The sequence below is a fragment of the Schistocerca gregaria genome, chromosome 2 (genome assembly GCF_023897955.1).
Source record: "Schistocerca gregaria isolate iqSchGreg1 chromosome 2, iqSchGreg1.2, whole genome shotgun sequence".
NCBI classification, from domain to species: Eukaryota; Metazoa; Arthropoda; class Insecta; order Orthoptera; family Acrididae; genus Schistocerca; species Schistocerca gregaria.
This window is the reverse complement of record NC_064921.1, coordinates 212753198-212897376: the sequence shown is the minus strand read 5'-3', so window position 1 is coordinate 212897376 and position 144179 is coordinate 212753198. Positions and strand designations below refer to the sequence as shown.

The 144179-nt window shown below is 42.1% G+C and overlaps 1 protein-coding gene across 1 annotated transcript; it reads left to right on the top strand.

The window, feature by feature from the left end:
- Positions 1-67060: 67060 nt before the first annotated feature.
- On the top strand, positions 67061-121704 carry LOC126335703 (uncharacterized). The gene is made up of 6 exons (XM_049999161.1): positions 67061-67341; positions 74346-74518; positions 82290-82417; positions 97839-98014; positions 104519-104727; positions 117462-121704. The coding sequence occupies exons 1-6, from the start codon at positions 67061-67063 to the stop codon at positions 118958-118960; spliced, it is 2466 nt and encodes an 821-aa protein (XP_049855118.1). The 3' UTR covers positions 118961-121704.
- Positions 121705-144179: the final 22475 nt, after the last annotated feature.

Below are 144179 nucleotides of genomic sequence, written 5' to 3'. Positions count from 1 at the left end.
TACTACCGATTTTCATTCCCCTTCATTTCATGTCTAGGGCGTCTGTAAAGCGGCATTGAATATACGTTTGTACGTGCCCTAATCTCTCATATACTACTCTCATCATACCTACAAGAGGTACACGATGAGGACAGCGTAATGACTGCACATCTTCTTCGAATTCTACGAAGAGTATTTTATTCGAAGAATTTCGATTTAATTTCTTCAAGCATTTCTGTAAAACGTACATATTGACTATAATGGCCTTTTATGGTCAGAGGCATACGCCTTTCAATTTGTTCGATGTCTGCTCTCCCGAGTACTCGATGAAGGCTCCAGACACTGGAACAATAATGTGAAATTGGCCACAGTCGCTTGTAGTATGGTATTTCATTTACAGACGCAATGGATTTCCCCAGAACCATTGCCACATATCGATTCTCCTTCTTCATACTGGTTTTCCATAATTATCCCATTTAATATCACTTCTCTGTTAATCCTAAGCAACTTATACGATGTGGCACATTCGAAATGTTCACAATTAATATTGTAAGCAACTAGTACCGGGAAAGCTAATGTGCTGCGATGAAAATAAACCTCAATGCACATAAAACCAAGGATATTATGAATTGCCAAAATAACAAAAGGTACTATAATTTTGACATTGCTATTCCTTAACGAAGCCTAATCACAATTAACAGTTGACAACACTGTTTTTGATTACAAATACACTCTAAGACAAAGAAAATGTATAAGATTTACGTAGCCCGAAGGAATTATTCGTGTGTGACGGTAATCGGTAGATGTGATCTACAAGGACCAACAAAGAAATGATTACAATTTCTGAAAAAGTGGATGATTTATTCAGGAGGAAGAGGTTCAAAAGCTGAGCAAATCAAAAGCGTGTTGGATGACCTCTGGCCCTTATGCAAAAAATTATTCAACTTGGAATTGATTGAATGAGTTGTTAGATGTCACCCTGAGGGATATCGTGGCAAATTCCTTCCAACTTCCGCTTTAGATTTGGTTGGAGGATCATGTCCATAACGGTCCTAATGTTCTCAGTTGCGGAGACATGCAGCGATCTGGCTGGCCAAGTAAGATTTCGCAAGAACGAAGACCAGTTGTGAAAACTGTCAACGTGTGTTGGTGGGCATTATCTTGCCGGAATGTGACCCCAGAAAGGCTAGCTATGAATGGTACCTATGGTGTCGTGGATGACAACGAAAGGAGTCCTGCTATGTGAATAAATCGCATCCTACACGTCACTCCTGGTTGTTTAGCTCGATGGTGGAGCGACAGCCAGGTTGCTATCCCACCGCTTCAAGACAATTCTACTCCAGATAATGTGATTCCAGTCCGAAGAAGCGTCCGGAGATAGCGGTGCGGTCCCAAAATGACTGTCGCCCACCATACTACTAAACATCCAAGAGTGGTGGTCTAGAGTGCCATTTCTTTCCACAACAGGCCCCCTTCGGTTGTTTCCCGCGGATTCCTTACAGCACAGCGGTAAGTCAACGATGTCATACGCTCTGTTTCGTTGGTCTTCACGGCTATCCAACCTGGGCTTCCATTTCAGCAAGATGAGAGTTTCTACTTTACCTGCGAGCAAGATTGCCAGAGCTCTCCCCACTTGAGACGTTCGGAGCATTATCAGCACGGCCATCCTACCATCTTCAGATTTTGACTACCTAAAGCGCGAACTTGCAAAAAAATTGTCGAGATATCCGTCAGAAGGACATCCAGTAACTCTGCCAATCAATGCCAAGCCAAATATCTGCTTCCATAAGCACCAGCGGTGGAGCAATGCTTCGCTGAGTTTCTTGAACAAACTATCAACTTTTTTAGAAATTGTAATCATTTGTTTGTTGGTCCATGTATATGACATATACCGAATTCCGTCCCATTCGGATAATTCCTTCGTTCTGGTTTGCACTCTCATGCCTGAAATCGATGAAATTCTTGTTTCCAAGTCACTATGCGAGTGGCCTATGATACTGTGCCATTAAATTTGAAACCTGCGACACATCTTTCTTGCTACCAGCTCAGCCAGCCACGCCAGCGCTACTCTCGCTTTAGCTTTGAGTAGAAGACGCAGTCGGCGACGCTTGTGCCGCCGTTAGCTGCGCTACAAGCTGACCTCTTGTGGCGCGAAACTTCCATCAGTCAGTCACCTGCCCCACTCGCGAGGATACATCACCTGGCAACCAGTGCCATGACCACAGTGGAGCTGTCTGGAACCCTGTGGCATCGCCAATATACAACAAGGTGATTTTCTATTGGGAGATGGTGGCCAAGGTTGATATAGCGTGCTGCACTTGGAGGTGTGAGCATTACAGTGGGAGATGGCACCTATAGTCGTAGTGTGACTATTTGAAGAGTCGTAGGGTGGCACTGGACATGTATGGAAGCATTCGCCCGAGCAGCATAGTGGCCCAAAGGCGTCACGATGGCACCAGACAGAGGTGCGATGATGGAGCTGTCAACGCAGGCAGTCCGTCAACAGCTAACGTATACAAAGGCTACTGCAGAGTTGTGAATTGGGACCGTGACCGGGAATTCGTTAACGGTCGACATGGGGCATGGCCACAGAGTGTGAACACTACAGGCCATGGGAGGATTTGGTCTCTTTCCTGGGCGTGAAGACGTGATCCCAGCAAATATACAGACAAGGGCTTCTGTATTACAAGAGGAGCTCTAGCATTAAGCTTTAGTGATCGACAGAGGAGTATTGATCGGTCGAGTTGATTCAAGCCATTTTTAGAATACGGTGAAGGCAGTGACTAGCGACTTGTCCGTCATATTCCATACGGACTTTATGCACAGTGTAGTATGTACAGATTACTGTGGCTGTTTGCAGGTTGGGTGTGCGTTTGTTTCCTGAAGCGAGAATTGTATTAACTTCGTCCCTTATTGTTACACTTAAGCGTAATCGGAACTGCAGTTGCTATTGTACAGAGAATAGGAATTCATTATTTGCATAGGTAGTATTTTAGCTATTTAGTGTTGCTAGTTGTGACTTGCTAGTCAATGGAGTGGTTATCAGATCCATTAATCAGCTTAAATACTAACAAATGAGAACCCCCTTAAATCTAACAGCTGCTTTTCTGATTTCTTGTCAGTATTAAATGGTTTTGTTTGCTAAATATTCTCATTTTGCACCCGTTTTTTGTGTGACTGGCGGGTGCTAATTACCCACTGTTTCAAAATTGTGCTGAAGAAATTTTAATTAATTTATTGTATTGCTCTGCTGCCTTTGCTTTAGAAACTGTAACTGTGTCACAAATTTCTACCCAGTTTGTTAAACAGCTGTGTTAATCTTCTAGGGAGGTATTTTTGTTTTAATAAAGTCTGTTTGTCAGAGTTATCCTACACCAGCACAATCTCCAGCCCAAACCCCACTCCAACCAAATCCTACTCTACAATGCATAGCCTTCATTAAGGAGACGTCTTAAACATTGTTTTACGAACAAGCATGTAATCAGGTTTCCCGTTCATGTATTAATCTGACTGAAAGTAAGTTCCTTGATCCACCAGCCGAACTTCAGTGAACGATACCAGTGCTGTGGTGTCTAGTAAAGGCGAAAAACAACATTCAATTTAGTACAGCCATCTGTAGCATGAGGCGATGTATGAGGATTGAGCTGTAGTTGTGTCCGGCTCTTCGAAAAGCGCGCCAGGCGGAGTGCTTTCGTTTCACGTCTAGGGTTTACGGTGGCGCTTTCGGTTTGGGGCGCTGTTTGGATCGCTTACCGCCTTTTGGCGGGAGGTGGAAGTGTGCGGTCGCGTGCGATCGAGGCCGTACGTATTAGAGATGGGGGATCCGCTCCTGAACTGATTCATAGAGTTGAATCTTTCAAAGGAGTGAACAATTAGCGATTTAGAAAAAAAGAACGGTAGCTCCAAACGTTTCCCACAGCAGAAAGAGAGAGAGAGAGAGAGAGAGAGAGAGAGAGAGAGACAGACGGAGCATATCAGTGGAGCCTCTGCTGGTCAGAGCACACTACACGCCACACAACACAACCAGCGCTCACCTCTGCCCTGCTTCTACCTTGGCTGCCTGCATTGCGCAGTGCCCCATTAGATTTTGTATTTCACATACGCCGTGCCGTCTCTGTGCTTCCTCTGCCCTATGCAGTGTCTGGCGCAGCTTAACTTAACATCGCACTCCATCGGCGATCGTTTCAGTCGCACGCCCTGCCCTCTGTGCCGTTGATGCGAGCAACAGGACAGAGAGCTTCCTAGCGGAGAACATAAGAACTACTTGCAACAACCTGCTCGCAAGAGAACGGACGATTTGTCTCGGAGCGGGTGACTGGTGGCCGTACACGACTCCCCCCACCCTTGGATCTCGCCCGCTGAACGCTTATCCCACCTTTCTTGAGTCTCGACTCAAGCCAGAGCGTTGAGTAAAGCAACTCAGGTGTCACTCTGGTCTCTGCGGTCTCAGCTCACGCAGTAATGCAGATCGTTGCTCGACCTGCCTGTGCATCGGAGTTCGTCTCTACTGGGTATTGTTCTTCGTAGTAATACCGCTATGTATATTACAGTATTATGTTATGTATACATCATTTGTTTTTATTTTACTTTTATTTGTTTAAACTGATCAGATTAGGTTCCTGACGACTCCTCTTACTATAGGATTTTTATTATGGACACTCGAATTTACGCTTTAATTACGAGCAAACTGATAAACGTATCACAAAATGTGATACACCAAGGCTATATGCAGCACTTTAGTCTTGCAGTCAAATTTATATATATTTTTTTCTTATTCTGGTACGGATTTTGCGATTTTAGGCGTCTTCAAAAGGAAACGTTCGCTTTAAAAATATATGGCTTGCGATGTATTGGTACGAGGTTAATGAAATTTTAATACATTGTAGCCAAATATATTGTTAATGTAAATCTCAAGTTACAATACTTTCAGATCACCCAAAAAACGATGATAGTGCAAAATAAATCAATAATCAAAAACTTTGTCATATCATGGAAATTTCAATAAACAATGCAAAATTCTTACTCATTATCTGTGTTACTTCAAAATAGGATCAAATAAGATCAAAATACAGGTATAGTACTGGAATAAACCAAGTTTAAAGGACATTGTGCCTTCCATTTATTTTCTATTGCGAATGAGTGGTGAGTCATGAAAAAGAGGTAGTTCATTTCAGGGAGTGAATAGTTCTGATCCGATCTCTGAAAAGAACAGTTTTGCCAATCTCTAGTACATATTGAGCGGTGACTGAGAGAGGTGGTGGCGCGAGCGGGGCCCTATTGTTGGGAGTCATCAACTCGCCACATGCTTTGCCGACCTCTTCGCTGTCAGGGGCTAAGTCCGCCTTACCCGCATGTATGTGGCTTATGAAGCTTAGAAGCCGTGGTGCAGGAGACCAGCGCATGGGAACTGTATGTCTTGTTATCGCCGTTGAAACTACTGGCAGCTGTTGGCTCTGACGAGCATTTGGAAGTGCAACGTGTTCCCAGTGCTGTGGTGAAGTGTGAGAAGTTGGGTACTGTTTTTATGTAACAGAGTTCCAAAGTGGATTTTCAAGTTCTAGTGAAGTGTATGAGTTTCTTCACCTGTAGTTTTGTTGGGGTCTTCCCGCCGCAGTTTTCGTTTGCCTGTCTGCGGGAATGTGGTAATTCTTGGTGGGACCGTTTCATTTACACCTAGATGGGATGACTTAGTGTCGCGTGTCTCTGTGGTTCAGAGTCTGTGTAGGCACCGCCCTTGCTACACCCTCTGGTTTTGGGTAACTCGTGGAGGTGGTGGCTTGTAATGGAAGTTTTGGGGCTGATCTGCTGTGGCCCTGTAGACCAGCAATAACTATTCCCTGTGTTGTGATTTGGGCCCCTTTACACGTGTCACTCCCTCACTGAGCAAAGGATTTTTTTTTTTTTGTGAACTGCCTTTAATGTGAAGGTTGTGTTCTGGCTTATTCAAATTTATATTGTAACAACTGACATGTGTAATATAAGTTATTTAACTGACAAGAGACAACTGTTTTAGCTTTAGTACAAACTAGCTACTTAAAGGCGGTTTTTTAAGGAATTGTTCTCTTATATATAAAACAAGTTTAAAATCTTATTATTGGGAAGTTGTTAACGTCATGCCTTGCAATATCTTTTACATAGAGAAAATTTAGCAGCTATTTAAAAGATTACCCACACAGTATTTCATTACAGGTAGTAAGTAATATGTGTACAAGTTTGGTTGACATCAATCCAAGGATGTAAGGTGAGGTTCTTTTAGTAGAGGCTTGGCACGCATACCTACATGTCAAATGCATTTCACATGCATTTCCTAAATTTTACCCATATACACATATGTCACTTGTGTCTTTAGCGATTTTCGCCCCATATTTTCTTTTGCGCATGGCTAAATGTTCACGATGCAATATCGCCCTATGTTTTGTAAAGTGATATAATCATGCAGGTACGTTCAGTAGTATATATGATTAGTGGCTACAAAATGTGTAGTGAATACAGTTAGCCTAAGGAATTAATAAATCAAAACGGCATGCCTGATGCTGCAGTTTTATTCGTAATTAAGTGATAAACGTTTCTTCTTTTCATCATTTTGAGTGACTTCTCAGCTAGAAAAAAATTTGTAAAGGTCTGAAATCTTGTGTACAGTTTTCTGCAAGTCAGTAAGTGTTCAGTGTACGTGGCTCAGGATAAACTTCACAGTCTACTTTTGTACTTGGTCTTAAAGTTTCTCATGCTACATCAGGAAATCGTCAGTAGAGCGAGGCACAGAGGACGAGTGCATTTCCCGATCACCTGATGGATGAGTTCACACACTTCTCAGTATTTTCTGGTGGTGTAAAGTTGTAAGATACTGTTGAAAGTGAAGGTTCCCTCTGGTATAATCTCAAACGCTGGTAGGCTCATCTGTGGCTATGAGTTAATGTTAGTTACGAGCGGCCACTTATTTTATTTTATTTTTTACGCCTTTCGAATGTGTCACCACACATACACAAACATAACGATGTTGTTCACGCATTTATTACAACACTGCAATCAATAAGGAAAATTATAATAATAAATAGAATGTGTGACTTCTCTATGTATCAGAAGGTCGTACGAAATCCAAAGACGAATAAAATGAATATTATTGGATATAGTAAAACTAGTATTATAAGAATTCAGATGGAACTGTCTTCAAGTTTCGACAACTACTGTCGTTACTAAAAATATTTTGAACTGAGTTGCTTCCTTTTTCACATTTTTTCGCGGTTCATAACACGCTATGTAACTCTGAATGGTTCCTTAACTAAGCGCTATTAATTTTTATCTTAGAGACTTGAAAAAATATATAATTTGTGTTTTCCTTTTTTCGGGATAACTATTTTTTTTCTGTCCTTCTTCATTTTCCTTTTTTTTTCGTGCCTCATATACTTAAAAAAGCTCTTGAAAGATTTGTCATGTGTGAAATAGGTTAAATTTCGTTATTATTACTGTGAACAGTTTGAAGGTCATTAATTAATTCGAAACATTACCTAACCCTGTGAAACATAATTATAATTTATTTAGATGTACTGTTCCCTTGTAGTAATTTAAAGTGGTATGTTACGTACTTAATGGAGAACATTTCGTGAAGTCGAAGTATATCATAAGTAATTAGAAAATTTTTCTGGGAAATAGTAAAAACAAAAGTAGTAACAAATGTATAAAGTCAATTAAGACTTTTTGTTTAAGGGAAATTGAAACAACAGACGACTGCAACGAGTCTCAGCAAAAGCAACTGTGCAAATCTGTATTTAAAGTTGTATACTGGACACATAAACTCGCGAAAATTCATTTTCTTCCTAACCGAAACCACTCTATACAAAAAATATTATTAGTATGTAGGTAACAACTTTTTATTCCAAAATAGTCAACATTCTGTAGTACAGACATTACCTCTAGCCAGCCTAAGAACAATGAAAAAAGAGTGAAACACTTTTCCTTGTGACCAACAGAAGAACAATCGTCACAAATCTATTATTTTTTTATATTTACAGTATATAGCCAAATGAGCTACAGTTTACTTTGTCTGAATAAAACACTTTGTTACATTAACTCACCAATATTATTTATACATTAGTTCTTGTCTGGATGGGTGCGGTACCGCTATACATTACATCTGGGCGTAACAGTGCAGCCATGTGTTACCAACTCGCGCAGTTAACATGACTTTCTGCGTAAATTTCTATTGTTCCACATCTCGGCCGCAAAGTTAGAGATTGTCCATCACTTCCATGTGTGAATCCGCGTAATATAAAAGACACAAAAACAGGGTTTCACCACACTGTCGTCTTGGGTAAATTAAAGAGTCCTTTCGAGAACAGAGACCTAATTGTACGAATATCAAGAGCTGAGACAGCGGGCCAGTACCAAGCCATGGAGGGATAGCTGAAACGTGGAAGGAATATGTAGAAATGATATGGTAGAGAAATGAACCTGAAGACAATATTATGGAAACGGATGATGAAGTACATGAAGATGATACGTGAGATATGATGCTGAAAACACTAAAAGGCCAGTCGAAACAATGCCCATTGCCTAGATGACATTCCCACAGGATTACTGGCATCCTTGTGGCAGCCAGTCGTGAAAGAACTTTTCAACTTAGAGAGCAGCACATGTCAGGCACGAAAACTAACCTCAGACACCAACAAGAATGTAAAAACTATAGTCGCTAAAAAGGAAGGTGCCAAGAGGTGTGACTATTATCGAACTATGAGTTTAGTAAGTCTGATACAAATTAATCACAGAATAACGGAAAAAAGTATTAGAATCTGACCCCCATGGAAATTAGTGTGGGTTCCAGAGAAATATAGGGACTTGTAAAACAGTACTGACCCTACGATTTGGGTTAGAGGATAGTTAAAGAAAGTCAAAGTTTTGTGTGTTGTCTTTGTATATTTAAAGAAATTTTTTGGTAATACTGATTGGACAATACCGTTTAAAATCGTGAAGGTAGCAGGGACCAAATTAACAGGGAGTAAGTTCATACACAAGTTGTGCAGAGATCAGACTGTTGTTGGAAGAACATTATAGGAAGGTGTAGAGTGACGCAAGGTTGTAGCCTAGACGCTAGACAGTTCATCCAAGAGGAAAATATCAGATTATGAAATGCGGTGGTACAGAATTATGCTGAAAATTAGATGAATAATGAAGTAATTAATGAGGAGTTGCTAAATCAAATTTGGAAAAAATGAAATGTATGATATAAACCGATTAAAAGATGAGACTGGTGTATATGACACATCCTAAGTCATCAAGAAGTAATCAATTTAATAGTGGATGGAAGTGTGGAAGACAAAAATTGTAGAGGGAGACCACGATTTGGCTAGAGTGAGCAGGTATACCCGGATGTAATTTGGATCAGTTGTGCAGAACCGCAGTGCCCTTATATGATGGACTAGTATGAAGTGCTGCATCAAATCAGTTTAGGACTGACGACCACAACAACATCAACTATAATACATTTTTCTTACATACTATTCTGTACTTAACCAATGATAAGGTAAAGTAAATAAAATTTTTAGCATTCTTAGTTCGAATGCTATTATTTGCTATTATTGTGAAGTTCTGTTGCTCGAAATGAGTTATTATTTTTAGCACAGTGGTAGCATTGAAGGTTGACCTCAGTATGGTACCTAACACGGGCAAAAAAAAGGTGTACAAATTTATTAAGCTTGTTTCTAAATGTGGGTTCTTTAAAGAGTATATTACATTTTTCATTAATGCCAAACGCGTTGTGTGCATATTTTGAGTGATAATTTCACAAATACATCTTGAAGTCCCGCATCCCTTTTTCATTTGTTAGTCTTGTAATTCCAATACAAATATCTCCGTACGAGTTTACGATCTCGATGTACACACATGTGACCAATAGCAGCGCTGCTGGTTTCTGCAGTCTATTTAAAATATGTGAAGGAGTACTATGTCAAATGAGGTGCCTAGGGACTTAACCATAGTTTCAGAACACGTGCCACGAGCCCTAAAATTTAAGTCTCCTTACCTCACCATGTTCAAAATTAAAAATTTTAATGAAAAGTCACGTTGTTTCACCATTACCCACAAAATGACCATCTGGAACACTGTAAATTGTAATCCGTTCACATTCCAGAAATTTGTACTTTTGCAGCACAGGACTCAAAATGTTAATTACTGCAAAATCTTTGGGTATTATTGATTTTATACTTGTACCTCTCCTTCACGGAAATGGTAACTCCTGCTTCGCCTTCATTTTTCAGTTACTTGTGCTTCCTGAATAGCTCAATTAACTTTAACTGACCACAGCGAAACAAAACCAAACTACACACACATAAATGTTAGGCAAAGAAACGGATCTATCCTAGCCAGCCGTAACGATAGCGATTTGTCAGATGCTAGGGACTTTCTACCGAACAATGAATGATAAGTGCAATCTGCAATTTGCGCACTCACGTGCGTCTCACGGACAGATCGCACGACCTGGCGACGGACTGCTAGGCATGTGGAGACCTGAGTACGGTTCTAAATGTTCTGCGTAAACCACACGGTGCCAAACTATGTACTACTACAAACGAAGATCATCCCAGCAGCAAAATAGTTAATAGGTGAGTGAGTGCAGCATTGAGAGAACCCATCAGCATTAGAGCACTCCACTTGAGCCATAACGAAACTTTTAAAAACGGCAGCCACTTTATCAACTATTCGTCTTGGTACATAAGTCAGGATACTGATAATCGTGAAATTAAAAAGGAAAAAAGATTTAAAGCATATAATTCTGTATTGTGTTAGAACTCGTCGCTCTAACTTGAATCGTTGCATAAAACATGACATTTTCCTACGAAGGCTAACGTGTTCTGATCACGACGAAGCCACTTGCTGTACGAACACTACACAATTTAAGCGGCGGATCGACAGCAGAGACCGTGAAACATTCCTACATTCAAGCTTCCAAATGATATGACGAATGATAACTTACATGTTCCCAACTTTAATTATATCATTTTTCTGTTTATTTAATAACGGGAATTCCCAACAATTCGTGTGAGGGATTATCCCCATTGGGGCTTAGCATATGAACAATGTCATCGGCATTTGGTCGGCGATGGAGCCGTGTTGTTAACCATATCTGCCACGTGACATGCAGACTATTCGCCAGCTACAATGGCAGCCGCCCTTCTTGTATACCATTGCAGTAACAGGCACCATTACACATGACGAAAAAATTACAGTAGCGTGGAAACAACACATGAAACTAACGGCACCGTACCAGACACAGTTTTAGTAGGAGAAAAATGGTTGATTGAGAAGAGATTTCTGACTATGTAGAATGAAAAATGAATTAAATAAAAGCAAAAGGTAATATGAATTATGAGATTACTTGTCAAATTGAGTCTGACATCGAATAAAATACTTCAAGACAAATACTGTCTGAATTAATGTTTGAAGACGTTCCAAACAAAGAGATTTGTTCTTAATACTCGTAGAATACAGTATAAGGCGCCCTATATGTTCTTAGGCTCACTGGATTATACGAGGTGGTAAGAAACAGTCTTGAAAAGCTTGTAAGGATGTTTCAGGGTAGTTTTGACGAGAAATAATTGCCAGGAAATAAATTCGCCGTTTCCGAGTTAATTAACACGGAAGCTATTCAGTCAGAGGGTTACGTGCGTTAATTCAACCTGCCCGCTGGAGACAGTGTCTCCAAATGTGTTCTTTATTTGGTTTCCTAAAACCGAACAAGAGACCAATACAAAAATAGAACGTGGGACAGTAGTAAGGATCGAACATGAGCCAAAGGCTGAGAAATCTCAGGTGCTATCATCTACGGTATGGTTACAACTGACACTATTTGTATCTGGATGGCCGCTTGGATTTGTGCCAGCAACGGCCTGACAGGCTAACTACAATGCTAATTAAATAGGAAACGGAACAAGGTATCGAATTTTTATCTTGACGATTATTTCTCAGCACAACCAACCCCGCAACACATTACAAGCTTTACGGACTGTCTTGTCCATCCTGTACAATGCATGGAATATAATAACTCCAATAGCCTGTTCACGCACACTTTGAGTGCTGTCAGGCACACAAGTAGAAAATGAAAGATTGCCACGTGGCAAACGGTCGAAAATACGGCACTCCGATGCGGACAGAAGTGTTACAGCCCCGGACGATGCGAGTGCTATTTGCCGCATCGACGCTGATCGCAGCAAACATTTATCGCAAATTTGTCATCACGTCCGCCCGTGTACACCGACATGACCGCTCAGTTGATGGATTTCTTTTTCCGAAAACTGGGACGCTATGACAGAGTTGCGGCAAACGATCTTTGTGACTGCCCGGATTGTTTGCTTAAGCCGTTGGCACATGGATCGTGCATTCGAACGCTGAGCTTGCCGAGTTCCTGACGTTATAGCGTGGCTAAAGCACGTTGGGGAGTCTTTCAGAACGTGCGGGGCAGTATCTAGCATGTCAGATATTTTCATCGTGCGTTTGGACTCTGACCAATGAGATGTACGAACGCCACGTCCGCCATAGGCACGACATCTCTCTTCAGTACATAGACGCGAGAGGCCATATTGGCTTTCATTTGAAGCCCATGTGTATACATGACGTTTCTAAGCATCAGCGAACTGAGGAGTTCGCGAGAAGCCGTCGTTAATTATGCGATTAGTACAAAATGTCATGTTACTGTTTAAATAATTATTGTAACTTACGCATTGTGATAGTACGTCGTTACAAGTTGACAGTACACTGAGGATCCAGAAGGAATGCAATTTTGTTGGTACAATTTGTCATAATTAAATGTCAGTTAATAACATTAAACTCCTCAATTAATATATCTACGATGAAGGGTCTTTAGGAGAAGGTGTGACGCAATGTTAGGTCGTTCAATAGTTGGTGTCCGTTAAGAACATCGCCGGCACGATAGCTCAGCGTGTTAGATCAGAGGGCTAACTGCACTCAATAATAAAGAGAACTGAGTGAATGAATCAACGATAAACTTGGACAAGCATCGTGGAACGTGTGCTCCGAAGAAATGCAGCGCCTAATAACAAACAATATGAGATTTAAAAAAAGCGCAATGAGCGGACTTGTAGGTTCTTACTTTCACGGGTTGTTTGTTGCTGGCTCGAATCTCACTGCATTCAAAATTTTTATTACCGGCTTCGCGTTTCCGAAAAGGTTCTGATACTATCTTATTAACATAACAGAAGTATATTCTATAATTTTCTGTGTTACGTAAATATAAGTGCGCTCTTCGTGAGGAGTGAGTTCGTTCGCTTGCCTTAATCTACAAGACAGATTGCATTACTTCCAGTAAGATATTTTGCACTATCTTCTTCTACGAAGCGTATCCGGAAAGTAAGGTCCGATTAAGTACGAAATGGAAACCACTATGAAAAGCCGATGGAACTTTGGACATAGTCTTTATTGTGCCTGCCAGTCGCTTCACGTTGCTCTTTTCAGTTCAGAGCGCAAAGTGATGACGTAGAAATGCCTTAAAGAAGTGTCTTCCTCCAAGTCTGAGGATCTGATGAGAGATTTCGCCTGAAACTATGGAGCCACAAGAAAATTTTCAGCCGCGTTATGCAGGGGCAATGAAGACGCTCCTCTATGGGAAGTGTTCGATGAACCACAATAAAGCAGCCCTTAACTGTCTCCCTCCATTGTTCATCTCTGCTCATATGGACCGCTGGTTACGAAGACAAAATTTTGGCACAATCAACGAGATGCAGACCATCCTAGAGAATCCGCGGAAAGCACAAACGGCCGCATTATGTGACGAGAGCACTGGAAAGTTTGTGCAACGGCACGACAGATGTCGAAGTCGGAGCCGCAACTATTTAGAGAGGTAGTTATAAGGTGTGGCTAACTGTTGCGAATAAACGTTTTTTTTTTATATTTTCACTGTGGTTTTCATTTTGCGATCTATCGCACCTTACTTTCCAAACAGCCTTAGTAACTTTTGTATTTCACATATTGTAAAGATTCTGCTGCTGAATAGGAAAGGTGACTGAGTAAGAAAAACCTCGGTAACTTACTAAAAAGTGAGAGTGATGAAATATTGTTTGCCTCATGTAGAGAACTGCTGCAAAATTTGTATCGCACTAGTTGTAATGGAACCTTTATAAGGGCCGATGTCGTTATTGACATGGTACTTTCAGTTTTGCCTATAACGTGTCGACGAATATTGAAGTTTTTTTGATACATACTGCAGAAAGACCAAGATGAGTACTATATGGGAAACTGAAGAACTGTCAGTTTTAATAGAGCTAAAGAATTTCGTAAACAGTGTAATATGCGAGCCACGCACAGACGACAACTGCCGCTGGAGCTCGCTGCGATAGCGTATACCACATTGAGGCAGATGTACCCTATGCATAAGTCATATATTTTCTGAGCGTTCACTAGTGAGTTGAATCGGCACTCTCAACGTTGATGTTGGACAGCAATGTCCGTGTGCCATCCTTTTTACCATCACACCCGACCGTGGCGCGTGTTAATATCGGTCATCCAGTTGCCGAAAGACGTCATAGCAGTGACGTCCGTGAAATAGGTTACCTCTGTGAGGCTGAGGAGAAACCTCCGCTCATCTCCTTCTTGTGGGATCGTCTGCCTTTGGAGTCCAGTCTCCGTACCATAAGCCAAGGATCGAATCTTCTGGGCGTCGGCAGGCGCCGCCGTCGTGACTTCCGAGACGTATACTCTTCCATCGTAATCATTCTATAAAGATATTAAAATACTGGATATTCCTTCGGTTTTCAAAATCTTTCTCTTGCTGCAACGCGGGATTTGGACACCGTATTCAACTGCTGACCAATACTGACTGTTGGTTGGTCTTGGGTTGCGGATGTGAACAGTGTCGTGAAACAAAACTTTAAATTAAGTGAAGTACTAAATCTGAAATAATGGAAACTAATCTAATAAATTGCCAAAGTAGCTAGTTTTGTACTCAATGAAAACTATTTAACTTAAACTCATTACTGAAGTACTTTTAGAAAGTACTGTGACATATAGCGCCAAATCTGACTTGAAATATAAACAACAATAAAATATTGCACTAGTTTCACCAACTACGACATGGTTGCGTATACAAACAGTGATCCAATACTGTCAATTTTTTTTATTCCAGTCTATGATCACAATATGAATTCTTTACATGATGACCAGTTTCAGCCCGTAATGACCATCCTCAGATGTTTTTTACACCATGTCCTAAAGTGATAAGTCCATAATAGTATCGTCAAAACATGTAAATGTATTCAGCATAGCATCGCCATATAGATATAAAATAACGTGTAGAATAGGCCACATCGTCCACACCACGATGTGGCCTATTCTACACGTTATTTAGGACATGGTGTAAAAAATATATGAGGAAGGTCATTACTGACTGAAACTGGTCATCATCTAAGGAATTGATATTGTGATCATAGACTGGAATAAGAAATATTTTCAAAAAAACGAAACATTTAATAAAATATTGCTCTACTCGGATGAAAATAACTTCCTGGAATCAACTAGATCGTTCACAGTAAATTAATCAGCTTATCTAGCACAACACCTGAATGTTCTAGTACGAACTGTTGCCTCACAAGAATGCAGATTGCTGTTCCTTGTACGGTGTACAAATATTCTCCAAATCAAACAGATGGAGCTGCTAAAGCAAGGAAAATTACTCACTACAAAATTGGCTTTCGCTTCACAAAAAATCTGTGGCTTCGTTTGGCGTAAGAATCGATGTACACACGACATATATATTCGAAGATTTACTAAGAATGATGGAGGTGGGGCTGACTTTAAAGAAAATAGTTTATGAAAAGTTAAACTCTGATTATTAACAAAAAAGAATGTACAACGTAAGAAGACTCTCAACAATTTTGAAAGTCTCTCAATACAAAAGGCACAGACATTTATACTAATTCTTTTATTTGTGACGTAATGGAAGAAAATAGATCAAATTAACTCTAATCAAGACTACTATTAGTTATGTGAGGGGAAAATACTTCCCTCAGTTAATAGTTCTCACAAACAAACATTTCATTCTTGCGCGTGCTTGATTATGTTATCTTGAAAAATTCCGTCTGTAGTATCAATGACATATCTTACTTGTTGTTGTGGTCTTCAGTCCTGAGACTAGTTTGATCTTTTCAAACAGATTTTCATCTTCATAATAAAGTATTCCAGATAATTTCTCTCAGATTGAAAAATATCAAATCTCCTTCTCTAGCAACTCAGCTGCTCGCTACTATGCCTCAAATAAGAGTGCTTCAGCCCTGCACAAGTGATTGGCAAACAAGCCAACTGCAGATAAACTTAAACACAGAGTCATGGGTCTCATTCACTGATCGTGCAGCGCTTTCATTCACCTTTGCCCCTGTACAGTTAAGGTGAATTATTTACAAATGCAGGAAACGCGAAAACCTTACACCATCACCCGGCACGGCTGTGGCAGACCTCCCAGCATACCAATGTCAGTGGTATCTGTCCTTTCCGACACGTCCGAGAGAACAGACGTGTTTAATTCGGCATCGGGCCACAGAATATATTCAGGAAGGAAAAATTCCGATCTCTGCTGCAGTTTAGAAATAAACGAGTTCGTTGGACACGAAAGTCTCCTGCTTACTGGGCAGTTAGGTTAATCATCTACGCCAACTCGGCCCAGGTGGTTTCATACAACTACACAGATTATCCGAACACCCCTGTCCCCTCGATCCATATTCCCATTTCCCGAAAACTACTGAAGTAGCTTCCGTTAGCCCTATATGTCTTCTTTCCGCTCGCCGCATCACGCGAAGTCCTGCAAAAGGTCTGCTCTGAAGGATCATATTAGCCTTCGTGGCGCACACCACTCATATAGGAATATATGAGCTGTGAAAGCTAATATGATCATTCAATGCAAAGCAGTCTTCGCCTGACCTCGTCCAGTAGTCTGCTTTGTCAGACGGGAATTTGGATTGAGCGTAGAGGCGTGCTTATGCAGTCCGTGCAGTTGTGTGGAACCACCATGCCCAGGTGGCGTAGACGGTTAACGCAACTGCCGAGTGAGCAGGAGATACAGGTTAGACTCCTGGCCTTGGTATAAATTTTCGTTTGTCGCCAATGAAATCTGTCATTACCCAAATGTGGCAGAAGTCGGAATTTCTCCTTTCGGAGCATTGTTCGCAGACCGAAAAGCGTACCGCACAACCTTGCTTCGCTTCTGAGGTACGCTGAGCCTGGTGGACGTAGGTGGCTCTACGACAACACTTCACCACCGAGCACTGTTTGTTCGACGCCCGCCTCCAGCCCGTGAGAGTCGGCGGAAGATGTCCGTCGTCAAGGGGACTAAATCACCAACCCGTCTGACACCAAGCTGAACGTGACTGGATTGGCTATCACCTAGCCAGTAGAGAACTACGATCTCTTGTAACAGGATAAAAGAGGGCAATTATACAGTACAGGCATGTGGAATTTTCACTGCACTAGAAAAATTCATTAATAAATTTCTTGTAATTTTCTTTGCTTGTATCATTTAATAACTTCAACTCTGGCGCCAATACACGAAGTACCAGATCCAAAATCTAATCATTCAGCTGCACTCATTATCACATTGAAATAAATGTTACAGAACAGACTTGCGGGTCTGTACACGAAGGAGACATGGCTGGGAATGCGATACAACTCTGCCAAGCGCCAGTGACAAGTTTACATTGCTGTTCACTTATTTTCTGGGTGCTTCTGCACCTTTAAGACTTCTACTACTTATGGATGATTACACAAGTTTTATCTACAGAAAGCCGGCAGCTGTGGCCGAGCGGTTCTAGGCGCTTCAGTCTGGAACCGCGTGACCACTACGGTCCCATGTTCGAATCCTGCCTTTGGCATGGATGTGTGTGATGTCCTTAGGTTTAACTAGTTCTAAGTTCTAGGGGACTGGTGACCTCAGATGTTAAGTCCCATAGTGCTCAGAGCCATTTGAACCATTTATCTATATAAATAGAGCCTAATGATATGTGATTACTTGACATCACGAATGTCTTGATGTGCTGTGTCCACGTGAATATATTAGTACTGTGTTCTATAGGATAATAAACGAGTGCCACTTTCCAGCGGGCTGATTGACTCGAACAACATCAACATTTACATCCAAAACGCCGACCCACTCCCGTTGCCGTAGACGCAAGACCTCCGTTGTAAACTGTACTAAATAAACAAACCGAGTGATACCAAACCGAACAGGATTACACGACTATACTTCCCATCGTACGAGTTATTAGGTCTTCTTCCAGTTCCATTGACATACGGAGTTATGAAAGAATGCTTGTTTAAACGCCATTATATGCACTGTAACTAGTAAAACTTTGTCCTCATGCTCCCTGCACCTAGGTTGTAGTATATTCCTAGATTCGGTATTGAAAACTGATTCACGAAAGTTTGTAAGGTATATTTCTCTTGATAGTTTTATTCTATCCTGAAGCGTCTGACAAGTTTACTTCCTTCAGTATCTCCATGACACTCGCCCATGGTTTTGAATACAGTCCCCTAACAAGCTGCAATTATCTTTCTATTTTAGAAACTTACTATCACTTTCGGTCCCTAAATCCATTACCAAGTGGTATCTACAGGTAAGGGTGATAACGGAGTTCTTGTCTGAGGCCGTTGCTACAGCGTATTTGCAACGTAGCATCGCTCTGATGCGGGTATATAAGCACCAACATGCAGGCATGGGATTAGTATGGCATTCGTATCTCTCCGACGTACGTGTAATAAATGCGGAAATGTGAACTATGGCGATGTTATTATAAATGCCTCCAAACAGGACCAACGGCCTCCTCTTATTCTCTTGGCAGACGAAGTACAATGACTGGTAGACGTAGATCGAAGAGTGCAGAATGTGTAAGAGGCAGCCAGCAAGCAAACGACGGCCATCGCTGTGGAATTGTGCCTCGCGGGATTAGCCGAGCGGTCTCGGCCGCTGCAGTCATAGAGCGTGCGGCTGGTCCCGGCGGAGGATCGAGTCCTCCCTCAGGCATGGGTGTGTGTGTCCTTAGGATAATTTAGGTTAAGTAGTGTGTAAGCTTAGACACTGATGACCTTAGCAGTTAAGTCCCATAAGATTGCACACACACTTGAACCCCCGGCTGTGGAATAGTGCGCCAATTTCCGTACTGGCCACGATTCGATCCAAGGCACCGGTCGATCTGGGAGGCCAGCCCCACCGCTAACTCAAGTGGAAGCAGCCGCCCTACAGCCATGTACTTTCCCAGTGCGACTATCATGCCTTCGAGCCCTTAAAAAAGGCCTTGAAGGGTTCGACGAATTCTGTCGGACGAGCAAGTGCAGCAGGCAGTTACGGACTTCTTCACGCAGCAGGACAGGTTGTTTTGCCAAAAGGCTGTCTTAAGCCCGGTGTGTCGATGAGGTGATTTAGTCACTGCTCACGGCGATATGGCCTGACTGGCTTACTGATTGTGGACTGGACAGCCTTCAGATGAAAAACTTTTTAATCGCTCCTTACAGTACCAAAAGTGAAGTACAACAGAATTAGTCAAATGAAAAAGAATGTAGCAATATGCATCGTCAGCAAAAGATGCCTTCGAATTTACTCGTCTCACATTCGTACATCATAAAAACAACAAACTTTTTGAGAAATGTAGTGCGAACTTGTCTAATACTAAAATACGAATACGTTTGAAAACTAAATGTTGAAAAACACTTTGTCAACAAACGTCATATAGAAGCCATATTACATAGATATTGTGTGATGTCGTTTACAGTCTATAAAATCGACATATCTCACTTACATGCTTAAGGTAGTGAGAGAACACAGAACTATTGATGGAATGTGCCAGAAGGCGGCACATAAATAGAGGAGAGAAAAGTTAAGGAATGGGCCTGTTGGCGCCACGTTGGAAAGCAGGCACAGGCAAGTGGTGAGATTAAAATCGATAAAATGCTCTAAATGTAAAATAAAGTAGAAAACATAATGGTATTTAAAAATTAACATGGGTATAAAATGTGAAAAACATTGCACTGTCCAGTCGCATTAGTGTGAGCAGCTGTTAAAAACCGGAATTAACTAACTTTTGCAGCCCGGAACGCTGCGATACGTGCAGGGGAGAGTCGATGAGGTTCTGGAAGGTCCGGACTGGAATGTGTAGCCATGCAGGCCCTAGTGTCATGACAAGCTGCTGTAGCTTCTAGGTTGAGGATCCATGGTGCAAACAGCCCGATATAGAGTTGGTCGCACGGATTCTTGACTGGTTTTAACTCCGGGGTGTTTGTTGGCCAGGTTACTAAGGTAAACTCAACCTAGTGCATTTTGAACTACGCACATATACTTCGAGCTGTGTAACACGTTGCATTTTCCTGCTAGTAAATGCTATCGTACAGTGGAAAAACAAACGGTATGTAGAGGTGGTTATGGTCTCCAAGGATAGATGCATACTTGTGCTGATCCATTGGGCCTTCCAGAATGAAAAGATCACCCAGGCAAAGCCACGAAAACATTTCATACCATAACACTCCCTCATGAGGCCTTGACCCTTCCAGCGATTATTGTAGTGTATTTGCTTTCAGATGTTTCACGTCGTACAGACCAACAGACATCTTGTAAGATGGAGCGCAAAAGACGACGGTCAACTACCCTACGACGAACGAAAACTCAAGCTAGGAAACCAACTATGGCAAAGAAGGAGACCCAGTTGTAACGAATTTTGGCAGGGGGTAGACTGGAATTGTGGCAAAAATACAACAAAAATAATCACTGAAAGATTATTTGACTAAACAGAGAATTTGAAAAGTTTGTTGTTATACTTGTGTTCCAATGACATCAAGAACGTGTGATCTTGGGGGTGTCTTTGTTACTGATCACTCTGGCCTCCACCGTTCAATCACAGCTTTGAGACAAATCATTAGTTTACTGCTAGAGTAGTTTCCAAACATTACACTGTAGTAATTAGGTCTGCAGTGACATACGAAGTTTAGTTTATTGCTTGTACATATCTTAGTTCTGCTTCCTGCCGTTGCTGCTCAAGTCGTCCGGGTCCTTCTCATCACGTGAATCCCATGAAATAATCCACGTACCAAGTCATTTTATACTGGTTTATTAATGACAAGCTGCACAACGTCTTCTTGGCGGGAGCCCACTCCACATAGGCTACACAGTCACCAAAACCATAGTACAACAATTAGATTATTACACTGACGTGCGACATAGCTGTGGTGTCACCGCCAGACACCACACTTGCTAGGTGGTAGCCTTTAAATCGGCCGCGGTCCGTTATTATACGTAGGACCCGCGTGTCGCCACTATCAGTGATTGCAGACCGAGCGCCGCCACACGGCAGGTCTAGAGAGACTTCCTAGCACTCGCCCAGTTGTACAACCGACTTTTCTAGCGATGGTTCACTGACTTCTACGCTCTCATTTGCCGAGACGATAGTTAGCATAGCCTTCAGCTACGTTTTTTCCTACGACCTAGCAAGGCGCCATGATCAGTTTCTATTGATATTGTAAATCATGTACCATCAAGAGCGACGTTCTCCATTAATGGATTAAAGTTAAGTATTCCACCAGCTACGTCCGTTTTTCTCACTTCTAATTCCCTTGTCATGTTCCAGACCTCACGCCAGCCTGCGTGAGCTGAGACGCGTGCATTTCGGCCTCCTTTAGCAATACGGTGTTGGCTCTCCTGCCAACCACAACAATATCCGTCGCGTCTGTGAACTGTCTCCAACTGAGCTTCCTCTGAACCTTCTGCTCCCCTTATTTATATATTCTTAACAATGAAGTTAAGGAAACTATAGTGCAAATTAAAAAATTAACAATTAAAAGTGCAACGTTGTTATGAATAACTGCACACAAAAACTCTAGTATTTTATACCAATCTGGAGTATACAATGTAAAAGATTTTTATAGGCGATATATATCACATTATACAAAATAGTGAAAACAACAATGTCAGCCTAACTTGTCTTAATTATCGCTTTATTAGTGAATGCAAAACAATGCTAGCATATAGTGGACGACATAACATACAAGTAAACAAATGAAATATTAAATTTTATGAAATTTAATGTATTACACACCATCACTTATTTTGTGGAGATATGCGAGATACGATTGGAATTACGAAATTTTCAATACATTGCCTTTTCGGAGAGTATTTTATCAGGGTACCGAACAGGAAATGTCACCAAGGGGTTGTTTTATATTACAGTAAAGCGTATCTCTGCAGACAACTAAGTTGTAATACCACATGGAACAATGAGGAACTCAGTGTGACCTACTGCTTACAATAAATGTGCCTACCTTATCATGTAATGAGGTACAACATTTATTAAATTAATTACACTATAATGTATGAAACACACTCTGAAAGGCATTCAGCTAATGTTTGGTGGGGTTTTTTGTTCGTTATGAATGTGTTCCACTTGATGCTCACGGATCAGTTAAATCCCTGACTATTCATGCTACCATCTTCCCTATACGTTCAACATCCCCTGTTAGTCCTACTATTATACGACGATTCAGAACATTCGTAGACTCCTTTTCGTACATGTTAGCGCTGTAGTCATGCACAGAGATACATGCGGCAGATGCCTTCTATAATGTTCCATAATACTTCCAACTGTCACCGGGATCTGTCTAGGGGCTTGGTGAATGACGATCTGAATATAACACACACCATTAATCACTGAGTTAACCAGTGGAGAGTATGTTACGTCGAATGTGCAGTAAGTCTGTCGCCAACACTGCCTACGACTGGTGTTGTGTGCCATCTCTGACGGTGGAGTAGAACCTCTTCTCATCACCAAACACAGCTCTGTGCCATACATTCCACAAAACATTTTCATCTACTGCGACATTACAGTTAATGCCTTTCGTCACATCAGAACTTCAGAGTCGTAACACAAAATTCAGCGTCAGTTGCAGTAACACCCGTGGCTAAGAGCAGAATAGGCATAGGTTCTTTATGCAGCTGACGTAGGGTGTGCTTGAGCTACATTTACTGCCACTGACATTAACCTACGTGATAGCAGTGCTAAGTTTTATCTCACGATGGCAGTAGCCGTAGCAACTATATGGCTTTATTCGCAAAAGAAAATCATTTTCATTGCAAACCCATTCAGGGATTTTTTTTTTTTTTTACTACTGAATCAGTTCTTCGCTACAGCAGGGTAGGTGGTATGCCCAGTTTCATACCTGTATTTTACGAAGCTAAGGTATTAATCCTGAATAAGAGACTCTCTTTTCACATTACCATATTACAAATAGCCTTTTAGTTTTTGTGAAGTAAGTATTAACTGATAATTTGTACACAGCATTGTCATAGATAATAACCGCTACCACTGCGTTAGCCCTTTATCTCTGCATACCGTACAAGATGACTTTTGTAAGCTAATATGCTTTCCGAAACAACGAAAATATTTGTCATTGTCACCCTGAACTTGATTTACCCGTTTGCTGCTACGGCCTATCATGCTTACTGCAGCTGAAAATGTTTGTTAAGTTGAAGTTATAAGTTATACAGCGTCCAACTCTCTGACCGTCGTACAAGTCGTGACAAACATTTAGAATGCAAAAGACAGTTTTGGACGCATAGAAATAAATGTACAAGAACGTATCATGTATTCATGATTATTATTTGACGTCGTTCGTTTCATTTTTAAAGGTGTTCTCTCTTCATTCTCACAGCCACCCTTATCTCAACGACCAGACGTTCTTCAAATACTGCCATTATTTAAAATCGAAAAGGTGTGAATGTATCGCACGGTTGCCCTGAACGTTTCTAGTTTCTCTCGTTTCTTCGTATCAGGCTGGCCCTCTTGTCGTGTCCAGGACACTCTTGCTGCCTCAAAACTGCATGGCAACTGATCGGAACATTCACTCACCCTTACGAAGAGAAGCACTGATTCGTCTTGAGTAATCCTGTGCCACACCCCACCCCTTGACTCATCCGTTACATAGCAAACCGATCGAACAAGCAGAGACATTGGGCTTATTTCTCCTTCCATTTCCACTGCGCTTTTTCGTCTTTACTCTAGTGCCGGTTGACCTACCATCGCCTAGCCCTCCTTGCTGCGTTATGAAGTAGTGGAGAAATGACAACACTATTGGTACACAGTGCAAAGGTTATGAGCAACGTGTTCTTCAGATTTTCGAAGCCTGATCCACCCTGCTCATAGTCGAAGCCATGAATCCATGGAATTCCATTTACTGAACGAACTATCCGTAGCAGTACCGTGCTGGAATGTACGTAATACTTGCTGACCCAGTACAGTGCACCAAAGATCGAACTATTATATTGGCAAATCAGAACCAGTTGTTAATGGGCAGGTGGTATCCAGACTAGAGAATTTCGCTTTCCATTGCTGCCTTTATTTTTCGCTATAATTGCTCAAAGCAAACGCTTTTCGTCTTCCTCCACTGATTAGGCATGTTTAATTGGCTCTGAGCACTATGGGACTCAACATCTTAGGTCATAAGTCCCCTACAACTTAGAACTACTTAAACCTAACAAACCTAAGGACATCACTCACACCCATGCCCGAGGCAGGATTCGAACCTGCGACCGTAGCAGCCCCGCGGTTCCGGACTGCAGCGCCAGAACCGCACGGCCACCGCGACCGGCTCATTAGGCATGTCTGCTATACGTTTACCACTAGCGTATTCAGAAAGAAAACCCTGTCTTTATCAGACATCAAAACAAGTGCTAACGCCATATTGCTTCATGACTTCCTCGTAAAGAAAGCACTAAACTCTCGATTATAAATACGTTTCTCCTTTAACGATTAATTGTTATTTTGTTACTTCAGCTGCGTGATTCATTAGCTCTTGCAAATGTATGTTTTAATGGAACGTTTGATTTTAACGGCTTTATGAAGAGAAAAAGTCTGAAAATTTAATGATTATACTGTACTCCAGTCATAAGTGCAACACATTTTGTTGATGGAAAAACAGTTAAGCGATCTAATTTATTTTGTCAACGAGATGACTAGCTACTGATGAAAACTGCGACTCGTTCGACGTAATTAGTGTAAAGGTGCAGAATAAAGACGCGAAATGGGACTAACGTATGTCATGTAATTAAACGAACTTTGCCAATAACTGAAAATGATACTTGAGTAGAATAATGAAATTATGTGCTGTAAAGAGCAAATCTGCCACGAACCTGAATAAAAACTTGTCTGCAGATCCAGCAATGAACTTCGATATTAAATACCTGTGAAACATCTTAACAACAGCATCCAGATTCCAGTGATTCAAATACGAAACAGGTATTTAGCGGTATTCATAATTCGGAAGCCGGAATGATCACTGATTAATTAAAAAGTACTCGAAATATGGCGCCCAATGAGGCCAATATTCTAATGCAATAATGACGACGCTCATGAAAAAATCCATCATTGGCATTACAAACAAAAGGTAGAAATTACTGCAAAAGCGAAATGGCTTTCCGTTTTGACAGATATCCTATTGAGTTCCATGTTGAATAGTCAGTGAATCAGCCCCAATTAGCTGTTATTTATGGATATCTCAAGCATGTAAATGGGGAAAAAACTGAGTATGTTAGTATCTGAAGCATTTAAAAAAGCAAACTCTACAAGAATATAATGAGGTTTCCTTTGAACGACCGCATATTGCTACGAAAGTAAATGGCTTTAGAGCGCACTGGTGTGACAAAGAGCCTGTTCTTCATTCATAGGAATTTTATGAAAACCATCAAGTATAAGTGTGCATGTAGTACATGCATTCCTCCGTGTTATCCCTGTGTTCGAAAGAGTCATATGTACTGATGTAAGATTTCAATAGAGATTACAAATTTCTTTATCGTTCGCACCTACATGCTCAGGTGTGTTGCGACTAGCGAAGTTGTTACTGATTAGTTCCTGTTCACGGCAAACAGTTTTCAGCACTATCGTCTACCTACCAAAAATACGTCTTGCTGTTGTATCATTCATTCTAAATTGATCCTCAAGTTACAACAGTTACGATATGCCACACAGGCAAACATTATCATGCTCGGTACCAATATCTTCCAAAGAACTGAGCGCTCTTAAATCATTTAACAAAAGCAAGTCCTCCGTTCCAGACTTTATGCTAGTTAGGTTGCTTTCGGAGTATGCAGATACAGTATTTCCATACTTAAAAATCAGATTTAATCGTCCGCTCGACGAAAGATCCGTACCCAAAGACAGGAAACTTGCACAGTTCACACCACTGTTCAAGAAATATAGTAGGTGTAATCCACTTAATTACAGGTTCTTATTATTAACGTCGATATGCAGCAGGATTTTTGAACATATATTGTTTTCGAACATTGTGAATTAACCCAACGAAAACGGTCTATTGACACGCAGTCAGCACGGATTTAGAACACATCGTTCTTGTGAAACACAACTAGCTCTTTACTCACACGAAGTGCTGATTGCTATTGACAAGGGATTTCAAATTGATTCCGTATTTCTAGATTTCCAGAAGGCTTTTGACACTGTACCACATAAACGGCTTTTAGAGAAATTGAGTGATTATGGAATATCAAATCAGTTATGTGACTTGACTCGTGAATTTCTTGTTAAAGAGGTCTCAGTTCGTTGTAATTGCTGAGAGCTGTCGCTATTACAAAGAGTTCAAGGACACGTTCCTTAACATTTATATTGGTCGCAGGACACGCAAGATGGAACCAAGCAGGAGATAGTGCTGAGCAACAACCTAGACGCGTGGGGATTCCATAGTCCTGTGATGTTCTTTGAGTCTCTAGTTAAGAAGAATCGGTTTATGGACCACCCGTACAGTCTAAAGGAAATTATGAGACACTGTTACGTCAAATTACGTCTGAACTACCAACAGCTCCTCATCGGAAGGCTCAACGACTACACTGAATTATTCAGTAGTACGCTACACGAATTGTACGTTGTCAACGAAATACAAAACGCAAGAGACATGAAGAGAAACAGTGACTGCAGTTGCCAAGGTTCGTCAGAAAAGAGCGACCACAGACGAAATGAGTTATTTTCATGGGTAGCCTGGGTATTGAATCGACTTTCTCCAGAATTTAATTTGCTAACCTGGAGCATCAACTGACGAATTATATAAACATCCTCCAGCAACGCATACCGCGGAACTTGCACAGCACAGAGCGAAAGCCAATAGCGAGAGGGAATGGCGTTCTGTGGTATTTAGCGATGAGTCTCACATGTGCATCATGTATATGTGGCGGTCAGATTAATGTTACTTTGTCCATGGATGAACTGATGGAAGGTCATAGCAAGCAGCTATTCTCGACACGCATACCTCTACAATCTCTGGTATCATCGGATGGACAGCTATTGTATATACAGGAGGACTGAGTTGGTAATTGCTGAAAGGAGACTGAATGATCCACAGAGTCTAGCAAGAATGGTAAATCCTGTTGTCGTACCCTTGAGAAGGAGCATACAAATAGCATATTACGTCAGGATATTGCCAAAAATAGCACCCTCCAGTTGACACCACAAGAAATATTTCCAGAAATGTACAGTCCTTGACTAGAGTGATTGATCGCCTGATGTGCCTACCACGGAACATGTCTGGAATGAAATTGAAAGACGAACGTTTTCTTACTCGCAGAAATCTTCGTGAACAGACGCAGCAAGAGTTTTAAGCATACCGAAAAAATCCTCTAGATGACAATCGAAAGCTCTTTCCTTCGACGTCAGAATAAAAAGAAGATTGAACTCGTATCTATGGGAATACGCTTGTTACTGATGTGTGTCAGTTCCACAGGGAATGAAATTTTAATCGTTTAGTACTCGTTCTGTGATTAACATCTCCAAAAATCATGTAATCGGCCTGGAGACTTATGGTGGAATGCTGTCCGCACCAGTCAGTGTAAGGGCTGTTTGCAAAGTAAGGTCCGATCGAGGGTGGAGTGGAAACCACAGTGAAAAGCCGGTGAAGATATGCACAAATGAGTTGGACAGTGGGTCTAGTACGGCCGTCGATCACATAACGTCGTCCGTTTCAGTTCAGAGCCCAAAGTGATGAAGCAAATATGCATAGGAAATAGCGTATCCCACCAAGAATGAGGGCCTCTTGAGGTATTTCGCTGGATGTCAAGCAACGCACGTAACGTAACTGTGATCTGCTTCCTTCCTTGTAACAATCATCTGCCGCACTCTTCCGGGGGCAATGAAGATGCTCGTGCAGCGTTCTCGATGGGAAGTGTTTCATCACCAACAATAAAACCGGTAATTGGTTGTCCTTGATTATCATCTCTGCTCACATAAACCACTGTCTATAAAGATAACAGTTTGGCACAGACGCTGAGCTACAGACCAGCGTAGATAATTAACGCAAAGCACAGACGGCTGCCTTCTATGAAAAGGGTATTGGGAATTTGGTACAACCCTCCAACAAATTTCTATGTCGGAGCGTCAACTATCCAGAGAAGTAGGTGGAAAGTGTAGCTAAATTAGTGTTCCAAATGAAATTTTTTTATTTTTCACAGTGGTTTCCATTTCGCGACCTATCGGAACTTTCTTTCCTAACAGCCCTCGTATTTAGTCGCAGTAGGTTATTGTGTGTTTGGTATATTATCCCTCTGTCAGTGCAGAGTGCCGTTCAGGACGTTCTGGCTATGTGATATGTGCCGCGTACAAGCTTTTAAAGAGTTTCAAGAACGTTTTCTTCTTAGTGCTGTATATAGTCACTTGTGATAAGTTGAGAAATCTAATCAGCAGAGAAACTGAAATCTTATCAGATTGCCCCTCAGTGGAAGTATTCTCCCTACTGGGACACCAGCCGGCGCCTCAGAGGACCAGTTCTACGCTTGCTACCGGCCTCTAAAGGGTTCTATCTGCCTCTACCAAGTATGCAGTGCGACCAACAGCTGAGGTATAATGGATCCAGTGGAACATGTGGTGCCCACAGCCACGCGCGACAAGAACAGAGGACCCGCAGTTAGCATTTGTCCTAAGGATCACCAAGCATATACCACTCTACATCTACATCCACATACATACTCCTGAACCCGCCACACAGTACACGGTAGACGGTACTTTCTACAACTGCCAACCGTTACCTTCCCTGTTGCACTCACAAGCGGAGCGTTGGCAAAAGAGACTATCTCTATGCCTCCATGTGAGCCACAATTTCTCTTCTCTTGTCTTCACGATCTTTATGCGAGATGTACACTGCCCCAAAGTAGACAAAACGGCAGAAAAACTCTACCACTTGTCAATAGCAGCGTAAAAGAGTCGCCAGGATGCGCCACGTCAGACAGATGAAGATAGTAATTGATTCAGAACACGCGAGATATCCGACGCTCAGTCTGTATTCACCTGTCCTCCGTGTGCTAAGGCTTGCTTGACTTTACGATACTAAATGTTCGGATTAAAGCGAGAGTATCTGGATACCAAAAATTATGGTACACAGAGGCTATAAATGCTTTACGAATGCGCTTCTAATGGCTCACTGTCTACCATTCAGGCTTAACTAAAATCAAAGGGCCAATATTACTAACTTGTCTTTTGGTATAAAATCTCTCAGATTCATCTTTTGCAAGTTGAAAGGATAAATTCGCACGTTTTAGAATTAAAATAAAAGCCACAAGATTACCGTCGATGAGCGTATGGACTCAGGTGTTACGGAGACTTTACTGTCGTCTGTCTCCCGTGCTGTAGCAGTTAGAGGAGTGGAGTGATAATCCGAAGGCACAGTGTTTAAAGCTAAGAGTTTAGGTTTTTTTCGTTTCTACAAATTCACTAGAATTAAAAAGATGCCGAAATTTTGGGCGCCGGTTACCCAAATCATGTAATCGAGTGTGAGAGTAATGCAATAGCTGGCCTTGTTGCATTTCAGCTTCGCTATAAAGATGCCGAAATTTTGGGCGCCGGTTACCCAAATCATGTAATCGAGTGTGAGAGTAATGTAATAACTGGCCTTGTTGCATTTCAGCTTCGCTATAATCCAAATATTTTTATTCAAGTACATAAAGTCGCTTAAGATATGATGCCTTATGTCAGAGAAAAAATCCAACCACAAAATCTATTTTTGGAGAGATAGCCTCAAAAGATACAACCGAACATGAAATCATTACTAGTTCAGGGTAAGAAATGTTACAGATTCATACAGCCACACCTAATAGTTCTTATTTATAAATTTAAAAGCACTGGTTATATTTACCTAATAAGCTAGAAACATAATGATTCAGTCAACAGCGAACGAGTAATAACGTTACGCGTATTTCTGCATCTATATACAACCATTAAAACTCTCATAAAAGAGAAGTGCTAGCAAATTAGTAACATAACGTTACTAAAATATTAACTGTAACATATGATGTTTACTGCGAACTTCTAAAAACAAATTATGTCCATAATTCAAAACCTTACAGAGGAGCTTGTATTCAGATGTTCGCATTTCGAGTAACGAAGTATGTTCAATTAATGGCTTTTTAGTTCGGTTTAGTTCGTTAAATTCGAATCAAGCATCATGGCAAATGAACGAAATCAGCTTAAATACTGGTAACTATATCTTCCTGTCGCTGGTCTACTAAATCGAAACGTTGCATCATAGTGCACCATTACATACTTACGTATTTCCTCCGCCACGTGCATGGACCTATTCTTTCACTTTCCGTTCCCATGACAAAATCGCTGATAGCACATTCAGTGCAATTTTGTCGCTGTGAGATGCAGTTCCACAAACAGTTTAATACCAAACAAACAGTATCCACTCTCTTCATCAAGTTTGTAATATTATTCAGGTTTTTGTCACATATGGCTGATTCCTTAGACGCGAACTCTTGGACACTGTATATATGCGACTATTTGCAAACAAATTAACGACGAAACACGGTTGTTCTTTTTATTACACAAATTGTTTCGCCCAGATCGCATAAAAATACACAGTGAGTTTTATTTTTAGCGAAATTCAATCGTCATTTTCAGACCACTTGCATAGAAAAATTTTTTTTAAGGACCGGTCCATTTCGTCGACTGTTCACATTAATCTGTATGAAGGCAAAATTATGGATAATTCTAACGTGAAACCAAATTCAGAGTAAACATTCGGTAGAGTAAACATTCCATGGTATCATCTTTCGTCGTACAATGAAAGAATAGCTGTGCGGACAGTGCACAATAATTACAAATAACATATATAAGACGTATAGAATAAGTTATCATGTTCTGACCTTGTTGACGTCTCATCGAAAACTTTTATAAGACAATCAACGGCATACATCATGTTTTGTGGCACAAGCAGATGGCAGTAGCCTTTAATAATATAAAATTATGTTTTTTATGTATACAAAAATCCATTAAATAGAATATTCGTACACATAGATTTCCAAAAATTGGGGCCAAATAGTAATCAATTACAGTCGTTATGCTTAGATACAGTAGGTGGTAAACTATTAACGTTACAGTAATAAATTCGCATTTATAGGTGGAGCGCGATTTTACTACATGCGAGTATAGAGTCTCATGTAATGTATGTTTAGTCTGCCGCCTCGTTTAAATTACTTATCGCCATTGTGGCCACTGGCTCGTCGATGATGAGGAAAACGTACAAACACACACACACACACACACACACACACACACACACGAGACCTGAGCAGAGAGGATGAGAGGATCTTCGACATGGATGGGAATCGGAGCTGGGGCCCATCGTCGGAAGTCAGCAATTCTGATCACAAAACCTCAACCGGCTGAATGAGAATTTACGTTACCGCAAAATCATTCTCCTGTCAGAATCCCAAATTCCTTCGGTAGTAGCCATCCAACAAGGCCATCAGCGTAATGGACTGGCTGCCACAGGCTGCTGATAGGAATTCAGTTGAGAACGTTTGAGCTGAGGTGCCACGAAACCTGTCAGACTACTGGCCACGAAACCAGTCAGCTACGTCTGACGCCCTTTAAGAATGTGTTCTTGAGTCCTGCGAATAAGTAATCTCATTTGGCAATTACGTCTGACTCATCATAGATTCCATGCCAAGAAGTATGATTAAAGTTAGAAATAATGGGGGATTCAAGACAAGATATTAGAGCACTGTAAACATTCAAGTTACCTTTTCAGTTGAAATAAATTTCCTTTAAGTTTCCGTTTTTCTTAAACAAAAAGAAAAGTGCATTTCTCTTATATTAGCTCTCTCCCTGCATATTTAAAAAGTAATAAATTAAGAGGGACGTTTTAAGATTATTTTTTGTTGTTCCCAATTCATCTCTCTCGTGACCTGTATTGCTACCTCCTGCAAGCTCCAACGAATATATAAAACATTTCTTATAATATTTATCTACTTTTGAACTCCCCTCCTGTCTCTTTCTCTCACTCTAGGGAGCCACAGGCTGAGGTTGGTAAGCAAGCTGGATGCCTCCGTTTGTATACGACTATTAATGATGGGAATTCACTTTTGACCCCTGTCGTGGACTTGATGTGACGGTTTCCCGTGACGTCATGAGCACTTTACTGATGTTTACGGTGAGAGAGTTAACTGACGTTTGGTCAGCACGCAGCACGTTTCAGCGTGGCACTGGGTGATAATAATTTTAATTCTATTACCCACAGAGGTCTAGTGTGGATTACAATTACCATATGGTGGCCAGCTTCGGTAGACAGGCTAATGCGTTAATGTGAAAGCAATTTATGCTGGGAAAAAAAATCATTTACAATTTTGGCCCTCAGTTGCAAATCTGGCGCTTTGAATGCCAGAAAGAGTATAGAAATGATTCCATATGTAATGGATTAGGAACGAGATGAGTGCAAACAGTGCAAACAAGTGACAAAGGCATAGTGCTGCTTTTTTCTTTAACCGACACGTCCAAAAAGAGTTCAATATGCGCACCGGAGACGTTGATGACAAGCTGCATCTGTAGAACGACGTGATCAACAGTTACTTCCAGCAGTTCAGGTGGAATCTGAACACTGTGTTCCTGTACACTAGCCTTCAGATGACGTAGAGACCGAACGTGTGCCAGGCAATTCATTCTTTTATATACCCCCCCCCCCCCCCCCCCCGAGCCAAAATTCACATGTATTCAAATCAGGTAACCGTGAGGACCATGTATATGCAAAACTGCAAAACTTATGGATATAACACGTTCATGGAAGGCTGCATAAAACAGATCTGGCCGAGAAACATATGTTGTCCCACGTATTAAAACAGTGATTTCCCCAAACTTACGCTCTTCCAAAGCAGGAATCACTTGCTGTACAAGGAGGTGCCGACAATATGCAGACATCACGTTGCACCTGATTGGCTCTGTGGGTATATTCTCTTAAAAGAAGAACAGACCGAGAATAGAGGTGCTTTTGAATCCACACCACACAGTCAGATACGGCAAGTGCTCAACATGCGGTTTAACGCTACCTCAAATTCGCCATTTCTCTGTATTGACTGCAGTAAGCAGCGTAAAATGTACCTTGTCAATTCACTCAATATTGCCGTATGTTATCAACTTCTATTCGTGCCCGAAACCTAGGAGGCTTTAGTTGCTGCAGCTTCTTGATCTTGTACGACTATCGGTGTAATATAGACCGCAAAAGTTTCCATTCTATTGACGATGGGATAGACAATAGCCAAGAGTCTGCATGAGCACTAGCACTACTCAGGGCAGGTGTTGCATCTTCACTTTCAGTAACAGCGATCTCGTCAATAACTTTCACCGGGATAGGACGCCTTTCTCCTCCAAATGTTACACCCATGTTTTCGATTTTCTTGAAATTTATTAATGGCATTGACATTCTCCTCGGACTTTTCAGTTGTCGATACTCTATCAGTACAGCATTGTAATTGCTGCCATTCACATAAAACAGTTTCAGTAACAGCAGACGGTCTCTCTTCTTGACAACCGTACTGTTCACCCAAGTCATGGCTTCTCTCAAATGTAACCGTGGACGTCATACTGTCGTACAAACTTTATAGAGCGCCATATATGCACATGCTGCAAATATGGCGCTAATGTGTTAATGCGGAACCGATTTAAGCCGGAAAAAGTAAATTACAATTTTGGCTGTATCTACCAATTTTCGCTGCCTTAAGATAATTAAAGCCCACACTGAACCTCAGTGAATTGCTGCTATTTATTTACAACCGCCTGGTACTTTTAGCCGCACTGGAGTAGACTAACAAGGGGAGGCCGCCAATTGTGAAATTCAAATTCGATTCATACTGCGCATAATAAAAGCTCATGGCCAGAGGTGTAATGTGACAAAGCACCAAGATGCACATCTCAGCCGTCGTCGAGAAAATCGACAAATCAACAGTTAAAAGAAACCGTTGCGGTGAAATACTCTCTACGATTAATACTATTCCACACCGTCGTGGCGCAGCGGTAAACGCTCGGGTTCGTAATCCGCAGGTCACTGGATCGAACCTCGCGCAATCTACGCCTTTTAGTATTTGTTTTTTGTAATTCAAATATATATATATATATATATATATATATATATATATATATATATATATATTCCCGGCAATCAGTTGCAACAGTTATGCATATAATAAGTTGTTGAAAGTCTTTTGTCGTGGAAAAATAATACTTGAAATAAAACACAATATCACAAATAATATTGAAGTGGATACAATTTATTGAAAAGTTCGGTATACACTCTCACATAATTAACAATTAGTGACCAGAAGTAGCTGGAGTATCGCACGAATCAGAGTGGTAGTTATCATAGAAACATGGACAGCAGAAAACAGCACGACATAGAGCGCATCTGATAAACGATGCCTTTTTACAAGAACAATTGTTTTTTAAGTTATCTGTTGGGAAACAAACCTGGCTGACATTTTGAAAAATTGTTCTATCGTTCGTCAGGTTTGATGCACAGCACGCGTATCGTATAATATCGACAAAGTCGGAGAAGACAATTGGTGGTGGACGATGGATTGGATTTTTATACAATCGTCTCTGGAGTTGATGTCACGGTTTCGCTCGATTGAAAGAGCACAATTTTGGAGGCGCTTGATCAAACTTTTAACCTGCCGGTAAAAATACGCTTCACACGGTTGGACGAGATGAGTGCACTTTGGAGAAATGACTTTTATATTGCACGTTGGTAACTTCTGATCGTCCTGGAACATCTCATCGTATAACGCCGGGTTCGTTTGCCCATCCCAAGATCGAGCACAAGGAGAAATTCTTTCTTTTGTACGTATGGTTGCAAAGTATTACGCAAGAAGTCCATGAACAAACCCGTTGTTTGTTTACCGGGTTTGGAGGATGTAATAACAACGTTGGAATACTTCTTGGCGTACTCGTCGACTGTCTTCTGTACTCTGGGTCCAAACGTACCTGTGGACTCTTGGAGGCATACGAAAACAAGAGGCATGACTCGTCCAGACATCGTGATTGAATATTGTGTCGTATACGAATGCGTCACCTTGTTCATGTGGTGTCGGGTTACCAGGACAGCTTTGACCCTTTTTCGGCGAGAGTTCTGTTGAACGTGGGCTGTTACTGGCAGCCTGACACACAAAATATAAAAATATCGTTTATATAAGAAATATACGAAATCTGTGTTGTCTATCATATATCAGATTATCATATTCTATCATCATGTCACATGACATTTGTGAACAGTACGTACCTGTTTGATCAGTATTAATTATGAAATCTTTGTCGAAGTTAATTGTCAACGTTCGCGTCTGGATCCGAAATGTGTCCGCTGCGGCCAAATTATCGTCTTGGGTAGCCGTCTCTTTCCGGGAAACAAATTTTGTGTTTTTCCACTGCCGAATCCCATGCTTCTTTTTAAATTCGGTGACCCATGTTTTTGAAGCTTTGAAGTTGGAATCTGGGAAATGACTTGCAGCGCTCAAGGCCCACTGCTGCAAGTTTCTGGTAGTAACTTGCTGGAAGTTTTGTCGAGCTTCTACGAAGCGATCATGCACCCATGAATCGATGGTACAATATTTATCAAATTTGCTACCGCCATGTTTGATTTGCTCTTCCCACCTGGATAAAAAGCCCATATTTGTCAAACGAGAGCACCCCTTTTTTTTGTAGAGTTTTGTGACTCCAGCCTAGATGTTCTTTGGGCAGATTCACAGCTCTAATTTTGTAATCCAGAGAAATATAGTCGTCCACTTTTGTTTCCTTCTCGTCCGGCTCGTATTCGTCTCATGATTCATTGGCAATGGGACTCGTTTCAACGTCTTCGTAGGTATTATTATCGTCGATTTCATTAACGTCTATCAGTTCCTCAACATGAACGAGGGTTTTTTCGGCGAGCATTTGCAGTGTATTCTGGAACATTTCTTCCCCAATTACCATGGCTCCTTCGTTGAATGATGATGACGGTTCGGCTGCGATGCGATTACTGTTACGAAGGAGGCTTTCAAAATACACCAACGCATCTTTCAATTGTTGTTTCGTCACTTCACTATGTATAGAATCTTCTTCGATCACATCAATTTCATGCGAAGGGCCCGGATCGCTCTCCAATTGTACCGCCTCCATTTTTCCGTTTGTTTAACAGGGTGTGCCAAAGCTCTCACGTACGCACTGATTTTCGACGATGTTATATGTTGCGCTAGGGACCGCACCTACCTTCTTTCGAAGTTAGCAGGGAACTACGCTATTATGCGGCGGCTCGTTTCGGCCCATTCAACATCTGTCCTTCAACTGTAACGAGCGAGTAACGGAGTTTGTATTTCATACTTGCCACAGCAAATATGTGTTCGTGGGGTCTCTATTCTAATTCGAACGTTTGACTTACACAATACGTATTCGCTTCTACGTCTTCCGTTAACTATACTTGGTAAACATTATAAAGACAATTAATAACACTTGTGATATACAGCTTTGTTTGCGAACAACGTAATGATGTTCGAAGTCGCCAGTTTTTCCACGACAAACGACTTTCAACAACTTACTATATGCATAATTGTTGCAACTAATTGCCGGGAATTTTTTTTATATATCAGTTGCAACAATTATGCATGTAGTAAGTTGTGTATATATATATATATATATATATATATATATATATATATATATATATATATGACAAAAAACAAATAGTAAAAAAAAGTTGCATGGCGCGGGATTCGGTCCAGCGATCTTCGGATTACGAACCAGAGCGTTTACCGCTGCGCCACGGCGCTGTCGTGAATTGTTAATCGTAGAGATTATTTCACCGCAACGGTTTCTTTTAACTGTTGATTTTCTCAACAACGGCTGAGAAGTGCATATTGGTGCTTTGCCACATTGCACCTCTGGCCATGAGCTTTTATTATGCGCTGTATGAATCGAATCTGAATTTCACAATTGGCGGCCTCCCCTTGTAAGTCAAGGCCCGTGAGCGCGACAGTATGCGAGACAAACTGTAGTTACAGCGGCGATTAGCGAAAATGCGTGGATCTTAGAAGTTTCAGGGACCGCCGGGAAGTCGTGGGATAGACGAGCTGGTTGTTGCCCCTCTTCGGGGATAAAAGACAGGTCTCAGCAGTCAAATGGACGCCGATTTATTTTGGAAGTACACGAAGTTCCCTAAACTGAGATAAGGGATCAATAGGGATTGATCAAGCTCATTTCGAGTGCGGAAAGACTACAAGAATAAGTTCTGTTACTGTGTGTGTGGGCGTTTAGTTGGATCACCAGTATCCGACATCTGAAGGCTAGTGTTGTGCTTTATCCCAGACGCGCTTGACTTGACGGTGGGAGCTTCAGGTGATCAGCAGTTTTGTTCTTCAGAGTATGGTCGCTGTAGACAGCAGAAGACAGTGCAACCAAGCGAAGGCAGCCTTGCAGAGAAAAGAACTAGCTACGCGAATTAATGGCCGTTATGTCTCGTTAAACAGGTATTAACCATATTACATTGTTGGAACTGCTTTCTTCTTTTTCTGATATTTCTGATGATATTGCAGGATGCTAGCTGGGTGTTAAGCAATGTATATTTCACTTCCTTTTCAAGATTTTCCAATGACTTCTTCACGTTTGTATGTGCTAACTTCATCTGGAAGATTGCTGGTTTTCATGTCTATTGGTTTTTCTGGTCTTGCAGTAACTGTCGACCTTAATTTTTCAGTTGACAAAGAGTTGCAGTGATGCTCCTGCAGACATGTAAATGTTCTCAAGTGGTTATTAAAGCCATACAGTAGTCTATTCTTTATGACTGTGTTGGGACATGTTGAATGCTTCAAGGGTTGAGATCAAAGATAGAGAGCTACCTTATTTCGCAAATTGTCAAACAACATAGTGGTCTGTTCCTTCAATTGCTCCTCAATCATTCTCATGTAAGCACTGTGATTGCCTAGAGAATTTCTAATGAAAGCATACGGCAATAACTTAGAAAGAAACTACACTGGATGCGAGGTATTTCTTTGCAAATGTGTCCCACGCTCACCTAGATCAACCTCTTATTGCCATTTCCGTCTGTTTCCGTAATAAGAATACTGAAAAATTAACATTTTTTTTTCCTCAAGAACATGTCCGCTTTTGTGAGCGTAGTGCCACCAAGGACTTTTTTTTTGTCATTACTGACAGAAGTTACTTCGCATTCTCATAAGTATTATAGTCTGCATGACAGTTTTATTTTAGAATGACATATTAAAGTCAGCGCTGTCAATGTAATGTGTAACTTTTACATTCCCTACTTTATATATGTCGTTGCAGCGCTCTTTTCGGTGATTGCTCTAATTGTATATTTTTTTTTCTTTTCACAGTTCACTTGAATCATTGGGGCTTTATGTTACTTGTAGCTTACGGTATTTCTTTGGAGATATTCGTGTTTTGCAATCAACGCTCTGATATGGTCTTTTCATTTGCATTCGTCGGTTCTAGAGGTTCTACCGCTGACAATGTTCTCAAGAAATACCTTTTTTAACTACGTAAATATCAAAAGATGCGCTAAGTACGAATAATGCTTGTAATACAACCACTGTAGACGTTCCAAACTGTTTAATAACGTCCAATGAAAGAGCTTTACAATTTGCAGTACGCTTAACAAAGAAAAACAATAATAATTGCGACAGCTATTAATTTATGATTTCCAGCTTGTAGTCAGTGAGTGCTATTAGTATTTACGACCTAGCCTCTAGGCGTATTTACAGAAATAAGAGTAAAAGCCATTAGTTAATATTGTTAATATCTCGGCCCTGAGCCAACTCGGCAATGTATCTTTGAGGAGCGAGCTAAATTCTGACTTCCAAGCCCTCTCAGGGAAACGATCGGAAGTGTAAAGTATTATTCCTGTGGTTAGTAAAATTAGTAACATCTCATAATATGTTTACCAGCTCTGTGATCGTCAAGTTACTTCCCAGAATGGCACACATTTATCCTATTAAATTCACTTGATATTTTCTTGTTATTTGCAATAAATATTCTGAGTAATTTTCATATAAAGTGTGACAACGTGTTATTGTAGGTTTTGAGTCCAGGAAGGATGTTCCGCGGAGAACATAAAACTACCCACGCCTTTACGTCACAGATATATGTTAGCTATTACTGTGGCAACGTCAGAGCAGGAAACATAGTGCAGACTCGCCAGGGTAGCGGTACGCGATTACTGTATTCGATGTAAGTTCAAAGCTCGGTGGAGGACGATTGTTTTACTTCTCCGATTTGATCTTCTTTAAATTGATAGACTGTTAATCTGAAAGGACGTTTGCAAAAAAACCGTTGTTTCGCAAGTCTTGTCTTAAAATTTATTCAGTACGCTTTAGATCTAAAGGTGAGGAGTTTGTGAAATTCTTGAATTACACATTTGCTAGTTTCAGCATTTTGCTCCTTCAGCGAATAATATTTAAAAATTTTGGTGAATACATAATTTGGTCCAATACTGGGTAGCACAAAACAATTTGTTATGTAAGTGGACAACTTAGTTTCATCTGCAACAGACTGTGAGCTTGCCGTGGTAACGATAAACAATAGTTTCAATCAACACCCAGAACATGTATGGCACATAAATTATGTCCCTGCATGTAATCTAATGAGGAATTATGTAAATATCTTGATCTGTTTCAGTTAAAACCTCTGTTCGGATGTACGTAGCTGAAACGCTTAACGGTAAATAAACAAAATCGTTTTATATGAACTGAGATGAATTCATTCGGTTCTCTGGGAGGGGGTCTGTCAAGGGAGGTGGCCGTGAGAAACAGATTGAATACCCAACGAAAAGATGACGTCCGATGAGTCGGTTCGTGGAAAATCCGAAGTTTTAACGTCGGAGGGAAGCTAGAAAACCTGATAAGGAAAATGCTAAGGCTCAGTCTAGATACAGTGACGGCCAGCAAAGTGAAATGAAAAAAAGACAAGGATTTCTGGTCAAACGAGTATGGGTGATGTCAACAGCAGCAGAAAATAGTACAAGAGGAGTAGGATTCGTAAGAATTAAGGAAGAAAGGACAGAGAGTGCGTTACTGTGAACAGTTCAGAGAAAAGGTTGCTCTTCAGAATCGGAAGCAAATCAAAAACGACAACAATAGTTCTGGTATACCTGCCGACGGCACAAGCAGAAGATGATGAGATAGGGAAACTATATGAAGATACTGAATGAATAATACGGTACGTAAAGGGGAATGAAAATCTATGAGTCATGGGGAACTTAAATTCGGTTGTAGGTAAGACAGTAGAAGAAAGGGTACGGGAGAATATAGGCTTGGCAGTAGGAATGAGAGAGAAGAAAGACTAAATTAGTTTTGCAATAAGGTTTAGATGGTAATAGCGAATACTCTCCTTAAGAATCACAAGAAGAGAAGGTAGAATTGGAAAAGGTCTGAAGATACAAATAGATTTCAGTTAGATTACATCATGGTCTGGCAGAGATCCCGAAATCAGGTATTGGATTGTAAGGCATGTCCAAGGGCAGATATAGACTCAGATCACAATTTAACAGTGATGAAGAGTAGTTTAAAGTTTAACAGACTGGTCAGAAAGAATCGATGTGCAAAGAAGTGGGATACGGAGGTACTAAGGAATGAGAAAGTAAACTTCATGTTCTCCGAGATTACAGAGACTGCGATAATGAATAGCTAAGTTGGAGGTTCAGTCGATGTGAATCGGACATCTCTAAAAACGGCAGTCACACGAGTTGTACAGGAGAAACGTAGGTACAATGAAGGCAATTACGAATAAACAATGGGTAACAGCACAAGTACATCAGTTGATCGACGACAGGAAGAAGCAGAAAAATGATTTGGGAAATTCAATAATACAGAAATACGAGTCATTTAGCAACGAATTAACTAGGAAGTACAGAGAGGTTACTCGGTATGGTTACAGTAAGAATGTGACGAAATCTAAAGTCAAATGATTACCGTAAGGACTGACACAGGATATAGAAAAGTTAAAACATTCTTCTTTGAAATTAAAAGCAAGATGCTAACTTTAATGGTGCAGTAAGAATTCCACCTTTAAATACAGAGGGGACAGCGGATAGGTGTAAAGACTACAAGTACGTCGATGAAAGAGAGGATTATGTCACTATATGATAGAAGAAGAAACCGGGGTCGATAGCGAAGAGGTAGAGGATCCAGTAAGAGAATCTGAATTTATCAGAACTTTGGAAGACTTAAAAGCAAATAAGGCAGAAGAATAGATAACCTTCCACTGGCATTTATAAAATCGTTTGGGGAAGCAGCAACAAAATAATTACTCACGTTGTTCAGGAGAATGTATTAGAATGACTATATACCACCAGACTTTCGGTGAAACATCATTTCCAAAGACTGAAACAGCCGACAAGTGCGAAAATTATCGCATAACAGCTTAACAGTTCATGCCTCCAAGTTGCTGACAAGAATAGTATACAGAAGAATGCAAAATAAAAATGAGAGTTTGTTAGAGGACGATGAGTTTTTCTTTAGGAAAGGTTAAACCATCACCAGAGAGGCAGGTCTGACGTTGCACATGATAATGGAAGCATGACTGAAGAAATATCGAGTTACGTTCATAGGATTTGTTTACCTGGGAAAAGATTACTGCAATGTAAAACGGAGCCGGGTGTTCGACATACAGGAAACGATGGGTAATATACAATAAGAAGTGGGATATGTAAATACTTAGGAATGAAGAGATATGTTTGAAGTTCTCTGAGGCTATACACACAGCAACAAGAAACTAGCTCAATATGCAGTTCAGTTGAAAAACAATCAACAACTTCAAATGGGCAATCACAGAACTTGGAAAGAAAAAAAAGAAGATACAGGGAAGATAACTACGAGGAAAACACGAGAAACAGGAGAAATACTTAAGATGATCGACAAAAGAAGGATGTACAGAAGTGTTCAGCGAAATTCAGGGATACAGAGTTACAAGTCACTCAGGAATGGAAGAAATAGAAAAGTGCAGGGAAGCTAAGGCAAAATGGCTGCATGCAAAATGTGAGGAAGCTGAAAAACAACTGAATGTCGGAAGGACTGATTAAGTGTGTAGGGAAGTCAAAACAAACTTCCATGAAATTAAAAGCAAGGGAGGTAACATTAAGGGTTCAGTGGAAATTCTACTGTTTCATACAGAAGAGAGAGCGGGAAGGAGGACTAAACTGAAGGCCTCTACAAGGGGGAAGACTTGTCTCATGATGCAAAAGAAGGAAGCAACAGGGATCTACCAAGAAGAGATGGGGGATCCAGTATTAGAGTAGGAATTTGAAAGACCTTTGGAGGGGCTAAGTTCAAATAAGCCAGAAGGGATAGATTATTTCATTGAAATTTCTAAAATAATTGGGGGAAGTGGCAACAAAACGAATTCTCACATTGGTGTGTAGAATGTAAGAGTATGGGGACCACCTGACTTTCGGAAAAATATCATCCACACCATTCCGATGACAGCAAGCCGATAACTGAGAAAATCATAGCGGACTCAGCTTAACAGCTCATGCATCCAATTTGCTGACAAGAATAGTATAGAGAAAAATGGAAAAGAAAATGGGGAATTTGTTATAGGACGATCAGTTTTTCCTTGGTAAAGGTAAAAGCATCAAGAGAGTAGCAGTCCTGACGTAGCATTTGATAATGGAAGCATGACTGAAGAAAAATCAAAATATGTTCATAGGATTTGTCTATCTGGAAAAAACGCTTGACAGTGTAAAATGATGTGGGATGTTTCAAGTTCTGAGAAAAATAGGGGTAAGCTACAGGAAAAGACGGGTAATATAAAGCGTGAATCGAAATTCACGCACTTGGGCTTCGCAGCGTGACTCCTCACATGCCAACAATAAAAAAATGTCTGCCACAAAATTTCGTCCCACGATTATATCCGGCAGAAAGAGGACGTTAAGGAGTGGCAATCTGGAAACACTGTATTTACACGTACAGTAACTAGGTCTGTCAACACATTTTGTTGTGCTATCCAGTGGGTGCAGTGGATACTTCTTTGAGTTAGCATGAAGGTCAAGAGTTCGATCCTGGGTTCAAGAATAGGTTTTTCATTTGGTAAATGTAGTCCAGGTGGTACGGTTTCTGGCATCTTAATCGTCAACAGCGATTGCAGCGGGTCCTGTAGAAAACATTGTCACTTACATACGACAATCATAGAATTGGGACATTGGTCAGCTTTGAAAGATGACCTTTCCACGTCCTGAGCTCGAATTTATTCGCACCATTTCCTCTACTAGAAGCGAAACTTGTTTTCTTTGAACCCTCCTCCAATGGTCACATAGATTAGTACCAACTATTATTCTTGCCTCGTTCAGATCCATTAAATTTCATTAGCACTTTACGTTATGAGTAGGACTAGCAATGTGCTTTGCGACTAATGGCCAAACTCGGTTACTATTTGTGTGTGTTATCACCATGGTCCCATTAATTATTTCAACTGTCTATTTCTTATTTGTCGATCCATGTATTTGTTGTTTTCAGCGTTAAAAATGTTTTAAATTTAGAGTACATGTGACGTGAGAAACGGCGTGTATTACAGTATGAAATGTCAGAAAGAAATTAGGAAATAAAACAAATTCACCCCAACCCAGGACTAAACCCTCGACCTTCTGTATGCTAACCCAAAACTCTATCCACTGCGCCAACTGTGCAACGCTGTGTAACCATCCTGTTAGAGGTAGTTATACGAGGTGTTACAGTGTTGCCAGATTGCCGCTCCTTAACGTACTTTTTTTTGCCAGACATACTCGCTAGACGAAATTTTGTGACAGACATTTTTTTATCGCTGGCATGTGAGGATTCGCGCTGCGAAGCCCGAGTACGCGAGTTTCTCTTCACCCTGTATAATATGTATAATAACCAAGAGATAACAATATGGGTGGGAGAACAAGAACGAAGTATTCGAACTAAAAAGGGTGTGAGACAGGGATGTAATTTTTCCTCCTTACTGTTCAGCCTATACTTCGAAGAAGCAGTGTGGGGAATAAAAGAGACGTTCAAGAGTGGGATTAAAATTCAGGGTGAAAGAATATTAATGACAAGAGTCGTGGGTGAAATTGCTATTCTCAGTGAAAGTGAAGAAGAATTACGTAAGACATTGAATGGAATGACGCGTCCAATAAGTGTAGAATACGGATGGAGTAAATCGAGGAAAGTCAAAATAATGAGGCGTATCAGAAATGAGACAGCGAGAAACTTAACATCAAAACTGGGGATCACCAAGTCGATGAAGTTAAAGAATTCTGCTACCTACGCAGCAAAGTGACCCATGGCGGACAGAGCAAGGTTGACATAAAAACAGACTAGCACTAGAAAAAATGATATTCCCAGCCAAGAGAAGCCTATTGGTACCAAACATAGGCCTGAATTTAAGGGAGAAATTTCTGAGAATGTACACCTGGAGCACCACATTGTATTGTGTGGTGGTGAAACACGGTCTCTGGGAAACCCGGAACAGAAGAGAGGCAGATAGTTTTCAGGGCTATGTATGCCGGGGCCCTTATCCGAGATGTGGAGGCCTCGTTGCATGCGGCTATCGAGCGTGCATGGCGCAGTCCTCTGCAAGTTGTGACTCACGTCGGCAGCAACGACTTCTGTCGAATTGGTTCATAGGCCATCCTCAGTTCACACAATCGGCTGGTGGAGATGGTGAAGGCCGCTGGCTTTGTACACGGGGTGCAAACAGAGCTCACATTGTTCCCAGATTTGGGCGGGAGCCTATGATTTAGAGCCGAGCGGAGGCATTAAGCCAAATGCTTCTTCTACTCTGGGACAGTTTTTGCTGCAGTTTTGTAGATCTGCGTTATCGTATGGGGATTTGTGGCACTCCCCTTGATAGGTCAGAGGTGCACTACACAAAGGAAACGGTTACTAAAGCAGCAGAGTACTTGCGGAGTGCACATGAGTGTTTTTTTATCCAGGCGGTGGTTTGAAGTGCTCTGATGAACATTCGTCAATCGATATGCACCAAGGGAAGTCAAACGGAGTTCTTAATGAAGACACTTCGACCGTCACAGTTTTATCAGTAAACTATCGATGTATTCGTTAAAGTTCTGAATTTACTGCCTTCAGTAAAGTTCTCGAGCTCAAATTATTCTTTGGGCCGAGAGATGACTGAAGCTCGAAATTGAAAGACATTTAGCGAGGACAGATTAGGGGCTATAGGAGAGGATAGTGTTCATTGCAGTTCACAAATATGTCGTCTCTACTCAGTCGAAGTTGAGGGTGTCAGTAAACTTATACGGCCACGTGCAACAGGTGTAGGTGAAACCAAATTAATTACTGGTTGTATTTAACGGTCATCTGAATCCGCTGTGACGGTTCTAGAGTCGTTCAAAGAAATTCTACGGTCAGTAACGCATAAATACCCAGACCATGTTGTACTAATTCGAGGCAACATCAACCTACCGAATATAGACTGGGATATCTCAGGTTTCTTGCAGGAGGGATGGGGGGCTGGGGTGGGGGGACTGACAGACAGTCACCCCAAATACTTTTAAAAACGTTTTCTGGAAACTGTCTTGACCGGCTTGCTCGAGAGCCCACACGCAATGGAAACATGTAAGTATGTTTGACCTGTTACCTACAAACACGCCGGACCTTATCGAAAATATCAGCATAGAGATGGAAATTAGCAGTCATTATACCAGCTATGGTTGCAAAAGTTAATAAACCAATCAATACAGCTAGGAGATTGGTTTTGCTAAATGGAGAGGATGAGCAGTTGTAAGATATATGAAGATAGTAACTCTTCTCGAAAGAACAGATACCATTGATGGCCTTGCAGCTTCTCTAGAATAAGTGATAATTAACTGAAACCCTCAGCTGCTGACAGGTGTTGTTGATATAGCTCGATGGGGACAGCAGAAAGCGTGTGCCCAGACGGGGTCTCGAACCCGTGATCATCTGCTTACATGGCAGACGCTCTATACATCTGAGCCACCGAGGTCGCAGATGAATAGCGCGACTGCAAGGACTATCCCGGATTCGAGTCCCGGTCGGGGCACACGCTTTCTGCTGTCCCCATCGAGGTGTATGAACAACACCTGTCGGGGGCTGAGGGTTTCAGTTAACTGTCATTTAATCTAGAGAAGCAGCATGGTCATCAATGGAATCTGTTCTTTCGAGAACAGTTACTATCTTCATATATATATAGCAAAATGCTACCCAGGCATTGACCTTCGTCTAAACGACTGCGCACAGGTTGCCCGAATCGTCACTTCATCGTGCGCGGGTAATGAGTGGATGGGCAAATATCTATTAGGTACATTACGTATGTAGATTGTGGACAGTTGGGAATGTTGGTCTCACGGGAAGCGTGCAATGGGTAAGTCCCTGTAGTCGCGCTATTCATCTGTATCCTCGGTGGTTCGGATGGATAGAGCGTTTGCCATGTAAGCAGGAGATCCTGGGTTCGAGTCCCGGCCAGGGCACACATTATCACTTGTCGCCATCGAGGTATATCAACAACACTTGTCGGCAGCTGAGGGTTTCAATTAGTTATCAGTTGTTAAGATCTCACTTAGGCAATGATCTGACATTACGTAGTTCCAGTAAGAACTTTAAGCGATTGTAAATCGCGGTCTGGAGAGTTATGCGCTTAGTATGTGGATATAGAATGTAAAAAAACGCACCATGGTTTAATAACAAAATTCCCAAGATGGTGAGGAAGTAGATGCTGCAGCGCATTCGGTTCTAAGATCAAAGAGTTTCTATCCCCTTTTTTTTATTTCTTTCCTCATTTTGTATGTCACTGACCTGGAGAAGTCAATATCCCCTGCAGTTTGCTTAATGGTATCTAACTCTTTCTCCCTGTCCTGTTTGTTCAGTCGGTCAGAGATTTGGAGATAGCGCTGTCCGGCGGCAACGGATCAGCACTGTCTGTAATGCCATCTCAGGCAATTTAGAACACTTAAAACACTTGATAATGGCACTTTGAAGCCGAAATCATGATTGTGTAAGTGTAAATGTAACACTGTAAATAAACAACAGTCTAATGGTGGTACTGACTTTAAAGTAATGTCTGGATGTTTTTGCTGGCCGTCCCAATTCTCGAGGGACACAATTAAAGAAATTTAGAGAACCGACATTTGAAGGTAGCCACAGAACGAATTCACCGCCGTCAACCTTCCTTTCACGTAATGAGAGCTAAGACAGATATTAAGTCCCTTAGTGCTCAGAACCATTTAAAACATTTGCAGTTTCTTCACCAGAAAGTAGTGGTGCCAGTGGCTTTGGTGTCAGTGTCAGTTATGGTAATTTGACCTTTCGGCTTGCACAACACAATCCTAGCTGTTTGTGTCAAAACCTCAAATCACTGAAATGTTGACAAACATTGTTCCTTGTTCCGATGTCGACCAAAACATCCGCGGCGTAATCGACTGTTATATTGTATCTGAATGCGAAACGTATAGTTAGATTTGTTACGTTTGGCTGTCTGTTTTGCAGACATTCCAAATTATGTTGTGCGTAAGCACCAATTGAGCTAGTCGAACGCTATTGCATCTGATATTCCGGAGTCAAAATGGATCGCGCTTGAGAAATTATGGTTCAATTTGCCTCCATATGCTGTCTATGCTCTACGTTAGGCTCACTGACTCGACGATCATGTAGTTGGCCCGCGTTACGCATATGCTAATTGATATTTCAACGCCTAACTCATGGCATTTTTCTTCAAAGAAATTAACCACGAACGGAAATCAGTTGAACAAATGCAACACAGCACATTACCACGGACTGACATCAATTCAGTCTTCGCAACTCAACAAAAATATGATCACTACCGATAACGCACCGACATATCGCTGTTGAGTGTATTCTTTTTTGCAAAACTTCAGTATTTGATGTGAAACCTTTTCGTTCCTATGACAGCAGAACTGTCAAACAGATAGTCACATTGATTTCAATGAAATTTTCATACAAAAGTACCATCATTTCCGATTTCTCTTTCATACAAACGTTGTCCTGGTGATTGCAAATCGATCGAGCCGTCCTTAAGTGACGATCTTTCATACACGTGGCAACTGATTTTTATTTATGTAGTTAAGCGTAAATCTCTTAACCGACAACGGTACTATTTATTATATTTTAAACTACATCTGGGCTATGCTTGCATAGTTATTGTGGAAGAACTGACTTGCAGAAAAGAATCAAGTGAATTTTTACCCTCTTTTTGATGTACTCGTAGATATATTCTGCGTTTATTGTTCGTGGATTTGAATGTTAACAGTATTCGGACTCACGGCGACTTTGTGACCACTAATCCCTATATCCGTCATTACTCTCCCTATTTGTTTTGGATTATTTGTTGCTAAGACATGGAGTGCGCTCCTGGACTTACTGTTCAAAATAATTTTCTGAGAAAACATTTGTTAAAGTTTCACATGCTGTTATATGCCCATCATTGACCTTAAACATGTACTTTCAGCGACTTATGTATGATACTTTGAAGTCACCAGCAAGTATAACTGTATAAGTGGGTATGTGATAGAGATCACACATTTTCTGACTCATTTAGCAACTGTGTCAGATGAGTCGTGGGGGGAGGGGGAAAGGAGAGTGGGAAGGTGGAGACATGGGAGGGATGGGAGGGGGGGGGGGGGATCCGTGGAAAAATGTACTATCGTGGTGAATGACGAAGTAGCTTTGAGAGTTTATGACCAATGGCTTTGGGTCGGTGGACTTGTTATTGGACAGTATCCTTTACATGTTGTGATACTGATGCTACTAATCAGTATCCGTTACATGTTGTGGAACTGAACGAATTCACCTGACCGTTTGGCAGAACTGTATAGGGGTTCCGTTTGCGTAGGTCACGCAGGCGACAGCAGCGTCACAAAACTAGTCCGCCACACAAAGACCTCCAATCAGTGATGATGTATTGTCGATTTAAGGGCAAATTCAGCGTTTATTGGGACGCTAGTGTAGCTGAATCGCGGTTTTCCGCCTCCTCGTCGTATCTGCAAAACCGGACCCTTGCGATATCGTGACAAGAATAGGCCACGTGTTGACGCATATGTCTGCGTGTTAGCGGCGGAAACGCTGGCGTCAGATCCCCGCTGCGGCTTCCGGCCGGTTGGTGGCGCGTGTCTGCGCCACTCGCCGCTTCCTGGCAGCACGAGCAGAGCTGTGGCCGTAAAGTGGTCACCGAAAAATGTTCAAATGTGTGTGAATTCCTAAGGTTATCGATCCCTATACTTACGCACTATTTTAAATAACTTAAGAACAACACACAACCATGCCCGATGAAGGGCTCGAACCTCCGACTGGAGGGGCCGTGCAATTCCCACATAGCGCCTCAAACAGTGCGGTCACTCTTGGAGGCTTTGTTTCCGTTACCCTTGTCCTGTTTCTTGGTATTTACTGCCCCCTAGTCCACCTTATTATTCAGCCCCATCCACATCGACATTACGGCTGTAGACTTGACGGTTTCTGTAGTCGGGGTCGATTCAGCGGCCGTTGTTAGGTCTGAATTGGCGGACCGTCGTCTCGGCAACACACGAGTTCCGGCTCTCTGAGGCCACTAACAATAAAAGATGGGTCTGCAGCTTCGGGGTCCGCCTCTTACTGTTCTGCTGACTGCATCTTCATAACAGACTTCTTTGGCTTGATATTTTCAGAAATTCTGCTTGTGATTTTTGAAGTTCGCTGCTGTAGCAGAGCAATAATGGTCGCTTCACATACGAAAGGGACAATAAACACTAGCTCTTTCCAATGGCGGGCCCGGATACGTGAGCGACGGGTCAGTGAACAAAGCCGTTACTTTGGCAAGGAAGCGCATAAATTTACGTCCTGCCAGGCTTTAGAAAATGAATGAAGGTGTCGACCTGGCTGCAAAGAGAGTGTCACGGTGCAGCCTAGGTTGTGCAGAGATGGAATCGCATTCCTAGCTATATGGCTCGGGCTTCCTGCCCACATGCTGTCCTGACCGTACCTGAAGTATCAGATTCATTTCCAACTACATGCGTAATGCAACGCTGTCTGCATGGTCAGAAGGAAGTAGGTGCAAGGTGAAAGTCGATTAGGGGCAAAGAAATCTGTAATTCCTTTGTGTCTTAATTCATAGTGGCTGCTGGATGAAACTGGTGTTGGTCAATTATCCTTTTGTGCGGATGCACACCAGGCTCGAATCGTACGGAATACGGCGAAATACCGCAAGTAATGCAGATAATGGGGAAAGGGCGCTACACTGCTTGTCTATGGATAGGTTAAGAATTTGCGTCTAACGGTAGGGGTGCTAGGGTAGTCCATGGAGTTACGATGACCACCGCGTCCAGATGGTGCCGTCGTCAGCGTATCTGCCTAGTAAGCAGAAGGCACAGGTCCATATCTCGATTCTGCACAAATTTCCAAATTTTCCCACTGATTTAAATCGATGCCACTCGCAGCCAATGTGGCTCAGTGCGCTGCGCATAAACAGGCGAAGGTGTCCACTACTGTTCGACTACATTTCAGGCAGCAAATCACTGATATACACAGGAGTAACCGTCCAGATCGATCCGCAGCAGAATCACCGTACAAAATAGATATCAGGTAAAGCAGATTGAGATTTCTCAGTATTATTCATCAGTCGGGACTGCTGACCACGTGGGATTAACAGAAGAGACATTACTCAGCGGGACAGCTTTACGGAAAAGCTCAAAAGACTCGAATGCCATACATAGCGTAAGATGCATTGTGCATCACGGAGACAATTCCCATTGAAATTTCGAAAGGTAACGTTCCGAGAAGAGTTGGACAACATATTACTTCCTGTCATATACATTTCCCGGAACGATCAGGACTAGAAAGTTAGAGATACTAGGTGTCATACGGAGCTTTGTAAACAGTCAATTTTCCATGGCGCCAATCGAGAAGGAAACAGAGATGGGGGAAAGCAGGGTGTAGATGTCCCAGAAGTACTCTCCATCACATACCGCCTTAATCAGCCAGGAAGTTTCAAGAAGCACGCTGACTCTACTACTTCGTCTAGCTCATACTATCTCACACTCCCTATGTGGCGGCCGCTGTGGCCGAGCGGTTCTAGGCGCTTCAGTCCGCAACCACGCGGCTGCTACGGTCGCAGGTTCGAATCCTGCCTCGGGCATGAATGTGTGTGATGTCCTTAGGTTAGGTTTAAGTAGTTCTAAGTCTAGGGGACTGATGGTCTCGGATGTTAAGTTCCATAGTGCTTAGAGCCATTTGAACCACGTAAGTAGGCTGTTTAAGTTTTTATATTGGATACGCCACGTAACGCTCTGTATGAAAATCACTGGCTGTGCTGTGTGCAGTCTGTGGCTCGTTTGCATTGTTGTCTGCCATTGTAGTATTGGGCGGATGGATGTGAACAGCGCGTAGCGTTGCACAGTTGGAGGTGAGCCGCCAGCTGTGGTGGATGTGGGGAGAGAAATGACGGAGTTTTGAAATTTGTAAGACTGGATGTCATGAACTGCTATATATATTACGACTTTTGAACACTATTAAGGTAAATACATTGTTTTTTCTCTATTACAATCTTTCATTTGCTAACTATGCCTATCAGTAGTTAGTGCCTTCCGTAGTTTGAATCTTTTATTTAGCTGGCAGTAGTGGCGCTCGCTGTATTGCAGTAGTTCGAGTAACGAAGATTTTTGGTAAGGTAAGTGATTTGTGCAAGGTATAGATTAATGTCAGTCAGGGCCATTCTATTGTAAGGACTGTTGAAAGTCAGATTGCGTTGCGCTAAAAATACTGTGTGTCAGTTTAAGCACAGTCATGTATAAATTTTTCTAAGGGGACGTTTCAACCATTTTTTGAACACTCCCTAAGTAAATAAGTTTATCCTTTCCTTCTTTTCAGTTGGCGCTTTTGTAGTATTAACCTTGAATGCATCAGCCTTCGTGTCATTTGGCTAAAACAGCATTACTTTCATTAACAGAGTTGCACATATCACTCTTTTCATTTTAGCCATCGTTTTCTTTTATCTTTAACTGAACAAGGTACGGCTCGAACTCACGCGTTTAAAGAACTTATTCCTGTAATCCAGATCGCACAGCTAAATTCACTGACTGCCTATTCACTGACAACTGAAAGATCAGACAAAACCTCACGGCCAACGTAGACTTGGCCGTATATAGAAGGTTTGGACAATAGTTGAGGAATATCTAAAATGTCCTTAAAACTGGTATGATGTAGCCCTCAAGCATACTGATATTTACACCTAAAAATGACGATAGACTATTTATTGGTTAGTTAAAGCGATACAGAAACGAAACGTTTTTGTGATTCACAAACGATACCTGTACAAATTTAACAACGGTACAGTTGCTTTACACTGTTTGCTTAAAGTCTACGTGGAGTGCCTGGAAGTCGCTAAAGTAGCCAGTGACAACTGATAGACTGCTCCACAGATTTGCTGGAAAATTCGCACACACGGTACATCCATCCCTTGTCAGCTGACATAAATTATGGCGTATTTTCTTTGGAAACGCAGGGGACTATAACATACTTAATGCATTTTCAATTGATGCTCATGATGGTAACGGCTTGAATTACCTCTAATCCAAAATTTTAATATTGAGACTAATGGTCCGAAACCTTATTGAACTCTTTGCCGTGGCTGACTGATGGTGTTGTTCGCTCGTGACATTGTAGGGAAATTAAATAAACTGAGATGAGACGGATGTGGAATCATGATAGCGATGGGATGGGCAACATTTGGGGAAACCTTCTGACGTAAACGACTTTACCATTGGGCAGACTGTTGCGGCCCACTGCCTGGGAACAGGCATCTCGGAAAAGACGGAGCTGGACAAATTTGGTGTGATAATGACACGAGCGTGTGCAGCGTGTCGCTGAAGGATGAAAAAGCACGAGGAGGCGACGTTCACGCCTCGTCGCAAGAGCGCCAGAGCAAAATAGGCAGCGGCCAGTGGCAGATCTGACGACCGACTACTGCACAGTGCTGGTACAGGGGCAAGTGTTTCGGATCTCACCGTTCAACATGCATTGTTGAATTTGGGGTTCTGGGCAGACGACCCCTGCGAGTCCCCACGTTCCACCACCTGTATTGGGCACGAGATCATTGAGACTAAATCGCGGATCACAAAAAACGTGTCCCCTGGTCGGATCAATTCCGGTTCGTGTTTCACCCGGTCGATGGTCGAAACATGGTTGACAGTTATCATTTGCTTGATTATCACGGAAAATTTACGTAAAATGACGTGAAACGAGAAAATGAGAATGTTCAGCTCCAGTGTCTGCAACCTTGTCGTCGTAATTGAAAATCCCCGTGACGGTAGCTCAAGCCAGGTGCTTAAATGTGAGATGAAAATCAGGCAGCTGGAAACTGCGTCCGGTCGCTAGAGATGAGTGGAGGTGCGGAAGCAGAAGTGGCCTCAAAGACTCCAGTTCCGACACATCAGCGCCGCCGAAGGATACTCTGAGATGAATCACCACAGTCAGTGCGACTAAAATGGGCTGATAAAATGAAGACCTTACAAACTACAGATTTAATTAGTTTAATGAGATAAATAAAACACATACAGAGAATTGTAAAATTCAGTCCACTCCGGGCATACATCCCAATGAGAAGTACTGCCCTGTGTCCACCCCTGAGACAAAAGGTTAGGTGCGTTATACAATGAAGAGCCAAAGAAACTGGTACACATGACTAATATTGTGTAGGGCCGCCGCGAGCACGCAGAAGGGCCGCAACGTGACGTGGCGTGGACTCGAATAATGTTTGATCTAGTGCTGGAGAGAACCGACACCGTGAATCCTGCAGCGCTGTCCATAAATTCGTACCAGGGGGTGGAGATCTCTTCTGAACAGCGCGTTGCGAGGCATCCCAGGTACGCTCACTAGTGTTCATGTCTGGGGAGTTTGGTGGCCATCGGAAGTGTTTAAAATCACAACAGTGTTCCTGGAGCCACTCTTTAGAAATTATGGACGTGTAGGATATCGCATTGTCCTGCTGGAATTGCCCAAGTCCATCGGAATGCAAAATCTACATCAATGGATGCAGGTGACCAGACAGGATGCTTACTTACGTGTCACCAGTCAGACGCGTATCAGAGGTTCCATATCACTCCAACTGCACACGTCCCACAGAGCTTCCACCAGCTTGAATATTCGCCTGCTGACATGCAGACTCCATGGAATCATGAGGTTTTCTCCATCCGCTCGATACAATTTGAAATGAGACTTGACAGATCATGTTTCCAGCCATCAACATCTCCTATGTCGGTGTTGACGGACCCAGGCGATGCATAAAGCTTTGTGTCGTGCACTCATCAAGGCTACAAGAGTGGGCCTTCGGCTCCGAAAGACCATATCTAAAATGTTTCGTTGAATGGTTCGCACGCTGAAACTTGTTGATGACCCAGCATCGAAATCTGCAGAAATTGCAGTTTGCTGAAGGGTTGCGCTTCTGACACGTTGAACGATTCTCTTCAGTCGTCGTTGGTCCCGTCCTTACAGGATCTTCTTCCGGCCGCTGTGATGTCGGAGATTTGATGCTTTGACAAACTTCCTATTTGCTTGTGTCTCGGGTTCTTCGGCCGACCAGACGAAAGTCGGCAGAAGAACCCGAGACAGAAGCAAATAGGAGGTTTGTCAACTAGTGGCCACAAAAGGCTTAACAAATTTATTGTATTACCTGATTCCTGATATTTGCGTTACTCTTCGTGAAATGGCTGTACGGGACAATACCCAGTTCATCGCTACCTCGGAAATGCTGTTTCCCATCGCTCGTGCGCCGACTAAAACAACATGTTGAAACTCACTTAAATCTTTGTAACCTCCCATTGTAGCCGCAGTAACCGATCTAACAACTGCGTCAGACACTTCTTGTCCTATATAGGCGTTCCCGACAGCAACGCCATGTTCTACTGTTGCTGTTGTTCTACTGTTTCTCGTTATTTGCATGTGCCTCCCTGTACCAAATGGTTCAAATGGCTCTGAGCACTATGGGACTTAGCAGTTGTGGTCATCAGTCCCCTAGAACTTAGAACTACTTAAACCTAACTAACCTAAAGACATCACACACATCCATGCCCGAGGCAGGATTCGAACCTGCGACCGTAGCAGTCTCGCGGTTCCGGACTGCGCGCCTAGAACCACGAGACCACCGCGGCTGGCTGCCTGTACCAGTCAGTTCCTTTGGCACCTCAGTGTATTTTATTATGGTAGTCTCTTTCAATCACGAAACGTGTCACTTTCTTAGCTGTTGCAATGGGGATTTGTCTTGTGTGGCCAATAAGTAGTCTCTCTGAGAAGCTCTGAGAAAAGTATGCCTTGCCCTGGAGGTCCCTTCAGCTATTGAGGGTTGCTGCAGTCCGTCATTCTGTATCCCAAGTTTCTAATATATGATGTCAGAGCTCAAGACTAGGGGCTGTCCCCGCTGCTCCGGGTTCAAATTCGTTCCCTGTCGTTGGTGTTTACCTAATTTGCAGCGAGTTCATGCCCACATGGCTTAGTGTACAGATAAGTGGTATGTTACTTCTGGAGCTGTGAAGGTCAATTAATAGGTCTCGGATGTTGGCGACTAGAAAGTTTCTAGGGTAGCACTGAGATATTACTTGTAAGCAGCTCAAGGGATTGCTACAAATTAAGAAGTCCTTCTTGGCACAAGTGTATTTTACAAAGCTCGTGATGACTACCAACAATATCTGCATGAAAGGGATAAAGAAAAACAACATTCAAACTAACTGACACTTTTCCACAGAAAAATTCACACGCACACACACACACACACACACACACCATGAAGCACTACCAACCCTCCCTCTCTCCATCCCCCCCCCCCCCCCCGCCCACAGAAGGACCCATGAATACCTGAAAAGTGCAAGAAAATGAATGTAGGTATAATAAACAAAACCATATGGCTGTAAACAGCTACATAACAGAAATCAACCACCAAGAATCAGTACAGGTGTCTTATATAAATATGTATAATTAAATAACTTTCTTACTTGTTTGTATGATGTAGTATAATTATGTAAGTCGTCCACCCCTCGTCTTTACTAAGTAGGAAAAAGGTAAGTAGCTTATCATGCTCGTCATGTCTAGGTCAGCGCTACGTACAAACTTCGCTAATAGCATATATTACTGTCTGGAGGAAGACAGGGATGGTTACTGAGAAGTTATGATGATACTTTCATACCATGAGGCACAGTTATCATTCGTTGCGGTTCAAATGAAAGAAATTTAAAACCTTAAGCTTGCTGGAACACCCTGCTCTCCAATACTACAAAAGAATAATGAAAAGTAGTTTCCTACACTTACACGTACTGACAAAGTCATGTTAGATACGTGAAACAAGTAAACAAACGGCACTTGTCTCCCCCCCCCCCCCCCCCGCCTTTCACACCCCGTCCTCCTCCAACCAGCAGGCTGTAACGAGCTGTGCCGCCGCCCTATAGCGGCTTTAGCGGGCCGCCGCACTGTTTTTTGCCCACCTGGCAGGTTTCCACAGACCCCCCCCCCCCCTTCCACCACGAGTCAGGCAGCTGGAAAATATTGACTTGTAGTACAATACTCTTTTTTGCTCCATAGCCTGTTGCCACGGTTGCTCTATTGTTTCAGAATCTCCCTCCCCTTGAAGATCGTGAAGTGGTGGAGGAGTGAAAGAGTGACGGACATTCTGTAAATTCCTTAGAGAGAGAGAGGGGGGAAAAAAAACCTTTGTGTAGCTGGAATGCACCAGATGAAGGGTGAATCTTCCTGTGGCTCGACAACAACCCCCCTGAAACCATTCCCCCTTCACTGCAGCATGCTGGTGTTGTCCCTCATCAAACGTCTCAAGGTTGCAGTTTTCTTACTTACTGTGTCATATGCTCACAACGCTACGTGATGGCATTCAACTTCGCGGTGGCCAGAGGTCGTGACGTGTTCCCTCACGCGTTTATTTTCCATATAGTATGCCGACCATCAGTCATTGCGAACAACAAATTTATTTTTACTATGAGAGTGCTTACGTACAATCTCACTCAGTTCGCAATTCAGTACTAGAAAGAGGCCAGGCGAATATGTGTGGGTGAACCCGCACGTCCTGCCTTCTGCCATACGTCTGTTGGCGGAACACGCCGTCACCCTAAAAGCCTGTGGCACGAAAAGAATGAATACTTTTGTGTGAAGACTGTATGTTGGCAGCAGGTCACTCTCACATCAAACAGGAATATGGCTGCGATCCGGACGAGATACGTCACAGTTCTTGCGGTTTAGTCATCCTGCGATAGACTTCCGCAGCGCTTATCGTTATAGCGAGCCTGTGCTCCCTGCTATGCACACTGCTTCTGTTTGCTCCCTAGTATCAACAGCAGACAATGCATGCCGTGGGCGCAGTTGCGCCGGTGCTGGTATTGCTCGTAGCAAATGGGACCTCGGTGCTGGACTGTGTCTGCAACCTGCTCACCAACCTTACTGACAACGGCAGACACTGGAGAAGTGAAATCAGTGATAGTGAACATCACATATGGTTGGAATACTGTCAGAATTTCGGTAAGTGCTTTTTCTTTGAGTACGGATTTACACAACTCTATGCACAGTGCAGTTTTCAACCACTCAGAGGCGGCTTGGCTTGCACAAAATGTTGTCAAAGAAGACCATACGTTTTCAGTGTGACAGCGAAGGACCATGTTTATTAGGGGCAAACCGCATTACATTTTCAGCCTTTTCTGTCAATGGACTTTGATCAACCCTTTGCGAGTGAGAAGGTGTAAATGAAGTACATACATCTCTTAACTGAGCCCAAAACATTTTACAGATGTATGGGAACAGATAGAAGTAAAAGTAATGAGTAGGTTCTGTGTTGCCAAAAGACGTTCGTGAGGGGGTTTTAACGTGCCTCGTCATAATCGCCCCGTTCACGGATTTTCTTTAACTGTCTTTTCTACATAATTATGCAGATTGACATTACAACAGAGAACAATTCAAAATGAATATAGCAACGCCAAGTGGCTCTTAACTATCTAATGTACAGCAACACATCGACAAGAAATAGAATGAAATACAAAGTAATTTAGATCGTTACGCAAGCACAATGAAAAGTGGAAACTTCAGTGTGGTATTAGAAAATGGGGGATGACATTCATCGTGTCAGTTATTAACAACGGCCATCATGTCATCCTGCTCCAGAGAACGTATCGTCGGAGACACAGTAGAGGCCGCGGCGACTGATGCCTAAGTGATGGGAACGAGGTTCACTACCTTTACTGCATTATACAATTTCCCTTTCCTAACAATTTACTTTCATAAATTAATTAAAATTTTTTCTAGCTCTAAAATTACCTTAAAATAAGCTTGACTGCGTTCACTGGATTGAAACGCCTGTAGACGTGTAGAGAAAGTCCATCCATCCTCCTTTCTTTTTTCGTAAAAGATCCATGGCTGTGTCATAATTTTACGATTTTGTGTGTTCTTTCTGTTCTTGGACAACATCGGTGAGTACATTTTTAATTGAAGCAGCTTAGGATCAAACATCGTTACGTCATTGATTAATTATGTCCACAGGCTCTACAGTAGATAACAGATAACGAAATACTACAACCTACTGAAATTTAGAAGATAAATCAGAAGTTTCATCTGCTATCACAGACACAAAATCTGACTTAGCTATTTATGAATTACTTTCCTCATGACACACGTGTAACCTGCACTCTAGTTAATTATTTTATATATCCTTGGATGTACCCTAAAAGAGAGCAGCACCGTTTTTGTGCCCTTTCACAACTGCATCTAAAGCTGAAGTCAAATTTACAAGCCCTCTGAGTATTCGAGGCATGTCACATTCTACTGTTATATTACGCCGAAATAACGCAAGTTCAGACTCACTGTAAAACTTGTTGTTGTTGTGGACTTCAGTCCAGAGACTAGTTTTATGCCGCTCTCCACGCTACTCTATCCTGTGCCAGTCTCTTTATCTCCGAGTAACTACTGCAACCTACATCCTTCTGAATCTGCGTAGTATATTCATCCGTAGGTCTCCCTGTACGATTTTTACCCTCCACGCTTTCCTCCAAAACTAAACTGGTTATCCTTGTTGCCTCAGAACGTGTCCCACCAACCGATCCCTTCTTCTAGTAAAGTTCTGCCAGCAATTCCCCTTCTCCCATATTCTATTCAGTACCTCTTCATTACTTATGTCGTCTATCCATCTAATCTTCAGCATTCTTCTGTAGCACCACATTTTGAAAGTTTCTATTCTTTGCTTATCTAAACTATTTATCGTCCATGTTTCACTTCTATAAATTGATACACCCCACACAAATACTTTCAGAAAAAACTTCCTGACACTTAAATCTATACTCGTCTTTAACAAATATCTCTTCTTCAGAAACGTATTGCTTGCCATTGCCAGTCTATATTTCACATCCTCTCTACTTCGACCATCATCAGTTATTTTTCTCCCTAAATAGCAAAACTCATCTACTACTTTAAGTGTCTCAGCGTTGCCTGATTTAATTTGACTACACTCCCTTATCCTTCTTTTGCTTTTGTTGATGTTCATCTTATGTCCTCCTTTCAAGACGCTTTCCATTACCATCATCTGCTCTTCCGGGTCCGTTGCTGTCTCTGACAGAATTCCAATGTCATCGGCACACGTCAGAGTTTTCATATGTTCTCCATGGATTTTAATTGCTACTCCAATTTTTTAATGTTTCCTTTATTGCTTGCTCCATATACAGATTGAGTAACATTGAGGATAGCCTACAACCCTGTCGCACTCCCTTTCCAAACACTGCTTCCATTTCTTGTCCTCATATATTGGCTTTAAGAGACCTACAGAATGCTTTACCTCCGCTTTTTTTCGCTTGTCTTAATTCGATTCGAGGCAGTGGCCTCTTTATGTCATAGTTTTCATCAAAGATTAAAGCTATAGTACCTACGGAAATGTATTCACGAAATTTTATTGTTCTACAGTAATTATTAAACTTTTTTCCATCAGCGTATTACTGGTGACGTTCCCTCTTGCGTCTCTCTGCTGAAGAAAACTTACTCAAGGAGTTTCAGAAGAGAAACTGAACCACAGTAAGTTTTCCTACAATAAAAAATGGAAATACCGATAAAATGATGTCATACGAGGAAGAATCTAAGAATGATTGTTCCAATAAGTACATTTATAATTTGCGATAAATGGCTCTAAGCTCTATGGGACTTTGAGGTCATTAGTTCCCTAGACTTAGAGCTACTGAAATCTAACTAACCTACGGACATCACACACAGCCATGCAGGATTCGAACCTACAACCGTAGCAGCAGCGTGGTTCCGAACTAAAGCACCTAGCGGCCGGTTATAACATGCACAATCAGCTCTTTTCAGCTACTTCACTGAGCCACTGAAAACACAGGACGCGACTGCACTGAATGAAGCACCTCCGGATGGTGACAACTTTCGCGGAAGGCGTCGGTGATTTGAAGACACAGGATGTTATTTGTCCATGAGACCCAGAAAATATTAGATGCAGGCTCCCAGGTAGATGCTATTTTCCTTGACTTCCGGAAGGCGTTCGATACAGTTCCGCATTGTCGCCTGATAAACAAAGTAAGAGCCTACGGAATATCAGACCAGCTGTGTGGCTCGATTGAAGAGTTTTTAGAAAACAGAACACAGCATGTTGTTATCAATGGAGAGACGTCTACAGACGTTAAAGTAACCTCTGGAGTGCCACAGGGGAGTGTTGCTTTTCACAATATATATAAATGACCTAGTAGATAGTGTCGGAAGTTGCATGCGGCTTTTCGCGGATGATGCTGTAGTATACAGAGAAGTTGCAGATTAGAAAATTGTAGCGATATTCAGGAAGCTCTGCAGAGGATAGGCACTTGGTACAGGGAGTGGCAATTGACCCTTAACATAGACAAATGTAATGTATTGCGAATACATAGAGAGAAGGATCCTTTATTGTATGATTATATGAAAGCGGAACAAACACTGGTAGCAGTTACTTCTGTAAAATATCTGGGAGTATGCATGCGGAACGATTTGAAGTGGAGTGATCATATAAAATTAATTGTTGGTAAGGCGGGTACCAGGTTGAGATTCATTGGGAGAGTCCTTAGAAAATGTAGTCCATCAAGAAAGGAGGTGGCTTACAAAATACTCGTTCGACCTATACTTGAGTATTGCTCATCAGTGTGGGATCCGTACCAGATTGGGTTGACGAAGAAGATAGAGAAGATCCAAAGAAGAGCGGCGCGTTTCGTCACAGGGTTATTTGGTAACCATGATAGCGTTACGGAGATGTTTAGCAAACTCAAGTGACAGACTCTGCAAGAGAGGCGCTCTGCATCGCGGTGTAGCTTGCTCGCCAGGTTTCGAGAGGGTGTGTTTCTGGATGAGGTATCGAATATATAGCTTCCCCCTACTTATACCTCCCGAGGAGATCACGAATGTAAAATTAGAGAGATTCGAGCGCGCACGGCGGCTTTCAGACAGTCGTTCTTCCCGCAAACCATACGCGACTGGAACAGAAAAGGGAGGTAATGACAGTGGCACGTAAAGTGCCCTCCGCCACACAACATTGGGTGGCTTGCGGAGTATAGATGTAGATGTAGATTTCATCTAGAGGAAGAACTGAAACGGATTATCTCTTAAATGTTGTCCATGTCTCCAAGTGGAGTCATACCCAGTTAACCCACGATCGGAGGATCGTGACAGCTGTGAGTATTCAAACTATCTGTCTGAAACGTTCTCATATCTGCTACTTACTATGTTGAAAAATCCAAGTACCTGGAACAAAATTTCCTCTCTGTGCCACGCTAGGTCTAAAGACACTGGTCATGTGGAACCGAAATAGCGCTTTTAAGACAAGTAACTCTAAAAGGAACAATTCTAGATAATCTGGTACAATATCTATTAACTTCCGAATAATATTTCACTACGGGAAAAATGTAGCTCAGAGGCGCATCGTCACGATTAAAATCAGCAAATAGTGATATGCCGAACATACGCGATATGTGATATCGAATGAAATTTGTGACTAGGTTTTGGTAAGGACGATGCACCATGGATGGTGACCCATGAGAGATACGTTGTCACCGTTACTGTTAGTTTTATACTCCAATTAGATATCAAAAAATATTAATAGTAATCTTACATACGAAGTTATCTATAACGAAATGTTATCTGAAAAAGCCGCTTAAACATCCTGGCAAGTATTGATAAGATTTCCAAGCGGTACAAACACTGACAACTGGCTTTAAATAGTCAGAAATACAAAACTGTTCTCTTCGTAACTGGAAAGAGTGTACTCATTGAAGTACCTGGGTGTAAGAGTTTGTGGAGATGACATAGCCTCAGTTATAGGTGATGCAGTTGATAGACTGTAGAATGCTGCGAAAATGCATTCATTCATTATAAGAGCTTTAACCGTCACGGAATTCTAGGGAAATATTTGGGGTGCGCACCAAATAGGAGTAAGAGGGTTATGGAAGGTTTACAAAGAGGGTCACAATGATGGTCACAGACTGGTTTGAGTTTCAGATGTGCGTCCGTAGAAAGTTGTAGGAGTCAAACTGGCAGCAGATAGAGGCCAGCTCTCCTGTGACACCCTACAAAGTATCAAGAATCAGTGTTAGGTGAGGGGTCTGGGATTAAACAAGAATCACTGTAAATTTATCTGTACGTAAGTGAGTAAAGTAAGTAGCCTAAAACTGGCATGATGCGCGGTGAATTTCCTTCTGGGGGCTTGGGGCTCAGTACCCGGTATGGCTGCCTCAGTCAAAGCATCATGGCAGAGCAACCCATAGCAACTGACACAGGCCAGCAAGGTGCAGAGATTAGCAGCCTTACTGAAACTGGGTAAATCTAGAAACTCGGAACTGGGATGACTGTAGTTCATATGATTATCTGCACTAGATGCACCAAGAATGGGAGAGTGTTAGAGAAGCTGAAAGATGACTCGTTACAGCTCCTTGAGAATGCGTAATAATTTACAGTCAAGTATCAAAGGAAATCTAAGTATATATCCGATCTCAGAAAAATGAAGAGCATCCAATGACGCAACAACATTTTCAATGTCTTTGAAGCTACAGAAGTTAATATATCACATTGAATAAACATTTTAACAATGAACCTGTGAATTATCAACCTTTAAATGCCTCATGTGATTCCAACAAACGATATCTCAGATGACAGAATTACATGATAGCTATAGTCGCAGAAAGCCATTCATCTGTTCTTTATTTTACTTGTTGACTTACGACAGCTTTTATATGTTTTTTACTGCGCAAATGTTTATCAGAATACTATGTTCTCCACAATTACACAGCTGATGAATGAAGAATGAATACATCACATGTGGTCATACACGCATAGTTATTTAACGAATACTTTACTGTTCTGGTAGTAATTTTATGTAAACGTTGATTGAAAGTGTTATTAAGAATCTGCTAATTTGAAAGTGGTCAATCACATGCGTTAGTGGAGAACGTCATTGCAAAGATAACCAAAAGGCACTTGTGTCAAGAAGGCATAAATAATTGTATAAACAATATTTAATGACAGTTTGTTGGAATTTATCATGAGCGCACTTGTGCAAGAATGTTGGCTTATTTATTTATTTCAACCAACTAATACTTATATTTACTGTAAATCATCAGACTGCAGCCGACGGTGTTTGAAAGTTCTTTGTTTAAATATGGTTCTGATGTATTAGTCCAGTCTGGATAGAAGTCATCTAGAGTCAAATAATGTTTTTACAACTGTAATACGATGGTGGGGATGGCCTTCAGGCAATGGAAAAGCAGACAGTAGTGCAACACTACGGAAGTCAAGTGGAGGCTAGAACTTTTCAAATGATGAGCTCAAGTGAGCTATGTCGAACACTTTATGTCTAGTTCTTGAAGAAGTCAAGGCTCCCTGAGGTTACATGCATGATTCAGTTGTAAAGGTGATTCATTCTAGGCAGTGAACAGCTGCTACTATACTTTAACTTCTGAAGGGACTTTACATTTCAGGATGTCTAAATGTACTCTGTGTAGGACTCAGACATTTTCTCTTGTATTACAGAACCGAGGATAGACAGAGTATGAGTTACTAATCTTGGTATCGCTTGCGTCAATTTGTAATTCATCTGGTTAAACTCTTAACTGGTTTGAGCTGGTGAATATTTTGTGTATTGTGATTACGAATTGGACTCAGTCGTGCCATATCTTTGATGACTATTTAGTTTGGAGATTTTGCTACTATTCACGTAACACTCTCAACATGACTGTACTGCATTTAGTAAGAGTCCGTGTATTAACTAAATATCGTAGGATCAGTTTCCGTTTACTTGAGATGTCATTACTTGAACAAACATTATTGAACATAGCTCTGTCGTTAGTATCAATTACAGACTTTAGAATAGAATCCTTATATTAAGTTATTTATTTAACTTTTATTTTGCATTAATGTGTAGTTTATCAACACGAAATTCTAGGAGAGGGAGGAGGAGATTAGTCTTTAACGTCACGTCGACAACGATGTCATTAGAGACGGAGCACAAGCTTGGACTAGGGAAGGATATCGGCCGTGCCCTTTCAAAGGAACCATCCCGGCATTTACGTGAAGTGATCTAGAGAAATCACGGAAAACCTAAATAGGTATGGTCGGACGCGGGGCTTAACCGTCGTCCTCCTGATTGCGAGTCCAGTGTGCTAACAATTGCACCACCTCGCTCGGTCGAAATTATAGCCAATTCGTACCCTAACTGACTTCACGATCAGAGCTGTAGATTATTATTTGCCTTGAATTAACTGCAGGGCATAAAAGTAGATGTATGCGCTTTGACCCTATGAATACATCGACCTATTATTTCTAAATGGAATTATGTATAGCCGTAGTACCTGAAGAACGAATAACCACATTTAAAGAAGCAACTGATTTGCTCATATGGACTGCTGTTTAACGAGCGATTACACTCAGCAGTAACTGTCAGATACTGCCTCACCACCTAGATATCGCTGCCTTAGCGTCGATGACGACAATATTATAGTAATTAAAGCGTGCACAGGGTAATTTCAGATATCATTCTTCTTCTAAACAATACAAGAATTGAAGGGCAATAGGCCAAAGATCACTATTTCGTAGTATAGTGGAAATCTCCCTCTGTCAATCACTAGACAGTGGTTTCCGAACTACCGGTGTACAAGTACATTACAACTGCAGCACCACAAAGGACAGCAAGTAACGAAGTTTCACTTGATACTGCGTACACAGTACAGTAGCCAGGAAAGATGATATTTGTAGGTGACGGTGGGTATGAAGGGTGTAAAATTTAGTACATGTTTCCACCACCAAAGCCATCAAGAATGGCTCTAATCCAGTCAGGCATCAAGTCGAATCTTGGTCGAATTACACACACGGTCGCCGGCCGTTGTGGCCGAGCAGTTCTAGGCGCTTTTGCTACGGTCGCAGGTTCGAATACTGCCTCGGGCATGGATGTGTGTGATGTCCTTAGTTAGGTTTAAGTAGTTCTAAGTCTAGGGACTGATGACCTCAGATGTTGTCCCATAGTGCTCAGAGCCATTTGAACCATTTTGACACACACGGTCACATCATACCGTGCCCGAGGTGGGTAGACAGTAGTTGTCCTTTGGCAGTGTCGCTGCAACCAGTGACCAGATGTTGAGAGAAAGGACTATCAATGGGGAGAAATTTCAAGTCAGGGCAACAATCGAACACAGTCTCTGTCGAGTCAGGGCAGAACAGTAGGGACAACATGCGGTGTCGGATACTTTTATGGATTATCGAAGACAGGCAAGTCAGAAACGTCACAAGAGTATGAAATGTAAGGGCTGTTATCCGTGTTGTGTTATGTACCAAAAGATGGTTCAAATGACTCTGAGCACTATGGGACTTAACATCTGAGGTCATCAGTCCCCTAGTCTTAGAACTATTTAAACCTAACTAACCTAAGGACATCACACACATCCGTGTCCGAGGCAGGATTCGAACCAGCGACCGTAGCAGCAGCACGGTTCCGGACAGAAGCGCCTAGAACCGCTCGACCACAACGGCCGGCTGTACCAAATGAGTCCCGATACAATGACTCCAGGTGATGGGCTAGTTCGAAAATGGCGAATGCAACCTGGCACCGTTCACTTTGCTTGGAGTCTCGACTCACGGATGCATCCGTCGTGATGTAATCGGAATGAGCGCTCGTCTAAAAAGACGACCTAGTGTAAAATGTTGTCATTGTTCAGAACACTGACGGCGCAGCGCTCTCCACTTATACATCAGATTGACCCACAGCAGTGGCCACCGTGCTGACAATCAGATGAAATGCTAATTATATACTTACATGAATATCGTGTCTGTTCTTTCGGACATGTCCGAAAGAACAGACACCATATCCATATGAGTATATAGTTCTGGCAGTACCGGTCATGGTCTTCTCCTTCTGTTCTGATGCACACATATTCCCCGAACTCTTACGGGACTCGGTAATAATGTCTTCCACGAGTAATGAGTGTGTCGTGGTGGAACACTACGACTGTAGTGTGTGGACATACATGGTGAGAATGTGGGTCACGCAAGCGAGATATTCCCTGCAGTCGCACTATCCTTTGTGCCCTCGGTGTCTCCGATGGGTAGAGCGTCTGCCATGTAAGCAGGAGATCCCAGGTTCTAGTCACGGTCCCCGTCAGCACCTGAAGGTATTAATATATAATTCTAATTTCGAAATGCTAGTCGTTTGCTTGTGAAAGAGTGTAGCGCACCTGCTGCCGTGTTAACTTGCGTTGATTGCTGCTGACTTAGTGTTTCACTTTCAGTGGTTGCTAGTATTAATATAGACAGAAGTATTCAATGAAAGCTTGTGTGAATGGTCAGAGTGCAGAGTCCAAGATGACCGAACATCGTTTTGCAGCAGTCTACACGCTGACCGGGACGTGCGGAACCCTGGAGTCGCCGTCCGCCGTTGTGCCAGCCGTGGCCCACCTGACAGCCAGCATCTCGAGCTACAGACCGCCACCGCCACCGCCGCCGACAGGGCCAGGGGAGTGGGATGGGTGCGCCGGAGCCGTGACGGAGCTCCGACACCTCACGTGGAGCGAGTCCAGGGAACTCAAAAGGGAACTCGGTTGCCGGATCGCTGCTGACTGTATCGACTCCTGCCTTCTGCAGGGGTACGTACGCCACGCAATCCTCTTCTCCTACCCTTATATTTGTTCTGTATGCTATCACCCACTTCTCTAATTTTCTGAAATTAGCCATCTGTCAGTAAGCACACATTGTTCCGACCTCAGGACACATCATGCTAGTACCTTGTGACGCGTCTTCTTCCGTTCACTGGGGACACCGACCAGTTGACAAATGTGCCATGTGGCACACGTCTTACTCCACATATCGCTACAGTGGACAGTCAACGGTACGATGGTGATAGTCAAAGACTGAAACCAGCAAACCATCAATAAAACATTTCGTGACGGATTGCCTTACTATGAGTAAAATCGAATTTATACCCCTCTTTCCCAAGAATGTTATCAAAAATCAATGAAAGTACAATGTCATTTGCATTGAGAAAAGAATCACTTTAAGTTGATACCGAAATTAATTGCAAATAAGTTTAAAAGTGAACAAAAAACACCGCCGGTCGGGGTGGCCGAGCGTTTCTAGGCGCTACAGTCTAGAACCGCGTGACCGCTACGGTCGTAGGTTCGAATCCTGCATCGGACATTGAAGTGTGTAATGACTTTAGGTTAGTTAGGTTTAAGTAGTTCTAAGTCCTAGGGGACTAATGACCTCACAAGTTAAGTCCCATAGTGATCAGAGCCTTTTGAACCATTTGAACAAAAACCACTATCCATGGCTAAATTGATTATTATGCGAAATAAGTAACTGTAGTGTCAACACCCTGCACCATAAGACAGTACTGATGCTCCACTATACAAACCTCATTAAAACCTTGAACACTGCAGCAGTCAGCAACAGTAAAATTATGGAAACTATAGGAATCATACCGCCAACCAGTGGCACGTCAAAAGCTTACTCTTACTTTTACCTGGATTTACTGTTGTTAAATCTTATGGCTATACCTTAGCATTTATGAGGATAATTGCACTGTTGACTGAACCTTATGACTTGGTTTCTCCTTTCATACATCATGTAAGACGTGTTATTAGTTCTTTCAAGGAACAAAGGTTTATATCTGCTGAAACGTAGACTGAAACTTTTTTTACATATTACCAGTTAGCTGTACGATTCCCATTGTGTCCTTGCATCAATAAGTTGCAGTAAAACAGTCAGCTTCAAGCCAGGTTTAGCTTGAAGGATCACGCAGTGGCATCACGATATTACCACCTCTAGCATCCAAATTCTGTCAGTTCGGCGAGGAAGAGAGTGCCGCAAGTTTCATTACATACACAGTATCGATCTGAGGCCTCCCACTGACGATGAGATGCTGCAGAGCTACCAATCGGTGCGGTATGTCAGCTGCCGTGTCTCAGCTGCTGTTACAAATAGTACCAGATATTGTCTGCGGCACCCGGATCGGGTTATGTAATGGCCATCTCGTGCTACAGGATGCTTCAACGTTCGTAGAACCAGGAATGTATCCACGCAGCCCTGAGAACACGACTGTTGTCATCTTCTACAATGCTACTATCATCAGGAAGATATAGAAGATAGGGGGACACTTCGTCACCGACAGTGTTGAAATAATCGCGCTGGCTCAGATTAACATTAACCTTATAGAGATAATCCAAGTCATGGTAACAGAAACACTCCAAAAACACCAGAGAACTATCACTGGACTGAACTACATCCTCTACATGTTGCAGCTTATACGCCTCATCGGGCCGTTAGTCCAGTAGACCCGTTGAAAATTTCCGAAGAGGCGAAACTGCGACTCGCCTGACAACGTTACGTACCTCCACCCAGCCTCAGTCTGTCGCTGTGTTGTTTGACCCACTCAAGGCGCGCAGCTATGTGTGTCTCTGTGAGCGACTGTTTCCTCCTCGAAATGTCGAGACTGTGCAGCTGCCTTCGCGATGACTGCTTGGCAGCTGGTTCAGATGGTCATGCATTCCTTGGCAGCGGCAACTCGTGCCTGGTGTGAAAGCGATCGTTACTGCCGCGGGCCTCCAGATCCTGTCTGCTAGGATCCTTTTACGTGACTGTTCTTATGCTGTCTTACATCACTACGAGTAATACACTATTCTTTGTAGATACTTGGACAGTACACATTGATACGAAAACAAACCGTTTAACTTTACTCGTCGTGTGATCACAGACATGTCGAAAGGCAATAGTTCCTTTCTGGCATTCCTCAACGTCTCCACGTCGACCCATCTGACTCTGCTGACTTGGCACGAGCGACTGGCACGTACACACCGAGATCACCAGCTGAATGCAGCGGTGGAGGGTCACGGGACCGCCTGGTATCTATCGTGCACCAGTACACTTAGCACTTCAAAGCGACGCGTATGCTCAGTTAAGTGGACGACTGACAGTTTGTCTGATGAGCTTATTTCGTGCTTTCCAGACGATTTGGGGTTTGTAAACGGTAGACAAGAATGGTTACCATAAAGAGCAACATAACGGGACGTGGAACACCGTCGACGAACTGCTGTGCTGTAAGGAAGCCACGGAAGATAACCGAAGAAGTCCTGCCATGAAAACAAATGACACCCCAGACCATCACTCCAGGTTGTTAGGCCATATGGTGGGCGACATTCAGGTTGTATTCTATCGTCGTCTGGGACTTCGTCTAGGCATCTCATTAACTGGATTATAATTGTCTTGTGAGATGAGTCCCACTTCTAATTCAGCCCCAATGACCGGGAAAGACGAATCTGGGGATGACCTAAAGAGTGGTGGTTACGAACCTGGCTATCACCCGCTATAAGACCCAACAACCAGAATGATGGTCTTGGGTGCCATTCATTTCCATAGGAGGACCCCTTTAGTAGGCATCAGTGGAACCCACATAGCACAACGATACGTCTACGATATTCTATGCCTAGTCTTGTTGCCCTTGAAGGTAAGCCATACGGGCTTATGTTTCAGGAAGGTAATGCCCGCCGGCACACGGCGAGAGTTTCTCTTCATTTTCGACAAACCATACCTTGACCAAAAGGTCACCGTATCTCTTCCCAAGTATTCCCTGCTTCAAACAGAAACAGCATTAAAAAATAAGAAAAATCACTGATTTAGATCCATAATGTTTTAAATATATTGAGAAATCTGCTTTTGACGGACGTATTCCATTCCATCATTCGCTCGTCTTGCAGGGTGGAAGTAATAGCCAATACACTGGAAAGTAAAGAAAAGTGGAGAGGAAGGAGTTTGATGTTTTTTGGGAACAGGTCTTCGGAGCCTCATATTGGCTGTGCTTAGAAATCTACCTCTCTTCATCGGCGGTCTTAAGAATACCGTTAACGCCTATGGATACCGCCACCTCACATGCTACTACTGTTCATAGATCATCCTGACTTACTCTCGACGGAAGAAAATTCGTATCTGCTTCTGGTGCAGAGGTTTCTGAATTTATTTCCCGCGAAAGTACTCAGTTCATAAACTGGCTACAGATAACCACAGATATGAATCCATTGCTCATTGTCTAAAACGCAATGGGAAGCCTTTCAGCAGCCAGAAGAGACCCTTCCATTCTTCCTCCGCCAGCAGCATGCGTGGTAGCTAGAGTAACAAATGCTCCTAGTAACTAAACCGCTCATAAAAAGATTTGCACCAACCTCACATGATATAATGGTCTGAGCCGGTATCAAGGACCCAGAGACAGATGGCGTCCAGTAAACTCAGACGCGTAAATGAGTATGTAGCGAAATATGCTGAAAAATATGAATAGAGTGGTCCCCGTAAATGACCAACGAGTCCCGGGTGTCGGTCCTTGCAAAAAACATCACACATGCAGAGTTAAGAGAAGGTACATCTAACTACTATATAAAAAATCTTGGCCCAATGTTATCCCAGTCTACTACAATTACTATTTGTAAGCAACACGTGAAAAAGAAAGTAATAGTTACTTACCAACCCAATTTAAACAAATGTAAATCATAAGTAGATTAACTTGGCGAGGCTTGCAAGAAACAGTGAGGCAGAGTGACTGTCATCTTTGCCCCCCCCCCCCCCCCCCCCCATCACGTTCCCACATCTGAAATTTCTAGAAAAAGGCGTCTGATACTACCATTTACATGCATTAGGTCACCCAATAAGCTACCTTCCCGTCTTGCGAGAGACAGAAATTCTTACACCACATGCAATGGGACCCAACTGTGACACTACCGCCCCAGGAGGAAAGAGAAAATATTTAATTATAAACAGCCACCGAGCACCCCACGAAAAAGCAGAGATGAGCTGCTTACTTAATTGGTCAACTAGTCCCCAAATGACGCCAAATTTAATGAGCACTCTTACAAATGGAGACTCTCGCCAAAACCAAGTAAAACAGAGTTCACAGCGTTCCTTCTCAATAACAAAGAGGCACAGAGGCAGTTATATATGCTCTTCATGCTCTTAAGAGATCAAAGTTTCCCACAAATACTTCCTTAATTATCTAGGAGTCTCCCTCTGCCTTTCACTGTCATTTAAGGAGCACTATGCGAACCTGCCAAAGACTTTACGCTCTACAGCAAAACTACTGCACCACATTGCCATACTGCACGAAGCAACTGGCGAGAAAATGCAGATGAACAACGCAATGCTGCAATTTTACTTGGATATTCAACTGCTGAATATTGTGCTAAAGCATTGGAGAACAGCGCACATACAAATGAGACAGAAGGTGCATGTTGACTATTAATGTAATTATCACAACAGCTTCCACTCAGTGGTTGCCTGTTGTATCCAGTTTTGTCGCTACTAATATCACAATCAAGGACGCCGAGGTGCTAATTCTTAAGACAGACGACAAGGAATCGCACAATCCACCAACTGAGGAAGATTTCACAGTTTGATCTTCCTCTACATCTACATCTACATGGACACTCTACAAATCACATTTAAGTGCCTGGTAGAGGGTTCATCGTACCACCTTCACAATTCTCTATTATTCAAATCTCGTATAGCGCACGGAAAGAACGAACACCTGTATCTTTCCGTAAAAGCTCTGATCTCCCTATGTAGGTCAATGTCAACAAAATATTTTCGCATTTGGAGGAGAAAGTTAGTGATTCGAATTTCGTAAAAGGATTCCGTAGTAAGGAAAAACGCCTTCATCTTAATGATGTCCAGCCCAAATCCTGTGTAATTTCAGTGACACTCCCTCCCATATTTCACGATAGTACAAAATGCGCTTCCTTTCTTTGAACTTTTTCGATGTTCTCCGTCAATCCTACCTGGTAAGGATCCTACACCGCGTAGCAATATTCTAAGAGACAACGGACAAGCCTAGTGTATGTAGTTTCCATAGTACACAGGCTACATTTTCTAAGTGTCCTGCCAGTAAGACGCAGTCTTTTGTTAGCCTTCCCCACAATATTTTCTATGTGTTCCTTCCAATTCAAGTTGCTCGTAGTTGTAATACGTAGGTATTTAGTTGAATTTACGGCCTTTAGATTTGACTGATTTATCGTGTAACCGAAGTTTAACGGATTCCTTTTAGCACTCATATGGGTGACCTCACATTTTCCGTTATTTAAGGTCAACTGCCACTTTTCGCCCCATTCAGATATCTTTGCTAAATCGTTTTGCACTTTGTTTTGATCTTCTGCAGACTTTATTAGTTGATAAACGACAGCGTCATAAGCAAACAACCTAAGACGGCTGCTCAGATTGTCTCGCAGGTTGTTTATATAGATAATGAACAGCAAAGGACTTATAACACTACCTTGGGGAACGATAGAAATCACTTTTGTTTTGCTCGATGACTTCCCGTCAGTTAATACGAACCGTGACCTCTCTGACAGGAAATCACAAATCCAGTCACATAACTGAGAAAACACTCCGTAAGTACGCAATTTCACTACAGACCGCTTGTGTGGTACAGTGTGAAAAGCCCTCCGGAAATCCAGAAATACGTAATTAATCTGCTGTCCCTTGTCAGTAGCACTCAACATTTCATTCGAATAAAGAAGAAAGATGTTTTCTAAATCCATGTTGACTGTGTGTCAATATATTGTTTTCTTCGAGGAAATCCTTAATATGTAAGTCTGCAGGCTTTCGTGGCCGTTGTCACTGAAGTTAAAATCTTCTGGGTTATTAGGCTGCGTCATGTTTCTTCTAAAGTGTTCAACGTTTACTGTTCTAGCAGTAGTGGACACCAAAAGATCCCGAGAAATTCATAATGTTCGATCACAATATATATTCAAAATCCTGCAGCATATGGACGTTAATGATCTGGGCCTGTAAGTTAGTGGATTACTCCTACTACCTTTCTTTTATATTGGTGTGGCATGTGCAACTTTCCAGTTTGTCGGTACGGATATTTCGTCGAGTGAACGGTTGTATATGATTGTTAAGTATGGACCTACTGCATCAGCATACTCTGAAAAGAACTTAACTGGCATACAGTCTGGACCGGAAGACTTGCTTTTGTTAAGTGATTTAAGTTGGTTCACTACTCCGAGGATATCTACTTCTACGTTACTCATGTTGGCAGTTGTTCTTGATTCGAATTCTGGAATATTTACTTCGCCTTCTTTTGTGAAGGCATTTCGGAGGGCTGCGTTTAATAATTCTGCTTTGGCAGCATTGTCTTCGAAAGTATGTCCATTGCTGTCGCACAGAGATGGCATTGATTGTTTCTTGCCACTAACATACTTCACATACGTGGACCCAAGAAATGGGCTTGTAGAGGAAGTGCTGCCTGTGTCTATGGTGTCACGGAACAGACGGTGAGACATGTTGTGGGGGACTGTCCACTCTTTGTTTTTAGAGGTGGTCTGCGTGCGTGCCCTGTCATAGTTCTGGCTAAATATTTGTATGGGAATTCTTGTATTTCAACAGTTCATCAGAATATGTCAGCACACTCACACACCAGTCTTAATTTACGCCAGAATAGCTGTCTGACGTCTTGATTCATCTCTATAGAGCTGGTGTTCTCTATCAATGGGAAACGTGAAAGTTGGAGAGGGGGAAGCGGAGTTTAGTTTTCACTTTTCTATTCTACAAAATGCAGTCAAGTTTCAGAATATCGTTTGTTACATCAGCTGACTCCATTTTATTTTGGCAGGTCATACGACATGGAATGGAACATGACAGCGCTGCAAAGTTCTCATTTGAGGCACCCTATCCTGTCCCAGTCACTGTATGCTGTTCGCCGCATCACAAGAGCCATTCTCGCCAGAGGACAATGTGAGCAGTATCATCGACCTGATTTCTTGCGGAGGGATTTGAACAAAACTGGTGAGTATCTTGTTTGGAAGCACGTTATTATTAAATAAAGCGTAATCTGCTCATTAAGTTATTTTATAAAGAAAATCTCGTCTATGTTAAAGAATACATGTTAATGGGGTTGTGACAGAGCTGAAAACTGTGTTCTAATTAAAATACATAGAAATATAAACTTTAGAAGTAAGTAATAACCACATTGCAGAAAAGAAACAACATCTACTGACAACCGGTTACATCTAAAGAGGGAAGATCAGCAACTAGATCTCATATTTAATGGAAAGAAAAAGCACACATGCCAAACATCACCGACAGCTGTCGATCCCGGGTGGAGATTTGCGCCAGAATTCTGGCAGTACTCAGTCACGACCTTCTGAACACATAGATTTTCAACGCTCGTGTATCGGTGGTTTCTCAGTAGCTCCTGCCTACTGAGGCGACCCACAGCAGGAGCGTGAACTATCGTACCGTAAAGTAAGTAAGAGGTTAGTGTTTATAACGTCGGTGATCCAACAAGGGATAGTGTGACACTTCTATGAGTAGTATACAATGACGATCAAATTGCAACGTTTAAGAGCAAAAGATCTTTGTAGTTGTGACTGGAAAGCATCGTTGCGTGTGCCTATTCTACTTACTTTTACTCGAGGCAAACTAAAGTGTACGAGTGTTTCTTTGTGCTGTTATTTGTACCGTCCAATTTAGTTGGAGAAATCATAGAGAATTCTTGGTAAATGTAGAGAACAGTAGTTGAGTGACTTGGAATTTTGTTAATGAGTAGATCCCGATGACGATGATGATGCTACCCTTCCATCACAAACACTTTCTTCAAACAACTTCATTAGCACAATGGAGAAGAGATGTAAAATCAGGAATGGACTGATTAAGAAGCTTGCTTTAACGATGTGATATTGTCAGATTAGCGCTAAATGGAGGTATCGAAAGAATCCTATTTCACCCATACTTTAGCCGGCCGGAGTAGCCGAGCGTTTTTAAGCGCTACACTCTGGAACCGCGTGACCGCTACGGTCGCAGGTTCGAATCCTGCCTCGGGCATGGATGTTTGTGATGTCTTTAGGTTAGTTAGGTGTAAGTAGTTCTAAGTTCTAGGGAACTGATGATCTCAGAAGTTAGGTCCCATAGTGCTCAGAGCCATTTCACCCATACTTTACTTTCAAGGATTCTATCACATTTCTATTAATAACATCATTCTTAATTATATTATGTTTAATCATCCCTTACCACTTTACTCCTATCCATTAGACACTGAAGAACCAAAGAAACTGGTACACCTGCCTAACAACGTGTAGGGCCCCTACGAGTACGCAGAAGTGCCGCAACACGACGTGGCATGGATTCGATTAATGTCTGAAGTAGTGCTCGAGGGAACTGACACAATGAATCCTGCACGGCTGTCCATGAACCCGTAAGAGTATGAAGAGGTGGAGACGCCTTCTGAACAGCACGTCGCAAGTAATCCCAGATATGCTCAATAATGTTAATGTCTGGCGAGTTTGGTAACCATCGGAAGTGTTTAAGCTCAGAAGAGTATTCCTCGAGCCACTCTGTAACAATTCTGGACGTGCGAGGAGTCACATTGTCCTGCTGGAATTGCCCTAGTCAGTCGGACTGCACAATGGACATTAATGGATGCAGGTGATCAGACAGAATGCTTAAGTGCATGTCACACCTCAGAGTCGTATCTAAACGTATCAGGGGTCCCATATCACGCCAACTACACACGCCCAACACCATTACAGGGCCTCCACCAGCTTGAACAATCCGCCGCTGACATGCAAAATCCATGGATTTATGATGTTGTCTCCATACCAGTACACGTTCATCTGCTCGATACAATTGGAATTGAGACTCGTCCGAAGAGGCAACAAGTTCCCAATTTCAACAGTCCAATGTCTGTGTTGATTTCAACAGTCCAATGTCTGTGTTGTGCCCAGACGAGGCATAAAGGATGGTGTAGTGCACTCATCAAGGATACACGAATGGGCCTTCGACTCTGAAAGCCCATATCGATGATGTTTTGTTGAATGGTTCGCACGCTGGCACTTCTTGGTGGTACAGCATTGACATCTGCAGCAATATGCGTAAATTTGGCACTTCTGCCACGTTGAACGATTCTCTTCAGCCGTCGTTGGCCCCGATCTTGCAGGATATTTGTTTCCGGAGCAGCGATGTCGGGGATTTGATTTTTATCGGATTCATGATATTCATGGTAGACTCGTGAAATGGTCGTACGGGAAAATCATTGTACCCAGTGTTAGATAGAAACTCAGATGCCAGTTCAATAGCAATGAAGAGTGGACTGAAGTTTAAGAGAATGGTCTGGAAGTACAAATGCAGACAGAAGTGGGACCCTGGAGTGCTGAGCAGTCACGAAGTGCATCTGAATTTGTCTTAGGCTGTAGGTAGTACCTTAATGAATACGACAGTAGGCAGTTCAGTTGAACAGGAATCGACACATGTGGAAAGAGTATCACAGGAATTGGACAAACAAAAACAGAAGTAAATATGTAACGACAAAGAAACTTAGGAAACAGAAGAAAACGATTCAGTTGATCGACAAAAGTGGAAGGTACATGTTCACAGCAATATAAGTCACTTAGGAAGACAGTAACTAGGAGGAGATGGGAAACAAAAGTGAAATGGCTGCTGGAAAAATCTGAAGAGAGAGAATAAGACATGGTCGTCGGAAGGACTGGTACGACGTACAGAACACTCAAAACATCATTTGTTGGAGTTGAAATTAAATGTCGAATGACGAGAGCCTCCAGTCGGGTAGACCGCTCGCCTGGTGCCAGTCTTTCGATTTGACGACACTTCGGCGACTTTCTCGTCGATGGGGATGAAATGATGATGATTAGGACAACACAACACCCAGTCCCTGAGCAGAGAAAATCTCCGACCCAGCCGGGAATCGAACCCGGGCCTTTAGTATTGATAGTGTGTCGCGCTGACCACTCAGCTACCGGGGGCGGACATTTGTTGGAGTTAATAGTGAGGGACTCAACATTAAGTGTACGACGGGAATTCCAATGTGAAATGTGTAGGAGAGTTCGGATGGATGGAAAGAAAGAGTAAACTGAAGCCATCTACGAGGGGTAGGACTAGTCTGACGAGTTGACATAAGAAGAAACGGGAATGGGAATGAATGGAGGACACTGGAGCTCTCGTATTAGAAGGCGGAGGGATAGGTAATATACCTTTGCAACATCCGAAACCATTGGGGGAAATGCCAACGAATAACTACTCAATTTGGCATGTAGAATATACGAGACTGGTGATTTACTATCAGGCACAATCCTGAAGACAGCAAGAGCGGATGTACGCAAGATCTATCGCACAATCAGTATAACAGCTCCTGTATAAAGTCTGTCGGCAAGAACAGTATGTATAGAGGAGTGTAAAAGGAATCAGAGGATATGATAAATATCTGTCAGACGGATAATGGCAAGAGAGAGGGACTTGTGAGGTTGCGGTGGAAAAATTGGGCACCTTTATAGGACTTGTCGACCTAGGATGAGCATCAGAAAATGTAAAATTGTGCAAGATGTTCGAAATAGGGAGAAAGGTAAGCAAAAGAGGGGTAATGTACAATAGGTACAAGAACCAAGAGGGAAAAATAAGAATGCAAGGCCAAGAACAAACTACTGTCCCATTATATGCGAATGCGTTAAGTATGTTCCATTCTTCGCCGATTCTGTTTAGAAACTCCTCATTTTTTTGTCTTATCAGTCCATCTAATTTTCAACATTCTTGTGTGGCACCACATCTCAAACACTTCGATTTTCTTCTGTTCTGATTTTTCCTCGGTCCATGAGTAACTTTCATACAATCCTTTGCTCCATATTTACATCTCAGTTATTCGTCCTCAAATTAAGACAGACGTTTAATATTAACTGACTTCTTGTGGCCACAAATGGCTTCTTTGAAAGTTCTAGTCTAGTTTTTATGTCTTCTTCAATATGCCCATTATGAGTTATTTTGCTCCACAAAGCAGAATTCCTTCCGTTCTTCCAGACCCTACAATTTTCTATTTAAATATATCACTAACCTCATTTTTGCTACTCATCATTAATTTCATCTTTCTTTGGTTCAGATTTACTTCACAGAACGTGCTCATTAAACAGGTTATTCTATTCAACAGATGCTACAGTTATTTCTCACTTCCACTGAGAACAGCAATATATCAGCTATTCTTATCATGTACAGCCTTTCAACGTGCATTTTAATTCCCTTCTGAATCTGTCTTTCAATTCCGTCATTGCTCCTTCGATGTATAGACTGAATCGCCGGGACGATTGCATGCATATGTAACACCTTTTCTACTCCGAGCTACTTGTTCTTGGTCTTTTTTTATCCTCTTGGTTAATGTACATAATGCATATTGCCTTTCTTTCGATAGAGGTAACACCCATTTTCCTGAGAATTTCGAACATCTTGCACCATTTTATATTGTCGTACGATTTTTATATATCTTCAAATCCTACAAACGTGTCTTGATTTTCCTTAAGTCTCGCTTTAATTATCAATAGCAATCTTAGTAGTCCTTCTGTGGTGCCTTTACCTTTGCTAAAACCAAACTGATCGTCATCTAGCATTTAATCTACATCTACATCTACATCTACATGGCTACTCTGCAATTCACATTTAAGTGCTTGGCAGAGGGTTCATCGAACCACAATCATACTATCTCTCTACTATTCCACTCCCGAACAGCGAGCGGGAAAAACGAACACCTAAACCTTTCTGTTCGGGCTCTGATTTCTCTTATTTTATTTTGAAGATCATTCCTACCTATGTAGGTTGGGCTCAACAAAATATTTTCGCATTCGGAAGAGAAAGTTGGTGACTGAAATTTCGTAAGAAGGTCTCGCCGCGACGAAAAACGTCTATGCTGTAATGACTTCCATCCCAACTCGCTTACCATATCTGCCACCCTCTCTCCCCTATAACGCGATAATACAAAACGAGCTGCCCTTTTTTGCACCCTTTCGATGTCCTCCGTCAATCCCACCTGGTAAGGATCCCACACCGCGCAGCAATATTCTAACAGAGGACGAACGAGTGTAGTGTAAGCTGTCTCTTTAGTGGACTTGTTGCATCTGCTAAGTGTCCTGCCAATGAAACGCAACCTTTGGCTCGCCTTCCCGACAATATTATCTATGTGGTCCTTCCAACTGAAGTATATATTCCGCAATCATCTTTTCCTCTTAGCTTAAGTTCTCACATTAAGTTGTGTGTGTGTGTGTGTGTGTGTGTGTGTGTGTGTGTCAGCAACTTGAATGTGAGAAACCTTAATCTAACTGCACGAATGTTCTTGCCCTTGCAACCATTAGAACTGTGTGGATGATGTTTTCCTGCGATTCTGACTGTATATCTCGAGATCCATAGATTTTACAAACCATCTAGAATAATAGTTTTGTTTCCGTATCTCTCGACAATTTTCGGAATTCCGAAAGATTGTTCCGTAGGCCTTCCACATGATTTGATCCCAAGTCTTCGTAAGCTCTGTTTGACTCCATGAGCTGGAGAGGCACTCATCTTAAGGATCGCTGCTTCCCACGATCTCTCACCACTTCGTATGGGAACAAAACAGTTTCGACCTGACCGCTACAGACAAAAGCGACACCCGGCGCTGAATACCACAGAACGCCACTCAGTGTCCCAGCTGACTCTGGTTGTACTTTGTGCTGCCTGTGGTAAGGTGTCAATGGTAAACAATACGAGGCAACTACAGATTTTAACCCAGCTTCTGTGAACCTGTTTCTAATGGTTAGTGATCTTCTCACCATGCGATTGTCTTGACCCCAACTCGTCGGTACACGTTCTGCAATCATTGCCCTGCAGCCGAATGTCTGTGTAATCCGTCGGTATGATGCTCTCAGGTCCCTTAAGCCAAAGATGCGACCTTTTACAAAGTCAGAAGGATGCCCATAAACTGCACATGCACGTCCTTTGAACATTTTCTTCTGTGATCTGCCCTTAAATAATTCCAGTGCCGTTAGAAACACATGGTAGCCACCATATTCTCACACCATTCTTCATCTGTATATACGCTTATTTTAGCTTGCATAAGGGTAAAATTCGAAAAACATCGCACAGACGTCAAAAAGGGCAGAATAATTTTTTAAAAGACATCACAGTTGCCAGTGAGTTTAAAAATTATTTTTTCGACTGCAGTTTCGATCTTCTGCCAAATACCAAGGGGCATATTACAAAAACTGGAAAATATAGGACAGATGGCATTTATAAAATGACGCTATCATACCATCCATATTGCATACTACAAAGACGCTAAAAATAGCACATGACTTACATTGTGGCTCTGTAGACGTCAAAATTTACCAATCGTCTGATATGTATATATCTCATTGACGTATCTGTATGGTGCGTTTTCTAGCTTTGTGAACGAGGTGAGGATCGTGAAAATGACATAAAGTACATTTACTGTTATCAGTGTTAACATTATTAATGTGAATTTCATTAAATCACTGTTCATGTACACTTTTTTCATGACAACTGGCCGGTGGGAGTAATATTCACAAGTATTTTTTCTTTGCCCTCGTTAGCAACTGTACGTCCCACAGTACAAGTTTTATAGCCAAGTATCTTAATATCGTGTTTACATTCGTTAACAGAATTTTGGCATTTTGTTTTATGACATAATCATATTATATAAGGGCATAAATAAGAAATTTATTTCTTATGATATGGCGTAGCATTACATATGGTGCATGTCCTCAAAGACTTGCAATAACCTGGATACTCATAAAAACATGGCACTAATAATCGCATTAATCGTTTTCCATGTGTATAGGTGGTAGCATATTAACTACACAAAGGCAGAAATCCCATCGCACATGAACTCATCCAAAACACAAATTACAATAAATAAAAAGCTAATCATAGTAAATTGAGATAAAAATATGTGATCGCATACTTCCCACAAATTACAGAACATTACGTGCACTATCATCTAATTGTAAAATATACTATTAATATGTAAGGTAGTGTGCCTGTACATCTGTAGTCATACATTCCCATGGTCCTTAGAATGTTTAGCTGGAGAAGGGCTATTTCAGCTGCACAAGTAAAACTTGTGCTACAATATTTTCTTGAGTTACCTATGTTAAAATAAAAGCATTCTAAATATAACAGTGTGGGGCAATGCTCAGGATTCTTCCTCACTTTCATATAAAACAATACAACGTACTGGAAACATCATAAGGACTACTCATCTTATGAAACCAGCGTACACACGATTCTGTACGAATATTTCTATCCTATGCTTGTCACTAAGTCAAACTAAAATAGGCAAACTACGTATCCTCGTGTAAGTTACCTTCTATCATGAAACTCACTGCAGATTATCTAAAAATGTCCTATTTGTTAAATCTGCCTGATTGTTGAGCAAGTCGTGTGGGTGATTTTTGAAATAGTTGTATATTTTAATGTCTTTGATACTTCTCCTCTTAGGCAATGTAAAAAGAAAGTTCGTGGCTGAATCTACGTTGGGTTATGGTACTCCACTCACACTGTATGATGTAATCTTTAAATGTGTCACTGGAGTATGACCTTTTTGACGTTTGGTCAAGGTATCCATATGGTAACTCCTACGAATACTGACCGTGTATATTGATCTAGTCCCAAAAAGTAAATTCTACTTACATAAGCTCTGTGAGCTGGTGAAGGAAGAAAGTGAAAGACGTGCTTCTACAGAAATCTGACCTACTGGATTGTTCACTAGTGTGTCGTCTCACTTCTTGTCCAGAATTACGAGACCTGGAGGTGGTTTACCGAGAACGTCTCTCCAACTACTGGCGAGACTACGCGCAGCTGGTTTCGTTTGGTGTGGCGCACGTCTCACAGCTATTGGTTCCCCTCGCATTCGAACATATGGTAAGTGATGTTTTTTCCTACTCTTATAAGATATGTTATACCCACCAGTAGCAAGAAAATTACACACACCGCCTAGTCAGTACTCGGAGTCTGTTTCCTAGTTTATCTGGTTCACACTGTAACTCTCTTTGGTTCTCCAGCTCTGATGTTAAATCTCTGCAAGAGCTCTGAACCCACCTTTATTACGGTGAGCCTTGTGTGGTTGTGACTCAGAAAGCCTAAACACGGAATAGTTAAGTATAGGGTAGAAAATCGTCTCTATCTTTCTTTTTTCCTGTTTTCTCTCAAGTATGGTAAAATTTACGTCAGATTCTACTTTATAAATCTAAGCCAGTTAGTTATATCTTTAATGGAGACTGACCTACATTCTATGTCTGACATTTAGAGACGCCATCTGCATATTTCCTTATTTCGGGATGTGTGTTCATAATGGAAGGAGGAAAGGAGTGGGTCTGAGTTTACATAACCAGCGAACTGCAATATTTAGTTAGGTAGAACATAAATACTTGTACGCACTGACATAGTCAATGTAATAAGAATAAATCGCCACGGTTCAACATCAGGTGACGTGAAAATCGCCGGCCGGAGTGGCTGTGCGGTTCTAGGCGCTTCAGTCTGGAGCCGCGTGACCGCTACGGTCGCAGGTTCGAATCCTGCCTCGGGCATGGATGTGTGTGATGTCCTTAGGTTAGTTAGGTTTAATTAGTTCTAAGTTCTAGGCGACTGAAGACCTCAGAAGTTAAGTCGCATAGTGCTCAGAGCCATTTGAACCATTTTAACATGAAAATCAAAGCATTTGCAGACGAGGTGATGATTTGGGAAGACCATGAGCGCAAATTGAAAGAACATTATTTATTAATCTACAAACGCTAGAACATGCTATATCTTTCTCATTCCCACTGATACAATTCATAAATCAAAGTCCATTTATTCCAGAGAAGGCAAAGTTCGATGATGTTGGTTCAGTACTAATCTCTAAGTACCACTAGGTCATCCGTAATTTATGTCACCTGCCGATATCCTGAGTAACAACTGGAATATATATATATATATATATATATATATATATATATATATATATATATATATATACAGGGTAGCCCATCTGAAGATTCTGGATGAGATTATCTCGAAAACTATACTTCGGGTAAAAATTGTGAGTAAGACAAGTTCGTAAGCGCAAAAGGGGCTCATCCTTGGTGAGGTGGGGGGGGTCAACTTTTAAATATTAAACGTAAACCCCAATTTTTTATTGGTAATTCGGATTCTCCATAAAAATGTAATCAAGTTTTGCCTGAAACACTTTTTTAAACCATTCACAGATGGCGCTGAAATCGGGAATCATTAAGATTGGGGAAAAACTCCGATTTATTTAGAATGATCCGAGAAGGACGCATCAAATCGATACAAAATGTGCACCAGTTCTTTCATTACGCCAAATCAAGCTATTTTTCACAAAATGTATTTTACTCACCACAGTTTTTGATGGAGGGAGGCGGAGTGGTATAGAAATCTCGTTAGGGCACTCTTCACAACTGCATTACTCACCCGACTGTGGCGCTTCCGTGGCAAAACTGCTAACTATGGCTCTGTATAAAGGTCGGTGCAATGCGATCAGACGTCACTTCAGTTTCAGATTGTGAACCATAAACACCAACTGACGAAAGTAAATTATTTTTTAGCGTAACATGGCTCACTATCTTGCTACAGAGATTGTTGGTATGACGTTAATTTTAGATGAATGCCATAACAATTACGCTGCAGCTGCGCAATTGTATGCGGATAGTTTCCCAAACAGACGACATTCAGGCGAAAACATTATTCGAAATTGCACTAAGTGAGCTCGAAATAGATACATGCACCGCCCACTTCGTCATCGCGAATACAATGAAAATGACGCTCGTACCTTTACCGTTCTCGCCTGCGTTCAAATGGATCCCGAAATTAGTAGTCGTGCGATTCAGAGACAAACCGGAATACCGAAATGAACCGTTTTGAGGATTTTGAAGGCACATAAATATAACGTGTATCATATCACACTGACACAGGCATTAGCGCAGAAAATATCCAAATACGCGTGCATTTCTATCAATGGGCCCTGGAAATGATAGGAGGTGACAATATTTTTTTTTAGAAACGTTATGTTAACCGCGGAAGCCATATTCAGAAACAATGGGAATTAAATCGTCATGATTCTTATTAATGGTCCCCTGTCAATCCACACTGGCACAGACCAGTTGACAATCAACACAAATGGTCGTTAATGGTCTGGTGTGGAATTTTAAACTGTTACTTGATAGGACCGTGCTTTTCTGACCGAAATGTTAATGGGGAATCTTATTTACAACTTCTCTGCGATGATCTGTTGGAGCTGGAGGAAGATATTGATTTAGAAACTACGCAGCTCCCCATTATGCTAAAAACGTGCGAAACGTTTTAAACATAAGGTACCCTGGTCGGTGGCTAGGACGCGGCGGACCAGTTCAGTGGCCTCCACGTTCACCAGACCTAACATCTCCTGATTTTTTCTTGTGGGGTTATTTAAAAACTATTGTTTATGAAAGACAGCCCACAACCCGAAATTATATGGGGCAAGAAAGTGTGCAGCCGTACCACGGGATGTGCTGCTCAAAACTGTGGACAGCTTTGGCAGACGAATGACTTTATGCATTGAACCAAATGGGGATAAATTTGAACAGTTTCTTCATGGCTAGTTCGATTAAACAAACAGCCCAAACTGTGAGAGGTAAGGAGACTCAAACTAGAGAAGCACCCCAAGGGAACATCACACTACTACGTCCATATCGTTGTTCCTGGGTAACTCTAGAAGTAGGATACAGTATATTTTGTACAAAAATAGCTTACTTTGGCGTAACGAAAGGATTGGTGCACATTTTTTATCGATTTCATGAGTCTTTCTCGGACAATTCTAAATAAATTACAGTTCTCCCCTAATTTTACTTTTTTCTCGATTTGAGGTTCATCTATCAATGGTTTTAAGAAATCTTTCAGACAGAACTTGGTTACTTTTTTTATGGAGAATCCGAATCTGCAAACCAAATGGGAATTTCCATTTAAGATTTAAAAGTTTCCCCCTCCCCACCCAAGGGGGCGGGGGCTGAAGGTCACGTGTGGTATCATTTGATGTCACCCTTTGTGCTTACGAACTTGTCTTACCCACTATTTTTACCCGATCTATAGCTTTCGAGATAATCTCATCAGAAATTTCAGGTGGACCACCCTGTATATATACAAGCTAATTATATACGAGCAGAAAATGTAATTATAAGACCATATATATATATATATATATATATATATATATATATATATATATATATATATATATGTTGTTGTGGTCTTCAGTCCTGAGACTGGTTTGATGCAGCTCCCCATGCTACTATATCCTGTGCAAGCTTCATCTCCCAGTACCTACTGCAACCTACATCCTTCTGAATCTGCTTAGTGTAGTCATCTCTTGGTCTCCGTCTACGATTTTTACCCTCCACGCTGCCCTCCAATACGAAATTGGTGATCCCTTGAAGCCTCAGAATATATATATATATATATATATATATATATATATATATATATATATATATTTCCAACACAGCTGATACTTGTGACCTGACACCAGCGATGGACCCATGTGCTCACCACTACGAGCAATATGCGTGTGACTCGACGAAGCCCCAGCCACCACAGCCGAAAAATTCGGGTAACAATAATGAAACACTGAAGTTCTGACCCGCCAGCTATCGCGTGCTATGTCAACGAGTGTCTGTGTTACAGGCAGTGTGGTATTTCCAGTCACAAGCAGAATATTTAATGAATATGTCAGAACTAATGAAATTTTGTGCCAGACTAACCTGAAACTGGATCCTGCTTTCTGAGATCATTGATCTTATTCGTTAGGGTTTCTGCGCGTGTCTCCCGGCCTAACTCAATCCTTTATCGAGTCTGAAGTTTCCACCTATGATCTATGAAAACTACTAGCAGAGACTTTAACACAAACGCTAAAAAAAACTAGGTGGTCTTAACACATAGAACGTCCACTGGGCATTGTGCCAGCCTGACATCTAGCACTTAGATGAAAAGAAAAATGACGGAACGTAATCAGCGTATTTGTATAACTTATTGTGGAGCATGCAGCAGTGGTCCGCCCCTAAAGTGCCGCGTGGGGGTCATCTTGACTCTTTTTGAAGAGGATTGGGGGTTTCCTGTTTCAGTGAACTGTCAAGGTTGTGGATAGATTAAATCATTTTTTAACAAATGTTAAGGATGTTTGCTGGATGGTAATATGAAAGATTGATGGTTGCAGGTCCTCCCCCATGGTATGGTGTATTCATTACGTTGCTTGTTCATTGTGTTGCTGGTTCAGTATTTAAGACAGGTTTCTACTATAATCATAGCATGTCATCCCATCTTGATTTCATTACCATCACCCATATATTTCATATCAACAAAAGCAGTTTACTTGATTTGCTTCCATTGTTTTGTAGTCTGTGTTCCTCGCAGCTTACAAGAATATTTTAAAACACGACTTCTTTACTACCTTTGAGCTGCAGCTTAGGCTTCGTTGACCGTAGACTGGACATGTTTAGGAAGAGTCATTATGTAAAACCAACGTTTTAGAGATAGTTTTGATTTAAAAACACTCATTGGTTTTAAAATGGAACTTAACGTTTTCAGATTTCGGATTTGTGTCGAGATCCGGTTAACCGACCAGCCTGTGGATGGTTTTTGGGCGGTTTTCCATCTGCCTCGGCAAATGCGGGCTGGTTCCCCTTATTCCGCCTCAGCTACACTATGTCGGCGATTGCTGCGCAAACAAATTCTACACGCAAACATAGGGGTTACACTCGTCTGGTGTGAGACGTTCCCTGGGGGGTCCACCGGGTGCCGAACCGCAAAATAACCGTGGGTTCGGTGTGGGGCGGCGGAGGGGTGAAGTGGACTGCGGTAGTCGTCGTGGGGTTGTGGACCACTGCGGCTGCGGCGAGGACGGAGCATCTCCATCGTTTCTACGTCCACGGTTAACATACAATACAATACAATCCATATGCAACAAACAGTGAAGTGTATTTAATTTATGAGACACGTATTCTGCATTAATTACTTCAGACAAATTGTGTTGCTGATGACAATGCTATGGAGCAGCATGCGGTGACTTCATTAACTGTTTGCGCACCAACAAAGTGAATATGGACGAGATAGATCAGTGTAGAAATACACGTGATTCACATATACCGCTCTCTATACAAGTCGAACCTGGAACCTGAGCAAACTGTTGGGGCACCAATGCTTGTAATTGCATGATAATAATAAATACAACAAGCCAAACACAGAGTATATCAATATGAAATGTTTGGACAATAGTGCACATTGGTATTTATGTATAAATGTAAATTGTTGTTGTTGTGGTCTCCAGTCCTGAGACTGGTTTGATGCAGCTCTCCATGCTATTCTACCCTGTGCAAGCTTCTTCATCTCCCACCTATTGCAGCCTACATTCTTCTGAATCTGTTTAGTGTATTCATCTCTTGATCTCCCTCTACGATTTTTACCCTCCACGCTGCCCTCCAATACTAAATTGGTGATCCCTTAATGCCTCAGAACATGTCCTACCAACTGATCCCTTCTTCTAGTCAAATTGTGTCATAAACTTCTCTTCTCCCCAATCCTATTAGTTATGTGATCTACCCATCTAATCTTCAGGATTTTTCTGTAGCACCACATTTCGAAAGCTTCTATTCGCTTCTTGTCCAAACTAGTTATAGTCCATGTTTCACTTCCATACATGGCTACGCTCCATACAAATACTTTTAGAAACGACTTCCTGACACTTAAATCTATACTCGATGTGAACAAATTTCTCTTCTTCAGAAACGCCTTCCTTGCCATTGCCAGTCTACGTTTTATATCCTCTCTACTTCGACCATCATCAGTTATTTTGCTCCCCAAATAGCAAAACGCCTTTACTACTTTAAGTGTCTCGTTTCCTAATCCAATTCCTTCAGATTCACCCGACTTAATTCGACTACATTTCATTATCCTCGTTTTACTTTTGTTGATGTTCATCTTATATTCTCCTTTCAAGACACTATTCATTCCGTTCAACTGCTCTTCTAAGTCCTTTGCTGTCTCTGACAGAATTACAATGTCATCGGCGAACCTCAAAGTTTTTATTTCTTCTCCTTGGATTTTAATACCAACACCGAATTTTTCTTTTGTTTCCTTCACTGCTTGCTCAATATACAGATTGCATAACATCGGGGAGAGGCTACAATCCTGTCTCGTTCCCTTCCCAACCACTGCATCCCTTTCATGCCCCTCGACTCTTATAACTGCCGTCTGGTTTCTGTACAAATTGTAAATAGCCTTTCACTCCCTGTATTTTACCCCTGCCACCTTCAGAATTTGAAAGAGAGTATTCAAGTCAACATTGTCAAAGGCTTTTTCTAAGTCTACAAATGCTAGAAACGTAGGTTTGCCTTTCCTTAAGCTAGCTTGTGAGATAAGTCGTAGGGTCAGTATTGCCTCACGTGTTCCAACATTTCTACGGAATCTAAACTGATCTTCCCCGAGGTCGGCTTCTAACAGTTTTTCCATTCGTCTGTAAAGAATTCGCGTTAGTATTTGGCGTCCGTGACTTATTGAACTGATTGTTCGGTAATTTTCACATCTGTCAACACCTGCTTTCTTTGGGATTGGAATTATTATATTATTCTTGAAGTCTGAGGGGATTTCGTCTGTCTCGTACATCTTGCTCACCAGATGGTAGAGTTTTGTCAGGACTGGCTCTCCCGAGGCCGTCAGTAGTTCTAATGGAATGTTGTCTACTCCCTGGTCCTTGTTTCGACTCACGTCTTTCAGTGCTCTGACAAACTCTTCACGCAGTATCGTATCTCCCATTTCATCTTCATCTACATCCTCTTCCATTTCCATAATATTGTCCTCAAGTACATCGCCCTTGTATAGACCCTCTATATACTCCTTCCACCTTTCTGCCTTCCCTTCTTTGCTTAGAACTGGGTTTCCATATGAGCTCTTGATTTCATACAAGTGGTTCTCTTTTCTGAAAAGGTCTCTTTAATTTTCCTGTAGGCAGTATCCATCTTACCCCTAGTGAGATAAGCCTCTACATCCTTATATTTGTCCTCTAGCCAACCCTGCTTAGCCATTTTCCACTTTCTGTCGATCTCATTTTTGAGACGTTTGTATTCCTTTTTGCCTGCTTCATTTACCGCATTTTTGTATTTGCTCCTTTCATCTATTAAATTCAATATTGGTTCTGTTAGCCAAGGATTTCTACCAGCCCTCGTCTTTTTACCTACTTGATCCTCAGCTGCCTTCACTGCTTCACCTCTCAAAGCTACCCATTCTTCTTCTACTGTATTTCTTTCCCCCATTCCTGTCAATTGTTCCCTTATGCTCTCCCTGAAGCACTGTAAAACCTCTGGTTTTGTCAGTTTATCTAGGTCCCATCTCCTTAATTTCGAACCTTTTTGCAGTTTCTTCAGTTTTAATCTACAGTACTTAACCAACAGATTGTGGTCAGAGTCCACATCTGCCCCTGGAAATGTCTTGCAATTTAATACCTGGTTCCTAAATCTCTGTCTTATCATTATATAATCTATCTCAAACCTAACAGTATCTCCAAGCTTCTTCCATATATACAACCTTCTTTTATGATTCTTGAAACAAGTGTTAGCTATGATTAAGTTGTGCTCTGTGCAAAATTCTACCAGGCAGCTTCCTCTTTCATTTCTTAGCCCCAATCCATATTCACCTACTACGTTTCCTTCTCTCCCTTTTCCTACTACAGAATTCCAGTCACCCATGACTATTAAATTGTCGTCTCCCTTCACTATCTGAATACTTTCTTTTATTTCATCATACATTTCTTCAATTTCTTCGTCATCTGCAGAGCTAGTTGGCATATAAGCTTTTACTACTGTAGTAGGCATGGGCTTCGTGTCTATAGCTTACCCGCACTCCTATTTTTTATTCATTATTAAACTGACTCCTGAATTACCCCTATTTGATTTTGTATTTATAACCCTGTATTCACCTGACGAAAGGTCTTGTTCCTCCTGCCAGCAAAATTCACTAATTCCTACTATATCTAACTTTAACCTATCCATTTCCCTTTTTAAATTTTCTAACCTACCTACTCGATTAAGGGATCTGAGTAGTAATATGTAAATTTAAAAATATTATTTCCGAGAATGGTTTCTTTTTCCTCTGACACCTGTCATCAATACATAACTGATAGTCTTAGATGAAATATTTCATTAAAAAATGAAAAGAAGGGAAAAGGTCTTGTGATAGCAAATCACATTATTTTACTTTTTGTTCTTCTCATATTTGTGATATACCTAACATTTTCTTTTAATTTCATGGTTGATAAATATCTCTTACATATACACATTTTTTATGAATAAGGTAATTTTTTAAGTTATAATATGTACTAAACGTTTCTTACTAAGGGAGTGAGACAAAATAAATCATGCATACATACTTACAATAGCAACAGCAATGGCAGCACAAAAACAATACACATGCACTCACGTGTGCACATGTGCACACACACACACACACACACACACACACACACACACACACACACACACACACACACACACAGCCACCCACCCACCCACCCACCCACCCACCCACACACACACACACACACACACGCACACACACACACACACACACACACACACACACACACACACACACACACACAAGTATATAAAGTAGTTTCTTACAGGAATACATAGCACATATGTTATACACAGAATATATACAGATATGACTAATGGTTCATCAAATTATTCCACACAGATTCAGTTGCATGCACCAATTATAAATTTTTATTCTTGGTAAACATTTGCACATATTCCCAGCTCCCACAATGAAAAAGTGTCCTCCAGTATACCCATTCCTGGTTAACGACTTGAGATATCTATAGCAAAAATATCTTGCACCATTCTTGTTCTCATTTGGGAGGAAAGTAGATGGCACATGCATTTGATCCAAATGTAGTGTTGCTTATCGCCTTTAGAGATTGGTAACAAGTGTGTACGTTTGGGACGTATTGGATAATTTGCAAAAGAGGATGGGTCCCTCTACTTTAAGCTTGACTTCTTTTTTATTGTTCCACACAGTGTGTTCATGTTCGTCGTCTTATTCTGGCTGGCTGATGTACTGCCCATATACATCAATCGAATACTTGTGGTTCTACATATCTTTGGAATAAACTGGAGTTCTATGGGGAACTGAGTGCCCTGGAAATTATAATGCACGTGGACATCTGACGTTCGATACATATCCGTATGCCCTACATGTATAAGGTAATTCCTACTGCTAGCAACAAGCGACCATGTAGTGTAATTTAAATCGCTCTCATCAAGATTTTCAGCATTAATGCATGCTTATTTTTAAAATATATCCTTTTTAAGAGAGGTGTAACTGGATGCCGCAATAAGTGGATCAAATATGTATGAATAGAAATGATGGTATGGCTGCGCATCCTACGAGAACCGCTTTCCTGCATCTCTGAAAAATGGCCCAGTATGATTCTCTTGATAAATGTTCCGATCCATAGTGTAACGCCACTTCTCACACAAATTTGGACAATGCTCTACTCCTCAACAGCACATTCTCTTTGGGGGATACGGCGTAAGTTCACAGCAGATAGATGGTTTGAACTTAATGTATGTTACGGTGTATTGCAGACCTATCCAGGGAGCTCCCCTTCCAGAACTGTCTGACAAACATTAAGAAAAGTGGCACGATCTCGGTTACTAGCGTTCGAAATACCGCCTCAGGCAAGTGAGATCTTGTCTCCAAAAGCGCCATCGATCACTGAGTAGTACTAAGGGGCTGCAGGATGTACCTGATGTTCTGTAACAGTATGACCATGCACAGACGACATTGGCACAGCGGCACCTACTTGTGGCGTCCGCCAGTTGGAAGAACCTGGCTGGGGAGGGGGTAGCGCTATAACGACAGCATAGGGCAGAGGTAATTCAAAGGGCCGGTCTGTGGGAGGGAGGATGTGGCCGTCAGTTTGAAGGCCTGGGCTGCAGCGATGATGGCAGCCACTGAGATGGTTGGGTTGTGGCGCAAGACCACCTTCTAATAAATCTCCACAGAAGAAGAAGATAAGAGGCAGTTGATAAGTATCTAGTGATTTAGGAATATATAAAAAGTATTTGTTCATTAATAATACTAATAAATTCTAAATACTTACACATAAAATTGTTTTTGTGTTCACATATGGATACGCTTCCAGCAACAGATCATCAAAAGGCATGGTGGTCAGCAGGAGCGTATCCTGCATGAATATTGGTGGAGGCATGTGACGTCGGTATGGGAATCTGGTTTTGGTTTGTTTGTGGGAAGGAGACCAAACAGCGAGGTCATCGGTCTCATCGAATTAGGGAAGGACAGTGAAGGAAGTCGCCTGTGCCTTTTCAAAGGAACCATCCCGGCATCTGTCTGCAGCAAATAAGGTTCAAAAGATTCAAATGACTCTGAGCACTACGGGACTTAACATCTGAGGTCGTCAGTCCTCTAGAACTACTTAAACCTAAATAACGTAAGGACATCACACACATCCATGCTCGAGGCAGAATTCGAACCAGCGACTGGCGCGGTCGCTTGGTTCCGGACTGCAGCGCCTAGAACCGCTCGGCCACACCGGCCGGCAGCAGTTTAGGGAAATCACAGAAAACCTAAATCAGGATGGCCGGACGTGGGATCGAACCTTCTTCCTCTCGAATGCGAGTGCTGTGTGCTAACCACTGTCCCACCTCGCTCGGTAGGGCGGGAGAATCACAAATAAAAACACAAACATTGCCTTCTTATATGAAATAGTTATATTTACTTTCATCCCTGGCCTAGTTGCTCACGATGAATGACATCACACCATCGTCGGTAAAGAGTGACAACAGTGTGGTGTCATCATTGTTATTCAGTGTGTATGGACGCTTACTAAACTCACCATCATCATCACCGTTATCGCGCGAGCGCTTCGTTTCGACGTCAGTGCTGGCTAGCACTCGGAGAGAGAATAAGACTCGGGATCCTCAACAGGGCTATTTATAAGCCTGTTCAGCGATGCAGCGTGCACTGCAAAAGAATTCAAATTATTATTATGTTTCTTCTCTCACCAATAACTTTACTTACAAATAGAGCGTTCTGAAAAGTTTTGAGCGTGTTGGTACATGTGTGAATATGCTTTCTCACTTGGTACTACTTTCATTACGCACCAAACATGGAGCCAAAGCATCAAAAGTGGGTTTATTTCTCGAAAGAAGAAAAAATTCTTGTATTAAATTAGTGAGATTATGCTATGTACAGAAACGCTGGCAGCAAGCATCTGCTCATCGGGTACGTTTTAAGCCACGTATTGCAGACTTCGAAAATCGGCTGTCGAATTCTCAAAAAAGGTAGATGTCACTTTTTAAATAAATGTACGTGGCAAACCAAACGTAAAACAAATGTGGTCGGGGATATCTAAATAAGTACAAAAATTTTGTTACAAAATATTTATCTATTGCTCAACCATTATAATAGTATTTGCACACATCTGGAGTACATGTAAACCGGTTTTCTTCTCCACCACCATAGACGTCCTTGAGATGTCGGATTAAGGGACAGTCGAACGATTCAAAATTCCAGATGGCATCATTCAGACTATTTTCTCGTGATCTTTGATGTGTACAATGCTGTCTCTGTTTTGGAGTTATGTCAACATATCCTCACCTGTCATTCGTCTATCGTCCCATCTTTTACCATGATGGAATGGAGTCAACCATGCTATTGTCTTCCGAGTCTTGTTATAATTCATTGTTCTGAACATCTGGGGCAAGGTGACAACTGTGTACGAACTTGTGAAAACTCAAAACTGAGTCTGCGTATATGACAAAAGCTACGTCTTTAAACGCGATGCGGCCACATTCGCCGTGGAAGTCTGGTGCATGAGCAGCAATGTGGTACAAGGGGACAGGCAGCTTTGACCCTTGTAAGCAGGTCTTCAGCCATATTCACAGGTGTTTCATACACCATCTTGATGCTACCTCAGATCAAGACATCCAGGGTTGTGAGATCCAGCCATCGTGCTGGCCATGAAATAGAAGCTCTCCTTTGCAATCCAACAAATAGCGTGGATAGAAACACTATCACGGGTGAAAGGGGCTTATTTGCGAACAAATTGTATGAAGTTTGGCTCTACAGCACTGCCAATCCATTGACAGAAGTGGACGTGGCGTTCAAAAGCCGTTTTTCCCAGAGCTTGCAAACGCTCTTTATGAGAGAGATGTAATACGTATTCCACCAGTACTCTACAGCCTATCCTTTGCGTTGGGCATTTCGTGGGTAAATTGACAGGTGATGTAAGTTGGATAGTCGTCCGCACAATTCAACACCATCTCTTCAAAGTCTGGTGCCAGATATGTTTTTGGTAGGAACCTTGGCTCGCTTTTTGTGGCATGAACAAGCCTATCTCCATAAGCTGGTATGTACAGAAGAAACCATCTACCACATAGGATGAGTCATGTTGAGAAAGAACTCTCTGTACATTCATGTTACTTTACAGGCAATACATCTTGCTGCATCATGCATAAAATGCATGTCTGCTGAGTCTCGTGACAAATAATGTTCCATCTTGGACTACATGTCATGCACTGTACACAGTAATACACCTCACCATTGACACATCGCAAGCTGCCTGATGCAATGGACAACTGACACCAGGGATGGTGGTGTGCTAGCGGCAAATGTTAATGGACCTGCGCGATGCGTGCCTTGGTCACTTGACACACGTGCTATGAGCCTAGTTGTGCACAGCAAGTCTATTTGGTGGTCAGGGATATACGCTGTTAATCACCTGCTACCTGTTGCAGTGCTGAACAGACACATGGGATCTCAGCTAGAATATGGGACCTACATGCATTATTGTAATACGTGCACTGAGACTGGAGGTCATTGCTCTGTAGAATTACTACGAGTTACCTTGTAGTTAGGTGGTGTATGTTGTGTATATCCATAGCACATCAAATATGCATTTTCGACCATTTCTTCCCTATCTCAATATAAATCAGTTGTGGAACCATTATCACTGTTTTAAATATGACCCAGAAGATTTGGGACACCCTATAAAGAGAGCAAGAGCAGTTCTGTTACACTTCGCTCTGACGCTCCTGACGCCACCCTGGTCTCTGATGAACATTCACCTCACAGGAGAACATACTGTTCGCTCTTAGTGTAAATGAAAAAAAAATGGGCAACTGCGAGAGGGACTCCCACATTAACGGTCCTGTACAGACTTCATTCTGTATACGTACAGTTGATCCATCCCGGGACTTGAGAATCCGAACAATTTTTGCCTGTTTCGGTATCGATGCTGCCAAGATGTTGGTCCTGGGAATACCAAGACCATGTCAGAATTTCTGAAGTAGTTCCTCAGCGTAGCCCGAACTTACAAAAACAATGGAGCAGGGGACTTGAATTTAATTACGTTGAGGAAGAAGATTTAAAATTTCAATTTGATTTACCTACTAAAACATAACTGCTACCTACATTTTATGTTTGCCTGCAGTAACATTTGTGTGATATGCTTTTGACAGATGATGAATGCAGCGTATGTACAAATTGTGAAAGATATTTTTTATTTGATATAATTATAATAAGTTTTCCTTTACTTGTACTGGAAACCTTAGTGCTTGCCAAGTTCCATGATTCTAATCCAACGGGGAGCATCCTAAGGATTTTGATTAGTGAGTTCTCAAGTTTCCAAATATAAATGACCGTATTTTTCGAATGCATTGACTTAGAAGCTTACAATTTTTATGTCACCAAAAGTACATAGACATAGATTTGAACTTAATACGCAGAGCTGCTCCATAGAGAAAGGGTGCTAACAAACGGAAAGAAAAATAGACTGATAAAAGATTACATACATGTCATTTTTCACGTTATATAATTACAACTTAATAATTTTCGGATTTTTTCCTGTAAACTTACTGGGAAAAATTTCTTCTTACCACATGTCATGGTTCTAGATCAACGGGAAGCACGCTTCAGGGTTTGATAAATTGTTTGAGTATCAGAACATGTGATGAAAATGGCTGTATCTTTTGAGTGGAGTGACTTAGAAGCCTAAAATTTTGATATCTCATAGAGACCATAGACATTAATATGCGACATGAATTTCAACTTGCAACGTCTACCCATTACTTGCAAAAAACATTCTTAACAGTCAGATAGAAAGCCGCGCGGGATTAGCCGAGAGGTCTTAGGCTCTGCAGTCGTGGACTGTGCGGCGAGTCCCGGCGGAGGTTCGAATCCTCCCTCGGGCATGGGTGTGTGTGTGTTCGTCCTTAGAATAATTTAGGTTAACTAGTGTGTAAGCTTAGGGACTGGTGACCATAGCAGTCAAGTCCCATAAGATTTCACACACATTTGAACATTTGAGTTGGATAGAAAAACGGACAAGAAAGTGATCCTAGAATAGTCCCATGTTTACAAATGGCTCTGCGCACTATGTGGCTTAACATCTGAGGACATCAGTCAACTAGAACTTAGAACTACTTAAACCTAACTAACCTAAGCACATCACACACATCCATGCCGGAGGCAGGATTCGAACCTGCGATATCTTCTCTGATTTGGTTTCTCTGTTAACATCAGCGAGAACAACTGGGATAGACACATTTTTCCCCATCTGAAATTCATTATGTCTATAAACTGTGATACACTCCTTCCAATCTGCAACATTCAAGACGTGTCCAGATATAGACGACCCTAATGTTAGATGACGAGCAACAAACGGAAATTTTCGGCAAAAGAGAGCTGTCGGGAAACAGCCAAATTTTGATTCAAACTGACATTTCATGTGTGCACAATCAGTTCAGATAATTTTTGTGATGTGGAGCGGCTGATGTCTACCATTACGTTTGTGAACGGTAGCAACATGTATTCAGATTCCTCACGAGCTGATGATTTTCTTTTCGAATATCGTTCAAAAGCTTGTACAGAATTTCCTGAGAGTCCCAGTTACTCTATGTGGCTCTACGTGGAGGAGCTTGACGCTGCTGCCAGGCCGAGAGCATTTCGGTTTGACATATTGCCACACATTCATACGTTTGTGTTGTTAAGTACCAAGAAATATCTGCAGCTCTCTTATCTGATGGCGTAGTTTGCGAATTGTGTGTATTTAACATGACACCGGTAGGCACCTACTGTGCATTAATGTCTTAATGCCTGCACAGAACTGAATGACTACACTCTTGCTCCGGCAGTAATTTCAGTGTTATATAATGTGGTACTTGTTATTGTAAATTAAGACTGGCTGATGGTTGTGAATATTATGCAAGTAACATTTACTATTTCTTGTGTGTCTCAGGGTAACCACATGAGTGAGCAGAAACTCCACGGTTGGATTAAGCATGCGGAACGGGTGAAAGACATGCTACACACGAAATTAAGCGGATGGGTACACGACATGGAATCCGTCAGCAAACAGACAGCGTACTACGAGACAGAAGAAGATAAGGAGAGGCCTGGCTACTTTATATTCAGGTATAAACCAGTAAACATTCAAATTTTTTTCGAACTCACTATATTTTGTTTATGTTTATTTCACATTTCTCCATGGAAATATTCAGTAATGTTCTATAAACTAATGTGATGATTTAATACAGTGTGGGTTAGACAACTAGGACTGATAGAAGAAGGGAAGGAGGTGGTTACACAAACTAGTAATTTACGAAGTTTTCTGATTCCGTTTGATTTCGTGGTTCGTCTTTTATCTTAACATGGGCCACATATTACGCAACAGACAAGCGGAGCAAACCATCATAATGAATGGTGTTACTGCTACGACTAGAAAAAGTTTAAATAATTTGTGGCAACAATGATGTGGCAAAATCTCTGGCACCTGACACGTAAACTGAGTATGTCTTCACATTATGCGGGACAAAAACGAGTCATCTCTAGGAGAAATTAAGCTAATACCGTGTAGTAGTGCCTCTAGCCCATATACCGACACCAACTCGGCTTGAGAAAGAGGCCACAGATCATATTAAACTCAACAGACGAAGGAAAAGTCTAAGCGTCGATGGGGATTAAACAAAAAACGGAAAGATGTCAGCAGAATGGAGGAAATGGGGCCATCGAAGGGAGTAGTGTACGAGATATATTGGTACTATGGACAGTGGAAAGGTGGTTTCCTATGTGGGAATGGTGAGCTTCAGTAGACATCCCAGCTCTTGTGGCTTAGTTCTTGGATTATTTTAGGTGGGTTATTGTGGGATAGCTATGGAGGGGCAAACAGGGATTACGATGGAAAATTAAACTGAATCGCGATAGCTTCCAATTGGATGAAAAACTTCTGTGGCTGTATGTGAAAAGGCTGAGAGAGGTGACATGTTAGGAATAGTTGTGTCTAGGAAGTGAAGTTGGCCTTGTGAAGGGAAGGTGATCAGCTGACACCCACAGTTAAGTTCATCATAGGAACTTAGGGATATATAAAGGTGTGAAGAGGTATTGATCTATGTGAACAAGGAAATTATATGGTATAGGGTGATTGAGATAGATACAGAGGCAGCAGCATAGATGACTCTTAGGGTGGTAAAATATATGCTCAAGAGAAAGTGTTCAATAGGATGATTGAACATGATTTGTAGCTGTTTTCGATGGGCCCTACTGCTACTCCAAATCTGGTTATTGTGTAGGGATTTTCGGTTCACTACTCCACACCTGTCATTGGTATGGGGTGTGGATTATTGGTTCACGGCAGTTTACAGTCAGACATGCAGACAGTGTGATGGGACAAAAGCATGAATATTTTGTTGGCCAGTGGGCATGAAGGCCTAGGGAGGTGAACTGAGATGTTTAGATGAGTAGATTGGAAGACAATAGTTGAGAGGAATTATTGATTTCTTGTCTAAGAATTTAGCAAAATCTTTTATGGTTTGGTTTTATTTGGAAGTGAGGATTTATTTGCTCTATTTCCTTTTCTTGGTCTTTGTAAAAGGACATTAACAGGTGTTTGTGGCGGAGGTGATTACAATACAATGACGGTGGATGTGGTTGGAACTTCTGGCACCGATAACTGTGCGGGCTATGGGGTGCGACGTGGTACTGGGACTGGTGATGGTGTTGGTGTTGAGCTAGCAACGTTGCTGGCGACAGAGTCGACGATGGTGTGAGTGACGGTGATGCTGCAGCATTTGACGTTGGTAACGGTGAACAACCTGGAATATTGCAGCTCGTTGTGAGTAGTAACGCAATGAATAAGACGACGAAGGGTGGGAGATTATGAGCGAAGAACAAGTACAAGAGCGCAGGTGAAAGAGCTGAGGTGGTGACGTAAAATGGAGAACATACTTTACACTTGAAATTTCGCACAACATACTCAGGTTCGCATGAATATTCGACTCGGAAAATATGTTTCATCCTAGAATGTTCTTAGTGTTGCTAAAAGGGTTCGGGAAATTGCTCAAAACAGGGAACATTCTCTGCCCTCGAAGCTTCACTTCAGCCAGTACCTCAGCGTCTGCCTTCCAGCCCTCATAGAAGCACTCCTGCATACCTGTCAGGATCAGCACTTCTGGAAGAAAGGATACTGCAGTGATCAGTGACCTTGAGAATTGAGTCACGAATGAATTACCACTCTGTAGTGGAAAGTGCACTCTTTTGAAACGTCGAGGAATGATTCCCCATCCGGTACACAGTTCTAATCTGCCAGGGAGTTTCGTATCTGGATTAACTGATGTGACAGCTGCAATAATTCTGCCTGTCAAGACAGGTAGGTCAGCTGAAACCAGAACTCTTACAGAAAGATGAGGTCTATCGATAAACATGAATGTACCATCAAACATTTCCACTTACCCAGTCCCTTGCAGCTAATCCAGTGGTCAAGGTCATAGTGATATGATGACCTAAGGTATTTCAAATTCATTTTTGCATCTACTAAAAATGTGTTCTTCTTTCACAATACGTGTTTCGTTTTGCTCATTTATACAATTATCAGTAGTTGGATTTTCATAATGTTTCTGCTTATATCCGGAGGTGCGTATTCAGGGCTTTTCACACTGGTTTGTTTGACCTATTTGCAGCTTGATTTGCACCAGTACATGTTTACTGAAGTAAAACACCGGAAATAACGCAGCACTGATGCACACAAATGTCAGCACAGTTGCACACGAATTTTTGTTTACCTGATTCTAAACCATTCCCTGGGGATCCCGCTTTGGGAGTGGTTGGTATGGGTCTCTCGTTTGACAGTGCAAGTCCGGACAAGTTTTGGCCGTAAGATTTTATCCAAAGATCAGCGTTCTGGACGTCGATTCGATGCATATGTATCTGATAGACTTATGATGAGAATGGAAACCTCAAAATAGATTTTAATACATTAAAATGAAGAGCATTCAATTGTGCAGTAAGGTTTCTTTTCCTAATTAATCTAAGACTGCGTTCCCTATAGCTATATCAACGATGGAAAGTTTACATACTGTCATATATTATGCAGAACAGCCCATACTCTTTGTAGCATGGTCCTTGGTTATCCCTGTTACTTGAGAGTGTCATTGCCAATTAATGGATGAGGCTATAAGCTGCATGACAACGAATTCCGGTTCATTTCTGGGTCCTCAGTTTTACTGGGAAGCATTCCTTCCAAAGACTTGTGATTTCATGGTGCTAAGGCTAGCAAATCATTTCCGTGTAACATATCCCAGCAGGCTGTTCTGCTTGGATGTACAGTACCATTCCTACTCCATTAACAAGGAGGGAATCAGAATCCGTGCCGTGATGTAATTTATCATTTGTATGCCACAGTATGTCGAAGTAGGGAGGATGTAAAATGTAGACCGGCAATGGCAAGGACAGTGTTTCTGAAGAAGAGAAATTTGTTAACATCGAGTATAGATTTAAGTGTCAGGAAGTCATTTCTGAAATTATTTGTATGGAGTGTAGCCACGTATGGAAGTGAAACATGGACGATAACTAGTGTGGACAAGAAGAGAATGGAAGCTTTCGAAATGTGGTGCTACAGAAGAATGCTGAAGATTAAATGGGTAGATCACATAACTAATGAGGAGGTATTGAATAGAATTGGGGAGAAGAGACGTTTGTGGCACAACTTGACCAGAAGAAGGGATCGGTTGGTAGGACATGTTCTGAGGCATCAAGGGATCACCAATTTAGTATTGGAGGGCAGCGTGGAGGGTAAAAATCGTAGAGGGAAACCAAGAGATGAATACACTAAGCAGACTCAGAAGGATGTAGGTTGCAGTAGGTACTGTGAGATGAAGAAGCTTGCACAGGACAGACTAGCATCGAGAGCTGCATCAAACCAGTCTCAGGACTGAAGACCACAACAACAACAATGCCACAGATGGAGAAAGTAGCTGTATGCTGACAATGGTCTGAATAATTATTATACGGAAATTTGATTGAGGACGAAATTGAGGAAAGAGATGCTTTCAATGTACTGTAACAAGTTCGCTCATTAAGGCAACCCAAGAACGGTTTTAAGTGCAGGAAGGAGGTGAATATATAATATTCACTAAAAGTGTAGAGAAAAGCCACGAAACTTCTGGACAATGACCTACACATCAGTAATGATACAATATTTACTGCAATATTTAGTTTAGGAGCTCACAAAGTGGCAAGTCAACAAAAGACGCAATAAACACTCGCCGCAGGGAACTGGAGTGTCCAGAGGCTCTGTAAAAATGCGTGACAGACTACTACCATGGAAAACAATCGTCATCAGTTTGCGTACAAAGGCTGCCCCAGGGGTCAGTCTGCGATCCATAGTTTTCGCCTGTAGTGCCGGACCCATTACTAAAGATATCAAGTGACTCCGGTAATTAACTGGACTGGTGGAATTTAAAGATAACCCACTGTACGTGGTGATACGTGAGCTATAGAAGAAATACGAAACGTTACATTGCCTGAACTAGAAGGATGGTATCAAAGCTCAACCACTGTCGTTGGGGATCTGTGCCCCCTCATGCATCTCTGGTTTTTGAGTTTGTACTGTCGTCGAACCGACAAGTGCGAAGCTCTGTACATTGTGAAATGATCTTTTCCAAAATTGTACATGACCGTGAATCCCAACCATGAGAATTTAATCAGTGTGTATTGCATTTGACTTCTTAGTTTTATTATGTCTACAGTTCAGTCAGCGCAATTCTGAACAACTTTTGGTATTGTAGAACCTATTAAGGGGTGGTAAGGTGGCGGCCTAACATGAATTCGAACAGCCTCCAAAACAAAGTTATTAACAACAATTCTTACTCAACAATTATTAGAAAACATTGTCTTTGGGCCCAAAGCAACACCATCAATTAAAAGTTTCAAATCAAGCTCGATAACTATTTATGATGAAACGTTTAAAATGCCTGAGGCTATTTCAAAATGCAATTAGTAGTCTTTAAACATAATTAAATTAACAAATTGACGGAACTCAAACATAAGAAAGTATTCAGGTAAATCCAATTTAACAAAATCACGTAAATTACTCAAGAAATTACAAGTTTCGAACCCACCAGTTTCACGTAGCACAATTCAAAATTGACTCAGTTACTGTACAAGAGTGCCAAACAAATCACAAAAGGAAATTTCTTAACTCAAAAACAAATCTGTAACCGCTGCTACCTGAATGGGTCTGTAGAGACGTAATCTTGTAATCTTATTTTATTTCACACGTCGGTTTTGCGCGGCCTTCCTGGCGGTATATTACACAAATCATTAAATTCGAGTGATAAGACCTGAAACATAAATCATTTACGACTGGTTCGACAAATAATGGCCTTCCACCTTGTAACATGAACAAACAAATGACCATTCACGAAATATTGGAACTAACACCGCCCTACAAGAGCGTACTCAATTATAGTTTTGCAACACGAACAACTACAGCACACAGATATGAAAGTACTCAGCAATAAAGTAACTTAGCTCCACATAAAATTATTTCAGTACTAGTGTGTCAATGCAACCAGGACTCAACGACAGAATAGTAACAACTGCACAGACTTCCAACCCTTGCTTTAACCGCCGATCTCCTTCGGGCAACAACGATATTGTGCAGCCGCAGAGCTCTTGCATGAAGAAAGGGAGCTCCTTCACAAAATACTGCTTCCCAAACAACGGCTCTCCACTGCAACTAGGCGACGCTATCACTCCAGACAGATGCTCCCAGCAGAGGGCCCCGGTCGCCACCTTCCTCGTGCCGCCGTTAACTCGAGAATCCGCTTCCCAAGCCACACCGCCTCGCGGACCACATTCGCGCCACAAATCTCTCTGGTAAAGAGCTTCTACACAACCAGCGATTCGACCAGAGGGATACAAACTGGAACAATACCAAATTTTGCGGAAGGTTTCGACGCACGGTACACTTACCTCCATCAATAACAAATTCGAACAAGTCATTCACATCCATAACATGAATTTCACATGTTCACTTTCTTGCAATGCATGTGAAGTTCTTATTTGAAGACAAAATGTATCCTATTGCAAGCGTTGCAGTCCTGCTGTTTAATGTCTCCAATTTACTTGTAAAACCGGTTCAAAACATATAGCAGCACAAAACTGAATGATTATTTTGCAAGAATAGCTAAAATCAGAATCTCACTCAAATGCTTTGAAGGTGACTATTTGAATGTGAAATCTTTAGGTACCAGAATACTAAAGAAACCAATGGGATTGCTATTGGTTGTTATGTTCCTGCCGGCCACTCTGGTATGGCGGTTCTAGGCTCTTCATTCTGGAACCACGCGGCTGCTACGGTCGCAGATTCGAATTCTCTCTCGGGCATGGATGTGTGTGATGTCCTTAGGTTAGTTAGGTTTAGGTAGTTCTAAGTCTAGGGGAGTGATGACCTCAGATGTTAAGTCCCATAGTGCTTAGAGCCATTTGAACCATTTTTTGTTATTTTCCTACACAGTCTGACACGCAGTTTTAATTAGCCATGAAGTTTGTAATCCACTGCTGAATGGAAATCCATTCTGTATACTTTTACATTCTTACGTACACTATAAGTGGTGTAACCTCGCAGCTTTTGTGTTACAGGCGACCGCTGTTGAATGATGGACTACTGAACTATCAGCCGTCATACCTTTCCTTTTACGAGGACTTAAGTGTGTTATGCGAAGAGAGACAGCCAGAGGCATCAAAAATGTTTGGACTCGCCGACGCGCTCTACGCCTTCTCTCATAGCTTCTGGTATAATACAGCATGGCTCTTCAATCAACGCCACGCGCATTATACCGAACCTGCGGGTAAGTTTGATAATGGGACTAATACACTTCATTGTTATGCACTGACGACTGTCCACTTATTAAAGGAATGAGGTTCAAATATAGTTCTGGATGTCCAATTTTAGAGCTTGCGTCATTTTGTACGTCACGTTCTTTCCGAAGTCATATTTTCGACTGATCGGATCTATTACAAGCTAACTACTTCTTTTCGATATGTTATCGACTCCTTCACTATACTGGGCGTAAAAAAGACTGTACACAAAATTGTGGAGTGCTTAGAGAAGATAAAAAGGAATACTCTTTTACATGTCACTAATGTCACAGGTGTATCCTCTACCTCCTAGTGGTGCATGAATGTTTCAACGCTAGTGATGTTCAAAGAATGTGGAATAACCTAAGTGTGATGAATGACGTATTAGAGTCATTACTCAACTGGCAGCTGGGTACTAATTACCTTACAACACACTCGAAACAAGTTGGTGTTTCACAAGTGTTGGCTGCCGCCTCAGCTTAATTGGCAACTGGCAATTGGCAACTGTAGTGTCTGCCGTTGTCGTGTATACCGAACACTTCATCTCCCTTCCATTGGAGCTCAGCAACATCTCTGAAACAATATTCATCATACAGAAGTTTGAACTCCATCTCTGAACGTCAATAGCAGTAAGACCTTCCAACGCCTGTTAAATTTGTGTCACATAAAGATGTGTTCTTTAATGCTTTCTCTAAACAATCTAAAATTCTGTAGTCTTTTTATTTTCAGTGTAAGGCTTGTTTTAAAAACGACGATTGATTTCAGTAACGTAACAGATGCAGACAATCAAATTTTTTTGTCAGTACTGTAATTGGTACAAAGTTCTAGATTTCTCATATATGTTTCTGGTATGATATTGCTTGTATTTACTAGTCTTTTTGACGAACAATACTTAGATTTGTAACTAAATACTCATATTGTGCAAGATAAGCTGTTAATATTATTCTTACAAATGTTAATACTACACTGGAGTGCCAAAGAAACTGCTATAGGCATGCGTATTCAAATACAAAGATATGCAGACAGGCAGAAGACGGCACTGCGGTCGGCCACTCCTGTATAAGACAACATCTGTCTGCTGCTACTATGACAGGTTATCAAGATTTAAGTGAGTTTGAACATGGTGTTATAGTCAGCGTACGAGCAATGGGACACTGGATCTCCGAGGTAGCGGGGATTTTCCCGTTCGACCATTTCACGGGTCTATAGTGAATATCAGGAATATAGTAAAACATAAAATTTCCGACATCGCTGCGGCCGGAGAAAGATCCTGTAAGAAGAGGACCAACGACAACTGAAGAGAAGCGTTTAACGTGACAGAAGTGTAACCCTTAATCAAATCGCTGCACATTTCAATGCTGGACCATCAACAAGTATCAGAGTGCGAACCATTCAAAGAAACATCATCGATATGAGTTTTCGGAGCAGAAGGCCTAATCGTGTACCCTTGTTGACTCCACGACACAAAGCTTTACGCCTCACCTGGGCCCTTCGACACCGACATTGGACTATTGATGAATGGCAACATGTCGCCTGGTCGAACGACCCTCGCTTCAGATTGTATCAAGCGGATGGACTTATACGGGTATGGAGACTACCTCATGAATCCATGGACCCTGCATGTATGCTGGGGACTGTTAAAGCTGGTGAAGGCACTGAAATGGTGTGGGGCGTGTGGAGTTAGTGTGATTTGGAACTTCTGATACGTCTAGATACGACTCTGACAAGTGAAACGTAATCATCCTGTCTGTTCACCTGTATCCATTCATGACCAGTGTGCATTCCGAAGGACTTGGGCAATTCCAGTAGGACAAAGCGACACCCCACACGTCCAGAATTACTACAAAGTGGCTCCAGGAACACGCTTCTGAGTTTAAACAGTTCGGCAGACCATCCGACTCTCCAGACATGAACATTACTGAGAATATTTGGGATACCCTGCAACGTGCTGTTCAGATGAGATCTCCAATTCCTCGTACTCTTACGGATTGACGGGCAGCCCAGTACAATACATAGTACTACTTCAGACGAACTACGTACTACTTCAGACGTCCTACCCCTATGAACCACGAACCTTGCCGTTGATGGGGAGGCTTGCGTGCCTCAGCGATACAGATGGCCGTACCGTAGGTGCAACCACAAAGGAGGGGTATCTGTTGAGAGGCCAGACAAACGTGTGGTTCCTGAAGAAGGGCAACACCCTTTTCAGTAGTTGCAGGGGCAAAAGTCTGGATGATTGACTGATCTGGCCTTGTAACACTAATTGTAACACTAACCATGCAGCTTTACTGCATGGTTAAATGATGATGGCGTCCCCTTGGGTAACATATTCCGGAGGTAAAATAGTTCCCCAATCGGATCTCCGAGCGGGGTTACTCAGGAGGACGTCGTTATCAGGAGAAGGAAAAGTGGCGTTCTACGGATCGGAACGTGGAATGTCAGATCCCTTAATCGGGTAGGGAGGTTAGAAAATTTAAAAAGGGAAATGGATAGGCTGAAGTTAGATATAGTGGGAATTAGTGAAGTTCGGTGGCAGGAGGAACACGACTTTTGGTCAGGTGAATACATTCTTATAAATACAAAATCAAATAGGGGTAATGACGGAGTAGGTTTAATAATGAATAAAAAAATAGGGATGCGGGTAAGCTACTACAAACAGCATAGTGAACGTATTATAGTGGCCAAGATAGACACGAAGCCCGTGCCTACTGCAGTAGTACAAGTTCACATGCCAACTAGCTCTGCAGATGACGAAGAAACTGATGACATGTACAATGAGATAAAAGGAATTATTCAGATAGTGAAGGGAAACGAAAATTTAATAGTCATGGGTGACTGGAATTCAGTAGTAGGAAAAGGGAGATAAGGAAACATAGAGGGTGATTATGGATTGGGGGAGAGAAATGAAAGAGAAAGCCGCCTGGTAGAATTTTGCACAGATCATAACTTAATCATAGCTAACACTTGGTTCGAGAATCATGAAAGAAGGTTGTATACATGGAAGAATCCTGGAGATACTAGAAGGTATCAGCTAGATTATAAAATGGTAAGACAGAGATTTAGGAAACCGGTTTTAAATTGTAAGACATTTCCAGGGGCAGATGTGAACTCTGACCACAACCTGTTGGTTATGAACAGTAAATTAAAACTGAAGAAACTGCAAAAAAGTGGGAATTTAAGGAGATGGGACCTGGACAAACTGATTAAACCAGAGGTTGTACAGAGTTTCAGGGAGAGCATAAGGCAACAATTGTCACAAATGGGGGAAAGAGGTACAATAGAAGAAGAATGGGTAGTTCTAAGGCATGAAGTAGTGAAGGCAGCAGAGGATCAAGTAGGCTAAAAGACGAGGTCTAGTAGAAACCCTTGGGTAACAGATGACCTATTGAATTTAATTGATGAAAGGAGAAAATATAAAAACGCATTAAATGAAGGAGGCAAAAAGGAATACAAACGTCTCAAAAATGAGATCGACAGGAAGTGCAAAATTGCTAAGCAGGGATGGCTAGAGGACAAATGTAAAGATGTAGAGGCTTATCTCACTAGCGGTAAGATAGATACTGTCTACAGGAAAATTAAAGAGACCTTTGGAGAAAAGAGAACCACTTGTATGAATATTAAGAGCTCAGATGAAAACCACGTTCTAAGCAAAGAAGTGAAAGTAGAAAGGTGGAAGGACTATATAGAGGGTCTATACATGGGCGATGTACTTGAGGACAATATTTTGGAAATGGAAGGGGATGTAGATGAGGATGAAATGGGAGATATGATACTGCGTGAAGAGTTTGACAGAGCACTCAAAGACCTGAGTCGAATCAAGGCCCCGGGAGTAGACAACATTCCATTGGAACTACTGACGGCCTTGGGAGAACCAGTCCTGCTCTACCATCTGGTGAGCAAGATATTTGAGACTGTCGAAATACCCTCAGGCTTCAAGAAGAATATAATATTTTCCAATCCCAAAGAAAGCAGGTGTTGTCAGATATGAAAATTATCGAACTATCAGTTTAATAAGTCACAGCTGTAAAATACTAACTTGAATTCTTTACAGGCGAATGGAAAAACTGGTAGAAGCCGACCTCGGCGAAGATCAGTTTGGATTCCGCAGAAATGTTGGAACAGGTGAGGCAATACTGACCCTAGATTTATCTTAGAAAATAGATTAAGAAAAGGCAAACCTACATTTTTAGCATTTGTAGATTTAGAGAAAGCTTTTGACAATATTGACTGGAATACTGTCTTTCAAATTCTAAAGCTGGCAGGGGTATAATACAGGGAGCGAAAGACTATTTACAATTTGTACAGAAACCAGATGGCAGTTATAAGAGTCGAGCGGCATTAAAGGGAAGCAGTGGTTGGGAAGGAAGTAAGACAGGGTTGCAGTCTGTCCCCGATGTTATTCAATCTGTATATTGAGCAAGCAGTAAATGAAACAAAAGAAAAATTCGGAGTAGGTATTAAAGTCCATGGAGAAGAAATAAAAATGTTGAGGTTAACCGATGACATTATAATTCTGTCAGAGACAGCAAAGGACTAGGAAGAGCAGTTGAACGGAATGGACAGTGTCTTGAAAGGAGGATACAAGATGAACATAAACAAAAGCAAAACGAGGATAGTGACAAGAAGAAGGGACCGGTTGGTAGGACATGTTCTGAGGCATCAAGGGATCACAAATTTAGCTTTCGAGGGCAGCGTGTAGGGTAAAAATCGTAGAGGGAGACAAAGAGATGAATACACTAAGCAGATTCAGAAGGATGTAGGTTGCAGTAAGTACTGGGAGATGAAGAAGCTTGCACAGGATAGACTAGCATGGAGAGCTGCATCAAACCAGTCTCAGGACCGAAGACAACAACAACAACTTCAGGCGTTAGTCGAGTCCATGCCACGTCGTATTGTGACACTTCTGCTCGCTCACGGGGGCCCTACACATTAGTGTACCACTGCATGAAGTGTCCGGCGCGAGAAACCGGGCTGTACGCTACGCGGAGCCATGTGTGCTAATTGGCAGAGATCCGCACACACTCACGCATGACTGCGCTGATTTCATCAATGCGACGTTCTTCTCTGAGAGTGCAGTGGCTAATCAATTACACAAGGTAATTACTCTCCTGATCAATGATTTGCGTATTAAGAGGTCTTAGAATATATATAAGTAAAAGTTAAAATGTTCCCAAAGATGTTTTCACTTCATTGCTGTTTCGATACGAACAGCAATTGCTGGTTAGCATACTGGACTCGCATAACGGTGGACGACGGTTCAAGTCCACGTCCGGTCATCCTGATTTAGCTTTCCGTGATTTATCTAAATCACTTCACACAAATTACGGGAGGGTTCCTGTGAAGGTGCACGATATACTACCTTCCCCATTCTTCCCTAATGGGATGGGACCGATGACCTCATGTTTGGTCCCCTCTGCTGAAGCAATCAATCAACGAATAGTAATTGCTATCATTGTTCATTAATGATGTAGTTGCTACAACCTGCACTATGTTTTCTAATTGTCATTCCCTTTCATGTCTTCCTCTCCCTTTATTTCTTTGCAGTGTTCCTTCTGCAACTTCACAAGGAGCAGATTGTGGTGCACTGTATGACCTATCCACCCATGTTCTCTTCCACTGTTGCACATCTGTAACATCTACGAAACTCAAAGGCAGGAATCTATATATCCACGATGTTATTCAATCTGTATATTGAGGAAGCAGTAAAGGAAATAAAATAAAAATTCGGTGTAGGAATTAAAATCCATGGAGAAGAAGTAAAAACTTTGAGGTTCGCCGATGACATTGTAATTCTGTCAGAGACCACAAAGGACTTGGAAGAGCAGTTGAACGGAATGGATAGTGTCTTGAAAGGAGGATATAAGATGAACATCAACAAAAGCAAAACGAGGATAATGGAATGTATTCGAATTAAGTCGGGTGATGCTGAGGGAAATGAGACACTTGAAGTAGTAAAGGAGTTTTGCTATCTGGGGAGCACAATTACTGATGATAGTCAAAGTAGAGATGATATAAAATGTCGACTGACAATGGTAAGGAAAGAGTTTCTGAAGAAGAGAAATTTGTTAACATCGAGTATTGATTTAAGCGTCAGGAATTCGTTTCTGCAAGTATTTGTGCGGAGTGTGGCCATGTGTGGAAGTGAAACGTGGACGATAAATAGTTTAGACAAGAAGAGAATAGAAGCTTTCGAAATGTGGTGCTACAGAAGAATGCTGAAGATTAGATCGGTAGATCACATAACTAATAAGGAGGTGTTGAATGAGTTAGGGAGAAGAGAAATTTGTCGCACACCTTGACTAGAAGAGGGGATCGGTTGGAAGGACATGTTCTGAGGCAAAAAGGGATCACCAAGTTGGTATTGAAGGGCAGCGTGGAGCGTAAAAATCATCGAGGATTCAGAAGGATGTAGGGTGCAGTAGTTACTTGTAGATGAAGAAGCTTGCACAGGATACAGTAGCATGGAGAGCTGCATCAAACGAGTCTCTGAAATCAAGACCACAACAACATGTCGCACCTTATCTTTATTCGTCAAGAAATTGGGTTTCTTCTTTTATTCTTCTCACCTTTTGTCTATCAGTTTTTCTTTTCAGAAATCAAATAACAACAAAAATAGAGAAGAAATTTAAGATAATACAAAAGAAAGAGAAGTGAAATAAAAACCATAGTACCACGTGCATGTGCATGTGTCGTGACAGGCGTGATCATGCTGTGCTGGGGGGGGGGGGGGGGGGGGGAGGGACATCGTGGCCAGGATTCACATTCCGACCCCTGCCCATCTAGCCTCCACCGGAGTTGAAGCTAACTCTGTCCGTTCCTGTCCTTCCTACAGATAAAATTAAAAGCTAAAGACACTGTTTCCACTAATAAAAAAAGTATATGTCCTTGTTTACCACATGAGAAACTGCTTCTAAAATCTAGAATAGTGAGCAATGCTCAAAGACATGACTATGCATAAGAAAATGGAAACCACAGCATTAAAGACACATCAAGAGTATCCATAGGATATGTGTTCCGTAACTATGCGTGTTGTGATGATTTCTCTATTGGTAAAAGATTCCAGATTAGTCCCCCATTTGGATCAACGGGAGGGGACTGCCAAGAAGTAAGTGACCACCAGGAAAAGATTGAATAACCAACGAAAGGGTAACGTTCTTCAAATTGGATTGTGGAATGTCAGAAGTCTGAGTGAGTTAGGAAGCTATAATATAGGAAACAGGAAGTGCTAAGGCTCTGTCTAGATGCAGTGAGACTAATGACTCAATAAAAAAATAGACCAAATCCCATGTTGTGGAACTTCTCCAGAATACTTCTACTCTTAAATCCAACAAACATTTCTCTTGATCCAAAAGACCTGTTCGCTTGACTTTCGCCTTCACTAAAATGCTTCAATCCACCCTAATGCACGGTATAGAGAAACACTTAGAATACCATCTAAGCCTTCACAACATCCAGTATGGTTACCTTCACATGTATCTGCTTTTCCTATAAGGAGCAAAAACGGTTGGGCTTCTTTTCATTCACCAGAAAACGAAAAACTTTTGATGATATATGACATGGAAGTCCCATGTTTAAATTCCAAATCTATACTGTCCCGATCAATTATCTCTGCCGGATAGCTCCTTGTCTGAGACATCAGCCACCTTTTGTCACTGTAGATTTTACCCAACAGCATACCTTGAACTGTCTACAGTAACGCGTCAAGAATCAATTCTGTACCTTCTCCAACTCCTCTTCAGTTGTTGAAATACACCAGCCAGCTGCTCTGTCAGCTCCATGATGCCGACAATATCGTCTTCCTTACCCCCAACCACACTTACAAGCTTCCTTAGTCCACTCCGGAACTTCACCTCTGTCAACAAAACTTTCAAGTCCAGCAACACTTGGTACTCCAGTACCTCCTCGAACAATGGCAACAGTCAACCATCCGTTACCATGACCAAACGTATCGTTTATATCTAAACTAAAATTAAGTCTACAACCGACGAAAAAAGCAGGACCATCCAGCAGAGCTTGTGCAGCGAAAGACTTAACTGGAATACGATTCTTCTTGTCTCCAGCTGTTGTAGCCAATTCGATGTTCTCGATGTTCTTGTAGACTGTTTGTTTAGAACGGCGGCGATATCTTCTGTAAGGCATCTTGGCAGCGTTCAATTATGTTAAAAATCAATTATGTTAAAAACACAGGCAGTTTTGGTGGTAAATACTGCCAGTCATTTCTGTCACCCTGACTTCCACCGTACCACACACCAACATGCCTCCCTGGTGGCACTGGATTCGAAGGTAAGCAGGTTGAAATCCAGGTGGTGAAAAATATTTCCACCGCTAGTATTTCCCCAGTAATGGGATGGGGCTGGAAGTACAAAGTTTCCCATCACCACGCCTTCTGTCAGTGTCCTAGATTAAATTATATCTCCTCAGTGCCATTGTGACACTGTTGGTGTCATGTGTGGTGTCATGCCTGCGGAAAATCCTTAATCAACCTCCGCGGGGATGCTGTATTTCTAAGAGGCAACGCCAGACGCCAATGAGAAAGAAGCACAAGGCACTCCTCCCACAGCTACGAAGCACCATGTGGGGCAAGTGTTTCCTGTTCTGCCGGTGTCTGGTAAGAGTTCTGTCGGAGTCGAGTCTGAGTACTGTTCTATCTACGAGGGTACGGCGGTTGCATCACGAGGGCAGACAGGCGGCGAAGTTCCCCTTCTGCCTTCAGAGGGCAGTGTCATCCTAATATCGCTCAGACAAGCGTAGTCCGGGCATGCATGTACAAAATGTGGAGGGCCACCAAAAGTCACGTATTCGTCACAGCTGCAGTAAACGTTCAGTGTTCATTAGCTGCAGACTCATACTGCTCAGTGTTTTCAGCCGCTCTTGTGTATATGAACCTCTATTAATACCACACGTGATCACATAGCCATAGCTACGACGAGCTAAGCGCCAGTATATCGCTTTTGAATCAATAAGGCGTTCTGTTCATTGACTGTTTTATTTATGTATTTGTAAACCTATGACACAAAAACATGTCTCTCAACTGCGGACGCTAAGCTGTTAACGCATCCATTACAGTCACCTACATTCAACAGATTCATTCAAGTCACAATTCTCTCACAATGCAAGATTAGTGCCCAATGTAAGTGGAGGAAGAACAGTGTTAGAAGTTGGCCAGCAGTCCTGCCCTCCAGTTCACCCAGACAACATGAACAGACGACTCACATTCTTCCTCATATCTTGGACTAATGAAACACCCCCAGCCTGTAACAGACTCAGATTAAGAAAACAGCAGAGTGGCCATATTTGGAAATCCCACAATTCAACCATCCTCCATGCTTAGGAAAACCCACTGAACGAGCCCATGCTGCGGTAAGACGGTGGCTTAAAACCCATTTTTCCATCAAAATTAATTTCTCTGTGATGTCCCTAAACAGCCTAATGTGAATGATACGCTGGTTCCTTTGGAGGAACACAGATGACCTGCTTCCCAGCACGTCCCTATTTCAGCTGATGCTCTACCATCGCCAGGACGTTAGCTCCTAACCTCGTTTCTTCCTTTGTTTCTTTCCAAAAGCTTTAACTGTCCCAGCCTCACTTCCACCAACATAGCTTGGATCTCGGCAGTCCCAAAAATTTACCTTACTGATCTAGGATTCCATGCACTCTGTATTATCTTCCCCCTCTGAAACGCAACTTTTACCAGCTGATTACATTGCCCTCTCTTCTGGAGTTCCTCAAACTTTTTCACAACCTCTATACATTCCATAAATTTGTAGTTCAAAATCCGATTTTTTTCCTCAGTCATCTGCATACCTGGGTTTCTGCTGCGCCTATGCCAACATTTAATACCCTGTTCCAACCGCCCACTTTCCATATCCTGTTCAATTAAACCTTAGAGGCTGATTCTGCCAATATCAGAGCAACACCCTAACACTCAACCTCGCAGCCAGCTAAAATCCTTGCGTCTATACCTTCTCCCTAGATAAAGGCTCCCACTCCCAGTTTCCTGACCACCACAATCCCTCCCCCCATAGTTCCCTTTTACCACATCAGCTCGTGAGTCCTATTTCCGACTCCCACATGGTGTAATTCACATACCCTTCCTATCCCACAACTCCTTCATACCAAATTACCTTCATAGTTGATATTGGGACCACCAATGATTTGCCAGAAGCCTAGCTTTATCTTCACCATAGCACCATCATCAATATCAAAGACTGTCTTTTCTTAAAATTTTTTAATCCTTTCATTTTATTCGTTCCATCTATAAAAATTATACAGGTATTTGTAACGTCAATATTCTGAAGAGAAGTAACATATTCGCAGCTTGACCAACAACCTTTCACGTGGTGGGAGTGAAATGAATAATAAAGAAAATGAAGTGTCAACGTCAAAGTCGTGTTTTCGGCCTTTCACAGAATATGCCTGTGTATAAGTATCTTTCGGAACGTGTTCATCTTGCTGGACTCTTGCGCTCAACACACCAGTGAATCATGTACAGTGGATTGTGTATGGCGTATCAGTATCATTTTCATTTGATCTGTGTTCTGAACATGAATGGTGCTCGAGGAAAACGACGATGAGGGCTTCCCAGAGTGTAGCAGGCAAAGCTGATCTCAAGCTGAAGATTGGTTTCGTCAGTGCAGTGCTTCGCCAGCCATGGTCCTACTTCAGGTAGTAGTCACTGGCCATCTTCCTACTTTTGAAATAACCGACCCAGTGTATTATTGAGAGACACGGTCAATTATTGCGACTCCGAACCATGCTGCAGTTTCGACAATTTCGACTTCGATGAATCAGTGTCGCAAGTGAAAAAAGCGATAAGTAACAGAAGAAATCCCAGATCTGTGGAATTGTAATCCCACCTTCATCCACTCAGAATCCGAGCCAGATATGTCCCAATTACAATAACTACTGTCGCATTATTCTCATTGCCTGAGGAGTATGCGACATAAAGTAATACTTTCCATTTCTGTTCTTCTTTTTTTTAATTTATGCTAACAGAAAATTAAGAATACTCCATTAATTGTGGTAAAAGATATTTCCTGAGTCGTCAGCTACTGGAGTTTGTAATGCTTTTCCTCGGCAATCTTGCGCGGACGAAATAAACTGGTGACGCATCTGCTCCATCACTTCTCTTAACTCTGCGTGATGGGGTCACTAGGTTGAGGGAAAAAACTGAAACATCAGAAAGACGAGAATTCAGCCTACATCATCTTTCTTTGTACAGCACGACCGGACGTCCCCGAGCGCTTAGGTTAAAACAGTGTGTTCTGTATTGAAGTGCTTAGATATAAAAAATTGGGACGATCAGGCCTTACCAAGAGATCTGCGTGTCAGCATGTCTTCTTTGATATGTAGCGGATTCGAAAGGCTTCCTCAACACTTACGTTCGATTTTCTATTAATCTTGTACCGTTGAGCCACATGGGAATTATTCCTCATACTGAAATGCTGGCGTGGTAAGGTCCGAAATTTGTCATGGCCATTTCCAACGCTTGTTAGCATGGGAATTCGTGGTCACCATTTTAATGTGGCTTGAAACGTCGCAGAATCTCTCCCGATCCGAGGCCACCCTGTTCGTTAAGTAACTCACGCACCTGAGTAGTAAAATGTACTCAAGATTTGTCGTGCTCTAAACCACACGCGATCCGTGACTGCCTTCTCATCGAAGTTAGGTATTGAAAACTGCTGTTGGACAGTCAAAAGTCCCGTTCATGTACGCTTCAAACAAGAAGTGTTCCGACCACTTATCCTGAGTACACCCTGGCCCACATAACATGAGATTGGTTCCTTTCCTACTCTTGCAGATAATGAGCATTTTCCCTAGACCATAAAACAATGCTTTACTTGTGCACACTGCGAAAAATCGCACGTTTATTAGAAAACAACGCTCTTAAGCGAGACGTGGCAGAATTTGTCACAATGATGTACGGTAGGTTAAAACTTGTTGCTCCATATTTTTGTCATGTAACTCAGTAACAAACTTCAGCCTAAATCCTTTCGTGTGGTCGTGCATTGTTTACCGCCATGCTTGAAGTCCCACTGGACTTTTGGAAATTGATTTCATTGGAGACTGTTCAGTTGATTAAGAGACGGTGGCACACGGTTCCTCTCACGTTTTCTGCTTCCAATACGTTGTCAGTCTTTGAGACCGCCTGAAAAAAGAAATTGACACATTTCTCTATCAAGCAGGGCTGCTGTACGAGGTGGACGGTGGCAAATGATCTCGTCCTCTCTTTCATAGTTTTTGCTATCTGTGGATGTTCATGCACCCACACACACACTCTACTAATCCCTCCTTGAAAATGTAACCCTTTGACAATGGATTCACAACTCCAACAGTGCAGTAACTGAAACAAAATAATACAATACTGATAACAATGTTTTTGTCGGCTTCAAAGAAGAGGTATCAATAAAACCTATTTATTTCCTGAAATGTTCTAAGTCAAGAGCGATACAGGGACATCTTGGAAACCCCACAGCTGAAACAGGCATGCATATTATTCACTCAATGGAACTCTGATATCTGTCTTCCTCAGTACTCTTAATTTGTGTTGACATGCCGCTTACGTAATTCCGGTTTGTGACCACTGGATATTTGTTGGTTGTGACCATTTCTAATCACTGATCCTATATGTTTTAGGTAAACAACGCCCAGTCATACCATCCAGTGGTCAGCTACGTTTAGTGTACGAGCATCACCTACTTACTTTTTTTTCTTTTTTTTTCAGACGAAGAGTGGCAGCTGGAAGACAGAAGCAACATTACGCTCTCGGTGGATACTAACTGCATGCACCTATTGGCGAACGCCCTGGATCACCCCTCGTGTCCGCTGGAAGACCTGCCATTGGAAGCCGTTAAGCAACACGAGCAGTGCCGTATGCAACTGTGGGACGACATGGTGGAGAGGTCGCCCCACATACCTGTGACCAGCTACCTGGCCTACACACAAAGGGCAAACGTTAACCTCTGTCTGCTGGCCTGGATGGCAGTCACTTCATTCAGACTTTGTCAGGACATCCCATTTAGTATTATTCAATCGGTGCACGATGCTCGCTGCTATTTTGATTGTCCAGACGACCAGTCGTGTTTGGAATCTAACGCTACAGATGCCATCTGCTCTGTTTCCAGAGCTATTCTGTTGCTGAAGTGTCACGATTTTTCCTCGTTTAAGCCTCCCGAGAAGTGTGGCGTCAGACTGTACCCAGATGGATCGTACTCAGCGACGTTTAATATAACGAATCTTGTTGGCCGCGAAGAACATCAAATGCCAACAGAAGTAGCCCTGAACTACAAAAACAGTTTAATCAGTGCCACTTTGAAATACAAGGATTTCAAAATAGACCGCTTAAAGCCTTTAGAAACCTCATTCATATCAGTAAATATTATTTTCCGCTTTTTGACTGCCGCAATGTATGTGTACCTTCCCCACTTACGTAATTTGCCTGGGAAGATATTTTTGTCGTTTCAGATAACGGGTATAATCCAGATTCTGTTTTCTGAGGTCGTATATCGTATGGCAGGTTTCCCTGACTTATCTACAGCAGTGTTGATCGATAGCGCCCTCACACTTCTCAGCTGTATCTGGCTAAACTCATTCTGCTACCAAATGTATGCTTGTGTTCGTCATCTTAAGCTTCCTAACGACCTATTGCCTGCCGAAGTAACTAAAGTATTCCGTCTTCAGGTGCTGTGTACACTAATACCATGGAGTGTAGCATGTGCGGCAACTACTGTTTTAGAAAAGACGAACAAATATTACCTGATGCACAGTCGGATAATATTCCTCGTATGGATTTCACTGTCAGTAGCTCTGAATTTGTTTTTTATTGGACTGGTGGGATACATTTACTTACGTAATAAGAAATCCATGACTCAACTGAGAATTCACAGTAACAAAAGATATGGCTCGAAAAAAGAGATCGTTTTTATGTTAGTTAAGAGTGTGTTCTTGAGCGGGATAGGTGTGATTATTAGGATAGGGTTTCACCAAGCACAAGGCGTAGCACAGTTTGTGTACTATGTACATATAACTACGATGATGCAGGGACCACTGCTTTTCATATTTTTCATTTGCAACGGTACGACGCTACCTGTACTCAAGAACAGGGTATTAGCGTGGCTGAACCCAAACTTCATCATTCCAGAGCACGAGCTGTGTTCGACAGCTGAGAGAAATCTGGAAAGGAGGAGAAATGAGCATTCTTTGGCTGCAAGAAACTCGTTGTAGTCTCCATGAATATCCATCTCAAAGGACTGTCTTCATTGTAGACCATGCTGAGGATTATGATTAGCTATAAATATGGAACCTAGCTGAAGGAACAAAATTAACAGCGTCCGATAACATACTGTAAGTGACTCGGCTTTCTTATTTAACTTTATACACTCATGCTCATAAATTAAGGATAATTGCAGAATGTGGTGGCACACAACGTCGCACTACACAAAACTGGCGCTAATAGCATAGGCACATAGGTAACACACACGACGCAGATCTATAAGTCCACGGTATTGGTGATAAGTTGACAAAACCGTCCCGAAACACACATGCTACAAAACGCCACTGTTTCCTACGCATGTACCCAACTATCAATATGGGATATGATCACCATGCACACGTACACAGGCCGCACAACAGGTTGGCATATTCTGGATCAGGTGGTCGATCAGCTGCTGGGGTATAGCCTCTCATTCTTGCACCAGTGCCTGTCGTAGCTCCTGAAGTGTCCTAGGGGCCTGAAGACGTGCAGTGATACGTCGACCGAGAGCATCCCAGACGAGCTCGATGGTGTTTAGGTATGACGAATATCCAGATCACCCCATTTGCCTGATATCTTCTTTTTCATGGTACTTCTCCTTGATAGCAGCTCGGTAGGGCCGTGCGTTATCATTCATCAAAAGGAAGGCGGGACCCATACACCAAGGAAATGGCGGACATACTAATGCAAAATGACGTCCAGGTACACCTAACCTATTACAGTTCCTCTGTCAAAGACATGCAGGCGTATACGTGCACCAATCACAATCCCACCTCACACCATGAAACCACGACCTCCCTACAGGTCCTTTTCAAGGACATTAAGGGGTTGGTATCTGGTTCCTGGTTCACGCCAGATGAAAACCCGGCGAGAATCGCTGTTCAGACTATACGTGGACTTATCCGTGAACATAACCTGGGACCACTGTTTCAATGACCATGTACTGTGTTCTTGACACCATGCTTTATGGGCTCTCCTGTGACCAGTGGTCAGTGGAATGCACCTTGCAGGTCTCCGAGCGAATAAACCGTATCTGTTCAGTCGTCTGTATCCTGTGTGTCTGGAGATAGCCGTTCCAGTGGCTACGGAAAGGTCCCGAGCAAGGCTACCTGCAGTACTCCGTGGCCGTCTGCGGGCACTGATGGTGAGTTATCGGTCTTTTGTGGTGTTGTACACTGTGGACGTCCCGTACTGTAGCACCTGGACACGTTCCTGTCTGCTGGAATCGTTGGCATAATCTTAATATCACACTTTGTGGCACACGGAGGGCCCGTGCACCGACCTGCTGTGTTTGACCAGCCTCCAGTCGCCCTAGTAGCCTCATAACTTCATCCATATATATTCTTTGGGCCGTTTTCAACAAAGAGTCACCAATAGCACGTCTGAAACCATCCGCACACTTACTCGCTGCAGCTTACTCTGACAAGCACCAACAAACCTCTGCGTATGTGGACTGCTGCCAGCAGCACCGTGCCACGACTGCAGGTCAAAGGCACCGCATGGTCGTATCCCGAGGTTATTTCAACCCGCAAACCGCCCACCAGAGCGTTGTTTCACCATGTGTCAGCATTATCCTTAATTTATGAACATGGGTGTATTAAATCATGTTCTTATTTGAACATGGTAGCGTCTGTTTGTGTATAGTACAGGACTCTAATAATTAATTATTGGCGTGAAATGTAACCCGAAGTGAACGCAAAGTATTAAAGAACGATGTTACACGAAACTAGAGTAATGGCGTCTATGAGACGGGATGTTGACTTGGTGAGTGAGAGATACATTAAGGTATTGTAGATTACGTTAAAAAGTAATGTGTAATCTAGATGCTAGTCTTAAACAAGGAAGAACATTATGCAAAAAGGCCTTTGTACAAACAGTATTCTGATATGAAGACTTGTACCATGATTTGAAATACAAGAGCTTATGTTCTTCGAGAAATTAAACTATAATGGCATATAATGTACAGCGTACACCGAGGTGACAAAAGTCATGGGCTGCTTTACAATATCCAACCCAAATGTTTACGAACCCAAGAGAGGCGCTACAGGCGATGTCGTGTTGCTAGTAAAGGCAATCGCTCCACTGTCCAAACGCATATGTTTATCACCCGTCCTACGTTGATTTCTGCAGTTTTTTGAAGCAATTTCGCTTGTCTCTTAGCACTGATAACCCTACGCACAACCGAGCGAGGTGGCGCAGTGGTTAGCACACTGGACTGACATTCTGGAGGACGACGGTTTAATCCCGCGTCAGGCCATCCTGATTTATGTTTTCCGTGATTTCCCTAAATCGTTCCAGACAAAAGCCGGGATGGTTCCTTTGAAAGGGCACGGCCGACTTCATCCCCCATCCTTCCCTATTGCGATGAGACCGATGACCTCGCAGTTTGGTCTCTTCCTCCAAACAACTCAACTAACTCCTATGCAAACGTTGCTACTGTCGGTCGTTAAGTGAAGGTTGCCGGCCATAGCCTTGTCTGTGGTGAGAGGCAATGCCTGAAATTTGGTACTCTCGGCACACTATCGACACTGAATTTGCAAACGACCTCCGGAAGAGAATGTCACATGCGTCTACCTCTACATTACTACTCTGCTCTCAATCTCTTTTAAGCCCTGTCGTGCTGCCGCAATCACGTCGGAAACCTTTACACACGAATCAGCGAAGTAGCGGCAATGCACAGCCCTTTTTATTACCTTGCTGCTGTCCCATGACGATACTGCTGTCCCATGACTTTGTCACCTCTGTGATGTGTGATATGTTATCAATAACATATCTCACATTTGTCCAAATAAAAACTGAGTGAGAGAGTTATGAAAATGAGACTTGTGTCCGTGAGAATTTAATATGCATCCCAAATAAATACCTTGCCATAAACAGTACTACATACATCTGATTTTCAGAAAGGGTCAATTTACCGTGATCACCACTTGCTTACCGACCACGCATAATCTTAACAGCGGGTTTCGATTCGGAGGAACTGCCATATTGGACGCAGTGGAAACGGAGGTTATAGCGTCATTCGCCATCTTCTTACGTCACAAGATAGGTGACAGGTGGATCTTACTTGCATACGTCTCCGTTCACAGGATATCACTGACACCAGAGCTGGACGACACAGACTCGCTGAACCGTTCCTTCTGTCCATTCTTTGGAGATTTTGCAGGGCCAGGCAAAGACACATTCGGGGTCGCCGCCAGACTCCAAAACACTCTAGGCGATGTGCGGAATACGAAACAGATTATGTGGCGAACTGCTCTGCGGATTTAGCTGGAAACTTTTACTGGCACGCCCACATAAATTTTCTAGACGGCTATACATGTAAAGTAAGTGTAAAATAAAGAGGATGAGAATAGAATCCCTCCCGCCTGCTGCAGGAATCTGGATGCGGCGACTACAAAATTGAAAAGTCCAGCACACATTGGTGGCCAGAAATGGTTTGTTAACAATGTGTGCACCCAGAGGACCGTGTCGTGACGGACGACTATTTTAATAGCAAATCACAATTAACACGAGAGACAATATCACGTGTTGTAAAGATTCAGTAGGTACTCGTGAGTAGCTTGAACCTCATGCGCCACTTAGCAATGTGGAACTAGACGGTCAGGAAAAATGGGGAGGCGAGGTCTCCAGAGGTATACACTGTGGGCCACCGAAGGTAAAAGTCCCGGACCATTACGTGCATGTAGAAACATTCCGAGCACGATCTCTGCCGGACAGAAGTAAGTCAGTGTGGTTCCGTAGTGACCGGAATATTCCTAAAACACTGACAAGTGCCAGCCACGTTGGCCCAGAGGTTCTAGGCACTTCAGTCAGGAACCACGCGACTGCTACGGTCGCAGGTTCGAATCCTGCCTCTGGCATCGATATGCGTGATGTCCTTAGGTTAGTTAGGTTTAAGTAGTTCTAGGTTCTAGGGGACTGATGACCTCTGATGTTAAGTCCCGTAGTGTTCAGAGCCATTTGAACCGTTTTTGAACACCGACAAGTAGGCTGGGGAAAGCAGTACTCACATAGGAACATCCTTTGAATGGTGTTCGAAAGGGAAGCCATGCGCGGTAGAAAGGCAGTATCGAAGTAGTACTCACGCAGTAGTCGACGAGCACCCACCGACACGCCATTGTGCACTGACGCCTAGCAGTAGCTACTGATGCTGCAGTAGAACCTTCAGCTACGAAATGACGGTTATGTTCTGGTGGACACAAAGACAACTGTTACATAAGTGGCCCTTTATGTTTCTGTTCTCACTGAAATATCGCTGAACGGAGACTACCAGGATTTGACAGTTAATAGCGGGAAGAGGGCACTGATTACTGCTTGTCCCCTGTAAGTTCAATGTCTGTTAAGGAACGAATGAGCATTAGTGACTTAGATAAAGGGACCAGTGATCGAATATTTAGACAAAGGGCCCAGTGACTGATAATTTTGGTTAAGGTCCCATTGAGTGAATAGTTATACCAATGGGCCAATGATTCAGTAGTTATTAGAAGAAGCGAGATTGCAAACGCACTTGTCTCTGATAAAAGTTGTGGACTTCATGTATTAAGAGAAGTACTCTTAGAAGAGGTGCTGACAATCCGTAAGAATTTACTCGTCTTTATGCGTGTACCAAGAGGTAACTAGTCAAACGACTTCGTATTTAAATGTGTTCAGATTTGAATAAATCTAATTAAAAGAAGAATAAGACCTAAATTTTTCGGCAAAATTATCCTGCAAAACTCGATTTCATCTTCGTCTCATCTCCACTGCAAATGTAAGTTACAATAGCATCACAACCTCCCAATGTTATCAAAGTCCTTACTTTTGCCACGTAGTCCATACCAACACTATATCGGTGGACAGGACTCATGCCGGACGCTGCAGTAGCGAGCATTAACATTTTGAACCAATATCCATATTAAAGACTTCCCTCTTGTATTTAATGAAACATATTATTTTAGAAGCACTCTCGCAAGTGAAATTACTTGATCAGATATTATATTTACGCAGTACATCCCCCTGTTATTGGTCACCTTCAAATGCCGGTTGTTAAAATTTTCATGTAAAGAACGTCATTCCAATTTGAGTTCCCGAAACGTGTTCGTACTATTTGTTTGTTGTCCAAACTTGCTGGTAGTAAGTTACGCAGCCCACCTTTCAAATGCTTCGATCCCTCCGTCAATGCGATCAGGGGAATATCCCAGGCACTCGAGCACTATTGAAGAACAGGTCGCACTAGTGTCTCTTATGCGTCTTAATTTTCAGATGAAACACACTTTACTAAGATTCTGCCAAAAAACCAAAGCATACCATTCAACTTCCCTGCTACAACTCTTACAAGCACGTTCCATGTCATAACGCTTTGCGACGCTGCAACTAGATATATGCCATAGATGTGGACTGCGTCAACCATGTTACTCTCGTTTTTCTTGTGCGCCATGAAAGATCAGGTAAAAGCAGAATTGGATAGACTTGAATCTCTAGGGGTGGTGCTACCTGTTATGGCTAGTGAGTTGCAGTAATTATCTGTATGATATTGTCTGTCTGCAGGCTCGATATCTCAGGTTTTCTTTTCTTTCTTTCTTTCTTCTTTTGTAAAGCCTACTACTGTGTTTAGTCAGGGTTCGATGCGGTTGACGTCTCGCAATTTTGCCTTGACGCGGTGCTAATGCAACGATATGCCGACGGCTCTGAATAATATGTTGCTTTCGCCTCTAAATCTCCCACTCCGGCACAGTAGCGTTATTCTCAGGAGTAAAAGGAGGCTCTTGCAATAGAAATTTGATGTTATTTTTCGTGGTTCCAAGATTCACCTTATTACTGAGCGTAAGCGGCTGAAGGCCCACAATTGATTTTTAAAAATTCAAAATACATATAGTGCAGTTAAAACAAGAATTTTTAAATCATTGTCTATGATATATTATCAACAGACTATTAAACACCGATGAAAAGGACAATAAAGAAAACAACACTCAGAAGGCTCCAGGGAGGTCGGTCTGCTCTCGTTCACTTAGGTGAGACAGGTAGTGAGCCCAGCTATACATCTACATGACTACTCTGCAATTCACATTTAAGTGCTTGGCAGAGGGTTCATCGAACCACAATCATACTATCTCTCTACTATTCCACTCCCGAACAGCGAGCGGGAAAAACGAACACCTAAACCTTTCTGTTCGAGCTCTGATTTCTCTTATTTTATTTTGATGATCATTCCTACCTATGTAGGTTGGGCTCAACAAAATATTTTCGCATTCGGAAGAGAAAGTTGGTGACTGAAATTTCGTAAAAAGGTCTCGCCGCGACGAAAAACGTCTATGCTGTAATGACTTCCATCCCAACTCGTGTATCATATCTGCCACACTCTCTCCCCTATAACGCGATAATACAAAACGAGCTGCCCTTCTTTGCACCCTCTCGATGTCCTCCGTCAATCCCACCTGGTAAGGATCCCACACCGCGCAGCAATATTCTAACAGAGGACGAACGAGTGTAGTGTAAGCTGTCTCTTTAGTGGACTTGTTGCATCTTCTAAGTGTCCTGCCAATGAAACGCAACCTTTGTCTCGCCTTCCCGACAATATTATCTATGTGGTCCTTCCAACTGAAGTTGTTTGTAATTTTAACACCCAGGTACTTAGTTGAATTGACAGCCTTGAGAATTGTACTATTTATCGAGTAATCGAATTCCAACGGATTTCTTTTGGAACTCATGTGGATCATCTCACACTTTTCGTTATTTAGCGTCAACTGCCACCTGACACACCATACAGCAATCTTTTCTAAATCGCTTTGCAGCTGATACTGGTCTTCGGATGACCTTACTAGACGGTAAATTACAGCATCATCTGCGAACAACCTAAGAGAACTGCTCAGATTGTCACCCAGGTCATTTATATAGATCAGGAACAGTAGAGGTCCCAGGACGCTTCCCTGGGGAACACCTGATATCACTTCAGTTTTACTCGAAGATTTGCCGTCTATTACTACGAACTGCGACCTTCCTGACAGGAAATCACGAATCCAGTCGCACAACTGAGACGATACCCCATAGCTCCGCAGCTTGATTAGAAGTCGCTTGTGAGGAACGGTGTCAAAAGCTTTCCGGAAATCTAGAAATACGGAATCAACTTGAGATCCCCTGTCGATAGCGGCCATTACTTCGTGCGAATAAAGAGCTAGCTGCGTTGCACAAGAGCGATGTTTTCTGAAGCCATGCTGATTACGTGTCAATAGATCGTTCCCTTCGAGGTGATTCATAATGTTTGAATACAGTATATGCTCCAAAACCCTACTGCAAACCGACGTCAATGATATAGGTCTGTAGTTAAATGGATTACTCCTACTACCCTTCTTGAACACTGGTGCGACCTGCGCAATTTTCCAATCTGTAGGTACAGATCTATCGGTGAGCGAGCGGTTGTATATGAGTGCTAAGTAGGGAGCTATAGTATCAGCGTAATCTGAAAGGAACCTAATCGGTATACAATCTGGACCTGAAGACTTGCCCGTATCAAGCGATTTGAGTTGCTTCGCAACCCCTAAGGTATCTACTTCTAAGAAACTCATGCTAGCAGATGTTCGTGTTTCAAATTCTGGAATATTCCATTCGTCTTCCCTGGTGAAGGAATTTCGGAAAACTGCGTTCAATAACTCCGCTTTAGCGGCGCAGTCGTCGATAACAGTACCACCGGCACTGCGCAGCGAAGGTATTGACTGCGTCTTGCCGCTTGTGTACTTTACATACGACCAGAATTTCTTCGGATTTTCTACCAAATTTCGAGACAATGTTTCGTTGTGGAACCTATTAAAGCCATCTCGCATCGAAGTACGTGCCAAATTTCGCGCGTCTGTAAATTTTAGCCCATCTTCAGGATTTCGCGTTCTTATGAACTTCGCATGCTTTTTCCGTTGCCTCTGCAACAGCGTTCGGACCTTTTTTGTGTACCACGGGGGATCCGTTCCATCTCTTACCAATTTATGAGGTATGAATATCTCAATTGCTGTTGCTACTATATCTTTGAATTTGAGCCACATCTCGTCTACATTCGCATAGTCAGTTCGGAAGGAATGGAAATTGTCTTTTAGGAAGGCTTCTAGTGGTACTTTATCCGCTTTTTTAAATAAAATTATTTTGCGTTTGTTTCTGATGGATTTGGAAGAAATGGTATTGAGCCTAGCTACAATGACCTTGTGATCACTAATCCCTGTATCAGTCATGATGCTCTCTATCAGCTCTGGATTGTTTGTGGCCAAGAGGTCAAGTGTGTTTTCGCAACCATTTACAATTCGCGTGGGTTCGTGGACTAACTGCTCTAAATAATTTTCGGAGAATGCATTTAGGACAATCTCGGAAGACGTTTTGTGCCTACCACCGGTTTTGAACAAGTATTTTTGCCAACATACCGAGGGTAGGTTGAAGTCCCCACCAACTATAACCGTATGAGTGGGGTATTTATTTGTTACGAGACTCAAACTTTCTCTGAACTGTTCCGCAACTGTATCATCGGAGTCTGGGGGTCGGTAGAAGGAGCCAATTATTAACTTAATTCGGCTGTTAAGTATAACCTCCACCCACACCAATTCGCACAGAGTATCTACTTCGACTTCACTGCAAGATAAACCACTACTGACAGACACCAACACTCCACCACCGATTCTGCCTAATCTATCTTTCCTGAACACCGTCTGAGACTTCGTAAAAATTTCTGCAGAACTTATTTCAGGCTTTAGCCAGCTTTCTGTACCTATAACGATATCAGCTTCTGTGCTTTCTATTAGCGCTTGAAGCTCAGGGACTTTTCCAGCGCAACTACAACAGTTTACAACTATAATTCCGACTGTTCCTTGATCCAAGCACGTCCTGTAATTGCCAAGCACCCTTTGACATTGCAGCCCATCCCGCACTTTCCCGAGGCCTTCTAACCTAAAAAACCGCCCAGTCCACGCCACACAGCCTCCGCTACCCGTGTAGCCGCCAGCTGAGTGTAGTGAACTCCTGACCTATTCAGCGGAACCCGAAACCCGACCACCCTATGGCGCAAGTCAAGGAATCTGCAGCCAATACGGTCGCAAAACCGTCTGAGCCTCTGATTCAGACCCTCCACCCGGCTCTGCACCAAAGGTCCGCAGTCGGTTCTGTCAACGATGCTGCAGATGGTGAGCTCTGCCTTCATCTCGTAAGCAAGACCGGCAGCCTTCACCAAATCAGATAGCCGCTGGAATCCAGAGAGAATTTCCTCAGATCCAAAGCGACACACGTCATTAGTGCCGACATGTGCCACCACCTGCAGCTGGCTGCACCCTGTGCTCTTCATGGCATCCGGAAGGACCCTTTCCACATCAGGAATGACTCCTCCCGGAATGCACACGGAGTGCACACTGGATTTCTTCCCCTCCTTAGCCGCCATATCCCTAACGGGCCCCATTACGCGCCTAACATTGGAGCTCCCAACTACCAGTAAGCCCAACCTCTGCGATTGCCCGGACCTTGAAGGCTGAGAATGATCCTCTGAAACAGGGCAGGCAGCTGCATCTGGCTCAGCCAGAGACAGTGCCTGAAACCGGTTTGTCAGACGCACCGGGGAGGCTTTCTGGTCAGCTTCCGGGGACGCCTTTCGCTGCCTGCCACGCCTTGGAACGACCTCCCAATCAACCACAGGCGAGGGCTCAGCCCCACTGCGGGCAGCAACCGGGGCAACCACAGCGGCAGACCGATCTGGGGACAGACGGGATGAGGTTGACATCCCCGTGATACCCGAGTCCGGCTCCCCACAGTGGTGCCCATTGGCAACAGCCTCAAGCTGCGCGACCGAAGTCAGCGCCGATTGCAGCTGTGAGCGAAGGGATGCCAAGTCAGCCCTCATCCGAACACAGCAATCGCAGTCCCTGTCCATTCTAATCGATGTTTAACAACAGTTACTGAAACACGAGTCGGTGCCTAGATAACGCAAGCGGAACACGCAAAGAATGTATCAACTAACCTGTACAAATGCCTAACGACTGCGCTACAATCTGCTGAATTTACGATTACAGTAACTAAAACTCGAAATTGCACCTCCTATACGAAACTCACACGCAATTTAAATAAGAATCTACGAAGTAAACACTAAAGCGCGATGCTACAACTGTCAAATACTATAATACGCCCGAAATATACGAATTAAACAATGCAAGTACCCAAAACACGCAAAGAAATTAATTAAACTATGTAACAAATAAGTAAGCTAGGGTTATACGACTTGCTGCTGCAGCTGCTTATCCAACGGCGGCAGGGAGCACACTCTTGATCCGTCGGAACCCTACTAGGGGACGGCCACGGACCGACCGACACAACAACTTGCGTGCCACCAATCACTACGTCAGAACTCAAACGCAGAAGTTAGTAACCTGATTATCCACAATGAAATATGCATTAGCTGTCAAAACTACACACCATGTTGGACAGCGACAACAGGTCAGGAAAGGACGCTGCCTGAAACTTGAATTGCAGTCAACCAATATAGTTAATTGCACCACATGGGGGGGGGGGGGGGTAAATTACAGCAATAGAAACACTCGGTGTTGCCCACAGGAAAACCTTCCCAACAGCGAACCACCGAAACAAACCACACAACATGAAAGAACGTGGCTTGGGTAGTTGAAGCCACTACTCAACTTTGACGTCCTGTGTCGGTAAACCACGAAGCTCGTAGCGATCGGACACTGCGCAGGGACCGCCAACGGACCCAGCCGACTGCATCGCACCGAGATATCCTCCCGGGTCCACACCAACCGACAAACTCCTCTCAGAATGCCGACGACATCTAAAATAGACTTCAGCGGAAATAACGCTAACTACACACACAACCTGACAAACACTTGCACGAAGACCTGAACGATACCCAACAGTAACTAAGCCCGCACAAAGACAAAGTGGGAGTCGATGCACACACAGACAGCCGACTCATGAACGATCGGCGAGCCAAAACGCGTCGTCCAGTAGGACGACCGACCGACGATCCACCAAGACCGTGGCCCGGCTCAAGTGAAGCGTGGCGGCAACGGTCGGGCGAGCCATGTCGACTCAGACCTCACTGGTTCAACCCGACTGCACTGGTGACGCATTGCAACTGCACGACTGGCAGGTCCAGGCTGCGCTCCAGACGCGTTCCAACTGACTGGCAGCCCTAACTCGCGACCCGAACTCCATACGACAGACAACGACCAGGAAGGAATAGCAGACGAGCAAAGATACTACGAGAGGGGATACATCGATACGCGCTGCTAACGCTGCTCACGGTAAGGCAAAGCAACAACTCAGGGACAGTAGTAATTTAAATTAACGTAGAGAGGTGGAAGTACGTTAAAAACCGGGTGTAAAATACATGATAGCAGGAACACGAGCCACGCACGCCTCAAAGACATTCACATTTTCTCTTTTGCACCACTTGTTAGCGACGGAAGCTCGCTACTGGACAAGTAAACTGGCAGGTACCTGTATGATATTTTGCTATGGTTTAGAAAATTGACATAGTCTGTAAGCCCGTACCCTCTACGTCGAGAAACATTCACGGCGCAGAGTGCACTCCGATAAGATATTTGGCAGACTTTTCCTGCGTCTGAGGACACAGGTACCTTGTACTTCGGAAGACCGACAATGGAAGGCTCATTTTAATCCTAACGCCTGGTTTGGAGGAGCGTGTGCTATGTTAGGTAGAAGAACCTCCTGGGGCCAGGGCGCGACGAATATCAGCAGCAGAAGGCGTGTTTCGGTCTCTTATCTGGGGGGGGGGGGGGGGGGGTACTTCACGGGAAGTTGCTGTCCAGTGCCGAACGGGCTAGCCGCGCTGTGTACGGCGTTTCGTCATGGTCTTCGCGGTTCCCCCCGTCGGAGGTTCGAGTCCTCCCTCGGGCATGGGTGTCCTTAGTATAAGTTAGTTGAAGTTTGATTAAGTAGTGTGTAAACTTAGGGACCGATGACCTTAGCAGTTTGGTCCCCTGAGATCATACCGACAATTTCCAAAAATTGCTGTCCACAGCGCATTCAGGCCCTTAGGTCAGAGGATCATCATGGAAGATGGTGGTTCTGTCAATGGCTGTTGCAGAAGTATGCGGCAGATCCACAAGTCAGATTCAAAATTTACCGTTGAGGTTGTGTTCCCAAGAGATTATGTTGTGAATTTTCATAACCATTGTGTATGAGCATATGTAAATCCCCAAGCATATCAGGGAAGAGGCCATCAACAGCGATTACCAACCAACATATGGGTAGGAATACTTGGTGTTAGATTAATAGGGCCATACGTGTTACCACTTATGTTAACTGGGGCGCGTTACATGGACTTTCTCATTAACGTGTTGCCTACCTCACTGGAGGCTGCGCCATTGTAACAACGAATACAAATGTCGTCAATGCATGATGGACCACCAGCACACTTCCGTCACAATGTGCGCGAACATCAGACGAAGACGTTCCAGGACCGTTGGATTGGTCGGGGTCTCCACACCTTGGCCTTCTCGTTTCCCAGACCTCACTCCCCTAGACTTTTGGTTGTGGGAGCACTTGATGGAATCTGTCTATGCCATGCCAATCAACGATGTGCAGGCACTCCAAGGTCGCGGCTTCAATGCGTGCCAGAAGGTACAACAGCAACTGAGTGTACTTCAAAGGGTGTGTCATTCCTTACGCCGGAGGGCAGGGCTTTGTCATGAATGGACGCTACGTTAAATAACATCGGTAAACCGATCTTTATCGCAAATTTCCAGACCCATGTTTATGCTACTTATCGCAGAAAGTGTGCATTTCCGGGCCTGCGTTTACGGTATTTACGTTTCGGTGGGTACTAATACCTCTCAAACTATTCGACATTGCTGTGGTCTCGCGGTTAAGGCGCTCAGTCCGGAACCACGTGACTGCTACGGTCGCGGGTTCGAATCCTGCCTCGGGCATGGATGTGAGTGATGTCCTTAGGTTAGTTAGGTTTAAGTAGTTCCAAGTTTTAGAGGACTGATGACCACAGATGTTAAGTCCCATAGTGCTCAGAGCCATTTGAACCATTATTCGACATTTTTTTCTGAACACCCTGTATAGTGAATATTAGTGGTCCTATCACACTTGTCTGCGGTACACCTCACGATACCCTTTTCTCTGACGAACATTCGTCATCGAGGACAACGTACGGTGTTCTGTTGCTTAAGGAGTCTTCGAGTCACTCACTTCTCCGGGTAGCAGTTCCATGTACTCATACCTTCGTTAACAGTCTGCTCTGGGGTACCGTGTCAAATGCTTTTCGGAAATCTAGCATTGTGGAATCTGCCTGTTTCCCTTCACCTATACTTCGTAGGGTATCGTGTGAGAAAAGAGCAAGCTTAATTTTGCACTAGTGATAGTTTCTAAATCTGTGTCATTTCTTGGACAGAATCGAACTAAGAATATGTCCACGAATTCTGCAGCAAACTGATGTTAAGGACTCGGTCTGTAATTTTGCGAGTCACTTCATTTGGTCTTTTTATACACAGTAGTCTCCGGCGCTTTTTTCCAATCGCTTGGACTTTTCATTGGGCAAGAGAATCGCGATGAATGCTAGCTAAGAAAGGGGCCAACGTTTGTACGGTACTCTTTGTAAAACAGAGTTGGAAGTCCATCCAGATCTGGTGACTTCCCTGTTTTCATCTCCTTTAATTGTTTATTTACGCCAGGGACGCCTATTGCTATGTCATCCCTACAATGTTCTGTGCGATGCTCAAAAGGCTTGCTGCAAACTACTCGTACATTGTAAGTGTCATGTGCCTGTCCCTTTAAATCGAAGACCGTCGTGTACATCGTCACGGCACTTCGTATCGAGGATCAGCAGTCTGGACAGTCATACTAAGGGGGAAACAGTGAGGAAAGACCAGCCCGCATCTGCCGAGGCTGAGGTGCGTATCCCAGACCACACTGCAGGGACTCGCGATTAGGCCGCAGGAAATCTAGATAGTCATGTTCCCAACTTACAACAACAACTTTCAACACACCAGTATCAGGCAAAGGACTCTACCTTCACCAAATCTCCAGCAACCAAACAAACTAGCCAAGAACACAAACTTGAAACCCGGTTTTCAAAACACCTCCAAACAACACATGCGACATTCTAAATGTTCACAATGATCCACCAACGTCCTGTCTCGAAAACCTAAGCGAACAACTTTCCACTAGTGAAACCGCAGTGGATCACTCCCGGTGTCCTGAGAACCGACGTTGAACGTTGATATCACAAACGAAGTAATGGAAGGGGAACTAAAACTACAGCTGTACCATATCATAAAGGCACTGTTCATCATTTTTCACATCGTCCCAAGATCTATTGAAACACGAGTTAAGAGGGTTATTCGCAAAGTAAGCAACGATGGGTGGCGAAATGGAAACCACAGTGAAGATCCGATGAAGTGTTGCACAGGTGTGTTGGGCGGTGTCTCTACTACGACCTCGACCGCGTTACGTTGTTCTTTTTCGTTCTGAGTCTACAGGGAGCACATAAAGATACCTAGAACAATAGTGTCTCCCGCCAAGTATGAAGGCCTGCTGAGAAATTTTGCCTGAAGCAATGCAGCCAACGTTACGTAACTGTCGTGCGTTTTCTTCTTCAAGACAATTCTCAGCCGCAATCTGCGGGGGAAATGAAGATGCTCCTGCATCGTTTTCAACTGGAAATGTTTGGTTGCCCACAACACTGCCCGTAATTGTCTCCCTCTTAGTTTCACCTGTGCTCACATGTACCGCAGGCTATGAAGACAAAATCTTGGCACCGGCGACGAGCTGTAGGCCAGCGAATAGAAATTGCGGAAAGCACTGGCGGCTGCCTTCTATAACGAGGGTATTGGAAAGTTGGTACATCACTAAGACAAACGTCGGATTGGCGACTACGGAGATGAGTAGCTGGAAGTTGTGGCTAACAGTTGCAAATAAAACGGTATTGATTTTCACTGTGGTTTCCATTTCGCGACCTATCGTTCCTTACTTTCCGAATAGCCCTCGTATATCTAATCGCAAGTAGTAAATTTGCTCACTGTTTCAGAATGCACTGTACATGTCATAAGGTAGCACCATCTAAAACCCTACCTCATCAACCAAGGCAACGAAGGAGTTGCAAAAGTTTGAGACACACCTCGAAAATCTGCTGATATGCATGCAGTGTTGAAAAATGCAGTGGACTACACACAATTTTTAATTGAAAAGTTTATCCGTAAAAAGACACACCAAAATGCAGCACCTTCAACGATGATCACTGTGCTACTAAAGTGAAATTCAAAGAAAGATCAGAAAATCACATCTCAGTCCCCAAAACTGTAAACGTTAAGTGTGTTAACGAAACTGTAACTCCCTGGGACAATCAACAGCAGCAGTGTAATCAGACGGAAGACTTTCTTCGCGTTTTCACAAGAGCTCTTCCCGGCATTATACTTTAAAGGATGACAGTTACCACGGAAAGAATAAAACCAATTTCTAAAAACTTCGTGCGCCGTTATTTGGAGATCATGCACTCCTTGAATAACATCCAGGTGTATGTCCGCAAGCCACAGATAAAGAGGCCTAAACCTAACCCTACACGGGACATCAGGAAACAAGACTTAGTATTTACGGTCACTGCAACTTCGTGTTTTACCAACGCTAAGGATTTCTGCACGAAAAAATAATTCTTTGAAGACCTAATAAGAGAAAAAGTCATTGCCGCTAAGCAGGGTGCGGTGACCAAATCCGGACAAATGAAACTTTTTTATAAGCAAATGAAACCGAAAATACTTTTACATGTAAGTAGTAACATTACCCGAGTAAGAGTAACATTACTCGGTGTATCCCTCTTCAGCCATAATGACCGCCTCCAATCTTGTCCTGAACCGATTGCACGCGCTCTTTAAAACTGGGTCCTTGTTTCTGTAACGGCACGTAGAGATGTGACATCAGAGAGCGTCGTCTTTTTCGTAACTCTTTCGATTACGCTCCGAACACAGTAGCCGATGGAATTCAAATATGTGCATTTCAGGGGCCGGAACTCCTTTGACCGGAAAATGTCAACGTTAACCGAGAGCCAGTTTTGGATTAAATGGCCCGTATTAGGTATTCCTGTGCCATCCGACGCGTTATTTGCTCGCTGACATTCAATATTGACGCCAATTTCCTCTGCAATTGCCCCGGGTCCTTCGAAATCAGTGCCTAAGCCATTTCGATGACTGCCTCAGTTCGTGACACGCGTTTCCTCGAATGAGGTTTCCTTGCCATATCAGTTGAAGCATCCCCAGACTTCTCTGAAGCGTTTTACTTGGCCACAACATCGTAAACAGTTGATCTCGATTACCCGAGGAATCGAACTATTTCGGTGGGTGAAAGTCCAGCGCGAAGATTCGATAATCGCTGCTCTTCGGTTGTACTTCGCACTTGCCCGTAATATCTCAGACATTTTGAGATTTTGAGTGTTAGCTAGGTGCCTATGGACTATCAAGAACGCCAATGGTGACCTCCGGTGGACCTACAGTATGGTGAGAAATTCAAACAGATATTTGTCTGGATTTAAGCGCCACACCCTGTAAGCACTATAGACATCAGATGCACAGGCAGGGGAATCAAATTCCGCAACTACATCTGTCACCGACTTGACCAACCAAAGGAGGCCATAGCAGATGCTGTAATGAAGTCGTTGCCTTCTTTCGAATGAAAACACACAGCTGCAATACGACTCAGCCTGCAAGGAAATCTAAATAGCCATAAAGCCACTGCATTAAATATCACATTAAGACGTAAAGGACACAACAAAATATGTGCATGCAAAAGAGGGACTGCCAACTGATCTCGTCAACTACAAGTTCTCAATTGGCCCATCTAAAACGATCGCAGACTCAATGTAGATCCAGATTATTTGGTGCGAACAGCCAAAATCCTGAACTTCGTGTAACAATTTTGAATCTCGTCGGACTTAGTAATGACTCGTCGACTTTTAAGAATGACTAAAGCACTGCTTTTCCAGACCAGATAACGTGTACACTGCAGCTACACTGAGGCGAGATTGAAATTTGGTGCAGCAGATCTACTGAGACACTGCCAGTTCTTATAGGGACTGCAACTGAAAACGACGAAAAAATTGAAAAAAATGAAACTAAAATGTTGATAGATTCACGAAATTTGATCATCAGAAGTTCAGAGTATTAAAGAGCAAAACCGAAAGTAGCAACTACTGCAAGCACATATGAACTAACATATTATAACTAATAAACGGTACAAGGAATAAAATCTGCCGTGGAAGTAAAAGGTGCGTAAAAAGAAAATAACGTAAACCGGAGTTACATAGAAAACAAAATTGAAGAGAAAAGAAATGTCTACGGAGAATTTACAGCATCAACCAAACGGACACCCTAAAATAAGTGGAACAGACTCGATGACCTTACAAGAAGAGAAACTTACCAATTTTGAGCTAACAGATGGGCGAGGGAATCATAAGAAGTAGACCGTCACATTTCCTCTTGTTTGTATTAAATTCAAATAAGCCATACGACACACCATTAGTGTAGAGCCGTAGTTGTCAAGTATCATTACTGACGACCTCGAGAAAGTTCCGCTAGGTGCTAGACAAAATTCATTTTCATTGAAAAGATCAAAAGTCTACCAAACGTACAAGGAAATGATAAATCATACTCTGTGTAGATTCGCTGAACATTCATTTCTTCGTAAAATTAAGGGACCAGCCCAGAGAAGACAAAGTGCCCTCACCGCATGACAACCCAAACACATTAAAATCATTTATCAGTCCGATCTTAAAACTAAAAACCGCTTCTCTTCGATAGAAGTGAGCTAAAATGAGGATGATTTCAAAAGCTGATGAACCAAATTACAATCGCAACTCAGACAGACCGATTATATTGCTCACAGGAATAACTTTCGAAACACTCATGATTGACAGGCTACCTAAATTCGCGGAAGAAGGCAATATGACGTCACAAGAACAAAGTGGATTCAGCGGCAACCACAGTACAGCCGACCCAGTCGTAGGCTGAACCAGCAAAGCTACAGAGGCTCAACGCGGCACGACAGATGCAAAGGCAGAATTCCTCTTGGGCAGCGAACTCGCGTTCAACAAAGCGTGGAGCGCTGGGATGCTCTTTAAAATATTACTTTTACGATTCCCATACCATTTTCCATAGTTAGCAATAAGCCATGATGAGGACAGGAAAGTGCAAGTCGGTGATCAACTCTCGACAAGTTTTCCTGTGGCCGCAAGGGTACTACATGAAACAGTCACACCTCCACTGTTACCCACAGTCTACACAGCTGACATCTCTAAACTCCGGTGGTGGACTGAAGGAATAATCTTATACACAGGTGGTACTGCATAACTGGAGTCGTGGTCCGGCGTGCGTCAGAACTGACGAGCAGGTCAACGCGCAACACAAACAGGCAAGTAAGTAGGGAGGATAACAACAATACCTACAAAATTACTGTTAACATTGGTTTACATTATTCTGGCATCGACATATTATCAATCTGCAAGTACAGTGCGCAGTGGACTACTACCACAACGTTAGGATATAACAAGTTACTGGTTCAACTCAGAGGTGTGGTGTATAACGCTGTATACAGCAGATTAAGATGATCCTGCCGTGTGTCGAATTATGTGGTATCACTTTCTTCACTATTCACACGTTCGACTCCTTTTGAATAACTGGCCTTCGATCATACCTGCGTTTTTACACTTTACATTCGTCAGCTTGTCCGCCCACGGTAGCTGAGTGGTCAGCGCCACAGAATGTGAATCCTAAGAGCCCATGTTCGATTCCCGGCGGGATCGGAGATTTTCTCCGCTCAGGGATTGGGTGTTGTCCTAATCATCTTAATTTCATCCCCATCGACTTGCAAGTCGCCGGTGGCGTCAAATCTAGACTTCCAACCAGCGCACGGTCTACCAGACGGGCGGCCCTAGTCACACGACATTTATTTTAATTGTCTTACTTTAAACGCATCCTCAGGTGGCAATTTCTCTGCCACCAGTATCGGACACTTCATCGATATACTTTCTTCTATCACATTTAGCACACTAGTTACAAATTTCTTACCATATATTTCTGTGTCTCACACACAGACCCCTCGTCTTATTTCTTGCTTAGGACTGATCGCTCCCGACACGTTCCTCATGTCTACCTGGTGTGTGGACACCCGGTCTTACTTCTAGCTTAGGAACGATCGCTTCCGATACATTACTTATGTTTCTGTGCAGCCTGAAAATTCTTTCCTCTGTGGACCTGTGTCCAATCTGTGACATGTCCTTACCTCCCTCCCGCACTGCCATTCCCTTGCCGTCGCGGCTACAACCACGACCGTTTCGCACCTTATACTGCCATCGTAACGGCTCCAACCACTTTCGATTTAACTTTTCTCTGTCTTGCTCCTCCGAACGCAACCGAGCCTAAGCCTCGCCGTCTCGCGGCTCCTACCGCCATCGAATCTGCTTCTACTGCTCCTCCAGCGTTCGACCAAAACACATTTTCCACAAGAACATTAAATTTTTTAATAATATTTTGTTCTCATTTTTAACAATGATCTTTGGTGGACTCTTTACAATGCTTATTGCTACAATTTAAACATTTTCTTCCCTTTTTTGAAGGGCTGCATTACATTTATATGCACGTTTAGAACAACCCTTTATCTCTTAATTTACATATCTAAAAAAAAAAAAAGAGATCCAACTAATTTTTCGTAGATAAACTTTCCATAACGCATTAAAACCGTCAGATTCCTTCAACTCAGATTTAAAATTTTCAAATACCTCTGACAATAATCAGCTTTTATTAACCTTCAATTTCATATCAAAATATACACTACATTTTTAATAAAAAATAACACATTTAATATTATAAGCCATACTGAATAGCTTTAACTTATCGACAACAACTTCCATTCACATATACAAAATTTATATATAATTATTTTCTTTTTATCCACCAAACCATCATGTGAATTAGCTAATAGTACCAATTTAACATAAGCTTTAAGCTTTACCTCATTTCTTTCTTAATAACCTCTCAACAAGATGTACATCAGGATAATTTGTTTTTTGTAGTCCTTGAACATAAAAATTTCGTTTTATTTTTTCTCCACATTATGCCTTCAATTTACATGGAACATGATTACAATGAATAATTGTTACAATTTAAAAAAAACATTGCTGTTGAACAAATAACTTCACCACTTTTGTAAAAATTGCTGGAAGTAAGCTAATTGTAGCCTTACTGCCAAATTTATATTTATGCTTTTCATTACATACAAATGCAGTTGGCTGTTAATTTTTTCACTAACTTTTATGTGCTTCATTTTTACTGTTCTATGCCTTGTATTAATGTAGTCATTGACTACATCATTCCATTTATAATTTCCTTGAAGAGCCAATCTCTTCCAAATCTTTTCTTTCAATATTCTACTAAATCTTTCTATAAGAGGTACGTCTAATTCTGTAAAAGCAGCACAGTAATTAATGCCATATTTTTAACTAATTTCTTGAAACTCTTTATTATAACATTGTTTTCCATTTCCTATTTGTAAATTCTTAGGAGTTGTCTCTCGTAATATTTCTTCAAAAGCATCAACAACATTCCTACCTGTGCTATCTCTAACTGGAATAGCCAAAGAAAATTTGGAGAAGGGATGGATTGCAGTTCACAAATATTTGTATCCTTTATTATTTCGAAATTTCTCTTAATTTTCCAGAATCTGCTTCTATTAGATTGGCTTGCTATAAATCATGTATATCAAAAGAAATAACATTTCCTCTTTTAATACTTTTTCTTGGTTGATGTGATTCATTAATAAACTCTTCATGCAATTTTAGATCATCATATATGGAATATCGTTGAAAAATTTACTCTCTTTAGTCTTGCATACTGTACAGAGACCTTAAATCCTCTGTCTTCCATTTTTATTGGCTACTCTTTGGAGGTGATACTCTCAGTAAATTTTCTTTAATCTTCCCACCAGACATAAGTGTCAATTCAAATAGAATAAAAAGTATTAAATATTATTTCACTAAATATAATTATCTTTACATGTAATAGTATGATTATAATAGACTCTTTTAATATTGTGGCTAGTAAACTTGATTTATGTTCACATGTAATTCAGACAATGTTACTAGTCACTTTGTAAATCTTATCAAAAATATTAATTTAATATGAAAATCATTTAAGGAGAAATTATATATATATATATATATATATATATATATATATATATATATATATATATATATTGCCAACCACAAAAGCTTTGTTAAGAATAAAATCATATTCGAAATGATGAATTATTTATTGGTCTTCTTTAAAAAATATAAATTCAACTGTTCCTTTTTCATGAATTTTTTTTCTCATTTCCAATTAGATGTGACTTTAAATCACTAATGATTCCTTTATTTCATTTGTGTAAAGTATTTATTCTGTCACAAACTACCTGATGCTAATTCCTATTTGGTAATATACTTATTGAATTGAGCTAGATACTCATATACTCAGCCTCTGTGGAAGGATCTTCTAGTTGATATTCCAAATGTTGTTTATTAACAACTGCATAACCACTTATTGGATCTGTTATACTGCCTAACCTCCTGCCTTTAAAACTAATATAGCCCTTGGTCATATGAAAAATTCTGCTTAATTCTTTCTGAAAAGTTGTTTTCTATTTTAAGGATCAAATGATTCCAAAGAATTATATTTATCTAATTCTCACTAATTTATTTATAAGCCTTTAGGCTGCATCTTATTTTTAAAGACGTCCTGCTATTATACTTCAAATATCATGAAATGTATAATTGCTGTACAGTAGCCTCAGCACAAATAAACACAAATGACCACATACAATTTCATTAAAATTGTGTATTCATTGCCAGTCATGAAACTGATCATTTGAGCAAAGATATTTAACCAGTTCTTTAGGAGTATTCCCTTCAGATTTCTCAAAGATAATTTTTGTTATTATTTTTACAATAACGTATCGAGTAGTGCTTACATTATCATACATATCTAAATTTGTTATACCAGGTTATTATTCTTCAGAGTAATTAGGCAATTCATCAATTATAAATATAAAACAAGAGTGTTTGATTTTTAAATTGTTTAGCAAGATGCTCTGTGTTAAAATTTAATAAGGAATTATTATATTCTTGGATTATTTCAGGGAATTAATTACTTCACAAATGCACCTGCCGGAACTCCTTCTCCATTACTAAAGGATGTCTTTTGTGTTCCTCTAATTTTCTATCACCTTTCTCGTCGTCTATTACTACTTTTGCAATACCAGCCACTTCACCTGCTAATGAACCAAGAGTAGCAAAATAATGTAATTCTGCCAAAAGTAACAGAAAAACTCCTCCTTCATGTTTTGTTAATCCTAAACCTTCTTTCTTTCTTATTATATTTTAGATAATTTTTTCACAGCATGTATATCTAATGTTATAAGTAAATTTCCACCTGTCTCCGTACCTTTCATTCTATTTTTCATGAGTTACAAAATTTTCAGTAGTATGTAATTGGTCATTATTGAATTTGATTTGAAGTTTTTTGGTTCAGTCTTGCCACTAGGTAGTGAAGTACAATCAATGCTGAAGTTATTCAATTACATAGATAATTTTTTTTGAAAGTATTAACAGTTTGTATATTCCAGTACAAGCACAGGAAGTTCATGGCATAAAAGATACATCTTCCATTAATTACCACAGATGCAGCCAGTGAGACTTGCCAATCACCATCCAAAATGGTCCCTGAAAATGACAGCATCAAAAAACATACACAAACTAAAAAATAATAAAATGCAATGGCAATAAAAGAATCAAGTTAAGAAGGGCGGAACAAACCATGGAAAGTACAAAATGATCTATTTGTGGGTCTGCTACTAGTTTGAAGTTACCAGAAAGAATGGACATCATGTTACAGGCTAAATTTTATAGACTGGTCGACTTTGGTAGTTGTTTCAGTGTAATCCAAAGATTTTGAACTGAATGCCCCACAAATGTGATGTTATAATGTGAACACTAAGGATTATGGGATTCCAGATGAACAGATTTTTAGTCGTTGTTATTATTATTCTTTTCCTGTATGTATTCTATATAGATTCCTCCTACCCCTTGCCATTAAGTAACATAGTGCTTACTTATTACCAACACATTTGACATTATGTTAAAATAATGTGTGCTGTATTCATGTCACTTCGTGTCCAACATTCAGCCTCTTATATACATATATAGCTAACAGACTAAATCTAAATACTTCCTTGGGGTGCACTACACTAGAAATCACAACTACATCTGTCGATATAGTGATGTTAAGAACAAAATGATGAGTTTAGTTACTTGTAAAGTCCTGAATCGAGTCTCAAAGTCGGTATTTCACAAGGTAGACTCCTTCTTTGCGCACTGGAAGTTATTTATGTACGTCTTCACCAACCATGACGTCATTTGTTGTCAGAAATATCACAGACGCGCCAGTATCTTGTAACTGCACAGTATATATGACGGTAGAGTCGTCCGTGCGTCCTTTGTCTAGTGCCGTGGCCCACACCTTCTGCAATTAGCAAAGTCGACAAGCTAATAGCAGCATTTCCATTTCTCCTGTTCACAAGAGTTCTTCCATAAACCACGCAGAACTCCTAGATCAGATAAAATATGTGTCTCAGTGAGTGCTAGAGTATCTCATAAACTGCATTACAGGTTTTCCTTAAACATGTCTACAAACTGACAGGTTACAGAACAGGATTTTGGCGGTCGACGGAGGTAACATCCATAAAGGAAAGTAACGAAAGAAAAGACTAATACAGAAAACTCCCCTTCTGTACCATAGAACGGAAAAGACATTATTTAACTAGCTCCCTACTTTCTCTTACACTTGTGACAGGTCTATTACGATCAGTGCCGGTTAGAGAACATTTTCCCACACAAGCGACACATCATTCGGCCCTTTCCCCTGCCTACCCCCGACCGCTGCCATTAGTTGTCACTCCTTCGCACAGAAAGAAATCCGATCTTTGCGGAAGGTAATTTGGGGGATCGGCACAGACGTCCGCTTGCACTGCATTCACCCCTTTGTGGAGGCTGTACGGTATGAGGTGCTGAGACGGGAGAAAAATAGTCGAGACTCTGTTGCACTTATCATATTTAAACAATGTTATTATTTTTGCTTTTCAAATTACAGGCCTAAATGCTGACTGTAATAATAAAGAACTATAAAGATATAAATCAATCTGTCATTTAAAATGCGTATCTTTTTCAACAAACAAGAAATTAAGATCGGCCACAAATAAATAAAACTACACCAAGAGACAGTTGCAGTGCGGCTATCACCTATGCTTGCAATTTTCTTTTTGGGGAAATGATATCTCTAGAACGTTATACAGTGCTTATAAACAACGATATAAGAAATACTACCATAGTAATTGCCAACGGCCTTGCCGCAGTGGTAACACCGGTTGCCGTCAGATCACCGAAGCGCTTCGGGCTTGGCTAGCATTTGGATGGGTGACCATCCGGTCTCCCAAGCGCTTTTGGCAAGCGGGGTGCACTCAGACCTTCTGAGGCAAACTGAGGAACTTCTTGACCGAGAAGTAGCGGCTCCGGTCTCGTAAACTGACATACGACCGGGAGAGTGGTATGCTGACCACATGCCCCTCCATATCCGTATCCAGTGAAGCCTGACGGCTGAAGATGACACGGCGGTCGGTCGGTACCGTTGGACCTTCCAAGGCGGGTTCGGACGGAGTACCTTAGCAATAGCTTAATTTTCATTTACCCTGCTTTCTTTTGCTTCTATTTTCCGATAACATCCGCCAGATAGCTTATTTTACAGACATATTTTCGTCAAGTGGTTCATGGTTCTGGGGACAATAGGCATAGAGAGTAACTTCACAAAAGAACGGATAAGGGGACACCGAAGAATGTACAACCGTGGAGCACTTTATGAGACCAACTATACGTGGCTGTGTAGGCTTTTTAAGTGTTGCTGCCATATTTTTGGACGTTGCAGTCGGTTACGCAGTGTGGAGGGAGAGGAGGTAACCCGCCTGTATGGGGTGCATGACTCTGTCTTCATGGGCAGGTTATTACCCATCTGTAAGGTCTGGCCAAGCGCTCAGTATTCTGCTGTGAAGATGACTTGCAATCTATTAGTAAAAATGTCCTGAGACTAATAAACACAATCAGAAGCATCATGTGTCATAAATGTAACGCTTTCCTTCCTTAAC

Excerpts from the sequence above, each read along its gene's own strand:
- LOC126335703 (XM_049999161.1), top strand. The coding sequence starts at position 67,061 with ATGACCGAACATCGTTTTGCAGCAGTCTACACGCTGACCGGGACGTGC. Across the intron at positions 82,418-97,838 it reads CCCTCGCATTCGAACATATG|GGTAACCACATGAGTGAGCA; the intron begins GTAAGTGATGTT and ends TGTGTGTCTCAG. Across the intron at positions 104,728-117,461 it reads GCATTATACCGAACCTGCGG|ACGAAGAGTGGCAGCTGGAA; the intron begins GTAAGTTTGATA and ends TTTTTTTTTCAG.